The 121,896-nt window shown below is 45.1% G+C and overlaps 1 protein-coding gene across 1 annotated transcript; it reads left to right on the forward strand.

Annotated features, from left to right (window-relative positions):
- The first annotated feature begins 44,769 nt into the window (after positions 1-44,769).
- musk (muscle, skeletal, receptor tyrosine kinase) lies at positions 44,770-120,871 on the forward strand. The gene is made up of 18 exons (XM_064943627.1): positions 44,770-45,430; positions 62,819-62,945; positions 63,650-63,801; positions 67,269-67,396; positions 67,666-67,807; positions 68,770-68,894; positions 72,617-72,776; positions 73,631-73,637; positions 75,092-75,355; positions 75,790-75,971; positions 77,396-77,419; positions 79,144-79,232; positions 85,103-85,262; positions 91,787-91,964; positions 105,566-105,760; positions 115,265-115,413; positions 116,808-117,004; positions 119,381-120,871. The coding sequence occupies exons 1-18, from the start codon at positions 45,352-45,354 to the stop codon at positions 119,963-119,965; spliced, it is 2,943 nt and encodes a 980-aa protein (XP_064799699.1). The 5' UTR covers positions 44,770-45,351; the 3' UTR covers positions 119,966-120,871.
- Positions 120,872-121,896: the final 1,025 nt, after the last annotated feature.

Genomic DNA, 121,896 nt, shown 5'->3' on the forward strand with positions numbered 1-121,896 from the left:
GTTGATTTCAGAATGTCGCTTTTGGTGATGGTACCTCACCGCTTAAACATATTGCTAATGGACAAGAGTCACCTGCAAGTCACCGTCCATCAGTCAATTTGATATCATTCAAAGCTAACTATTGGAGGCACTGTCTGTCTCTACGCACCCCAATGATACGTCCCTCCATCCATGTTGTGTATCTGTGTGATTTAGTTTTCCTTTGAATTTTTATGGGAAAAAATGACTGATTTACAGTTCATGGGGGTTGCCTAATCATATATATGAAGTTTTGGAAAGATCTGAATTTTTTAACCCCTCCAAACAGCCCATGAGACACCAATTATGGCACTTCCGGTTGGCACAGGAAGCTGTAACTCAACATACATCCTCATTGGGGTATTCCATTAGAGAATCCTGAGTTTTAAGTCTTTACCATGAAAACTGACTGATTTACACAGGGTTCAATGCACTATGTCCATCAAATTGCAGGCAGTGTATGGGTATACACTTTTAGGGCGATTTGAACCACTTCCGGTTGGTCCAGGAAGCTTAGAATCGACACAGGTAGACCTTATAGTGGCCTGATGGACTGGTACCAAAGACAGGTTCATACAGCATTCATAACCCATATAGACTCCAGGTTGTATTTAGTGGAGCAGCCAATGTATTCCTATGGGGAGAGAAGTCAATGAACACAGTTTTTATGTAAACACCTTCTTTTGACTGTGAAGGGTTAATGTCACACGGTCAAGGATAGGCTTGGACAGATCAGGAGGACATTAGGAACAGTCCTGTGTTTGAATTGTCCTTCTAAACCTAACGGTTTCGCCGCTGTCACCCAAAATCAAATGACGTACTGGTGCAGGCTTCATATTGGGCCTATTTTTCTCATGGTCGCTGCGCTCAGACCGAGCGAGCTACGGTCAAGCGGGGCGCCTCGTTGGACTCGGCACAGTCTGGACTCTATGGTGATGCCATTGTTTGTGTTGATTTCAGAATGTCCATTTGGTCATGTTTTCTCACTTTTGCAAAGTCACTGTGCATTTGCCATATGGTTAACTGGGCAGTCACCATCACCAATTTGTCATGCCATAAAAATCATGCAGGAATGCCAAATTGACTGGCCCGATGACCTCGGGATGTCTGGGCAGTGATTCTGGTACCTCTCCATCGCTCGTTTGGGTTGATTTCAGAATGTCACTTTTGGTGATGGTACCTCACTGTTAAAACATATTGCAAATGTTCCTTACTTTTGCAAAGTCACTGAAAATTTGTGCAGGAATGCCAAATTGACTGGCCCGATGAACTCGGGATGGCTTGGCAGTATTCTGGTACCTCTCCATAGCTCGTTTGGGTTGATTTCAGAATGTCGCTTTTGGTGATGGTACCTCACTGTTAAAACATATTGCAAATGTTCCTTACTTTTGCAAAGTCACTGAAAATTCATGCAGGAATGCCAAATTGACTGGCCCGATGAAGTCGGGATGGCTTGGCAGTGATTCTGGTACCTCTCCATCGCTCGTTAGGGTTGATTCCAGAATGTCCATTTGGTGATTTTTCTCACTTTTTCAAAGTCACTGTGCATTTGCCATATGGTTAACTGGGCAGTCACCATTACCAATTTGTCATGCTATAAAAATCATGCAGGAATGCCAAATTGACTGGCCCGATGACCTCGGGATGGCTGGGCAGTGATACTGGTACCTCTCCATCGTTCGTTAGGGTTGATTTCAGAATGTCGCTTTTGGTGATGGTACCTCACCGCTTAAACATATTGCTAATGGACAAGAGTCACCTGCAAGTCACCGTCCATCAGTCAATTTGATATCATTCTGACACCAAACTGATACAAACTGACACCAAACCCACTTTTCCCAACTCGTTTAGGAGCCAAGTATAACATACTTCAGAGCTGGCCCAAAATTCACAACGCCTTCGGTACAAAACATAAAAAACATAAAACACATAGTTACTTTCTAGCTGCGGGGCCAGTTCGGACATTATGTGTAGTCCTATGTGAGGCGACCCCGAATCCCGAGTTTCGGCTCGATAGGTCATTTGGTGTCCGAGTAAAAGCCTAATTGGTGCTGAAAATCCACTTTTTTCAATGCCTTGCTACGGGGTCCTTGAATGAGCTATCGGACCGAGATGTTGGGTTCTGTCTCTATGGGCCGAGACGGTCACAATGCACCTAGTCTTGTGTCTCTGGGACATTTCTAAATGTCGCCATTTTCGTAATGGTCAAAATGAATTGAAGTCATTGCAAATGTTCAACGCTGTTTCTCGGTCCGAGAACATTCTAGAGCGCCGTAACTCATCACGCACTATCTACCTGAGGTCTAGAACAGGATTCTAAAGTTTCGGAACTCTAGGTCTGACGGTTCTTTTTTAGCTCAAACAAAGCTAACTATTGGAGGCACTGTCAGTCTCCACACACCCCAATACTTCCCTCCATCCAAGTTGTGAATCAGAGTGATTTAGTTTTCCTTTGAATTTTTATGGGAAAAATGACTGATTTACAGTTCATGGGGGTTGCCTAATCATATATATGAAGTTTTGGAAAGATCTGAATTTTTTAACCCCTCCAAACAGCCCATGAGACACCAATTATGGCACTTCCGGTTGGCACAGGAAGCTATAACTCAACACACATCCTCATTGGGGTATTCTATTACAGAATCCTGAGTTTTAAGTCTTTACGTTAAGAATTGACTGATTTACACAGGGTTCAATGCACTATGTCCATCAAATTGCAGGCAGTGTATGGATATACACTTTTAGGGTGATTTTAAGCACTTCCGGTTGGCCCAGGAAGCCTAGAATCGACACAGGTAGACCTTATAGTGGTCTGATGGACTGGTACCGAAGACAGGTTCATACAACATTCATAACCCATATAGACTCCAGGTTGTATTTAGTGGAGCAGCCAATGTATTCCTATGGGGAGAGAAGTCAATGAACACTGTTTTTATGTAAACACCTTCTTTTAACCTTGAAGGGTTAATGTCACACGGTCAAGGATAGGCTTGGACAGATCAGGAGGACCTTAGGAACATTCCTGTGGTTGAATTGTCTTTCTAAACCTAACGGTTCCGCCGCTGTCACTCAAAATCAAATGACGTACTGGTGCAGGCTTCATATTGGGCCTATTTTTCTCATGGTCGCTGCGCTCAGACCGAGCGAGCTACGGTCAGCGGGGCACCTCGTTGGACTCGGCACAGTCTGGACACTATGGTCATGCCATTGTTTGTGTTGATTTCAGAATGTCCATTTGGTCATGTTTTCTCACTTTTGCAAAGTCACTGTGCATTTGCCATATGGTTAACTGGGCAGTCACCATCACCAATTTGTCATGCCATAAAAATCATGCAGGAATGCCAAATTGACTGGCCCGATGACATAGGGATGGCTGGGCAGTGATTTTGGTACCTCTCCACGCTCGTTTGGGTTGATTTCAGAATGTCGCTTTTGGTGATGGTACCTCACTGTTAAAACATATTGCAAATGTTTCTCACTTTTGCAAAGTCACTGAAAATTTGTGCAGGAATGCCAAATTGACTGGCCCGATGAACTCGGGATGGCTTGGCAGTGATTCTGGTACCTTCCATCACTCGTTAGGGTTGATTCCAGAATGTCCATTTGGTGATTTTTCTCACTCTTTCAAAGTCACTGTGCATTTGCCATATGGTTAACTGGGCAGTCACCATTACCAATTTGTCATGCTATAAAAATCATGCAGGAATGCCAAATTGACTGGCCCGATGACATAGGGATGGCTGGGCAGTGATACTGGTACCTCTCCACGCTCGTTTGGGTTGATTTCAGAATGTCGCTTTTGGTGATGGTACCTCACCGCTTAAACATATTGCTAATGGACAAGAGTCACCTGCAAGTCACGTCGTCCATCAGTCAATTTGATATCATTCTGACACCAAACTGATACAAACTGACACCAAACCCACTTTTCCCAACTCGTTTAGGAGCCAAGTATCACATACTTCAAAGCTGGCCCAAAATTCACAACGCCTTTTTGAAACCTTCCAAAAAAACATAAAACACATAGTTACTTTCTAGCTGGCGGGGCCAGTTCGAACATTATGTGTAGTCCTATGTGACATAGACACCCGAATCCCGAGTTAAGTCTCGGCTCGATAGGTCATTTGGTGTCACAAACCTGTCATGAATGCAGAGTTTTCTTAAATGACGATAGATAAATGGCTGATTTTTTTTTTATTGACACCGGAATTTCCTTGACTTTGACGTGAAGTGAAAAAATCATTTCTCTATTTTCATTTTGGACCTTTAATCCCAGAAATATGGCCATAACTCAAAAACCATTGAGGCCTAGACGCCATCTTGTTCGGGGCCATCTTCCCATAATGCCAAACCTACGCTCACCAAGTTTCGGCTTCAAATATTTTCAGTTTTCGAGATATGGCCTTTTCGTGATTCGGGATGTTTTGTCCAATTACAATATGATTGCTTATGCCCTCTTGTGGGATCTTAGGGCATAGCGGAAAAATGGACCAAAATTTGATCATTTTATAAAACGAAAACCGGATGTCCGACAAAGTTCATTTGATGACTTCCCGGTAGGTCTGGCCCTGCCGTCGGCCCGACGCTCATCGTCCCCGAATTTTAAAAATGTTTTCGGACTCCTAGTGGACCATCTATCTACATTTCCAATATGGACTTTCTCACTAACCATACGGTGATTGTCAAAAAGTTCCCTTAAGGTATGTAATTACCTTCTCTAACAGTAGAGGGCAGTGCAGGGTGTAGTTACCTTCTATAACACTAGAGGGCAGTGCAGGGTGTAGTTACGTTCTATAACACTAGAGGGCAGTGCAGTTTGTAGGTACCTTCTATAACACTAGAGGGCAGTGCAGGGTGTAGTTACCTTCTATAACACTGGAGGGCAGTGAATGTGTAGTTACCTACTATTACACTAGAGGGCAGTGCAGTTTATAGTTACCTTCTCTAACACTAGAGGGCAGTGCATGGTGTAGTTACCTTCTATAACACTAGAGGGCAGTGCAGGGTGTAGTTACCTTCCTTAACACGAGAGGGTCGTGCAGGGTGTAGTTACCTTCTATAACACAGGAGGGCAGTGCAGGGTGTAGTTACCTTCTATAACACTGGAGGGCAGTGCATGGTGTAGTTACCTTCTATAACACTAGAGGACAGTGCATTTGTAGTTACCTTCTCTAACACTAGAGGGCAGTACAGGGTTTAGGTACCTTCTATAACACTACAGGGCAGTGCAGGGTGTAGTTACCTTCTATAACACTAGAGGGCAGTGCAGGGTGTAGTTACCTTCTCTAACACTAGAGGGCAGTGCATGGTGTAGTTACCTTCTATAACACTAGAGGGTAGTGCAGGGTGTAGTTACCCTCTCTAACACTAGAGGGCAGCGCATGGTGTAGTTACCTTCTATAACACTAGAGGGTAGTGCATGGTGTAGGTACCTTCTATAACACTACAGGGCAGTGCAGGGTGAGTTACCTTCTATAACACTAGTGGGCAGTGCAGTTTGTAGGTACCTTCTCTAACACTAGAGGGCAGTGCAGGGCGTAGTTACCTTCTATAACACTAGAGTACAGTGCAGGTGTAGTTACCTTTCTAACACTAGAGGGCAGTGCAAGGTGTAGGTACCTTCTATAACACTAGAGAGCAGTGCAGGGTGTAGTTACCTTCTGTAACACTTGAGGTCAGTGCAGGGTGTAGTTACCTTCTCTAACACTAGAGGGCAGTGCATGGTGTAGTTACCTTCTATTACACTAGATGGCAGTGCAGGGTGTAGTTACCTTCCTTAACACGAGAGGGTTGCGCAGGGTGTAGTTACCTTCTATAACACAGGAGGGCAGTGCAGGGTGTAGTTACCTTCTATAACACTGGAGGGCAGTGCATGGTGTAGTTACCTTCTATAACACTAGAGGGCAGAGCAGGGTTTAGGTACCTTCTATAACACTAGAGGGCAGTGCATTGTGTAGTTACCTTCTATAACACTAGAGGGTAGTGCAGGGTCTAGTTACCTTCCTTAACACGAGAGGGTCGTGCAGGGTGTAGTTACCTTCTATAACACAGGAGGGCAGTGCAGGGTGTAGTTACCTTCTATAACACTAGAGGACAGTGCATTTGTAGTTACCTTCTCTAACACTAGAGGGCAGTGCAGGGTGTAGGTACCTTCTATAACACTAGAGGGCAGTGCAGGGTGTAGTTACCTTCCTTAACACTAGAGGACAGTGCATTTGTAGTTACCTTCTCTAACACTAGAGGGCAGTGCAGGGTGTAGTTACCTTCTCTAACAATAGAGGGTAGTGCAGGGGTGTAGTTACCTTCTCTAACACTAGAGGGCAGTGCAGGGTGTAGTTACCTTCCTAAACACGAGAGGGCAGTGCAGGGTGTAGTTACCTTCTATAACACTGGATGGCAGTGCATGGTGTAGTTACCTTCTCTAACACTAGAGGGCAGTGCATGGTGTAGGTACCTTCTATAACACTACAGGGCAGTGCAGGGTGTAGTTACCTTCTATAACACCGGAGGACAGTGCAGGTGTAGTTACCTTCTCTAACACTAGAGGGCAGTGCAGGGTGTAGTTACCTTCTATAACACTAGAGTACAGTGCAGTTGTAGTTACCTTCTATAACACTAGAGTACATGGCTACAACTTGCAGACCTGTTTTCGAGTTGCTGTGCTGTGCGTTTTGTTGCCAACCTATTTTGCTACCTGACAATTTTACGGTTTTTACTTTTTAATTACTGTTGTTATACACACACACACATATATATATATATTTTTTTTTTCCACCCACAACTTTTTCACTCCGGACGCTTTATCTGGACACGATTCGTCAGGACCTCCAACACCCGAAGCTAAGTAGTAACATTAACATGATGCCTTCTAATTGCAGTCGCTGTACTCGCCTTACGGCGAGGATAGCTGTGCTACAAGCCCGGCTTCAGACGCAATCGTTAGGCAAGGGTAATTTCAGTGTAGGAAAGGATGAAACAGCGTCTGTGCCACCAGCAAGTACAGATAGTAGTATAAATCCCCTGGCACAGTCCCCGCAGCCGGACAACTTTCTCACGGTTTCTGGAAGGAAATGCTGTAGGAACGCTCAACCGGTGTCGCTCATTCAGCCGACAGAAACTTTCAACCGGTTTTCCCCATTAAGTAGCGAGTCGGAGTCAGAGGCCGAGCCTTCTCTGGTCTATACTCCTCCCGTTACGGGGTCTGAGACGCCGAAGCTTCCCACCATTAGCTCTGACAAATTGAAAACTCTAGTCATTGGCGACTCCATTACCCGCAGTATTAGACTTAAAACGAATCATCCAGCGATCATACATTGTTTACCGGGGCAGGGCTACCGACGTTAAGGCTAATCTGAAGATGGTGCTGGCTAAAGCTAAAACTGGCGAGTGTAGAGAGTATAGAGATATTGTTATCCACGTCGGCACCAACGATGTTAGGATGAAACAGTCAGAGATCACCAAGCGCAACATAGCTTCTGCGTGTAAATCAGCTAGAAAGATGTGTCGGCATCGAGTAATTGTCTCTGGCCCCCTCCCAGTTAGGGGGAGTGATGAGCTCTACAGCAGAGTCTCACAACTCAATCGCTGGTTGAAAACTGTTTTCTGCCCCTCCGAAAAGTTAGAATTTGTAGATAATTGGCCCTCTTTTGGGACTCACCCACAAACAGGACCAAGCCTGACCTGCTGAGGAGTGACGGACTCCATCCTAGCTGGAGGGGTGCTCTCATCTTATCTACCAACATAGACAGGGCTCTAACTCCTCTAGCTCCACAATGAAATAGGGTGCAGGCCAGGCAGCAGGCTGTTAGCCAGCCTGCCAGCATAGTGGAGTCTGCCACTAGCATAGTCAGTGTAGTCAGCTCAGCTATCACCATTGAGACCGTGTCTGTGCCTCGACCTAGGTTGCGCAAAACTAAACATGGCGGTGTTCGCCTTAGCAATCTCACTAGGATAAAGACCACCTCCATTCCTGTCATTATTGAAAGAGATCATGATACCTCACATCTCAAAATAGGGCTACTTAATGTTAGATCCCTTACTTCAAAGGCAATTATAGTCAATGAACTAATCACTGATCATAATCTTGATGTGATTGGCCTGACTGAAACATGGCTTAAGCCTGATGAATTTACTGTGTTAAATGAGGCCTCACCTCCTGGCTACACTAGTGACCATATCCCCGTGCATCCCGCAAAGGCGGAGGTGTTGCTAACATTTACGATAGCAAATTTCAATTTACAAAAAAAAAAAATGACGTTTTCGTCTTTTGAGCTTCTAGTCATGAAATCTATGCAGCCTACTCAATCACTTTTTATAGCTACTGTTTACAGGCCTCCTGGGTCATATACAGCGTTCCTCACTGAGTTCCCTGAATTCCTATCGGACCTTGTAGTCATAGCAGATAATATTCTAATCTTTGGTGACTTTAATATTCACATGGAAAAGTCCACAGACCCACTCCAAAAGGCTTTCGGAGCCATCATCGACTCAGTGGGTTTTGTCCAACATGTCTCTGGACCCACTCACTGTCACAGTCATACGCTGGACCTAGTTTTGTCCCATGGAATAAATGTTGTGGATCTTAATGTTTTTCCTCATAATCCAGGACTATCGGACCACCATTTTATTACGTTTGCAATTGCAACAAATAATCTGCTCAGACCCCAACCAAGGAACATCAAAAGTCGTGCTATAAATTCACAGACAACACAAAGATTCCTTGATGTCCTTCCAGATTCCCTCTGTCTACCCAATGACACCAGAGGACAAAAATCAGTTAACCACCTAACTGAGGAACTCAATTTAACCTTGCGCAATACCCTAGATGCAGTTGCACCCCTAAAAACTAAAAACATTTCTCATAAGAAACTAGCTCCCTGGTACACAGAAAATACCCGAGCTCTGAAGCAAGCTTCCAGAAAATTGGAACGGAAATGGCGCCACACCAAACTGGAAGTCTTCCGTCTAGCTTGGAAAGACAGTACCGTGCAGTACCGAAGAGCCCTTACTGCTGCTCGATCATCCTATTTTTCTAACTTAATTGAGGACAATAAGAACAATCCAAAATTCCTTTTTGATACGGTCGCAAAGCTAACTAAAAAGCAGCATTCCCCAAGAGAGGATGACTTTCACTTTAGCAGTGATAAATTCATGAACTTCTTTGAGGAAAAATTATGATTATTAGAAAGCAAATTACAGACTCCTCCTTAAATCTGCGTATTCCTTCAAAGCTCAGTTGTCCTGAGTCTGCACAACTCTGCGTGGACCTAGGATCAAGAGAGACGCTCAAGTGTTTTAGTACTATATCTCTTGACACAATGATGAAAATAATCATGGCCTCTAAACCTTCAAGCTGCTTACTGGACCCTATTCCAACTAAACTACTGAAAGAGCTGCTTCCTGTGCTTGGCCCTCCTATGTTGAACATAATAAACGGCTCTCTATCCACCGGATGTGTACCAAACTCACTAAAAGTGGCAGTAATAAAGCCTCTCTTGAAAAAGCCAAACCTTGACCCAGAAAATATAAAAAACTATCGGCCTATATCGAATCTTCCATTCCTCTCAAAAATCTTAGAAAAGGCTGTTGCTCAGCAACTCACTGCCTTCCTGAAGACAAACAATGTATATGAAATGCTTCAGTCTGGTTTTAGACCCCATCATAGCACTGAGACGGCACTTGTGAAGGTGGTAAATGACATTTTAATGGCATCGGACCGAGGCTCTGCATCTGTCCTCGTGCTCCTAGACCTTAGTGCTGCTTTTGATACCATCGATCACCACATTCTTTTGGAGAGATTGGAAACCCAAATTGGTCTACACGGTCAAGTTCTGGCCTGGTTTAGATCTTATCTGTCGGAAAGATATCAGTTTGTCTCTGTGGATGGTTTGTCCTCTGACAAATCAACTGTAAATTTCGGTGTTCCTCAAGGTTCCGTTTTAGGACCGCTGTTGTTTTCACTATATATTTTACCTCTTGGGGATGTTATTCGAAAACATAATGTTAACTTTCACTGCTATGCGGATGATACACAGCTGTACATTTCAATGAAACATGGTGAAGCCCCAAAATTGCCCTCGCTAGAAGCATGTGTTTCAGACATAAGGAAGTGGATGGCAGCAAACTTTCTACTTTTAAACTCGGATAAAACAGAGATGCTTGTTCTAGGTCCCAAGAAACAAAGAGATCTTCTGTTGAATCTGACAATTAATCTTAATGGTTGTACAGTCATCTCAAATAAAACTGTGAAGGACCTCGGCGTTACTCTGACCCTGATCTCTCTTTTGAAGAACATATCAAGACCATTTCAAGGACAGCTTTTTTCCATCTACGTAACATTGCAAAAATCAGAAACTTTCTGTCCAAAAATGATGCAGAAAAATTAATCCATGCTTTTGTCACTTCTAGGTTAGACTACTGCAATGCTCTACTTTCCGGCTACCCGGATAAAGCACTAAATAAACTTCAGTTAGTGCTAAATACGGCTGCTAGAATCCTGACTAGAACCAAAAAATTTGATCATATTACTCCAGTGCTAGCCTCCCTACACTGGCTTCCTGTCAAAGCAAGGGCTGATTTCAAGGTTTTACTGCTAACCTACAAAGCATTGCATGGGCTTGCTCCTACCTATCTCTCTGATTTGGTCCTGCCGTACATACCTACACGTACGCTACGGTCACAAGACGCAGGCCTCCTAATTGTCCCTAGAATTTCTAAGCAAACAGCTGGAGGCAGGGCTTTCTCCTATAGAGCTCCATTTTTATGGAACGGTCTGCCTACCCATGTCAGAGACGCAAACTCGGTCTCAACCTTTAAGTCTTTACTGAAGACTCATCTCTTCAGTGGGTCATATGATTGAGTGTAGTCTGGCCCAGGAGTGGGAAGGTGAACGGAAAGGCTCTGGAGCAACGAACCACCCTTGCTGTCTCTGCCTGGCCGGTTCCCCTCTTTCCACTGGGATTCTCTGCCTCTAACCCTATTACAGGGGCTGAGTCACTGGCTTGCTGGGGCTCTCTCATGCCGTCCCTGAGGGGGTGCGTCACCTGAGTGGGTTGATTCACTGATGTGGTCATCCTGTCTGGGTTGGCGCCCCCCCCCTTGGGTTGTGCCGTGGCGGAGATCTTTGCGGGCTATACTCAGCTTTGTCTCAGGATGGTAAGTTGGTGGTTGAAGATATCCCTCCAGTGGTGTGGGGGCTGTGCTTTGGCATAGTGGGTGGGGTTATATCCTTCCTGTTTGGCCCTGTCCGGGGTGTCCTCGGGTGGGGCCACAGTGTCTCCTGACCCCTCCTGTCTCAGCCTTCAGTATTTATGCTGCAGTAGTTTATGTGTCGGGGGCTGGGGTCAGTTTGTTATATCTGGAGTACTTCTCCTGTCCAATTCGGTGTCCTGTGTGAATCTAAGTGTGCGTTCTCTAATTCTCTCCTTCTCTCTCTCGGAGGACCTGAGCCCTAGGACCATGCCCCAGGACTACCTGACATGATGACTCCTTGCTGTCCCCAGTCCACCTGGCCGTGCTGCTGCTCCAGTTTCAACTGAACCGCGGCCCTAGGACCATGCCCCAGGACTACTTGACATGATGACTCCTTGCTGTCCCCAGTCCACCTGGCCGTGCTGCTGCTCCAGTTTCAACTGTTCTGCCTTATTATTATTCGACCATGCTGGTCATTTATGAACATTTGAACATCTTGGCCATGTTCTGTTATAATCTCTACCCGGCACAGCCAGAAGAGGACTGGCCACCCCACATAGCCTGGTTCCTCTCTAGGTTTCTTCCTAGGTTTTGGCTTTTCTAGGGAGTTTTTCCTAGCCACCGTGCTTCTACACCTGCATTGCTTGCTGTTTGGGGTTTTAGGCTGGGTTTCTGTACAGCACTTTGAGATATCAGCTGATGTACGAAGGGCTATATAAATAAATTTGATTTGATTTTGATTTGAGTACAGTGCAGGTGTAGTTACCTTCTATAACACTAGAGGGCAGTAAAGGGTGTAGTTACCTTCTCTAACACTAGAGGGCAGTAAAGGGTGTAGTTACCTTCCTTAACACTAGAGGACAGTGCATTTGTAGTTACCTTCTCTAACACTAGAGGGCAGTGCAGGGTATAGTTACCTTCTCTAACAATAGAGGGTAGTGCAGGGTGTAGTTACCTTCTCTAACACTAGAGGGCAGTGCAGGGTGTAGTTACCTTCCTAAACACGAGAGGGCAGTGCAGGGTGTAGTTACCTTCTATAACACTGGATGGCAGTGCATGGTGTAGTTACCTTCTCTAACACTAGAGGGCAGTGCATGGTGTAGGTACCTTCTATAACACTACAGGGCAGTGCAGGGTGTAGTTACCTTCTATAACACCGGAGGACAGTGCAGGTGTAGTTACCTTCTCTAACACTAGAGGGCAGTGCAGGGTGTAGTTACCTTCTATAACACTAGAGTACAGTGCAGTTGTAGTTACCTTCTATAACACTAGAGTACAGTGCAGGTGTAGTTACCTTCTATAACACTAGAGGGCAGTAAAGGGTGTAGTTACCTTCTCTAACACTAGAGGGCAGTAAAGGGTGTAGTTACCTTCTCTAACACTAGGGGGCAGTGCAGGGTGTAGTTACCTTCTCTAACACTAGAGGGAAGTGCAGGGTGTAGTTACCTTCCTTAACACGAGAGGGTCGTGCAGGGAGTAGTTACCTTCTATAACACTAGAGGGCAGTGCAGGGTATAGTTACCTTCTATAACACTGGAGGGCAGTGCATGGTGTAGTTACCTTCTATAACACTAGAGGACAGTGCATTTGTAGTTACCTTCTCTAACACTAGAGGGCAGTGCATGGTTTAGGTACCTTCAATAACACTAGAGGGCAGTGCAGGGTGTAGTTACCTTCTATAACGCTAGAGTACAGTGCAGGTGTAGTTACCTTCTCTAACACTAGAGGGCAGTGCAGGGTGCAGGTACCTTCTTTAACACTAGAGAGCAGTGCAGGGTGTAGTTACCTTCTCTAACACTAGAGGGCAGTGCAGGGTGTAGTTACCTTCCTTAACACGAGAGGGTCGTGCAGGGTGTAGTTACCTTCTATAACACTAGAGGGCAGTGCAGGGTATAGTTACCATCTATAACACAGGAGGGCAGTGCATGGTGTAGTTACCTTCTATAACACTAGAGGGAAGTGCAGGGTGTAGTTACCTTCCTTAACACGAGAGGGTCGTGCAGGGTGTAGTTACCTTCTATAACACTAGAGGGCAGTGCAGGGTATAGTTACCTTCTATAACACTGGAGGGCAGTGCATGTTGTAGTTACCTTCTATAACACTAGAGGAGAGTGCATTTGTAGTTACCTTCTCTAACACTAGAGGGCAGTGCAGGGTGTAGTTACCTTCTCTAACAGTAGAGGGCAGTGCAGGGTGTAGTTACCTTCTATAACACTAGAGGGCAGTGCAGGGTGTAGTTACCTTCTCAAACACTAGAGGGCAGTGCAGGGTGTAGTTACTTTCTGTAACACTAGAGGGCAGTGCATGGTGTAGTTACCTTCTATAACACTAGAGGGCAGTGCAGGGTGTAGTTACCTTATATAACACTGGAGGGCAGTGCATGGTGTAGTTACCTTCTATAACACTAGAGGGCAGTGCTGGTGTAGTTACCTTCTATAACACTGGAGGACAGTGCATTTGTAGTTACCTTCTCTAACACTAGAGGGCAGTGCAGGGTTTAGGTACCTTCTATAACACTAGAGGGCAGTGCAGTTTGTAGGTAACATCTATAACACTCGAGGGCAGTGCAGGGTGTAGTTACCTTCTATAACACTGGAGGGCTGTGCAGGGTATAGTTACCTTCCTTAACACTAGAGTCGTGCAGGGTGTAGTTACCTTATATAACACTAGATGACAATGCAGGGCGTAGTTACCGTCTATAACACTAGAGGGTCGTGCAGGGTGTAGTTACCTTATATAACACTAGAGGTTAGTGCAGGGTATAGTTACCTTCCTTAACACTGGAGAGCAGTGCAGGGTGTAGTTACCTTCTATAACACTAGAGGGCAGTGCAGTTTGTAGGTACATTCTATAACACTAGAGGGCAGTGCAGGGTGTAGTTACCTTCTATAACACTAGAGGTTAGTGCAGGGTATAGTTACCTTCCTTAACACTGGAGAGCAGTGCAGGGTGTAGTTACCTTCCTTAACAATGGAGGGCAGTGCAGGGTGTAGGTTCCTTCTATAACACTGGAGGGCAGTGCAGGGTATGGTTACCTTCCTTAACACTAGAGGGCAGTGCAGGGTGTAGTTACCTTCTATAACACTAGAGGGCAGTGCTGGTGTAGTTACCTTCTATAACACCGGAGGGCAGTGCAGGGTGTAGATACCTTCTATAACACAGGAGAGCAGTGCATTTGTAGTTACCTTCTCTAACACTAGAGGGCAGTGCAGGGTTTGGGTACCTTGTATAACATTAGAGGGCAGTGCTGGGTGTATTTGCCTTCTCTAACACTCGAGGGCAGTGCAGGGTGTAGTTACCTTCTATAACACTAGAGGGCAGTAGCAGGGTGTATAGTACTGGGCTGTAGCAGGGCGTATAGTGCTGGGCTGTAGCAGGGCGTATAGTGCTGGGCTGTAGCAGGGTGTATAGTGCTGGGCTGTAGCAGGGTGTATAGTGCTGGGCTGTAGCAGGGTGTATAGTGCTGGGCTGTAGCAGGGTGTATAGTGCTGGGCTGTATCAGGGTGTATAGTGCTGGGCTGTATCAGGGTGTATAGTGCTGGGCTGTAGCAGGGCGTATAGTGCTGGGCTGTAGCAGGGCGTATAGTGCTGGGCTGTAGCAGGGCGTATAGTGCTGGGCTGTAGCAGGGTGTATAGTGCTGGGCTGTATCAGGGTGTATAGTGCTGGGCTGTAGCAGGGTGTGTAGTGCTGGGCTGTATCATGGCGTATAGTGCTGGGCTGTAGCAGGGCGTATAGTGCTGGGCTGTAGCAGTGCGTATAGTGCTGGGCTGTAGCAGGGTATATAGTGCTGGGCTGTAGCAGGGTGTATAGTGCTGGGCTGTATCAGGGTGTATAGTGCTGGGCTGTATCATGGCGTATAGTGCTGGGCTGTAGCAGGGTGTATAGTGATGGGCTTTATCAGGGTGTATAGTGCTGGGCTGTATCATGGCGTATAGTGCTGGGCTGTAGCAGGGCGTATAGTGCTGGGCTGTAGCAGGGCGTATAGTGCTGGGCTGTAGCAGGGCGTATAGTACTGGGCTGTAGCAGGGCGTATATTGCTGGGCTGTAGCAGGGCGTATAGTGCTGGGCTGTAGCAGGGCGTGTAGTGCTGGGCTGTAGCAGGGCGTATAGTGCTGGGCTGTAGCAGGGGCGTATAGTGCTGGGCTGTAGCAGGGCGTATAGTGCTGGGCTGTAGCAGGGCGTATAGTGCTGGTCTGTATCAGGGTGTATAGTGCTGGGCTGTAGCAGGGTGTATAGTGCTGGGCTGTATCAGGGCGTATAGTACTGGGCTGTAGCAGGGCGTATAGTGCTGGGCTGTAGCAGGGCGTATTGTGCTGGGCTGTAGCAGGGTGTATAGTGCTGGGCTGTAGCAGGGCGTATAGTGCTGGTCTGTATCAGGGTGTATAGTGCTGGGCTGTAGCAGGGCTGGGTTGTAGCAGGGTGTATAGTGCTGGTCTGTAGCAGGGTGTATAGTGCTGGGCTGTATCAGGGCGTATAGTGCTGGGCTGTAGCAGGGTGTATAGTGCTGGGCTGTATCAGGGCGTATAGTGCTGGGCTGTAGCAGGGCGTATAGTGCTGGGCTGTAGCAGGGTGTATAGTGCTGGGCTGTAGCAGGGCGTATAGTGCTGGGCTGTAGCAGGGCGTATAGTGCTGGGCTGTATCAGGGCGTATAGTGCTGGGCTGTAGCAGGGCGTATAGTGCTGGGCTGCATCAGGTTGTATAGTGCTGGGCTGTAGCAGGGTGTATAGTGCTGGGCTGTAGCAGGGCGTGTAGTGCTGGGCTGTAGCAGGCGTATAGTGCTGGGCTGTAGCAGGGCGTATAGTGCTGGGCTGTAGCAGGGCGTATAGTGCTGGGCTGTAGCAGGGGCGTATAGTGCTGGTCTGTATCATGGCGTATAGTGCTGGGCTGTAGCAGGGCGTATAGTGCTGGGCTGTATCAGGGCGTATAGTGCTGGGCTGTAGCAGGGTGTATAGTGCTGGGCTGTATCAGGGCGTATAGTACTGGGCTGTAGCAGGGCGTATAGTGCTGGGCTGTAGCAGGGTGTATAGTGCTGGGCTGTAGCAGGGTGTATTGTGCTGGGCTGTAGCAGGGTGTATAGTACTGGGCTGTATCAGGGTGTATTGTGCTGGGCTGTAGCAGGGCGTATAGTACTGGGCTGTAGCAGGGTGTATAGTGCTGGGCTGTATCAGGACGTATAGTGCTGGGCTGTAGCAGGGCGTATAGTGCTGGTCTGTATCAGGGTGTATAGTGCTGGGCTGTAGCAGGGCTGGGTTGTAGCAGGGTGTATAGTGCTGGGCTGTAGCAGTGTGTATAGTGCTGGGCTGTATCAGGGTGTATAGTGCTGGGCTGTAGCAGGGCGTATAGTGCTGGGCTGTAGCAGGGCGTATAGTGCTGGGCTGTAGCAGGGTGTATATTGCTGGGCTGTATCAGGCGTGTAATGCTGGCTGTATCAGGGCGTGTAATGCTGGGCTGTATCAGGTCGTATAGTGCTGGTCTGTAGCAGGGTGTATAGTGCTGGGCTGTAGCAGGGTGTAAAGTGCTGGGCTGTAGCAGGGTGTATAGTGCTGAGCTGTAGCAGGCGTATAGTGCTGGGCTGTAGCAGGGTGTATAGTGCTGGGCTGTATCAGGGCGTATAGTGCTGGGCTGTAGCAGGGTGTATAGTGCTGAGCTGTAGCAGGGCGTATAGTGCTGGGCTGTATCAGGGCGTATAGTACTGGGCTGTAGCAGGGTGTATAGTGCTGGGCTGTATCAGGGCGTATAGGGCTGGGCTGTAGCAGGGTGTATAGTGCTGAGCTGTAGCAGGGCGTATAGTGCTAGGCTGTAGCAGGGTGTATAGTGCTGGGCTGTATCAGGGCGTATAGTGCTGGGCTGTAGCAGGGTGTATAGTGCTGGGCTGTATCAGGGCGTATAGTGCTGGGCTGTAGCAGGGTGTATAGTGCTGGGCTGTATCAGCGCGTATAGTGCTGGGCTGTAGCAGGGCGTATAGTACTGGGCTGTAGCAGGGCGTATAGTGCTGGGCTGTAGCAGGGTGTATAGTGCTAGGCTGTAGCAGGGCGTATAGTGCTGGGCTGTGTCAGAGCGCATAGTGCTGGGCTGTATCAGGGCGTATAGTGCTGGGCTGTAGCAGGGCGTATAGTGCAGGGCTGTAGCAGGGTGTATAGTGCTGGGCTGTAGCAGGGTGTATAGTGCTGGGCTGTAGCAGGGTGTATAGTGCTGGGCTGTAGCAGGGCGTATAGTGCTGGGCTGTAGCAGGGTGTATTGTGCTGGGCTGTAGCAGGGTGTATTGTGCTGGGCTGTAGCAGGGTGTATAGTACTGGGCTGTAGCAGGGCTTATAGTGCTGGGCTATACCAGGGTGTATAGTACTGGGCTGTAGCAGGGCGTATAGTGCTGGGCTGTAGCAGGGCGTATAGTGCTGGGCTGTAGCAGGGTGTATAGTGCTGGGCTGTAGCAGGGTGTATAGCACATATGTCAGAGTCAAGGCCCGCGGGCCACATCCGGCCCGCGAGAAGGTTTTTTACGGCCCCTGGGATGATCTTGATTTATTATTAGAACCGGCCCGCAGACCGCAGCAAGCCGGCAGCCCGCAGATCTTTTACACGCACCAATACTACATTTCCCACAATGCAACGGTGACGCACCGAGCAGTAGGCTGCTTCATTTCAATATTTATTGGCACAGCAGTCGTCAGCATCACAGTAAAATTAACTTTCAGATACCCATCAAAAATGGCAAAACGGAAGGTGGACACTGAGAACCGGGGTTTCAAACACGGTGGGAGTCGGAGTATATGTTCACGGAGGTAGCTGGAAAACCTGTGTGTCTTCTGTGTGGAGAAAGTGTGGCGGTACTGAAAGAGTATAATCTGAGACGACATTATGAAACGAAACACGCGGACAAAAACAAGAATATGGACATGGAACAAAGGCTACAAAAGGCAGAGGAATTAAAACGAGGCCTCAAATCTCGACAGGCTCTGTTCAAAAAAGCCAAATCACGACATTATGAAACGAAACACGCGGACAAAAACAAGAATATGGACATGGAACAAAGGCTACAAAAGGCAGAGGAATTAAAACGAGGCCTCAAATCTCGACAGGCTCTGTTCAAAAAAGCCAAATCACAAGGCCAGGCTGCTGTCAAGGCCAGTTTTATTTTGGCAGAAGAGATCGCTAAATCAGCCCGGCCATTTACGGAGGGGGATTTCATCAAAAACTGCATGATTAAAGTTTGTGACGAAGTTTGCCCAGAAAAAGGCAACTCTTTTTAAATGTGAGTCTGAGCAGAAACACCATTGCCGAGAGAGTAGACCAGTTGTCCATCAATCTAAAAGAGCAGCTTGTGAAAAAGGGAAAAGATTTCATTGCATATTCCTTGGCTGTGGATGAGAGCACCGACATTTCTGACATTGCCCAGTTGTCAATTTTCATCCGCGGAGTGGACTCCAGCCTAAGCGTGACAGAGGAGTTTTTGGCTTTACGTCCTATGCATGGCACAACTACGGGGCATGATTTGTATGAAGAGGTGTCAAGATGTGTAAATGAGATGGAGCTGCCTTGGGAAAAACTCGTGGGTTTGACAACCGACGGAGCACCTGCGATGTGTGGACACAGGAGCGGACTGGTGGCGAAGATACGGGAAAAGATGCAAGAGGAAAACGCGACAGGTGAGCTGACAGCTTATCATTGTATCATACACCAGGAAGCGTTGTGCGGTAAAGCCTTGAAAATGGAGCATGTAATGAGCATCATCACGCGCACAGTTAACTTTATCAGAGCCAAAGGTTTGAATCACCGCCAGTTCAAGGCATTTCTGACGGAGTTAGAAACGGAGCATGGTGATTTGCCTTATCACACAGAGGTGCGATGGCTAAGCCAGGAAAGGTGCTTCAAAGATGTTTCGAGCTTCGTGAGGAGATTTGTCTGTTCTTGGACAGCAAAGGGAAAGACACAACACAACTCCGAGACGAAATGTTTCTGTGTGAAATGGCTTTTCTGTGTGACATTACGAGTCATCTGAATGCAATGAACTTGCAGCTGCAGGGTCGGGATCATGTCATCTCTGATATGTACAGTACAGTGAAGGCATTTAAAACCAAACTGACTCTGTGGGAGACGCAGATGCGGAAAGAAAATTTGAGCCACTTTCCCAGCTGCCAGACCATGAAAGAGAAGCTCTCTACCAGTGCGTTCCGAGCGCACAGTTGGCTGATAAAATAGGTATGCTTGCCGCTGACTTTCGACGCCGATTTGCTGACTTTGAAGCACAAAAAAGCAGGTTGGAACTGCTCGGTAACCCATTTGCTGTTGACGTGGAAAGCTCACCACCAAACCTCCAAATGGAGTTGATTGACCTCCAATGCAATGATGCACTGAGGGCAAAATATGCGGCAGTGGGTGCTGCGGAGTTCGCCCGTTTCCTCCCCGACACAATGCCCCAGCTGCGCATCCAGGCTGCTCAAACGTTGTCTATGTTTGGCAGCACATACCTGTGTGAACAACTTTTTTCTTTGATGAACCTGAACAAAACATCACACAGAAGTCGACTTACTGCTGAACACCTCCACTCAATTCTGAGGATTTCCTCAGCTCAGAGCCTTACTCCCGAACATTGATGAACTTGTGGAAAAGATGGGACACCACCAAGTATCACCCTCAACCTCAAACAAGTGAACATTACTGTGCAATCACATATTTAGAGTTTTTACTCAGTTCAAGTTTAAAAGTTAAAGTTTAATATTTGTTTTCACTGCATGTTACTTCTCCTTAAACAAAGTGTTGTTTTTGATTAATAGATTTTTGCACTTTATTTTATTGTATTTCAATCCAATTATATTTTAAAAATATTTCAGTTGAGTGGATGATAGAAAATTGCTATTATTGTTTTTTTCTTTGAAGTAAATTTAGCCCACTTTTGCTAAAATAGAAAATATAGGCTACTGATGGTGCCTTGAATACCGGTTTCTTTCATTTAATGTTCATGTTATGGGGATTTTTATATAAAGGAAATTTGTCTTTTGTGTCTGTTGAAAATTAAAGATTACTGACAGAGCCATAAGAAAATATTGCTTTATTTATCTGATCATATTGGAATATATTTGTTAGGTTTTCAGTAGGTTCAATTAGGTTCACTAGACTATATGCGTCATTTAAAAAATTTTCAATGAACATTCGAACAGTCCGGCCTCGGCTTGTAGCTAAATTTTTTATTTGGCCCTCCGTCCATTTGACTTTGACACCCCTGGTGTATAGTAAGGAATTCACCCCGTAGTGGACAAAAAATGAATGGCAAATTATTGGCATAGGACAAACCATGTACACATTGGCCAATACCACCCAAAGCGGCGTTGATTCATGCAAAGTTTACTTCAAATGCCATATGGCTATTGCCAGTTGTAACACTTCAAAAAATCCAACAGGTGGCGTGTGCGCTCCACCATGATTTTTCATATTGATATTGGACTCCAAGTCAACATCCAAAAGCCAAATTTTGAAAAAATGGATTTTTTGTCAAAAACTTATCACCCCTTAAAAAAGTGCTTTCTGGACCGTTTTTCGAAATTCTTTCGCTTTTTTGTCAATTACACATGTGTAACAACTGTATGAATATACTTTTGTCCAATTTTATTATCATTATTTTTTTATTTTTTTACTTGCGCATTATTGCATATGTTTTGTCCATCTGCAATATGATTTCATAGGAAGTCAGAAGTCAAAAGTCAATAATTGCAAAATTTCATGAAAAACTTCACACACCCCTAAAAAGTGCTTTCTGGACCGTTTTTCGAATTTTTTTCGAATTTTGTGTCAGTTACACACGTATAAGAACTGTATCAACATACTTTAGTCATATTTTATTATCATAATGTTTTTTGTTTTTTTTATTTGCATTATTGCATGTGTTTTTGTTATGAACTTGAGTGAAGACCCAAAAGCGGTTTTAACAGAAAACAGAGTTCTTTAATGAAAATACAGGAATGGCATAAATCCTCTTCCAACGTTGTCAGCGGAACAAAAGAACGTTAGTATAGTGCAGGATTCTCCTGCCAGGCAGACTCCGACAGGACAGGACAAGGTGGAAGCAAACGAGACGACAGCTTGCTTCTGGCATCAAAAAACACAAATAAGAATCAGACACTGAAAGTAGCAGGAACAGAGAAAGAAATAGAGACCTAATCAGAGGGGGAAGAGAGAACAGGTGGGGAAAGAGAGAATGAGCTAGTTAGGGGAAATGTAGAACAGCTGAGGAATGAGAGACAGAGAAGGTAACCTAAAAAGACCAGCAGAGAGAGAGAATGAAGAGAAAGGACAGGAACAGACATAACAAGACATGACAGTACCCCCCACTCACCGAGCGCTCCTGGCGCACTCGAGGAGGAAACCTGGCGGCAACGGAGGAAATCATCGATCAGCGAACGGTCCAGCACGTCCCGAGAGGGAACCCAACTCCTCTCCTCAGGACCGTACCCCTCCCAATCCACTAGGTACTGATGACCACGGCCCCGAGGGCGCATGTCCAAAATCTTACGAACCCTGTAGATGGGTGCGCCCTCGACAAGGATGGGGGGGAGGGACGAGCGGGGGCGCGAAGAACGGGCTTAACACAGGAGACATGGAAGACCGGGTGAACGCGACGAAGATAGCGCGGGAGAAGAAGTCGCACTGCGACAGGATTAATGACCTGGGAAATACGGAACGGACCAATGAACCGCGGGGCCAACTTGCGAGAAGCTGTCTTAAGGGGAAGGTTCTGAGTGGAGAGCCATACTCTCTGACCGCAACAATATCTAGGACTCTTGGTCCTACGCTTATTAGCGGCCCTCACAGTCTGCGCCCTATTACGGCAAAGTGCCGACCTGACCCCCTTCCAGGTGCGCTCGCAACGCTGGACAAAAGCCTGAGCGGAGGGACGCAGGACTCGGCGAGCTGAGATGAGAACAGCGGAGGCTGGTACCCGAGGCTACACTGAAAAGGGGATAGACCGGTAGCAGACGAGGGAAGCGAGTTGTGGGCGTACTCTGCCCAGGGAGCTGTTCTGACCAAGACGCAGGGTTACGAAAGAAAGACTGCGTAAAATGCGACCAACAGTCTGATTGGCCCGTTCGGACGGCCGTTAGACTGGGGATGAAAGCCGGACGAGAGACTGACGGAAGCCCCAATCAAACGGCAAAACTCCTCCAAAATTGAGACGTGAACTGCGGGCCTCTGTCGGAAACGACGTCAGACGGAAGGCCATGAATTCGGAAAACATTCTCGATAATGATCTGAGCCGTCTCCTTAGCAGAAGGGAGCTTATCGAGAGGAATGAAATGAGCCGCCTTAGAGAATCTATCGACAACCGTAAGAATAACTGTCTTCCCCGCTGATGAAGGCAGTCCGGTGATAAAATCTAAAGCGATGTGAGACCACGGTCGAGAGGGAATGGGAAGCGGTCTGAGACGGCCGGCAGGAGGAGAGTTCCCAGATTTAGTCTGCGCGCAGACCGAACAAGCGCGCGACAAATCGACGCGCGTCACGTTCCCGAGTGGGCCACCAGAAACGCTGGCGAATGGAAGTGAGCGTACCCCGAATGCCGGGGTGGCCGGCTAACTTGGCAGAGTGGGCCCACTGAAGAACGGCCGGACGAGTAGGAACGGGAACGAACAGAAGGTTCCTAGGGCAAGCTCGCGGCGACGGAGTGTGAGCGAGTGCTTGCTTTACCTGCCTCTCAATTCCCCAGACAGTCAACCCGACAACACGCCCCTCAGGGAGAATCCCATCGGGGTCGGTGGAGACCTCAGAAGAACTGAAGAGACGAGATAAAGCATCAGGTTTGGTGTTTTTGAGCCCGGACGATAAGAAATAACAAACTCGAAACGAGCGAAAACAGAGCCCAACGAGCCTGGACGCGCATTAAGTCGTTTGGCTGAACGGATGTACTCAAGGTTCCTATGGTCAGTCCAAACGACAAAAGGAACGGTCGCCCCCTCCAACCACTGTCGCCATTCGCCTAGGGCTAAGCGGATGGCGAGCAGTTCAGCGATTACCAACATCATAGTTACGTTCTGACGGCGATAAGCGATGAGAGAAAACGCGCAAGGATGGACCTTGCCGTCAGAGAGAGAGCGCTGAGAAAGAATGGCTCCCACGCCCACCTCTGACGCGTCAACCTCAACAACAAACTGTCTAGAGATGTCAGGTGTAACAAGAATAGGTGCGGATGTAAAACGATTCTTAAGAAGATCAAAAGCTCCTGGGCGGAAACGGACCACTTAAAGCACGTCTTAACAGAAGTAAGGGCTGTGAGAGGAGCTGCCACCTGACCGAAATTACGGATGAAACGACGGTAGAAATTAGCGAAGCCCAGAAAGCGCTGCAGCTCGACGCGTGACTTAGGAACGGGCCAATCAATGACAGCCTGGACCTTAGCGGGATCCATCTTAATGCCCTCAGCGGAAATAACGGAACCGAGAAAAGGGACAGAGGCGGCATGAAAAGTGCACTTCTCAGCCTTCACATAAAGACAGTTCTCCAAAAGGCGCTGGAGGACGCGTCGCACGTGCTGAACATGAATCGAGAGAGACGGTGAAAAAATCAGGATATCATCCATGTAAACGAAAACAAAAATGTTCAGCATGTCTCTCAGGACGTCGTTAACTAGTGCCTGAAAGACAGCTGGAGCGTTAACGAGGCCGAAAGGAAGAACCCGGTATTCAAAGTGCCCTAACGGAGTGTTAAACGCCGTCTTCCACTCGTCCCCCTCCCTGATGCGCACGGAGATGGTAGGCGTTACGAAGGTCCAATTTGGTGAAAAACCTGGCTCCCTGCAGGATCTCGAAGGCTGAAGACATAAGAGGAAGCGGATAACGATTCTTAACTGTTATGTCATTCAGCCCTCGATAATCCACGCATGGGCGCAGGGACCCGTCCTTCTTCTGAACAAAAAAGAACCCCGCGCCGGCGGGGGAGGAGGAGGAGACTATGGTACCGGCGTCGAGCGAAACCGACAAATAATCCTCGAGAGCCTTACGTTCGGGAGCCGACAGAGAGTATAATCTACCCCCGGGGAGTAGTTCCCGGAAGGAGATCAATACTACAGTCATATCGACCGGTGTGGAGGGAGAGAAGTGGCCTTGGCGACTGAACACCGTGCGCAGATCGTGATACTCCTCCGGCACCCCTGTCAAATGCCAGGCTCCTCCTGTGAAGAAGAGACAGAGGAAACAGGAGGGATAGCAGACATTAAACAGGTTACATGACAAGAAACATTCCAGGATAGGATAGTATTACTAGACCAATTAATAGAAGGGTTATGGCGCACTAGCCAGGGATGACCCAAAAAACAGGTGTAAAAGGTGAACGAAAAATTAAAAAAGAAATGGTTTCGCTATGATTACCAGAGACAGTGAGGGTTAAAGGCAGCGTCTCACGCTGAATCTTGGGAGAGAACTACCATCTAAAGCGAACAAGGCCCTGGGCTCCCTAACTGTCTGAGAGGAATGTCATGTTCCCGAGCCCAGGTCTCGTCCATAAAACAGCCCTCCGCCCCCAGAGTCTATCAAGGCACTGCAGGAAGCAGATGAACCGGGCCAGCGGAGATGGACCGGAAAGGTAGTGCGTGATCCAGAAGGAGAGGCCTGAGTGGTTGCGCTCACCAGTAGCCCTCCTCTTACTGATGAGCTCTGGCCTTTTACTGGACATGAGGTGACAAAATGACCAGCGGAGCCGCAGTAGAGACAGAGGCGGTGGTGATTCTCCGTTCCTCTCCTTGGCCGAGATGCGAATACCCCCAGCTGCATAGGCTCAGCATCCGAGCCGGCGGAGGAGGTGGCAGTGATCGGCAGGTGGCAGTGATGTGGAGAGGGAGCAACGGAGAACGTGAGCTCCTTTCCACGAGCTCGGCGACGAAGATCAAACCGTCGCTCTATGCGAATGCGAGAGCTGTTAGGAGTCAGACTGGAAGGAACCTCCCGGGAGAGGATCTCATCCTTAACCTCGACGTGGAGACCCTCAGAAAACGGCGAGCAAAGCCGGCTCGTTCCAGTCACTAGAGGCAGCGAGAGTGCGAAACTCAATAGAATAATCCGTTATGGATCTATTCCCCTGACATAGGGAAGACAGGGCCGGAAGCCTCCTCGCCAAAAACAGAACGGTCAAAAGCCCGTATCATCTCCTCCTTAAAGTCCTGATACTGGTTAATACACTCAGCCCTCGCCTCCCAGACTGCAGTGCCCCACTCACGCGCCCGTCCGGTAAGGAGAGAAATGACGTAGGCGTGCGGGCTGCGCTCCTGGAGTAAGTGTTGGGCTGGAGAGAGAACACCACATCACACTGAGTGAGGAATGAGCGGCACTCAGTGGGCTCCCCAGAGTAACCACAGCCAGGTTGTTGATCCTGGGCTCCGCGTGGCTCGGAAACCCTGGAAGTGGGCGGTGGATCGAGGTGGAGTGGTGAACCCGTCTTGTGAGGTCGGAGACTTGGACGGCCAGGGTCTCAACGGCATGTTGAGCAGCAGACAATTCCTCCTCGTGTCTGCCTAGCATCGCTCCCTGGATCTCGACGGCGGAGTGAAAAGGGTCCGGAGCCGCTGGGTCCATTCTTGGTCTGATTCTTCTGTTATGAACTTGAGTGAAGACCCAAAAGCGGTTTTAACAGAAAACAGAGTTCTTTAATGAAAATACAGGAATGGCATAAATCCTCTTCCAACGTTGTCAGCGGAACAAAGAACGTTAGTATAGTGCAGGATTCTCCTGCCAGGCAGACTCCGACAGGACAGGACAAGGTGGAAGCAAACGAGACGACAGCTTGCTTCTGGCATCAAAAAACACAAATAAGAATCAGACACTGAAAGTAGCAGGAACAGAGAAAGAAATAGAGACCTAATCAGAGGGAAAGAGAACAGGTGGGGAAAGAGAGAATGAGCTAGTTAGGAAATGTAGAACAGCTGAGGAATGAGAGACAGAGAAGGTAACCTAAAAAGACCAGCAGAGAGAGAATGAAGAGAAAGGACAGGAACAGACATAACAAGACATGACAGTTTTGTCCATCTGCAATATGATTTCATAGGAAGTCAGAAGTCAAAAGTCAAAAATTATTAAATTTCATAAAAAACTTCACACACCCCTAAAAAAGTGCTTTCTGGACCGTTTTTCGAAAAAATTTCGAATTTTGTGTCAGTTACACACGTATAAGAATCAACATACTTTAGTCATATTTTATTATCATAATGTTTTTTTTTTGCTTGTGCATAAGGCATATGTTTTGTGGGGGCCAAATGTCATAAGAAATTTGACATGCTCAAAAATCCTTCAGAAATGCAAAATTGACTGGCCTGATGAACTCGGGATGGCCGGGCAGTGATTGTTGTTCCTTTCAATCACTCGTGGTGTTGATTTCATCATGTCCATTTGTTTATGTTTTCTCACTTTTGCAAAGTCACTGTGCATTTGCCATATGGTTAACTGGGCATTCACCATCACCAATTTGTCATGCTATAAAATCATGCAGGAATGCCAAATTGACTGGCCCGATGAACTCGGGATGGCTTGGCAGTGATTCTGGTACCTCTCCATCGCTCGTTAGGGTTGATTCCAGAATGTCCATTGGGTGATGTTTCTCACTCTTTCAAAGTCACTGTGCATTTGCCATATGGTTAACTGGGCATTCACCATCACCAATTTGTCATGCTATAAAAATCATGCAGGAATGCCAAATTGACTGGCCCGATGAACTCGGGATGGCTGGGCAGTGATCACCATCAATTTGGTACTTCTCCATCGCTGGGCAGTGATTCGTTTGGGTTGATTTCAGAATGTCACTTTTGGTGATGGTACCTCACTGTTAAAACATATTGCAAATGTTGTCTCACTTTTGCAAAGTCACTGTGCATTTGCCATATGGTTAACTGGGCAGTCACCATTACCAATTTGTCATGCTATAAAAATCATGCAGGAATGCCAAATTGACTGGCCCGATGAAGTCGGGATGGCTTGGCAGTGATTCTGGTACCTCTCCATCGCTTGTTTGGGTTGATTTCAGAATGTCGCTTTTGGTGATGGTACCTCACTGTTAAAACATATTGCAAATGTTGTCTCACTTTTGCAAAGTCACTGTGCATTTGCCATATGGTTAACTGGGCAGTCACCATTACCAATTTGTCATGCTATAAAAATCATACAGGAATGCCAAATTGACTGGCCCGATGAACTCAGGATGGCTGGGCAGTGATACTGGTACCTCTCCATTGCTCGTTAGGGTTGATTTCAGAATGTCGCTTTTGGTGATGGTACCTCACCGCTTAAACATATTGCTAATGGACAAGAGTCACCTGCAAGTCACCGTCCATCAGTCAATTTGATATCATTCAAAGCTAACTATTGGAGGCACTGTCAGTTTCTACGCACCTTATAGTGGCATGATGGACTGGTACCGAAGACAGGTTCATACAGCATTCATAACCCATATAGACTCCAGGTTGTATTTAGGGGAGCAGGCAAAGTATTCCTATGGGGAGAGAAGTCAATGCACACTGTTTTTTTGTAAACACCTTCTTTTAACTGTGAAAGGTTAATGCCACACAGTCAAGGTTAGGCTTGCACAGATCGGGGGAGGACCTTAGGAACAGTCCTGTGTTTGAATTGTCCTTCTAAACCTAACGGTTCCACGCTGTCACCCAAAATCAAATGACATTGTGGTGCAGGCATCATTGTGGGCCTATTTTTCTCATGGTCGTTGCGCTCAGACCGAGCGAGCTACGGTCAGCGGGGCACTCGTTGGACTCGGCACGGCCTTGGGATTATGTTTATGCCATTGCCTGCTCTCTGTGTCTTTAAACACCACGCTTTGTCACTCCATCCTTGCTGTGTGTGTGTGTGAGAGCTTTTCTTTGACATCTGTTGGGAAAAATTACTGATTTACAGTTCATGGGGGTTGTCTAATCACACATATGAAGTTTTATATATCCCATTTAGCAGACGCTTTTGTCCAAAGCGACTTACAAGTCGGCTGGGGCCACTACTTTTACATATGGGTGGCCCTAGCGGGAATCGAACCCACGACGCTTGGCGTTGCAAGCGCCATGCTCTACCGACTGAGCCACAGTTTTGGACAGATCTGATTTTTTTAACCCTTCCAAACAGCCCCTGAGACACCAATTATGGCACTTCCGGTTGGCACAGGAAGCTATAAATACACACATGTCTTGACTGACATAGAAACCTACGGAATCCTGAGTTTTAAGTCTTTAAGTTGAGAATTGACTGATCTACACAGGGTTGAATAATGCAGAGTCATTTCCACCTTTCGAGGTGATGTACATCCAAATACCTTTTTGGTCAATTTAACCACTTCCGGTTGCTCCAGGAAGCTTAGAATCGACACAGGTAGACCTCATAGTGGTCTGATGGAATGTCATAGAAGACAGGTTCATACAGCATTCATAACCCATAAAGACCCCAGGTTGTATTTAGGGGAGCAGGCAATGTATTCCTATGGGGAGAGAAGTCAATGCACACTGTTTTTATGTAAACACCTTATTTTAACTGTGAAAGGTTAATGCCACACAGTCAAGGTTAGGCTTGCACAGATCGGGAGGACCTTAGGAACAGTCCTGTGTTTGAATTGTCCTTCTAAACCTAACGGTTCCGCCGCTGTCACCCAAAATCAAATGACATTGTGGTGCAGGCTTCATTGTGGGCCTATTTTTCTCATGGTCGCTGCGCTCAGACCGAGCGAGCTACGGTCAAGGGGCGCCTCGTTGGACTCGGCACGGCCTTGGGATTATGTTTATGCCATTGCCTGCTCTCTGTGTCTTTAAACACAGCGCTTTGTCACTCCATCCTTGCTGTGTGTGTGTGTGAGAGCTTTTCTTTGACATCTGTTGGGAGAAATGAGTGATTTTACAGTTCAGGAGGGTTGCCTAATCACATATGAAGTTTTGAAAAGATCTGACCTTTTTAACCCTTGGATACAGCCACTATGACACCATTTAAGGCACTTCCTGTTGGCACAGGAAGCTATAAATAAACTCATATCCTCATTGGGGTATGCCTTTACAGAATCCTGAGTTTTAAGTCTTTACGTTAAGAACTGAGTTATTTACGGAGTGTTTAGTGAGTGTGTGTTATTTCAGAAAATCATAGAAAATCACAGAAATGTCGCAGAGCTCCGCAGCACACTTTAAATATATTCGTATGAACACCCTGCAACTGGATCTGTAACCGTTGAAAAAAAAAACACCTATATCTGAACATCACAATCTGGTCATCGTACGATTTCTCTTAAATGACGATAGATAAATGGCTTATTTTTTTATTGACACCGGAGGCTCCTTGACTTTGACGTGAAGTGAAAAAATAATTTCTCTATTTTCATTTTGGACCTTTAATCCCAGAAATATGGCCATAACTCAAAAACCGTTGAGGCCTAGACGCCATCTTGTTCGGGGCCATCTTCCCATTATGCCAAACCTACGCTCACCAAGTTTCGGTCACCAAGTTTTCGAGATATGGCACGTCGTGATTCGGGATGTTTTGTCCAATAGCAATATGATTGCTTATGCCCTCTTGTGGGATCTTCCGGCATAGCGGAAAAAGGGCAAAAATTTGATTATTTTATAAAACGAAAACCGAATGTCCGACAAAGTTCATTTGATGACTTCCCGGTAGGTCTGGCCCTGCCGCTCGGCCCGACGCCGTCCCCGAATTTTAAAAATGTTTTCGGACGTCTAGTAAGGGACCGTACAGTTCCAATAGGGACTTTCTCACTAACCATACGGTGATTGTCAAAAAGTTCCCTTAAGGTATGTAATGGGCTGTATCAGGGTGTATAGTGCTGGGCTGTATCAGGGCGTATAGTGCTGGGCTGTAGCAGGGTGTATAGTGCTGGGCTGTAGCAGTGCGTATAGTGCTGGGCTGTAGCAGGGCGTATAGTGCTGGGCTGTATCAGGGTGTATAGTGCTAGCAGGGTGGGGCTGTAGCAGGGTGTATAAAGGTTTGTATCAGTTGTAGCAGGGTGTATAGTGCTGGGCTGTATCAGGGTGTATAGTGCTGGGCTGTAGCAGGGTGTATAGTGCTGGGCTGTAGCAGGGCGTATAGTGCTGGGCTGTATCAGGGTGTATAGTGCTGGGCTGTATCAGGGCGTATAGTGCTGGGCTGTATCAGGGTGTATAGTGCTGGGCTGTATCAGGGTGTATAGTGCTGGGCTGTAGCAGGGCGTATAGTGCTGGGCTGTATCAGGGCGTATAGTGCTGGGCTGTAGCAGGGTGTATAGTGCTGGGCTGTAGCAGGGCGTATAGTGCTGGGCTGTAGCAGGGTGTATAGTGCTGGGCTGTAGCAGGGCGTATAGTGCTGGGCTGTAGCAGGGTGTATAGTGCTGGGCTGTAGCAGGGTGTATAGTGCTGGGCTGTAGCAGGGCGTATAGGGCTGGGCTGTAGCAGGGTGTATAGTGCTGGGCTGTAGCAGGGTGTATAGTGCTGGGCTGTAGCAGGGTGTATAGTGCTGGGCTGTAGCAGGGTTTATAGTGCTGGGCTGTAGCAGGGTGTATAGTGCTGGGCTGTAGCAGGGCGTATAGTGCTGGGCTGTAGCAGGGTGTATAGTGCTGGGCTGTAGGGTGTAGGGTATCGTATAGTGCTGGGCTGTAGCAGGCGTATAGTGCTGGGCTGTAGCAGGGTGTATAGTGCTGGGCTGTAGCAGGGTGTATAGTGCTGGGCTGTAGCAGGGTGTATAGTGCTGGGCTGTAGCAGGGCGTATAGTGCTGGGCTGTATCAGGGTGTATAGTGCTGGGCTGTAGCAGGGTGTATAGTGCTGGGCTGTATCAGGGCGTATAGTGCTGGGCTGTAGCAGGGTGTATAGTGCTGGGCTGTAGCAGGGTGTATAGTGCTGGGCTGTAGCAGGGTGTATAGTGCTGGGCTGTAGCAGGGTGTATAGTGCTGGGCTGTAGCAGGGTTTATAGTGCTGGGCTGTAGCAGGGTGTATAGTGCTGGGCTCTAGCAGGGTGTATAGTGCTGGGCTGTAGCAGGGCGTATAGTGCTGGGCTGTATCAGGGCTGGGCTGTAGCAGGGTGTATAGTGCTGGGCTAGCAGGGTAGCAGGGTGTATAGTGCTGGGCTGTAGCAGGGTGTATAGTGCTGGGCTGTAGCAGGGTGTATAGTGCTGGGCTGTAGCAGGGTGTATAGTGCTGGGCTGTAGCAGGGTATGTATAGTGCTGGGCTGTAGCAGGGTGTATAGTGCTGGGCTGTAGCAGGGTGTATAGTGCTGGGCTGTAGCAGGGCTGTATAGTGCTGGGCTGTAGCAGGGTGTATAGTGCTGGGCTGTAGCAGGGTGTATAGTGCTGGGCTGTAGCAGGGTGTATAGTGCTGGGCTGTAGCAGGGTGTATAGTGCTGGGCTGTAGCAGGGTGTATAGTGCTGGGCTGTAGCAGGGTGTATAGTGCTGGGCTGTAGCAGGGTGTATAGTGCTGGGCTGTAGCAGGGTGTATAGTGCTGGGCTGTAGCAGGGTGTATAGTGCTGGGCTGTAGCAGGGTGTATAGTGCTGGGCTGTAGCAGGGTATGTATAGTGCTGGGCTGTAGCAGGGTGTATAGTGCTGGGCTGTAGCAGGGTGTATAGTGCTGGGCTGTAGCAGGGTGTATAGTGCTGGGCTGTAGCAGGGTGTATAGTGCTGGGCTGTAGCAGGGTGTATAGTGCTGGGCTGTAGCAGGGTGTATAGTGCTGGGCTGTAGCAGGGTGTATAGTGCTGGGTGTATAGTGCTGGGCTGTAGCAGTATAGTGCTGGGCTGTAGCAGGGTGTATAGTGCTGGGCTGTAGCAGGGTGTATAGTGCTGGGCTGTAGCAGGCTGGGCTGTAGCAGTGCTGGGCTGTAGCAGGGGTGTATAGTGCTGGGCTGTAGCAGGGTGTATAGTGCTGGGCTGTAGCAGGGTGTATAGTGCTGGGCTGTAGCAGGGTGTATAGTGCTGGGCTGTAGCAGGGTGTATAGTGCTGGGCTGTAGCAGGGTGTATAGTGCTGGGCTGTAGCAGGGTGTATAGTGCTGGGCTGTAGCAGGGTGTATAGTGCTGGGCTGTAGCAGGGCGTATAGTGCTGGGCTGTAGCAGGGCGTATAGTGCTGGGCTGTAGCAGGGTGTATAGTGCTGGGCTGTAGCAGGGCGTATAGTGCTGGGCTGTAGCAGGGCGTATAGTGCTGGGCTGTAGCAGGGTGTATAGTGCTGGGCTGTAGCAGGGCGTATAGTGCTGGGCTGTAGCAGGGTGTATAGTGCTGGGCTGTAGCAGGGCGTATAGTGCTGGGCTGTAGCAGGGCGTATAGTGCTGGGCTGTAGCAGGGTGTATAGTGCTGGGCTGTAGCAGGGTGTATAGTGCTGGGCTGTAGCAGGTGCTGGGCTGTAGCAGGGTGTATAGTGCTGGGCTGTAGCAGGGTGTATAGTGCTGGGCTGTAGCAGGGTGTATAGTGCTGGGCTCTAGCAGGGTGTATAGTGCTGGGCTGTAGCAGGGCGTATAGTGCTGGGCTGTAGCAGGGTGTATAGTGCTGGGCTGTAGCAGGGTGTATAGTGCTGGGCTGTAGCAGGGCGTATAGTGCTGGGCTGTATCAGGGCGTATAGTGCTGGGCTGTAGCAGGGTGTATAGTGCTGGGCAGGGCGTATAGTGCTGGGCTGTAGCAGGGCGTATAGTGCTGGGCTGTAGCAGGGTGTATAGTGCTGGGCTGTAGCAGGGTGTATAGTGCTGGGCTGTAGCAGGGCGTATAGTGCTGGGCTGTAGCAGGGTGTATAGTGCTGGGCTGTAGCAGGGTGTATAGTGCTGGGCTGTAGCAGGGCGTATAGTGCTGGGCTGTAGCAGGGTGTATAGTGCTGGGCTGTAGCAGGGTGTATAGTGCTGGGCTGTAGCAGGGCGTATAGTGCTGGGCTGTAGCAGGCGTATAGTGCTGGGCTGTAGCAGGGTGTATAGTGCTGGGCTGTAGCAGGGTGTATAGTGCTGGGCTGTATCAGGGCGTATAGTGCTGGGCTGTAGCAGGGTGTATAGTGCTGGGCTGTAGCAGGGTGTATAGTGCTGGGCTGTAGCAGGGTGTATAGTGCTGGGCTGTAGCAGGGTGTATAGTGCTGGGCTGTAGCAGGGTGTATAGTGCTGGGCTGTATCAGGGCGTATAGTGCTGGGCTGTAGCAGGGTGTATAGTGCTGGGCTGTAGCAGGGTGTATAGTGCTGGGCTGTAGCAGGGTGTATAGTGCTGGGCTGTATCAGGGTGTATCAGTGCTGGGCTGTAGCAGGGTGTATAGTGCTGGGCTGTAGCAGGGTGTATAGTGCTGGGCTGTAGCAGGGTGTATAGTGTATGTAGCAGGGTGTATAGTGCTGGGCTGTAGCAGGGCTGGGCTGTAGCAGGGTGTATAGTGCTGGGCTGTAGCAGGGCGTATAGTGCTGGGCTGTAGCAGGGTGTATAGTGCTGGGATAGCAGGGTGTATAGTGCTGGGCTGTAGGGCAGTGCTGGGCTGTAGCAGGGTGTATAGTGCTGGGCTGTAGCAGTATGTATAGTGCTGGGCTGTAGCAGGGTGTATAGTGCTGGGCTGTAGCAGGGTGTATAGTGCTGGGCTGTAGCAGTAGTGCTGGGTTGTAGCAGGGTGTATAGTGCTGGGCTGTAGCAGGGTGTATAGTGCTGGGCTGTAGCAGGGTGTATAGTGCTGGGCTGTAGCAGGGTGTATAGTGCTGGGCTGTAGCAGGGCGTATAGTGCTGGGCTGTAGCAGGGTGTATAGTGCTGGGCTGTAGCAGGGTGTATAGTGCTGGGCTGTAGCAGGGTGTATAGTGCTGGGCTGTAGCAGGGTGTATAGTGCTGGGCTGTAGCAGGGCGTATAGTGCTGGGCTGTAGCAGGGTGTATAGTATTGGGCTGTAGCAGGGTGTATAGTGCTGGGCTGTAGCATGGTGTATAGTGCTGGGCTGTAGCAGGGTGTATAGTGCTGGGCTGTATCAGGGCTGGGCTGTAGCAGGGTGTATAGTGCTGGGCTCTAGCAGGGTGTATAGTGCTGGGCTGTAGCAGGGCTGGGTTGTAGCAGGGTGTATAGTGCTGGGCTGTAGCAGGGCTGGGCTGTAGCAGGGTGTATAGTGCTGGGCTGTAGCAGTATGTATAGTGCTGGGCTGTAGCAGGGTGTATAGTGCCGGGCTGTAGCAGGGTGTATAGTGCTGGGCTGTAGCAGTGCTGGGTTGTAGCAGGGTGTATAGTGCTGGGCTGTAGCAGGGTGTATAGTGCTGGGCTGTAGCAGGGTGTATAGTGCTGGGCTGTAGCAGGGTGTATAGTGCTGGGCTGTAGCAGGGTGTATAGTGCTGGGCTGTAGCAGGGTGTATAGTGCTGGGCTGTAGCAGGGTGTATAGTGCTGGGCTGTAGCAGGGCGTATAGTGCTGGGCTGTAGCAGGGCGTATAGTGCTGGGCTGTAGCAGGGTGTATAGTGCTGGGCTGTAGCAGGGTGTATAGTGCTGGGCTGTAGCAGGGTGTATTGTGGGTGTGTATAGTGCTGGGCTGTAGCAGGGTGTATAGTGCTGGGCTGTAGCAGGGTGTATAGTGCTGGGCTGTAGCAGGGTGTATAGTGCTGGGCTGTAGCAGGGTGTATAGTGCTGGGTTGTAGCAGGGCGTATAGTGCTGGGCTGTAGCAGGGTGTATAGTGCTGGGCTGTAGCAGGGTGTATAGTGCTGGGCTGTAGCAGGGTGTATAGTGCTGGGCTGTAGCAGGGCGTATAGTGCTGGGCTGTAGCAGGGTGTATAGTGCTGGGCTGTAGCAGGGTGTATAGTGCTGGGCTGTAGCAGGGTGTATAGTGCTGGGCTGTAGCAGGGTGTATAGTGCTGGGCTGTAGCAGGGTGTATAGTGCTGGGCTGTAGCAGGGTGTATAGTGCTGGGCTGTAGCAGGGTGTATAGTGCTGGGCTGTAGCAGGGTGTATAGTGCTGGGCTGTAGCAGGGCGTATAGTGCTGGGCTGTAGCAGGGCGTATAGTGCTGGGCTGTAGCAGGGTGTATAGTGCTGGGCTGTAGCAGGGCGTATAGTGCTGGGCTGTAGCAGGGCGTATAGTGCTGGGCTGTAGCAGGGCGTATAGTGCTGGGCTGTAGCAGGGCGTATAGTGCTGGGCTGTAGCAGGGCGTATAGTGCTGGGCTGTAGCAGGGCGTATAGTGCTGGGCTGTAGCAGTGCTGGGCTGTAGCAGGGTGTATAGTGCTGGGCTGTAGCAGGGCGTATAGTGCTGGGCTGTAGCAGGGCGTATAGTGCTGGGCTGTAGCAGGGCGTATAGTGCTGGGCTGTAGCAGGGCGTATAGTGCTGGGCTGTAGCAGGGCGTATAGTGCTGGGCTGTAGCAGGGTGTATAGTGCTGGGCTGTAGCAGGGCGTATAGTGCTGGGCTGTAGCAGGGCGTATAGTGCTGGGCTGTAGCAGGGTGTATAGTGCTGGGCTGTAGCAGGGTGTATAGTGCTGGGCTGTAGCAGGGCGTATAGTGCTGGGCTGTAGCAGGGTGTATAGTGCTGGGCTGTAGCAGGGCGTATAGTGCTGGGCTGTAGCAGGGTGTATAGTGCTGGGCTGTAGCAGGGTGTATAGTGCTGGGCTGTATCAGGGTGTATAGTGCTGGGCTGTAGCAGGGTGTATAGTGCTGGGCTGTATCAGGGTGTATAGTGCTGGGCTGTAGCAGGGTGTATAGTGCTGGGCTGTAGCAGGGTGTATAGTGCTGGGCTGTAGCAGGGTGTATAGTGCTGGGCTGTAGCAGGGTGTATAGTGCTGGGTAGCAGGGCGTATAGTGCTGGGCTGTAGCAGGGCGTATAGTGCTGGGCTGTAGCAGGGCGTATAGTGCTGGGCTGTAGCAGGGTGTATAGTGCTGGGCTGTAGCAGGGCGTATAGTGCTGGGCTGTAGCAGGGTGTATAGTGCTGGGCTGTAGCAGGGTGTATAGTGCTGGGCTGTAGCAGGGTGTATAGTGCTGGGCTGTAGCAGGGTGTATAGTGCTGGGCTGTAGCAGGGTGTATAGTGCTGGGCTGTAGCAGGGTGTATAGTGCTGGGCTGTAGCAGGGCGTATAGTGCTGGGCTGTATCAGGGTGTATAGTGCTGGGCTGTAGCAGGGCGTATAGTGTGGGCTGTGGTGCTGGGCTGTAGCAGGGTGTATAGTGCTGGGCTGTAGCAGGGGGTATAGTGCTGGGCTGTAGCAGGGCGTATAGTGCTGGGCTGTATCAGGGTGTATAGTGCTGGGCTGTATCAGGGGGTATAGTGCTGGGCTGTATCAGGGGGTATAGTGCTGGGCTGTATCAGGGTGTATAGTGCTGGGTTGTAGCAGGGTGTATAGTGCTGGGCTGTAGCAGGGTGTATAGTGCCGGGCTGTAGCAGGGTGTATAGTGCTGGGCTGTAGCAGGGTGTATAGTGCTGGGCTGTAGCAGGGTGTATAGTGCTGGGCTGTAGCAGGGCGTATTGTGCTGGGCTGTAGCAGGGCGTATAGTGCTGGGCTGTAGCAGGGTGTATAGTGCTGGGCTGTAGCAGGGTGTATAGTACTGGGCTGTAGCAGGGTGTATAGTGCTGGGCTGTAGCAGGGTGTATATTGCTGGGCTGTAGCAGGGTGTATAGTGCTGGGCTGTAGCAGGGCGTATAGTGCTGGGCTGTAGCAGGGTGTATAGTGCTGGGCTGTAGCAGGGCGTATAGTGCTGGGCTGTAGCAGGGCGTATAGTGCTGGGCTGTAGCAGGGTGTATAGTGCTGGGCTGTAGCAGGGTGTATAGTGCTGGGCTGTAGCAGGGCGTATAGTGCTGGGCTGTAGCAGGGCGTATAGTGCTGGGCTGTAGCAGGGCGTATAGTGCTGGGCTGTAGCAGGGCTTATAGTGTGCTGGGCTGTAGCAGGGTGTATAGTGCTGGGCTGTAGCAGGGTGTATAGTGCTGGGCTGTAGCAGTGCTGGGCGTATAGTGCTGGGCTGTAGCAGGGCGTATAGTGCTGGGCTGTAGCAGGGCGTATAGTGCTGGGCTGTAGCAGGGCGTATAGTGCTGGGCTGTAGCAGGGTGTATAGTGCTGGGCTGTAGCAGGGTGTATAGTGCTGGGCTGTAGCAGGGCTGTATAGTGCTGGGCTGTAGCAGGGTGTATAGTGCTGGGCTGTAGCAGGGTGTATAGTGCTGGGCTGTAGCAGGGTGTATAGTGCTGGGCTGTAGCAGGGTGTATAGTGCTGGGCTGTAGCAGGGTGTATAGTGCTTGGCTGTAGCAGGGTGTATAGTGCTGGACTGTAGCAGGGTGTATAGTGCTGGGTTGTAGCAGGGTGTATAGTGCTGGGCTGTACCAGGGCGTATAGTGCTGGGCTGTATCAGGGTGTATAGTGCTGGGCTGTAGCAGGGTGTATAGTGCTGGGCTGTATCAGGGCTGGGCTGTAGCAGGGTGTATAGTGCTGGGCTGTAGCAGGGTGTATAGTGCTGGGCTGTCAGGGCAGGGCTGTAGCAGGGTTTATAGTGCTGGGCTGTAGCAGGGTGTATAGTGCTGGGCTGTAGCAGGGTGTATAGTGCTGGGCTGTAGCAGGGCGTATAGTGCTGGGCTGTAGCAGGGTGTATAGTGCTGGGCTGTATCAGGGCGTATAGTGCTGGGCTGTAGCAGGGCGTATAGTGCTGGGCTGTATCAGGGTGTATAGTGCTGGGCTGTAGCAGGGTGTATAGTGCTGGGCTGTATCAGGGCGTATAGTGCTGGGCTGTAGCAGGGTGTATAGTGCTGGGCTGTAGCAGGGTGTATAGTGCTGGGCTGTAGCAGGGCGTATAGTGCTGGGCTGTAGCAGGGCGTATAGTGCTGGGCTGTAGCAGGGCGTATAGTGCTGGGCTGTAGCAGGGCGTATAGTGCTGGGCTGTAGCAGGGTGTATAGTGCTGGGCTGTATCAGGGCGTATAGTGCTGGGCTGTAGCAGGGTGTATAGTGCCTGGGCTGTAGCAGGGTGTATAGTGCTGGGCTGTAGCAGGGCGTATAGTGTTGGGCTGTATCAGGGCGTATAGTGCTGGGCTGTAGCAGGGCGTATAGTGCTGGGCTGTAGCAGGGCGTATAGTGCTGGGCTGTAGCAGGGCGTATAGTGCTGGGCTGTATCAGGGTGTATAGTGCTGGGCTGTAGCAGGGCGTATAGTGCTGGGCTGTATCAGGGTGTATAGTGCTGGGCTGTATCAGGGTGTATAGTGCTGGGCTAGCAGGGCGTATAGGCTGGGTGTATCAGTGCTGGGCTGTATCAGGGTGTATAGTGCTGGGCTGTAGCAGGGTGTATAGTGCTGGGCTGTATCAGGGCGTATAGTGCTGGGCTGTAGCAGGGCGTATAGTGCTGGGCTGTATCAGGGGGCTGTAGCAGGTGTGTATAGTGCTGGGCTGTATCAGGGTGTATAGTACTGGGCTGTAGCAGGGCGTATAGTGCTGGGCTGTAGCAGGGTGTATAGTACTGGGCTGTATCAGGGCGTATAGTGCTGGGCTGTAGCAGGGTGTATAGTGCTGGGCTGTAGCAGGGTGTATAGTGCTGGGCTGTAGCAGGGTGTATGGTGCTGGGCTGTAGCAGGGTGTATAGTGCTGGGCTGTAGCAGGGCGTATAGTGCTGGGCTGTATCAGGGCGTATAGTGCTGGGCTGTAGCAGGGTGTATAGTGCTGGGCTGTAGCAGTGTGTATAGTGCTGGGCTGTAGCAGGGTGTATAGTGCTGGGCTGTAGCAGGGTGTATAGTGCTGGGCTGTAGCAGGGTGTATAGTGCTGAGCTGTAGCAGGGTGTACATTGCTGGGCTGTGTGGATGAGAATCTTTCTGAAATGTAATTTCCTCCCATCTTAAAATAAATCAGAGCCTTGCCAGAAGGCAACAGGTGGACAGACACACAAAGGCTGGACAGGTGTGTGCCTCAGTCACATTATTTGTGTGTGTGTGTGTGTGTGTGTGTGTGTGTGTGTGTGTGTGTGTGTGTGTGTGTGTGTGTGTGTGTGTGTGTGTGTGTGTGACTGTGGGTTTGTGTGTGTGTGTGTGTGTGTGGGTTTGTGTGACTGTGTGTGGGTGTGTGTGTGACTGTGTGACTGTGTGTGGGTTTGTGTGCTTGCTTGTTTTTATTTGGGGTCTGTACTTTGATGACATTCTCAGGTGACTGCTCAGTATTGCTTTAACCTCCCACTTTGGGCTGTATGCGTCAATGTGTTGTTCAAACATGCAGAATCTATGAGAATAATGTATGTTTTACCACAATTAGCCCTAAAATCCCTAGTTTGAAATCACCTGTTTTTCTGGAAGCTATGCCTTTTCCTTCCACATGAGCCAGCCCTCTTGCAGTTCGAGTTCCAACCAATGAGCTTCAACCCCTCGCCATTTGAGTGACAGCTAGCAAGATGCGCACACACAGCGAGCGCAGTGACATAGTACGCAATCTTCAGGGACCCCTTTTGGCTCGTGAGCTCTACTTTCAAAAATACTGGCTGAAAAGTATACAAAAGTACTGGAGAATCTCTTTAACTTCTAGCGTCGAGCAATCCCGTATCCGGGAGCGTAATCATAGCCTCAAGCTCACTCGCATAACGCTACGTTAACTATTCATGAAAATCACAAATGAAATGAAATAAATATATTGGCTCACAAGCTTAGCCTTTTGTTAACAACACTGTCATCTCGAAGAAGTTGAAGACAACACTACATAGACCATCAAAAGTACTGGAGAGTCTCTTTAAAAACAACACTACATAGACCATCAAAGTACTGGAGAATCACTTTTAAAAACAACACTACATAGACCATCAAAAGTACTGGAGTCTCTTTAAAAACAACACTACATAGACCATCAAAGTACTGGAGAATCTCTTTAAAAACAGCACTACATAGACCATCAAAAGTACTGGAGAATCTCTTTAAAAACAACACTACATAGACCATCAAAAGTACTGGAGAATCTCTTTAAAAACAACACTACATAGACCATCAAAAGTACTGGAGAATCTCTTTAAAAACATTTTTTTAATGTTACCTTTATTTAACCAGGCAAGTCAGTTAAGAACAAATTCTTATTTTCAATGACAGCCTGGGTGGGTTAACAGGCATTGGGTTAACTGCCTGTTCAGGGGCAGAACGACAGATTTGTACCTTGTCAGCTTGGGGGTTTGAACTCGCAACCTTCCGGTTACTAGGCCAACGCTCTAACCACTAGGCTACCCTGCCGCCACTTACATAGACCATCAAAAGTACCGGAGAATCTCAACACTACATAGACCAACTACATAGACCACCCTACATAGACCACCTACATAGGCCACCTACATAGACCACCTTTGCAGACAATCTTCATAGACCACCTACATAGACCACCTACATAGACGACCCTACGTAGACCACCTACGTAAACCACCTACATAGACAACCCTATGTAGACCACCTACATTGACCACCTATGTCGACTACCTACATAGATCACCCTACATAGACCAACCTAAATGGACCACCTACATAGACCATCCTACGTAGACCACCTACATAGACCAACTCTGCCATGTTACAACACTAGACATCAGTATCAGTCATAATGACTTGGATTGCTAGAAACTAATGGAGCTGAATGTCTGAATGAGAGAGCACAGTGATGACACACCAATGGGTGGTTATACAGCAGTGATATACCAATGGGTGGTTATACAGCAGTGATGTACCAATGGGTGGTTGTACAGCAGTGATATACCAATGGGTGGTTATACAGCAGTGATGTACCAATGGGTGGTTATACAGCAGTGATATACCAATGGGTGGTGTGTTTATAAGCAGTGATATACCAATGGGTGGTTATACAGCAGTGATATACTAAATGATATACCAATGGGTGGTTATGGTGATATACCAATGGGTGGTTATACTGCAGTGATATACCAATGGGTGGTTATACAGCAGTGATATACCATTGGGTGGCTAAACAGCAGTGATATACCAATGGGTGGTTAAACAGCAGTGATATACCAATGGGTGGGTATACAGCAGTGATATACCAATGGGCCACTAACTGCAGTGATATACCAATGGGTGGTTATACTGCAGTGATATACCAATGGGTGGTTGTATAGCAGTGATATACCAATGGGTTGTTATACAGCAGTGATATACCAATGGGCCAGCCCTCTAACTGCAGTGATATACCAATGGGTGGTTATACAGCAGTTATATACCAATGGGTGGTTATACCGCAGTGATATACCAATGGGTGGTTAAACAGCAGTTATATACCAATGGGTGGGTATACAGCAGTGATATACCACTGGGCCAGCCCTCTAACTGCAATCATATACCAATGGGTGGTTAAACAGCAGTGATATACCAATGGATGGTTATACAGCAGTGATATACCAATGGGTGGTTATACAGCAGTAATATACCAATGGGTGGTTATACTGCAGTGATATACCAATGGGTGGTTGTACAGCAGTGATATACCAATGGGTGGTTATACAGCAGTTATATACCAATGGGTGGTTATACAGCAGTTATATACCAATGGGTGGTTATACAGCAGTGATATACCAATGGATGGTTAAACAGCAGTGATATACGAATGGGTGGTTATACAGCAGTAATATACCAATGGGTGGTTATACAGCAGTAATATACCAATGGGTTGTTATACAGCAGTGATATACCAATGGGTTGTTATACAGCAGTGATATACCAATGGGCCAGCCCTCTAACTGCAGTGGTACACCAATGGGTGGTTAAACAGCAGTGATATACCAATGGGTGGTTATACTGCAGTGATATACCAATGGGTGGTTATACAGCAGTGATATACGAATGGGTGGTTATACAGCAGTAATATACCAATGGGTGGTTATACTGCAGTGATATACCAATGGGTGGTTGTACAGCAGTGATATACCAATGGGTTGTTATACAGCAGTGATATACCAATGGGCCAGCCCTCTAACTGCAGTGATATACCAATGGGTGGTTATACAGCAGTTATATACCAATGGGTGGTTATACAGCAGTGATATACCAATGGGTGGTTAAACAGCAGTGATATACCAATGGGTGGGTATACAGCAGTGATATACCAATGGGCCAGCCCTCTGACTGCAGTGATATACCAATGGGTGGTTAAACAGCAGTGATATACCAATGGATGGTTATACAGCAGTGATATACCAATGGGTGGTTATACAGCAGTAATATACCAATGGGTGGTTATACTGCAGTGATATACCAATGGGTGGTTGTACAGCAGTGATATACCAATGGGTGGTTATACAGCAGTGATATACCAATGGATGGTTATACAGCAGTGATATACCAATGTGCCAGCCCTCTAACTGCAGTGATATACTAATGGGTGGTTATACAGCAGTGATATACCAATGGGTGGTTGTACAGCAGTGATATACCAATGGGTGGTTATACAGCAGTGATATACCAATGGATGGTTATACAGCAGTGATATACGAATGGGTGGTTATACAGCAGTAATATACCAATGGGTGGTTAAACAGCAGTGATATACCAATGGGTGGTTATACAGCAGTGATATACCAATGGGTGGTTATACAGCAGTGATGTACCAATGGGTGGTTGTACAGCAGTGATATACCAATGGGTGGTTATACAGCAGTGATATACCAATGGGTGGTTATACTGCAGTGATATACCAATGGGTGGTTAATGGGTGGTTGTACAGCAGTGATATACCAATGGGTTGTTAATACCAGTAATGGGTGGTCTAACTGCATGATATACCAATGGGTGGTTATACAGCAGTAATATACCAATGGGTGGTTATACAGCAGTAATATACCAATGGGTGGTTATACAGCAGTGATATACCAATGGGCCAGCCCAATGGGTGGTTATCTAACTGCAGGGATATACCAATGGGTGGTTATACAGCAGTGATATACCAATGGGTTGTTAAATAGCAGTGATATACCAATGGGTGGTTATACTGCAGTGATATACCAATGGGTGGTTGTACAGCAGTGATATACCAATGGGTTGTTAAACAGCAGTGATATACCAATGGGTGGTTAAACAGCAGTGATATACCAATGGGTGGTTATACAGCAGTAATATACCAATGGGTGGTTATACAGCAGTAATATACCAATGGATGGTTATACAGCAGTGATATACCAATGGGTGGTTATACAGCAGTGATATACCAATGGGTGGTTATACAGTGATATACCAATGGTTGGTTATACTGCAGTAATATACCAATGGGTGGTTATACAGCAGTGATATACCAATGGGTGGTTAAACAGCAGTGATATACCAATGGGTGGTTATACAGCAGTAATATACCAATGGGTGGTTATACAGCAGTAATATACCAATGGGTGGTTATACTGCAGTGATATACCAATGGGTGGTTGTACAGCAGTGATATACCAATGGGTGGTTATACAGCAGTGATATACCAATGGGCCAGCCCTCTAACTGCAGTGATATACTAATGGGTGGTTATACAGCAGTGATATACCAATGGGTTGTTAAACAGCAGTGATATACCAATGGTTGGTTATACTGCAGTGATATACCAATGGGTGGTTGTACAGCAGTGATATACCAATGGGTGGTTATACAGCAGTGATATACCAATGGATGGTTATACAGCAGTGATATACCAATGGGCCAGCCCTCTAACTGCAGTGATATACAAATGGGTGGTTATACAGCAGTGATATACCAATGGTTGGTTATACTGCAGTGATATACCAATGGGTGGTTATACAGCAGTGATATACCAATGGTTGGTTATACTGCAGTGATATACCAATGGGTGGTTGTACAGCAGTGATATACCAATGGGTTGTTAAACAGCAGTGATATACCAATGGTTGGTTATACTGCAGTGATATACCAATGGGTGGTTGTACAGCAGTGATATACCAATGGTTGGTGCAGTGATATACCAAAACAGCAGTGATATACCAATGGTTTGTTAAACTGCAGTGATATACCAATGGGTGGTTGTACAGCAGTGATATACCAATGGGTTGTTAAACAGCAGTGATATACCAATGGTTGGTTATACTGCAGTGATATACTAATGGGTGGTTATACAGCAGTGATTTAAAAATCAAATCAAATCAAATTTTATTTGTCACATACACATGGTTAGCAGATGTTAATGCGAGTGTAGCGAAATGCTTGTGGGGTACTAATGTAAGAAATAACACGTAAAAAAAAAAAAACTGTATAGTTTCCTAGGAACGCGAAGCGAGGCGGCCATCTCTGTCGGCGCCGGATATAACTGATGGGTGGTTAAACTGCAGTGATATACCAATGGGCCAGCCCTCTAACTGCAGTGATATACCAATGGGTGATTAAACAGCAGTGATATACCAATGGGTGACTCTCTTTCCAGTGATGTTCCACAGTGGCTGACTACATCACAAATCCTAGATGCCATTGCCTGCCGTTGTGTCCTTGAGCAAGGCTCTTAACCCCCACAACAACAGCTCTCCAGGCGCCCAGCCCGCAGCACCTCTCCCAAATCTCTGTGTGTGTCTTTCAGCGGGGTTGGTTAAAAGCAAAATCCACATTTCGGTTGGACCTTGTGTCTGACCAATAAAGTGATCTTCATGTCTTAATCTTAACTATGTCTGAAATGGCACCCTATTCCCTTCAAAGTGCACTTATTCTGACCATATTGGGAATAGGGTGCCATTTGAGACTACAGAGTAGGAGTGTAATACCCAGCAGCTGCTGCTGTCCATCTCGTCACAGAGTAAATAACAGACCCATCTAACTAACGCAGCGCAGCGCTGTCAGCTAGCAGGCAGACACTGAACAACAGACCAGACCTATCTAACTCATGCAGCGTAGTCAGCTAGCAGACAGACACTGAACAACAGACCAGACCTATCTAACTCATGCAGCGTAGTCAGCTAGCAGACAGACACTGAACAACAGACCAGAACTATCGAACTCACGCAGCGTAGTCAGCTAGCAGACAGACACTGAACAACAGACCAGAACTATCGAACTCACGCAGCGTAGTCAGCTAGCAGACAGACACTGAACAACAGACCAGACCTATCTAACCAATGCCGCGCAGTGCTGTCAGCTAGCATGGCAGGGACAGAGACTCAGCCTGATAATACCAGACAGTCAGGGGATACTACGGCCTGAACAACAGACACACTTCTTATCAGGAGGAACTACAGCCTGAACAACAGACAAGCACATTAGGACTTCTTCTAAACCACACATGGGACTGTAAATACTCGATCCGGTCCAGACGAAACAGAACTGAATCAGAATGAAGCTCATCAAGCACATTCCACTGCTACAGATCCTGTTCCTTTCACAGATTGTGGCGAGTGTCGGACTGCAGAGAGGTTTGTACCTATAAACTGGCCTGCAATGCCATGTAACGCTGTAATGAGGTATGCCTCAGTATCTGAAACTAATCAGCACTGTCTGGTTGTTGTCAGGGATATTTCAAGAAAGAAAGAAAGAAAGAAAGAAAGAAAGAAAGAAAGAAAGAAAGAAAGAAAGAAAGAAAGAAAGAAAGAAAGAAAGAAAGAAAGAAAGAAAGAAAGAAAGAAAGAAAGAAAGAAAGAAAGAAAGAAAGAAAGAAAGAAAGAAAGAAAGAAAGAAAGAAAGAAAGAAAGAAAGACAGACAGACAGACAGACAGACAGACAGACAGACAGACAGACAGACAGACAGACAGACAGACAGACAGACAGACAGACAGACAGACAGACAGACAGACAGACAGACAGACAGACAGACAGACAGACAGACAGACAGACAGACAGACAGACAGACAGACAGACAGACAGACAGACAGACAGACAGACAGACAGACAGACAGACAGACAGACAGACAGACAGACAGACAGACAGACAGACAGACAGACAGACAGACAGACAGACAGACAGACAGACAGACAGACAGACAGACAGACAGACAGACAGACAGACAGACAGACAGACAGACAGACAGACAGACAGACAGACAGACAGACAGACAGACAGACAGACAGACAGACAGACAGACAGACAGACAGACAGACAGACAGACAGACAGACAGACAGACAGACAGACAGACAGACAGACAGACAGACAGACAGACAGACAGACAGACAGACAGACAGACAGACAGACAGACAGACAGACAGACAGACAGACAGACAGACAGACAGACAGACAGACAGACAGACAGACAGACAGACAGACAGACAGACAGACAGACAGACAGACAGACAGACAGACAGACAGACAGACAGACAGACAGACAGACAGACAGACAGACAGACAGACAGACAGACAGACAGACAGACAGACAGACAGACAGACAGACAGACAGACAGACAGACAGACAGACAGACAGACAGACAGACAGACAGACAGACAGACAGACAGACAGACAGACAGACAGACAGACAGACAGACAGACAGACAGACAGACAGACAGACAGACAGACAGACAGACAGACAGACAGACAGACAGACAGACAGACAGACAACTGTGAATAGTGGAGGACTCAGTTAATTGGGGAATGGACTTGTGGATTAAGTTATAACCTCTGTCAGATGTTGAGTCTGTCAGACATATAGTAAATCAATAATAGTACAGATAGACATTGGCAGAAGAACTGTGTGACTAATATTTTGGAGATTAACATTTACTCATATAGCACATTGACAAACATATTTTGTATCTTAATTCAGTGCTTTTACTTGACACATTTTCTCAGTCCTTTTGTTACTGTGCTTCAAAGTAACCCCGAGTCCCCTTCCTCTGAACATTTGATATATATCATAGCTACCTTATCATAGCTACCTCATCATAGCTACATTATCATAGCTACATTATCATAGCTACCTTATCATAGCTACCTCATCATAGCTACCTTACCATAGCTACCTCATCATAGCTACCTTATCATAGCTACCTCATCATAGCTACCTTATCATAGCTACACTATCATAGCTACATTATCATAGCTACCTCATCATAGCTACCTCATCATAGCTACCTTATCATAGCTACCTCATCATAGCTACCTTACCATAGCTACCTCATCATAGCTACCTCATCATAGTTACCTTACCATAGCTACCTCATCATAGCTACCTTACCATAGCTACCTCATCATAGCTACCTTATCATAGCTACACTATCATAGCTACATTATCATAGCTACATTATCATAGCTACCTCATCATAGCTACCTCATCATAGCTACCTCATCATAGCTACCTTATCATAGCTACCTCATCATAGCTATCTTACCATAGCTACCTCATCATAGTTACCTTACCATAGCTACCTCATCATAGCTACCTTATCATAGCTACACTATCATAGCTACATTATCATAGCTACCTTACCATAGCTACCTTACCATAGCTACCTCATCATAGCTACCTCATCATAGTTACCTCATCATAGCTACCTCATCATAGCTACCTCATCATGGTTACCTTACCATAGCTACCTCATCATAGCTACCTCATCATAGCTACCTTGTATTTATGGTAACAGTATTCTATGAATATCTGAGCGAAGTTGATAAACGGTTCACCTAATACGGATGAAAATACCCTCAAATTAACGCTGATAGGCCTCCCGAGTGGCGTAGTGGTCCAAGGCACTGCATTGCAGTGCTAGCTGTGCCACTAGAGATTCTGGGTTCGAGTCCAGACTCTCTCGCAGCCGGCCTCGACCGTGAGACCCATGGGGTGGCGCACAATTGGCCCAGCATCGGGAAGGGTTTGGCCGGCAGGGATGTCCTAGTCCCATCACGAACTAGCGACTCCTGTGGCGGGCCGGGAGCAATGCACGCTAACGCTGTCGCCAGGTGTAAGGTGTGGGGCTTCCAGGTTAAGCGGGCACTGTGTCAAGAAGCAGTGCGACTGGGCTGGGTCATGTTTCAGAGGACGCACGGCTCTCGAGCTTCGCCTCTCCCAAGTCCATACGGGAGTTGCAGCGAAGGGACAAGACTGTAACTACCAATTGGCTCCCACGAAATGATCTTTGCCAAAATCCTGAAGCATCCCTTTAACCTTACATTTATATTGATATTTAATCATTTAGCACACGCTCTTATTCAGAGCCACTTCCAGTTAGTGCATTAATCTTAAACAGCTAGGTGCGACAATTATATATCACATTCGTAGTAAATACACTTTTCCTCAATAAAGTAGCTTTCAACAAGGTTAGAGCTAATGTGTGGGGAGATGTTATGCGATAGGATAGTCTAGTTTGTTCTCCCGCCAATAGAACGGAGGGTAGATATGGTTTATTAACTCGCTCGTTGGCCTCTCCTGCGCCGTCTCTTCCTCTTTCTACCCCCGGGGATTAGGGACTGTTCCGGAATGAGCAGTACATCCACAGATGCTGACTCGTTGGAATAGAAATCTTCATCCAAATAGAGGTTAGTGATCACTGTTCTGATATCCAGAAACTATTTTCGGTCATAGGAAATGATGGTGGAAATGTAACGTACAAAAAAGTTCTGAGAAATATTAAGAATATATATAATTGGGTCAGGAACCCATAAAATGGTAGCCAACCATCTCTGCAGTGTCATCTACTGTACGTATAGTGGCTGGTCACTAAGATAAGATAGTGTAGAGGCTGTAGTCACTGTAGTAGCTGGTCACTAAGATAGTGTAGAGGCTGTAGTCACTGTGGTAGCTGGTCACTAAGGTAAGATATTGTAGAGGCTGTAGTCACTGTAGTAGCTGGTGTCTAGGAGTTGAGAGAGCTGAGAGAATCTTGGCATCTGCAGGAACAGGTGACATATCCGCTGAAACACCCAGCGGAAGCTGCCTGGTTGGGTTTCACAGTCAGAGGGCCACTACACAGTAACCACTGACGCCAGCACAGGCACACACACGCATGCAAGCACACACACACCGGCCAATGTGCTTGAATGCCAACTCAATGTACATACAGCCAGGGTATCCGTTCTGTGTTCCCTGGAGACTCATTGTACATACAGCCAGGCTATCAGATCTGTGTTCCCTGGAGACTCATTGTACATACAGCCAGGCTATCCGTTCTGTGTTCCCTGGAGACTCATGGTACATTTACATTTACATTTAAGTCATTTAGCAGACGCTCTTATCCAGAGCGACTTACAAATTGGTGAATTCACCTTCTGACATCCAGTGGAACAGCCACTTTACAATAGTGCATCTAAATCATTTAAGGGGGGGGGTGAGAAGGATTACTTTATCCTATCCTAGGTATTCCTTGAAGAGGTGGGGTTTCAGGTGTCTCCGGAAGGTGGTGATTGACTCCGCTGTCCTGGCGTCGTGAGGGAGTTTGTTCCACCATTGGGGGGCCAGAGCAGCGAACAGTTTTGACTGGGCTGAGCGGGAACTGTACTTCCTCAGTGGTAGGGAGGCGAGCAGGCCAGAGGTGGATGAACGCAGTGCCCTTGTTTGGGTAGATACAGCCAGGCTATGCGTTCTTTGTTCCCTGGAGACTCATGGTACATACAGACAGGTTATCAGATCTGTGTTCCCTGGAGATTTATGGTACATACAGCCAGGCTACCGTACTGATGTAGAGCTAGATGTAGCAGTATGTAGCATGTTGTACAGTACTGATGTAGAGCTCATGTAGCTGTAGCAGTATGTAGCATGTCGTACAGTGCTGATGTAGAGCTGATGTAGTTGTAGCATGTTGTACAGTACTGATGTAGAGCTGATGTAGCTCTAGCATGTTGTATAGTACTGATGTAGAGCTGATGTAGCAGTATGTAGCATGTTGTACAGTGCTGATGTAGAGCTGATGTAGAGCTGATGTAGCAGTATGTAGCATGTTGTACAGTACTGATGTAGCTGTAGCAGTATGTAGCATGATGTACAGTACTGATGTAGCTGTAGCAGTATGTAGCATGTTGTACAGTACTGATGTAGCAGTATGTAGCATGTTGTACAGTGCTGATGTTGAGCTGATGTAGCAGTATGTAGCATGTTGTACAGTACTGATGTAGCTGTAGCAGTATGTAGCATGTTGTACAGTACTGATGTAGCTGTAGCAATATGTAGCATGTTGTACAGTGCTGATGTTGAGCTGATGTAGCAGTGTGTAGCATGTTGTACAGTACTGATGTAGAGCTGATGTAGCAATAGGTAGCATGTTGTACAGTACTGATGTAGAGCTGATGTAGCTGTAGCAGTATGTAGCATGTTGTACAGTACTGATGTAGAGCTGATGTAGTTGTAGCATGTTGTACAGTACTGATGTAGAGCTGATGTAGCTGTAGCAGTATGTAGCATGTTGTACAGTACTAATGTAGAGCTGATGTAGTTGTAGCATGTTGTACAGTACTGATGTAGAGCTGATGTAGCTGTAGCATGTTGTACAGTACTGATGTAGAGTTGATGTAGCTGTAGCAGTATGTAGCATGTTGTACAGTACTAATATAGAGCTGATGTAGTTGTAGCATGTTGTACAGTACTGATGTCAAATCAAATCAAATTTTATTTGTCACATACACATGGTTAGCAGATGTTAATGCGAGTGTAGCGAAATGCTTGTGCTTCCAGTTCCGACAATGCAGTAATAACCAACAAGTAATCTAACTAACAATTCCAAAACTAATATCTTATACACAGTGTAAGGGGATAAAGAATATGTACATAAAGATATGAATGGGTGATGGTGCAGAGCAGCATAGGCAAGATACAGTAGATGACATCGAGTACAGTATATACATATGAGATGAGTATGTAAACAAAGTGGCATAGTTAAAGTGGCTAGTGATACATGTATTACATAAGGATGCAGTAGATGATAGAGTACAGTATATACGTATACATATGAGATGAATAATGTAGGGTATGTAAACATTATATTAGATAGCATTGTTTAAAGTGGCTAGTGATATATTTTACATCCTTTCCCATCAATTCCCATTATTGAAGTGGCTGGAGTTGAGTCAGTGTGTTGGCAGCAGCCACTCAATGTTAGTGGTTGCTGTTTAACAGTCTGATGGCCTTGAGATAGAAGCTGTTTTTCAGTCTCTCGGTCCCAGCTTTGATGCACCTGTACTGACCTCGCCTTCTGGATGATAGCGGGGTAAACAGGCAGTGGCTCGGGTGGGTGTTGTCCTTGATGATCTTTATGGCCTTCCTGTAACATCGGGGGGTGTAGGTGTCCTGGGGGGCAGGTAGTTTGCCCCCGGTGATACGTTGTGCAGACCTCACTACCCCCTGGAGAGCCTTACGGTTGTGGGCGGAGCAGTTGCCGTACCAGGCGGTGATACAGCCCGCCAGGATGCTCTCGATTGTGCATCTGTAGAAGTTTGTGAGTGTTTTTGGTGACAAGCCGAATTTCTTCAGCCTCCTGCGGTTGAAGAGGCGCTGCTGCGCCTTCTTCACGATGCTGTCTGTGTGAGTGGACCAATTTAGTTTGTCTGTGATGTGTATGCCGAGGAACTTAAAACTTACTACCCTCTCCACTACTGATCCTTCGATGTGGATAGGGGGGTGTTCCCTCTGCTGTTTCCTGAAGTCCACAATCATCTCCTTAGTTTTGTTGACGTTGAGTGTGAGGTTATTGTCCTGACACCACACTCCGAGGGCCCTCACCTCCTCCCTGTAGGCCGTCTCGTCGTTGTTGGTAATCAAGCCTACCACTGTTGTGTCGTCCGCAAACTTGATGATTGAGTTGGAGGCGTGCGTTGCCGCGCAGTCGTGGGTGAACAGGGAGTACAGGAGAGGGCTCAGAACGCACCCATGTGGGGCCCCAGTGTTGAGGATCAGCGGGGTGGAGATGTTGTTGCCTACCCTCACCACCCGGGGGCGGCCCGTCAGAATGCCAGTACCCAGTTGCACAGGGCGGGGTCGAGACCCAGGGTCTCGAGCTTGATGACGAGCTTGGAGGGTACTATGGTGTTGAATGCCGAGCTGTAGTCGATGAACAGCATTCTCACATAGGTATTCCTCTTGTCCAGATGGGTTAGGGCAGTGTGCAGTGTGGTTGAGATTGCGTCGTCTGTGGACCTATTTGGGCGGTAAGCAAATTGGAGTGGGTCTAGGGTGTCAGGTAGGGTGGAGGTGATATGGTCCTTGACTAGTCTCTCAAAGCACTTCATGATGACGGAAGTGCGTGCTACGGGGTGGTAGTCGTTTAGCTCAGTTACCTTAGCTTTCTTGGGAACAGAAACAATGGTGGCCCTCTTGAAGCATGTGGGAACAGCAGACTGGTATAGGGATTGATTGAATATGTCCGTAAACACACCAGCCAGCTGGTCTGCGCATGCTCTGAGGGCGCGGCTGGGGATGCCGTCTGGGCCTGCAGTCTTACGAGGGTTAACACGTTTAAATGTTTTACTCACCTCGGCTGCAGTGAAGGAGAGACCGCATGTTTCCGTTGCAGGCCTTGTCAGTGGCACTGTATTGTCCTCAAAGTGGGCAAAAAAGTTATTTAGTCTGCCTGGGAGCAAGACATCCTGGTCCGTGACTGAGCTGGATTTCATCTTGTAGTCCGTGATTGACTGTAGACCCTGCCACATACCTCTTGTGTCTGAGCCGTTGAATTGAGATTCTACTTTGTCTCTATACTGACGCTTATCTTGTTTGATAGCCTTACGGAGGGAATAGCTGCACTGTTTGTATTTGAGATGTAGAGCTGATGTAGCTGTAGCATGTTGTACAGTACTGATGTAGAGCTGATGTAGCTGTAGCATGTTGTACAGTACTGATGTAGAGCTGATGTAGCACAGTACTGATGTAGAGCTGATGTAGCTGTAGCATGTTGTACAGTACTGATGTAGAGCTGATGTAGCTGTATGTTGTACAGTACTGATGTAGAGCTGATGTAGCTGTAGCATGTTGTACAGTACTGATGTAGAGCTGATATGTAGAATGTTGTACAGTACTGATGTAGAGCTGATGTAGCTGTAGCATGTTGTACAGTACTGATGTAGAGCTGATGTAGCACAGTACTGATGTAGAGCTGATGTAGCTGTAGCAGTATGTAGCATATCGAACAGTACTGATGTAGAGCTGATGTAGCTGTAGCATGTTGTACAGTACTGATGTAGAGCTGATGTAGTTGTAGCATGTTGTACAGTACTGATGTAGAGCTGATGTAGCTGTAGCATGTTGTACAGTACTGATGTAGAGCTGATGTAGCACAGTACTGATGTAGAGCTGATGTAGCTGTAGCAGTATGTAGCATATCGAACAGTACTGATGTAGAGCTGATGTAGCTGTAGCATGTTGTACAGTACTGATGTAGAGCTGATGTAGTTGTAGCATGTTGTACAGTACTGATGTAGAGCTGATGTAGCTGTAGCATGTTGTATAGTACTGATTAGAGCTGATGTAGCACAGTACTTACTTGTTAATGGTTCTGGCTTACTTGTAAGCGCCGGATGATGTCAAGCCATAGCTCTCTGATTCATAGCAGCTGGTGGGACCTTTGTTCGGGCTCTGTTGGCAGTCACATTGTTCCATTGGGTCATGCTCTCTGGCACTGAGACTATCAGATAGTCACATTTCTCTCTCTCTCTCTCACTCTCTGGGCTCTTCAGCACGTTATGTTGCAATTTCATCATGTAAAAACTAGTGTCATTTTCCAGCCCTGACGCCAGGTTTGGCAACGTATCTGTCTTAACATCAGCTCCCTTGTGCTGAGGTGGGAGGGGGGGCAATATTTGAGGTGTGTCTTTAAAAACAAGTGCAAAAGTGTCCATTTCATGCAGAGATAACGGGGAGTATCAATCACATTGTATTGTTTAGCAGATGTTAATGCGTGTGTAACGAAATGCTTGTGCTTCTCGTCACATGTTTAGCAGATGTTAATGGTCACATGTTTAGCAGATGTTAATGGTCACATGTTTAGCAGATGTTAATGGTCACATGGTTAGCAGATGTTAATGGTCACATGGTTAGCAGATGTTAATGGTCACATGGTTAGCAGATGTTAATGCGAGCGTAACGAAATGCTTGTGCTCCTAGTTCCGACCGTGCAGTAATATCTAACAAGTAATCTAACAATTTCACAGCAACTACCTTGTACACACAAGTGTAAAGGAATGAATAAGAATATGTACATATAAATATATGGATGAGCGATGGCCGAACAGCATAGGCAAGATGCAGTAGATGGTACAGAGTGCAATATATAAAAAGCCTCAATTTCAGTCCTTCACAGCGTAGTGTGTTACCAATTGTCTTCTTGGTGACTATGGTCCCAGCTGCCTTGAGATCATTGACAAGAACCTCCCGTGTAGTTCTGGGCTGATTCCTCATTGTTCTCATGATCATTGCAACTCCACGAGGTGAGATCTTGCATGGAGCCCCAGGCCGAGGGAGATTGACAGTTCTTTTGTGTTTCTTCCATTTGCGAATAATCGCACCAACTGTTGTCACCTTCTCACCAAGCTGCTTGGCGATGGTCTTGTAGCCCAATCCAGCCGTGTGTAGGTCTACACTCTTGTCCCTGACATCCTTGGAGACCTCTTTGGTCTTGGCCATGGTGGAGAGTTTGGAATCTGATTGATTGATTGCTTCTGTGGACAGGTGTCTTTTATACAGGTAACAAGCTGAGATTAGGAGCACTACCTTTAAGAGTGTGCTCCTAATCTCAGCTCGTTACCTGTATAGAAGACACCTGGGAGCCAGAAATCTTTCTGATTGAGAGGGGGTCAAATACTTATTTCCCTCATTAAAATGCAAATAAATGTATAACATTTTTCACATGCGTTGTTCTGGATTTTTGTTGTTGTTATTCTGTCTCTCACTGTTCAAATAAACCATTAAATTTATAGTCTGACCATTTCTTTGTCAGTGGGCAAACGTACAAAATCAGCAGTGGATCAAATACTTTTTTCCCTCAAAATGAGATGAGTAATGTAGGGTATGTAAACATGATATAAAGTGGCATTGTTTAAGTGACTAGTGATACATTTATTACATCCAAATGTTAATTAAAAAAGTGGCCAGTGATTTGAGTCAGTATGCTGGCAGCAGCCTCTCCATGTTAGTGGTGGCTGTTTAACAGTCTGATGGCCTTGAGATAGAAGCTGTTTTTCGTTCCCAGCTTTGATGCACCTCTACCGACCTCACCTTCTGGATGATAGCGGGGTGAACAGGCAGTGGCTCGGGTGGTTGTTGTCCTTGATGATCTTTTTGGCCTTCCTGTGACATCGGGTGGTGTAGGTGTCCTGGAGGGCAGGTAGTTTGCCCCCGGTGATGCGTTGTGCAGACCTCACTGCCCTCTGGAGAGCCTTATGGTTGTGGGCGGAGCAGTTGCCATACCAGGCGGTGATACAGCCAGACAGGATGCTCTCGATTGTGCATCTGTAAAAGTTTGTGAGTGTTTATGGTGACAAGCCGAATGTCAGCCTCCTGAGGTCGTATAGATGCTGTTGCGCCTTCTTCACCACGCTGTCTGTGTGGGTGGACCATTTCAGTTTGTCCGTGATGCGTACGCCGAGGAACTTAAAACTTACTACCCTCTCCACTACTGTCCCGTCGATGTGGATAGGGGGGTGCTCCCTCTTTTGTTTCCTGAAGTCCACGATCAGCTCCTTTGTTTTGTTGACGTTGAGTGTGAGGTTATTTTCCTGACACCACACTCTGAGGGCCTTCACCTCCTCCCTGTAGGCCATCTTGTGGTGTCGTCTGCAAACTTGATGATTGAGTTGGAGGCGTGCATGGCCACGCAGTCATGGGTGAACAGGGAATGCAGGAGAGGGCTGAGATCACACCCTTGTGGGGCTCCAGTGGTGAGGATCAGCGGAGTGGAGATGTTGTATCCTACCCTCACCACCTGGGGGCGGCCCGTCAGCAAGTCCAGGACCCTGTTGCACAGGGCGGGGTCGAAACCCAGGGTCTTGAGCTTGGAGGGTACTGTGATGTTAAATGCTGAGCTGTAAATGATGAACAGCATTCTGACATAGGTATTCCTCTTGTCCAGATGGGTTACGGCAGGGTGCAGTGTGGTTGCGATTGTGTCGTCAGTGGACCTAATGGGGGCGTAAGCAAATTGGAGTGGGTCTAGGGTGTCAGGTAGGGTGGAGGTGATATGATGTTAATAAACTTGCTCACCGAATCATCGTATACATCAACGTTATAGTCCGATGTTATCCGGAACATTTCCCAGTCCACGTGATCGAAGCAATCTTGAAGTGTGGAATCAGATTGGTCAGACCAGTGTTGGGCAGACCTGAGCATGGGCATTTTGTTTTAGTTTCTGTCTATAGGCTGGGAGCAACAAAATGGAGTCGTGGTCAGATTTGCCGAAAGGGAGGGCATTGTATGCGTCGCAGATATTAGAGTAGCAGAGAGTGTTGCCAGCCCGGGTCGCACATTCGATATGCTGATTCAAATTAAGGGAGCCTTGTTTTCAGATTAGCCTTGTTAAAATCCCCAGCTACAATAAATGCAGCCTCAGGTTATGTGGTTTCCAGTTTACATAGAGTCCAATGAAGTTCTTTCAGGGCCGTTGGGGTGTCTGCTTGGGGGGGGGGGGTTATACATGACTGTGATTTATAATCGAAGAGAATTCTCTTGGTAGATAATGCGGTCGGCATTTGATCGTAAGGAATTCTAGGTCAGGGGAACAAGAGGACTCGAGTTCCTGTATATTGTAATGATCAAACCACGACTCGTTAATCATAAGGCATACACCTATGCCCTTCTTCTTACCAGAGAGATGTTTGTTTCTGTTGGCGCGATGCGTGAAGAAACCGGGTGGCCGTACCTACTCTGATAACGTATCCCGAGTGAGCCATGTTTCCGTGAAACAAAGAATGTTACAATCTTTGATGTCTCTCTGGAAGGTGACCCTTGATCAAATTTCATCCACCTTGTTGTCGTGAGACTGGACATTGGCGAGTAGTATACTCGGACGCGGTGGGCGGTGTGCCCGTCTACGGAGCCTGACCAGAAGACCACTCCGTCTGCCCCTTCTGCAGCGCCATTGTTTTGGGTCGTCTACTGGGATCCGATCCATTGTCCTGGGTGGTGGTCCAAACAGAGGATCCGCTTCGGGAAAGTCATATTCCTGGTCATAATGTTGGGAAGTTGCTCTTATATCCAATAGTTCCCCCCGGCTGTATGTAATAAGACTTCAGATCTCCTGGGGTAACAGTGGAAGAAATAATACGTGAAAAAAACGAAATACTGCACAGTTTCCTGAGAACGCGAAGCGAGGCGTCCATCTCTGTCTGCGCCAAACAAGAGGTCTTAGCGATAACGCATTTGATAATGGCATGGATTGTGAGAGTGGAAGCACACCCTATCCACCTATGACCACAGTGCCCAATGAAGAGAGATGTGCCTTTTGTGTTGGTGAATTTCATATTCAGAAACCTAAAAAACTATTGGTTTTCCCCCCATTTCATTTAATTTGATTAAAAACCCAGCATAGCCTCCCCTCCCTTAATCAAGGCTGGTTCAGCAGAACCACATAGGTGGATCTTTTATCCATGAGCCAACTTGCTGTTGAATAAAGGGCTTTTAAATGGTCTACTGAGAGTGAGTTGAAATATTTTGGAGATTTTTGCCTAATGCTTTTTCATAATTCACAAATCTGCATACCTAAATTCAATTGTTCAAGTAGGCTACCCATCCCCATTTTCATTTAGCACCACTTGTCCGATTACAAAACTATTCAGTCCTTCCTATAATGCTATACCAACGGCAGATGTAGAGAATCTGCCTCAATCATGGGAAATTATACAATTGACAGGAGTCTAGTATTTTGTATAGACGTGCGAATGTTATGCGTAAAGACATTTCGTCCTATGTGTGCGCACAGTGCCATGGAATGAGAGAAGCCATTAGTGATATCATGCTTCTGACCCCGCATGTATTTAGAAATATTGTTGTTGTTTTTATTTCACATCAAGTCCACCATAGGCTTCCCTTACCCAGGCTACTAAGGCTGGATCCCCATAGGCTTCCCTTACCCAGGCTACTAAGGCTGGATCCCCATAGGCTTCCCTTACCCAGGCTACTAAGGCTGGATCCCCATAAGGCTGGACACCCATAGGCTTCCCTTACCCAGGCTACTAAGGCTGGATCCCCATAGGCTTCCCTTAACCAGGCTACTAAGGCTGGATCCCCATAGGCTTCCCTTACCCAGGCTACTAAGGCTGGATACCCATAGGATTCCCTTACCCAGGCTACTAAGGCTGGATCCCCATAGGCTTCCCTTACCCAGGCTACTAAGGCTGGATCCCCATAGGCTTCCCTTAACCAGGCTACTAAGGCTGGATCCCCATAGGCTTCCCTTACCCAGGCTACTAAGGCTGGATCCCCATAGGCTACCCTTACCCAGGCTACTAAGGCTGGATACCCATAGGCTACCCTTACCCTAGGCTACAGAGCTTGGATCACCATTTGCTACCAAGGCTGGATCAACATAGGCTTTACCCTAGGCTACTAAGGCTGGATCAACAGCAATGCGTCCTGTCTTTTTTATCATGTCTTTGCAAAGCAGCCTAATCCATAGAAAAGTGATTAAATGGTCTATTCATCAGAGTACCTTTAAATTAAGATATCCTGCACATCCTAAAACATACACAAATATGCCTACCTGCACAATACATTTAGTTTGTTCAAGTATACATCCCCATCCTGCAATCCAGTTACCAAAGAAAGACACTTCCTCCAAAGGTATTTAAATGATTCAGTCTAATAATGCAGCACCAATGGTAGGTCTAGGCTATATTTAGCTTATTGCGGACCGTCTGTTTTGGCCAAATGTGAACCGTCTGTGTTGGCCATATGTGAACCATCTGTGTTGGCCAAATGTGAACCATCTGTGTTGGCCAAATGTGAACCATCTGTGTTGGCCAAATGTGAACCATCTGTGTTGGCCAAATGTGAACCATCTGTGTTGGCCATATGTGAACCATCTGTGTTGGCCAAATGTGAACCATCTGTGTTGGCCAAATGGGAACCGTCTGTGTTGGCCATATGTGAACCATCTGTGTTGGCCAAATGTGAACCGTCTGTGTTGGCCAAATGGGAACTGTCTGTGTTGGCCATATGTGAACCATCTGTGTTGGCCAAATGTGAACCATCTGTGTTGGCCAAATGTGAACCATCTGTGTTGGCCAAATGTGAACCGTCTGTGTTGGCCAAATGGGAACCGTCTGTGTTGGCCATATGTGAACCATCTGTGTTGGCCAAATGTGAACCATCTGTGTTGGCCAAATGGGAACTGTCTGTGTTGGCCAAATGTGAACCATCTGTGTTGGCCAAATGTGAACCATCTGTGTTGGCCAAATGTGAACCATCTGTGTTGGCCAAATGTGAACCATCTGTGTTGGAACCATCAAATGTGAACCATCTGTGTTGGCCAAATGTGAACCATCTGTGTTGGCCAAATGTGAACCATCTGTGTTGGCCAAATGTGAACCATCTGTGTTGGCCAAATGTGAACTGTCTGTGTTGGCCAAATGTGAACTGTCTGTGTTGGCCAAATGTGAACCGTCTGTGTTGGCCAAATGTGAACCATCTGTGTTCTGTGTTGGCCAAATGTGAACTGTCTGTGTTGGCCAAATGTGGAACTGTCTGTGTTGGCCAAATGTGAACCGTCTGTGTTGGCCATATGTGAACCATCTGTGTTGGCCAAATGTGAACCATCTGTGTTGGCCAAATGGGATCCGTCTGTGTTGGCCAAATGTGAACCGTCTGTGTTGGCCAAATGTGAACCATCTGTGTTGGCCAAATGTGAACTGTCTGTGTTGGCCAAATGTGAACCATCTGTGTTGGCCAAATGTGAACCATCTGTGTTGGCCAAATGTGAACCGTCTGTGTTGGCCAAATGTGAACTGTCTGTGTTGGCCATATGTGAACTGTCTGTGTTGGCCAAATGTGAACTGTCTGTGTTGGCCAAATGGGAACTGTCTGTGTTGGCCAAATGTGAACCATCTGTGTTGGCCAAATGTGATCCATCTGTGTTGGCCAAATGTGAACTGTCTGTGTTGGCCAAATGTGAACCGTCTGTGTTGGCCAAATGTGAACCGTCTGTGTTGGCCAAATGTGAACTGTCTGTGTTGGCCAAATGGGAACTGTCTGTGTTGGCCAAATGGGAACTGTCTGTGTTGGCCAAATGTGAACTGTCTGTGTTGGCCAAATGGGAACCGTCTGTGTTGGCCAAATGGGAATGCGTCAATGTAAGGGTAACCGGTGTGAAATGACAAGCTGGTTAGCAGCGTGAGCAAGTAACATTTCAATCCGTGACGTCACTCGCTCTGATACTTTAAAGTAGGTGTGTCCCTTTCTCTGCCGCAGCTGTTGTGGAGCGAAAGGTAACAATGTTTTGTGGGTGACTGTTGTCGATGTGTTCAGAGGGTCCCTGGATCGAACCAAGGTTGAGGCAAGGAGAGGGACAGAAGCAACACTGTTACAAATGTTTGGGAAATATTTGGTTTGAACATCCAGCTGTGACTGTGGCTGTGTGGCATCATTGTACAGAGGAGATACACTGCATTCGGAAAGTATTCAGACTACTTGACATTTTACACATTTTGATGGTTACAGCCTTATTCTAATATTGATGAAATCATTTTCCCTTCTCAATCTACACACAACATCCCATAATGACGTCACAACACCCCATAATGACATCACAACACCCCATAATGACATCACAACACCCCATAATGACATCACAACACCCCATAATGACATCACAACACCCCATAATGACATCACAACACCCCATAATGACATCACAACACCCCATAATGACAAAGGTAAAACGTTTTTATATGTTTTTGCTAATATATTAAAAATGGAAAATGAAAAATTACATTTAAATAAGTGTTTACTCAGTAGTTTGTTGAAGCACCTTTAGCAGCGATTACAGCCTCAAGTCTTCTTGGGTATAACGCTACAAGCTTGGCACACCTGTATTTGATGAGTTTCTCCCATTCTTCTATGCAGAACCTCTCAAGCTCTGTCAGATTGGATGGGGAGTGTTGCTGCACAGCTATGTTCAGGTCTCTCCAGAGATGTTTGATCGGGATCAAGTCTGGGCTCTTGCTGGGCCATTCAGAGACTTGTCCCGAAGCTCCTCCTTAGTTGTCTTGGCTTTGTACTTAGGTTCTTTGTCCTGTTGGAAGGTGAACCTTCGCCCCCAGTCTGCGGTCTTGAGCGCTCTGGAGCAGGTTTTCATCAAGGATCTTGCTTTGCTTCGTTCATCTTTCCTCGATCCTGATTAGTCGCCCAGTCCCTGCCTCTGAAAAACATCACCACAGCATGATGCTACCACCATGCTTCACCATGGGGATGGTGCAAAGTTTCCTCCAGACATGACGCTTGGCATTCAGGCCAACAAGTTCAATATTTGTTTCATCAGACCAGAGGTCCTTGTTTCTCATACATAGGGCGAGAGTCTTTAGGTGCCTTTTTAATAAATAGGCAATAGAGGCGATATAATTACAATTTATCATTAACACTGGAGTGATGATGTGCAGATAATGTGCAAGTAGAGATACTGGGGTGCAAAAGAGCAAGAGGATAAATAAAAAAATATGGGGATGATGTAGTTGTGTGTGCTATTTACAGATGGGCTGTGTACAGGTACAGTGATCGGTAAGCTGCTCTGATAGCTCATGCTTATTTAGAAAGGCAAATATAAGTGTCAAAATTCAGTGATTTTTGCAATTCGTTCCAGTCATTGGCAGCAGATATCTGGAAGGAAAGGCGGCCAAAGGAGGTGTTGGCTTTGGGGATGAACAGTGAAGTATACCTGCTGGAGCGCATGCTACGGGTGGGTGCTGGTATGGTGACCAGTGAGCTGAGATAAGGCGGGGCTTTACCTAGCAAAGACTTGACCTGGAGCCAATGGGTTTGGCGACGAATATGTAGTGAGGGCCAGCCAACGAGAGCATACAGGTCGCAGTGGTGGGTAGTGTATGGGGCTTTGGTGACAAAACGGATGGCATTGTGATAGACTACATCCAGTTTGCTGAGTAGAGTGTTGGAGGCTATTTTGAAAATTACATTGCTAAGTCAAGGATCGGTAGGATAGTCAGTTTTACGAGGGTATGTTTGGCAGCATGAGTGAAGGATGCTTTGTTTACAAATAGGAAGCCGATTCTAGATTTAATTTTGGATTGGAGATGCTTAATGTGAATCTGGAAGGTGAGTTTACAGTCTAAGGTACGGTGGGATTCGAAATGGTCGGTGATCTGTTTGTTGGCTTTCGAAGATTTTAGAAAGGCAGGGTAGGATAGATATACAGTAGGTCTGTAACAGTTTGGGTCTAGAGTGTCTCCCCCTTTGGAGAGGGGGGTGACTGCAGCAGCTTTCAAATCATTGGGGATCTCAGACTATATGAAAGAGAGGTTGAACAGGCTAGTAATAGAGTAATAGGGGTTGCAACAATTTCGGCGGATAATTTTAGAAAGTGAGGGTCCAGATTGTCAATCCCAGCTGAGTTGTACGGATCCAGATTTTGCAGCTCTTTCGGAACATCAGCGGTTTAGATTTGGATGAAGCAGAAAGGGGGGGGGGGCAAGTTGCTGCAGGGGGTGCAGAGCTGTTGTTTGGATAGCCACGTGGAAAGTATGGCCATACAGAGGGTACAGAGGAGATGGTGGAGAGAGTAGGGTACAGAGGAGATATCTAGCTGCCATCATTGCAGTCATTGTAGGCTCTTCTGCCCAAGACTTCTAAACAGTAGAAGTGATATACAAATGAAATGGAATTGAACCACCCTGCAGGAGACAGAGTAATGTCATGTCATGTAATGTCACCTTATGTCATGTGGTCCGTCCCCAGCTCCTCGCATCACAACCCTGCTGGAGACCTTGGACATCCTGTTGGATCACAACGCCACGTTCATCTGTGAAGTTGACTCCCGACCATCAGCGGATGTCACGTGGACACGGAACAACCACCCAATCCCGTGAGAGCATTTAACAAAATTGGAAACATTAGACAACCTTGTCTGGTACATTTGAGTAATTTAAACAGACTTTAAATTGTATGATCGGTCATTACAGAGGCTTTTGGTGAGTTTCAGGAAGTTTAATTCATTCAGGTCACAGCTTTATGTGTCTGTTTTATCCAAATACTATGACTATGATTAATGTATATTATTTCCCTAATGCTCTCCAGATACTATGATTCTGTTTCCTGTTTCATCCAGATACTAAGATTCTGTATCCTGTTTCATCCAGATACTATGATTCTGTATCCTGTTTAATCCAGATACTATGATTCTGTTTCCTGTTTCATCCAGATACTATGATTCTGTATCCTGTTTCATCCAGATACTATGATTCTGTTTCCTGTTTCATCCAGATACTAAGATTATGTTTCCTGTTTCATCCAGATAATATGATTCTGTTTCCTGTTTCATCCAGATACTATGATTCTGTTTCCTGTTTCATCCAGATACTAAGATTATGTTTCCTGTTTCATCCAGATAATATGATTCTGTTTCCTGTTTCATCCAGATACTATGATTCTGTTTCCTTTCTTCCAGATACTAAGATTATGTTTCCTGTTTCATCCAGATACTATGATTCTGTTTCCTTTCTTCCAGATACTATGATTCTGTTTCCTGTTTCATTCAGATACTATGATTCTATTTCCTGTTTCATTCAGATACTATGACTCCCGCTACACGATCAGGGAGAATGGCCAGATGCTATTGATCCCCAACGTCAAAGAGTCGGATAACGGGGAGTACTGCTGTGTTGCTAACAACGGCATTGGAGAGCCGGCCAAGAGCTGCGGAGCCCTGCAGCTTAAAATGAGTATGGGATAGGGGAAAGGGGGATACCTAGTCAGTTGTGCAGGGAAAGGGGGATATCTAATCAGTTGTAAAGGGAAAGGGGGATATCTAGTCAGTTGTGCAGGGAAAGGGGGATATCTAATCAGTTGTAAAGGGAAAGGGGGATACCTAGTCAGTTGTGCAGGGAAAGGGGGATATCTAGTCAGTTGTAAAGGGAAAGGGGATATCTAGTCAGTTGGAAAGGGGGATATCTAATCAGTTGTAAAGGGAAAGGGGGATATCTAGTCAGTTGTAAAGGGAAAGGGGGATATCTAATCAGTTGTAAAGGGAAAGGGGGATATCTAATCAGTTGTAAAGGGAAAGGGGGATATCTAGTCAGTTGTAAAGGGAAAGTCAGTTGTAAAGGGAAAGGGGGATATCTAATCAGTTGTAAAGGGAAAGGGGGATATCTAGTCAGTTGGAAAGGGAAAGGGGATATCTAGTCAGTTGTAAAGGGAAAGGGGGATATCTAGTCAGTTGTAAAGGGAAAGGGGGATATCTAGTCAGTTGTAAAGGGAAAGGGGATATCTAGTCAGTTGGAAAGGGGGATATCTAGTCAGTTGTAAAGGGAAAGGGGGATATCTAGTCAGTTGTAAAGGGAAAGGGGGCTATCCAGTCAATTGGAAAGGGAAAGGGGGATATCTAGTCAGTTGTAAAGGGGGATACCTAGTCAGTTGTAAAGGGAGGGGATATCTAGTCAGTTGTAAAGGGAAAGGGGGATATCTAGTCAGTTGTAAAGGGAAAGGGGATATCTAGTCAGTTGTAAAGGGAAAGGGGGATATCTAGTCAGTTGTAAAGGGAAGGGGATACCTAGTCAGTTGTAAAGGGAAAGGGGGATATCTAGTCAGTTGTAAAGGGAAAGGGGGATATCTAGTCAGTTGTAAAGGGAAAGGGGGATATCTAGTCAGTTGTAAAGGGGGATATCTAGTCAGTTGGAAAGGGAAAGGGGGATATCTAGTCAGTTGGAAAGGGGGATATCTAGTCAGTTGGAAAGTGAAAGGAGGATATCTAGTCAGTTGTAAAGGGAAAGGGGGATATCTAGTCAATTGTAAAGGGAAAGGGGGATATCTAGTCAGTTGTAAAGGGAAGGGGATACCTAGTCAGTTGTAAAGGGAAAGGGGGATATCTAATCAGTTGTAAAGGGAAGGGGATATCTAATCAGTTGTAAAGGGAAGGGGATATCTAGTCAGTTGTAAAGGGAAGGGGATACCTAGTCAGTTGTAAAGGGAAAGGGGGATATCTAGTCAGTTGTAAAGGGAAAGGGGGATACCTAGTCAGTTGTAAAGGGGGATATCTAGTCAGTTGTAAAGGGTGATATCTAGTCAGTTGGAAAGGGGGATATCTAGTCAGTTGTGTACTAGTCAGTTGTAAAGGGAAAGGGGGATATCTATCCAGTTGTAAAGGGGGATATCTAGTCAGTTGTAAAGGGAAAGGAGGACACCTTGTCAGTTGTACAAGGAAAATGGGATATCTAGTCAGTTGGAAAGGGGGATATCTAGTCAGTTGAAAAGGGAAAGAGGGATACCTAGTCAGTTTGAAAGGGGGATATCTAGTCAGTTGTAAAGGGAAAGGGGATATCTAGTCAGTTGTAAAAGGGAAAGGGGATATCTAGTCAGTTGTAAAGGGGGATATCTAGTCAGTTGTAAAGGGAAAGGGGGATATCTAGTCAGTTGTAAAGGGAAAGGGGGATATCTAGTCAGTTGTAAAGGGAAAGGGGGATATCTAGTCAGTTGTAAAGGGGGATATCTAGTCAGTTGTAAAGGGAAAGGGGATATCTAGTCAGTTGTAAAGGGAAAGGGGGATATCTAGTCAGTTGGAAAGGGGGATACCTAGTCAGTTGTAAAGGGAAAGGGGGATATCTAGTCAGTTGTAAAGGGAAAGGGGGATATCTAGTCAGTTGTAAAGGGAAAGGGGGATATCTAGTCAGTTGTAAAGGGAAGGGGATACCTAGTCAGTTGTAAAGGGAAAGGGGGATATCTAGTCAGTTGTAAAGGGAAAGGGGGATATCTAGTCAGTTGTAAAGGGAAAGGGGGATATCTAGTCAGTTGTAAAGGGAAGGGGATATCTAGTCAGTTGTAAAGGGAAAGGGGGATATCTAGTCAGTTGTAAAGGGAAAGGGGGATATCTAGTCAGTTGTAAAGGGAAAGGGGGATATCTAATCAGTTGTAAAGGGAAAGGGGGATATCTAATCAGTTGTAAAGGGAAAGGGGGATATCTAGTCAGTTGTAAAGGGAAAGGGGGATATCTAGTCAGTTGGAAAGGGGGATATCTAGTCAGTTGTAAAGGGAAAGGGGGATATCTATCCAGTTGGAAAGGGGGATATCTAGTCAGTTGTAAAGGGAAAGGAGGACACCTTGTCAGTTGTACAAGGAAAATGGGATATCTAGTCAGTTGGAAAGGGGGATATCTAGTCAGTTGAAAAGGGAAAGAGGGATACCTAGTCAGTTTGAAAGGGGGATATCTAGTCAGTTGTAAAGGGAAAGGGGGATATCTTGTCAGTTGTACAACTGAAGGCATTCAACTGAAATGTGTCTTCAGCATTTAACCCAACCCCTCTAAATCAGAGAGGTATGTGGGGTTATACCCCGTGTTCTAAGGGATCCGTACCGTGTTCAGGGCTGTGCCCCCATTGGCACTCTATTGCCTGAAATGTACACTATGTTTTACCAGGGCACATAGGGTCAAAAGTAGTACTCTGGTTAATACCTGACCCCTTGTAGTTGATGTTTGTGCCTCTGTGGAAATCTAATGAGCTTTTATCAAAAATTCCCCATGAGAATCCATCTAAATTAGAGATATGTTTTTTTGAATGGGCTGCGTCTCAATCCACCAGATCTTCCAATGGCGACCTTCCTCATCTGTGATGGAAGGTGTCAGAGCTGGAGCGGTGTCAGACCATGAGACATCCCAAACAATCGTTCTTCTCACGAAACGTCTGTAGCGTCCGAATGGTTTGGCCTACAAAACTAATGTGACCAGTGTATGGAAAGATGAGACTCTCATGTATACACGTTTGAAGGTACCCGGTACCACTTCTAAAACATGGAAGAACTTTAGTGCCCACATGTTTCTTCTTAGACTCTTAAAAGTAGTCCTCTAAATAGGGAATAGGGTGTCATTTGAAACTCAACTGTTTCTTTGTTCCATACAGTGTTCTAGAAGAGATTATTCTAGATGTCTCAGAACAGCCTGTACAGGATCTCTGAAGTCTAAACCAGGGAGTCTCAGATACTGTATGTCAACTGTTCACTTTGGTAGGCGAGAATCTTATTGTCCTTTGTCAATCACACTGGTGTGAACTCTACATAGTGTCAAGCTTGCTGATTTTACACCAGTGAACTAATGATGCCTTCAATGCTTCAGATTGTTCTCATTCAGACAGTATTAGGGAGAAGGATAGTCTGCAATGATACCACATTAATTTAATCAGCAACTATGTTCTACTTCCAGAGCCTCAGATAAAAAGACACCCCACCAACATGACGCTACTGATTGAGTCCAAGGCCGTGTTGCCCTGTGTGACGCTAGGAAACCCCAAACCAGACATCTCCTGGATCAAAGATGATGCTCTTATGACGGTACCTCTTATTTTCAATCAGCACTGACAGTTTGTTGTGAGGACGGTATACTATATGAGCACACTACTCAAACATCGACTGTAGAATACTCTGCAGGAATTTCACATATTGACAATTGTGACAGACCACTAGGAGGTTCTAGACTACGTCACCCATTGAATTGATACAGGAATCAAGTGGTCCACACAAGCAGAAGCCATCAACTGAATAAAGATAATAGCATTATTCTTAGACACTCAACTCACTTTCAGAATCAATACTCCCAACAGGTGAGTGATCGGATCACGATTCTGGATTATGGCACTCTGAAGATCCATAACATCAAGAAGGAAGACGCGGGGCAGTACCGCTGTGTGGCCAAGAACAGCTTCGGGATCGCCTTCTCCAAACCAGTCACCATAGAAGTACAGGGTAAGTCCTATAGCCTTCTCCAAACCAGTCACTATAGAGGTACAGGGTAAGTCCTAGAGCCTTCTCCAAACCAGTCACCATAGAGGTACAGGGTAAGTCCTAGAGCCTTCTCCAAACCAGTCACTATAGAGGTACAGGGTAAGTCATAGAGCCTTCTCCAAACCAGTCACCATAGAGGTACAGGGTAAGTCCTAGAGCCTTCTCCAAACCAGTCACTATAGAGGTACAGGGTAAGTCCTAGAGCCTTCTCCAAACCAGTCACCATAGAGGTACAGGGTAAGTCCTAGAGCCTTCTCCAAACCAGTCACCATAGAGGTACAGGGTAAGTCCTAGAGCCTTCTCCAAACCAGTCACCATAGAGGTACAGGGTAAGTCCTAGAGCCTTCTCCAAACCAGTCACTATAGAGGTACAGGGTAAGTCCTAGAGCCTTCTCCAAACCAGTCACCATAGAGGTACAGGGTAAGTCCTAGAGCCTTCTCCAAACCAGTCACCATAGAGGTACAGGGTAAGTCCTAGAGCCTTCTCCAAACCAGTCACTATAGAGGTACAGGGTAAGTCCTAGAGCCTTCTCCAAACCAGGCACCATAGAGGTACAGGGTAAGTCCTAGAGCCTTCTCCAAACCAGTCACCATAGAGGTACAGGGTAAGTTCTAGAGCCTTCTCCAAACTAGTCACCACAGAAGTACAGGGTATGTCCTAGAGCCTTCTCCAAACCAGTCACCATAGAAGTACAGGGTAAGTCTTAGAGCCTTCTCCAAACCAGTCACCATAGAGGTACAGGGTAAGTCCTAGAGCCTTCTCCAAACCAGTCACTATAGAAGTACAGGGTAAGTCATAGCAAGGCTGGTGGACCCACAACAGAGGACTCTGAAATACTAAATAGCAGGCTAATGTTAAAGCAGGTTAATTCAACATATAACTCATGATGTTTCTAACTGTTATGTTTTGATGTTTCCTCCAGCCCCAGCCCGGATCCTCAGGGTCCCTAAGGATAAGAGAGTGACCTTCGGTAGCGAGGTCTCTCTGGAGTGTAACGCCACTGGAAACCCTATCCCCGCCATCACATGGTTGGAGAACGGGAATACCGTGAGTACTTCTCTCCGTGGTTGGAGAACGGGAATACCATGATTACTGCTCTCTAATGTTGGAGAACGGGAATAGCGTGATTACTGCTCTCCAGACACACTGCTCTTTCCACTTCTCATATGCTTCCTCTTCTTCCTCTTCCCAGTGTGTTGTGGATACATAAAAGCATAGGGTTTTGGGGGATATGAGCAGGCATAGCCTCAGCCAGCCCAAAGTCTAAGAGATCTGGCTTGTGTTCCTAAAGCGTCTCAGAGAAAGAGTGCTGATCTAGGATCAGGTCCCTCCTGTCCATTTTTAGGATCTAAAGGAAAAACTTATCCTAGATCAGCATTCCTACTCTGAGACGCTTTAGGAATACGGGCCCAGATCTGATCAGGCACAGCCTTGGCCACCTCAAAGCTGGGGTACTCGGTAGAGTTCATTGTAAATGTCAAACAGCACATTACTCCCATAAATGATCAGTCCTCTCTGTTACTCCAAAGCATTGTTCATTTTAAAGTGTTCTCTTTGACATCATAAAGGCCCCGTCCACACCAAGGGATACTGCGGGATTTTGGCAATGAGGTCCTTTATCTACGTCCCCAGAGTCAGATTAACTTGTGCATACCAATTTTATGTGTCTTTGGAGCACCGGAGATACTGTCTGTTTGTCAGATCCCCAGTCAGCATTAAAGTATTGACAGAACAATGTTAATTGGGAATGATAAGAGCAATGGCTAGGTCTTTGGCTTGGTCTTTGGCTTGGTCTTTGGCTACGTCTTTGGCTAGGTCTTTGGCTTGGTCTTTGGCTAGGTCTTTGGCTAGGTCTTTGGCTTGGTCTTTTGCTAGGGCTTTGGCTTGGTCTTTTGCTAGGGCTTTGGCTTGGTCTTTGGCTTGATCTTTGGCTAGGTCTTTGGCTAGGTCTTTGGCTTGGTCTTTTGCTAGGCTTTTGGCTAGGTCTTTGGCTAAGTCTTTGGCTAGGTCTTTGGCTTGGTTTTTGGCTAGGTCCTTGGCTAGGTCTTTGGCTAAGTCTTTGGCTAGGTCTTTGGCTAGGTCCTTGGCTAGGTCTTTGGCTTGGTCTTTGGCTACTTCTTTGGCTAGGTCTTTGGCTAGGTCTTTGGCTAGGTCTTTGGCTTGGTCTTTGGCTTGGTCTTTGGCTTGGTCTTTGGCTAGGGCTTTGGCTTGGTCTTTGGCTTGGTCTTTGGCTAGGTCTTTGGCTAGGTCCTTGGCTAGGTCTTTGGCTAAGTCTTTGGCTAGGTATTTGGCTAGGTCCTTGGCTAGGTCCTTGTTTAGGTCTTTGGCTAAGTCTTTGGCTAGGTCCTTGGCTAGGTCTTTGGCTAAGTCTTTGGCTAGGTCTTTGGCTAGGTCCTTGGCTAGGTCCTTGGCTAGGTCTTTGGCTAGGTCTTTGACTAGGTCTTTGGCTCAGTCTGGAAAGTATTTAGTTAGAGTGATGTATCTGTAAATGACTCTAGGAGGACATGGTGTAGTGATTTCGATGACTCTGTGGGACACCAGGCTTTTTTGGCTGCTATAAACAGTCTTTAATTTCCTGTAGCCAGATGAACCTCGAGGTCTAAAAGCAGCTGTGTGAAGCGTCAAATATAGACATTTGAACTCAGCACTTTAACTGATTGATATCACAGAGAGTTTTTTTTATCCAAACCGTAGAAAGCAGAAACATTGTTTTATCCATACCATAGGAAGCAGAAACATTGTTTTATCCATACAATAGGAAGCAGAAACATTGTTTTATCCATACAATATGAAGCAGAAACATTGTTTTATCCATACCCATATGAAGCAGAAACATTGTTTTATCCATACAATATGAAGCAGAAACATTGTTTTATCCATACCATAGGAAGCAGAAACATTGTTTTATCCATACAATATGAAGCAGAAACATTGTTTTATCCATACAATAGGAAGCAGAAACATTGTTTTATCCATACAATATGAAGCAGAAACATTGTTTTATCCATACAATAGGAAGCAGAAACATTGTTTTATCCATACAATATGAAGCAGAAACATTGTTTTATCCATACAATAGGAAGCAGAAACATTGTTTTATCCATACAATATGAAGCAGAAACATTGTTTTATCTATACCATATGAAGCAGAAACATTGTTTTATCCATACCCATATGAAGCAGAAACATTGTTTTATCCATACAATAGGAAGCAGAAACATTGTTTTATCCATACAATAGGAAGCAGAAACATTGTTTTATCCATACCATAGAAACATCACACACACACTCACACAACACAGGAGGTTTGTGGCACCTTGTTCACTTACTACTTCTCAAATAGAATTCCATTCTCAGGCTGAATATTTTCTCTGTATACATCTTTGATGTCGCTCTTGCTGCTGGTGAGTCTCTGATCCACCTCTACGCAGACGACACCATTCTGTATACTTCGTGCCCTTCTTTGGACACTGTAAACAAACCTCCAAACGAGCTTCAATGCCATACAACACTCCTTCTGTGGCCTCCAACTGCTTTTATCGGCTATTAAAACTAAATCCATGCTCTTCAATTGATTGCTGTACGTACCCGCCCGCCCGACTAGCATCACTACTCTGGACGGTTCTGACTTAGAATATCTACAAATACCTAGGTGTCTGGTTAGACTGCAAACTCTCCTTCCAGACTCACATTAAGCATCTCCAATCCAAAATTAAATCTAGAATTGGCTTCCTATTTCGCAACAAAGCATCCGTCACTCATGCTGCCGAACATACTCTCGTAAAACTGACTATCCAACCGATCCTTGACTTCGGCGATGTCATCTATAAAATAGCCTCCAACACTCTACTCTGCAAATCGGATGTAGTCTATCACAGTGCCATCCGTTTTGTCATCAATTCCCCATATACTACCCACCACTGCGACCTGTATGCTCTCGTTGGCTTGCCCTCGCTTCATACTCGCTGCCAAACCCACTGGCTCAAGGTCATCTATAAGACTTTGCCAGGTAAAGCCCCAACTTGTCTCAGCTCACTGGTCACCACAGCAACACCCACCCGTAGCACGCGCTCCAGCAGGTATATTTCACTGGTCACCCCCAAAGCCAACACCTCTTTGGTCGTCTTTTCTTCCAGTTCTCAGCTACCAATGACTGGAACAAATTGCAAAAATCACTGAAGCTGAATATCTCCCTCACTAACTTTAAGCACCAGCTGTCAGAGCAGCTTACCGATCATTGCACCTGTACACAGCCCATCCAACTCCCTCATCCCCATATTGTTATTTATGTTTTGTCCTTCTGCACCCCAGTATCTCTACTTGCACATCATCATCTGCACATCTATCACTCCAGTGTTAATGCTAAATTGTAATTATTTCGCCTCTGTGGCCTATTTATTGCCTTACCTCCCTAATCTTACTACATTTGCACACACTGTAAATATACTTTTTCTACTGTATTATTGACTGTATGTTAGTTTATTCCAACTCTGTTGTTTGTGTCGCACTGCTTTGCTGTATCTTGGCCAGGTCGCAATTGCAAATGAGAACTTGTTCTCAACTGTCCGACCTGGTTAAATAAAGGTGAAATAAAATAATAAAATAAAAAATAATATAGGGGAGGACAGGCTCATGGGAATAGGTGGGAATGTATCAGCAGTGTGTGTGTATCAGCTGCCTCCACTGATACACACACACACACACACACACACACACACACACACACACACACTCCTCTAAAGTGTATCTATCTTGTGTTATTCCATTAGGTTCCGGGTGGCTCTGTGGAGGAGACGTTAGCAGGAGAGGTGATTCTGTCTGTGCTACACATCACGGTGACTAAACCTGCTCGCTACACATGTCTAGCCTCCAACAGACACAGCGCTGGGGCCAAGTCCGCCAAATCTTCAGTCGGAGTCACTGTCCAAGGTAGGCCCTCATCACATCCCTTTAATGTCACCCTATTGCCTGTCAGCCTCTCTATCTACTACTTTAGACCAGAGTGCTAAGGGGTAGCATTAGCAACAGCACATATCTACCTACCCTGTGTTTTAGAACAATGTGCTGTTTACCCAGTGTGTTGAATTGAACTCTGCTGTTTTGCTAGCTGCTCTCAGTGTGTGTGTGTGTGTGTGTGTGTGTGTTGTGTGTGTGTGTGTGTGTGTGTGTGTGTGTGTGTGTGTGTGTGTGTGTGTGTGTGTGTGTGTGTGTGTGTGTGGTCTCTCTGAGTATATTCAGCTGTGTCTCCTAGTCAGCTCAGGGTTTTTCTCCTCTCTCACTCCCCATTGTATCACTGTTTAACCTCATAGACCCCAAACCGAACTCTAACCTCAATCAGCAACTTACAGGCTTGTAATAGACCAGACAATGTTACCAAGCCATAGAAAACCCAGTTTAATCTGAAGAAAAGTTGCAGAAAATGCATTTTTTTAATTTGAAATAAAATACTTTGTTATGGCTCTTCAGACTAGACCCTCAGGCCCTCTGCATGGGGTCAACAATGTGAGGCTGTAACCACACACACACCTGGCAATGGGTTGCCCATCCCCTTTTCACACCCACACACACACACACACACACACACACACACACACACACACACACACACGACTCCCTGGTCTCCTCACTGCTAAGATCTGGCCACAACAGCAGCATGTTCTCCCTGTTCAGTAAAAAACAATGGGTAGCTGTCTCCTCTCCTTACAGATCAATAACCTGTGTTTATCTGATTCTCCTGGCTCCTGCTCTGCTGCTGGTCAACGGATCCTGTCCCTTCCCTGTAGAGTGGAGGTAAGACTGGCCTCTCCTATAGGGTGTTTGTTGTGTAAATACAGGTTGTATAGGATACATGTTGTATAGGATACATGTTGTATAGGGTGCAGGTTGTATAGGATACATGTTGTATAGGATACAATACAGGTTGTATAGGATACATGTTGTATAGGATACAATACAGGTTGTATAGATACAGGTTGTATAGGATACAATACCGGTTGTCGGTTGTATAGGATACAGGTTGTATAGGATACAGGTTGTATAGGGTACAGGTTGTATAGGGTACAGGTTGTACAGGTTGTATAGGATACAATACCGGTTGTCGGTTGTATAGGATACAGGTTGTATAGGATACAGGTTGTATAGGGTACAGGTTGTATAGGATACAGGTTGTATAGGATACAGGTTGTATAGGGTACAGGTTGTATAGGATACAGGTTGTATAGGATACAATACAGGTTGTATAGGGTACAATACAGGTTGTATAGGATACAATACAGGTTGTATGGGGTACCGGTTGTATAGGATACAGGTTGTATAGGATACAATACAGGTTGTATAGGATACAGGTTGTATAGGATACAATACAGGTTGTATAGGATACAGGTTGTATAGGATACAATACAGGTTGTATAGGGTACCGGTTGTATAGGGTACAGGTTGTATAGGATACAGGTTGTATAGGATACAATACAGGTTGTATAGGGTACAGGTTGTATAGGATACAATACAGGTTGTATAGGGTACAGGTTGTATAGGATACAATACAGGTTGTATAGGGTACAGGTTGTATAGGATACAGGTTGTATAGGATACAATACAGGTTGTATAGGATACAGGTTGTATAGGGTACAGGTTGTATAGGGTACCGGTTGTATAGGGTACCGGTTGTATAGGATACAGGTTGTATAGGATACCGGTTGTATAGGGTACCGGTTGTATAGGGTACCGGTTGTATATGGTACAGGTTGTATAGGTATAGGATACAATACAGGTTGTATAGTTGTATAGGGTACAGGTTGTATAGGGTACAGGTTGTATGGGGTACCGGGTTGTATAGGATACAGGGTTGTATAGGGTACAGGTTGTATAGGGTACCGGTTGTATAGGGTACCGGTTGTATAGGGTACCGGTTGTATATGGTACAGGTTGTATAGGGTACAGGTTGTATAGGGTACCGGTTGTAAAGAGTACCGGTTGTATAGGATACAGTTTGTATATGGTGTTCGTTGTACTGATACAAATATTTTTTATAATACTCATTTCAAATACTATTTTCAAAAACCTGGTTTAAATGCATGACTCTATTTGAGTGATTGAATTTTAGGATTTCAAATATTTAACCACTCTTTTGAAATGAATAATATCAAAACAATTAGTAACAAATGTCTTTGTTGAAATACCATAAATAGTATTTGAACCCTGGTCTGATGTGATACAGTTTATAATATGTTGTCTCTTTGTTCCAGGCTGTATAAAGGCAGTGGGGGTTATTGTGGTGCGTACCGTGGTAATGTGTGTCGGGACATGTTAAGGAGCGATGCCCTGGTCTTCTTTAACTCCTCCCTCAACGACCCCGAGGACACACAGGAGTTCATGGTTCAGAGCGCCTGGGCTGATCTCGACAGACTGGGCATGCTCTGTAGCCCTGCCGCCCACTCCCTGCTCTGTCATCTCTCCTTCCAGGACTGCATCCCTTCTGGCCTGGGACCTGTTCCTAAACCAATCTGCAGGTAATCCTTCTGGCCTGGGACCTGTTCCTAAACCAATCTGCAGGGAACCCTACAGGAAGTGTACACAAATGTGTGTCATAGACAGCATGCTCATTCAATAACATTGCAGTTGAAATGCATCCCAATGTAACTGCTTCATGATCTAGGAAAGTCATCCTTGTGTATAGCACATAGCCCACATTCTGCACACAGATGGCTGTCGGCTTTGGGATCTATAACATGTTGTCACGGTTGGATACAGTGTGTTGTCTTCCAATGTTTGCTTACAGTGAATATTGGATGACGTTTCTCTAGCACGGTAAGGTAAAGAAATGGTACAGTCCAGGGCCTACGTAAAACACACATATGTGTTTTGGGTTTGGGATCTTCTGGCCACAGCCAACAATGACAGCATCAACAGTATTGGTTGCTGTTTCTCTACTGTGTTACTCCAGGGAGCACTGTCTGGCAGTGAAGGAGCTCTACTGTCGTAAGCAGTGGCCAGTGATGGTAGGGAACTCCCATAAAGGCCAGCACTCCTCTGGCTCCTCCGGCCTCTCTATCCCAATGCCTGACTGTATGGCTCTGCCCTCACAACACACAACACCAGGAGCCTGCACACCCATCCCCTTTGTCGGTAAGATATACTGAAACATGTTGTGTCCCAAATGGAACCCTAATCCATTTAGTGCAATACTTTATCCAGAGCCCTATGGGCCTAACCTAAGCCCTAACTTACTGTACCGTCCGTCACTCTAACTTACTGTACCGTAGCCCCAACTTACTGTACCGTAGCCCCAACTTACTGTACCGTCGCCCTAACTTACAGTACCTCTAACCTTAGCCCTAACTTACTGTACCGTGGCTCTAACTTACTGTACCGTAGCCCCAACTTACTGTACCGTCGCCCCAACTTACTGTACCGTAGCCCTAACTTACTGTACCTCTAACCTTAGCCCTAACTTACTGTACTGTAGCCCTAACTTACTGTACCTTAGCCCTAACTTACTGTACTGTAGCCCTAACTTACTGTAACGTAGCCCTAACTTACTGCACCTCTAACCTTAGCCCTACCTTACTGTACCTGTAGCCCTAACTTACTGTACTGTAGCCCTAACTTACTGTACCGTAGCCCTAACTTACTGTACTGTAGCCCTAACTTACTGTAACGTAGCCCTAACTTACTGCACCTCTAACCTTAGCCCTAACTTACTGTACCTTAGCCCTAACTTACTGTACTGTAGCCCTAACTTACTGTAACGTAGCCCTAACTTACTGCACCTCTAACCTAAGCCCTAACTTACTGTACCTTAGCCAAAACTTACTGTACCGTAGCCCCAACTTACTGTACCGTAGCCCTAACTTACAGTACCTCTAACCGTAGCCCAAACTTACTGTACCTCTAACCTTAGCCCTAACTTACTGTACCGTAGCCCCAACTTACTGTACCTTAGCCCTAACTTACTGTACCGTAGCCCTAACTTACTGTACCTCTAACCTTAGCCCTAACTTACTGTACCGTAGCCCCAACTTACTCTACTGTAGCCCTAACTTACAGTACCTCTAACCGTAGCCCTAAATTACAGTACCTCTAACCATAGCCCTAACTTACTGTACCACTAACCTTAGCCCTAACTTACTGTACCTTAGCCCTAACTTACTGTACTTCTAACCTTAGCACTGACTTACTGTACCTCTAACCTTAGCCCTAACTTACTGTACCTTAGCTCTAACTTACTGTCCCTCTAACCTTAGCCCTAACTTACTGTACCTCTAACTTACTGTACCTCTAACCTTAGCTCTAACTTACTGTACCGAAGCCCTAACTTACTGTACCTTAGCCCTAACTTACTGTACCGTAGCCCTAACTTACTGTACCATAGCCCTAACTTACTGTACCGTAGCCCTAACCTTAGCTCTGTCCCCAGCTTCCTAATACGAATATACTCTCTAATACTAATCTACTCTCTAATACTAGCATTTTCTCTAATACTTTTCTATACTCTAATACTAATCTATACTCTAATATTCATGATTTTTCTCAAACACTCTGTCTTTTAGATATAAAGAAAGATCAAGTCACAAGTAAGTTTAGTTTCATGTCTTTTATCTGAGTTCTAAGAATTATACTTTGTAAATAGAATACAGTGGGGCAAAAAAGTATTTAGTCAGCCAATTGTGCAAGTTCTCCTACTTAAAAAGATGAGGAGAGGCCTATAATTTCCATAATAGGTACACTTCAACTATGACAGACAAAATGAGAAAAAAATCCAGAAAATCACATTGTAGGATTTTTAATGAATTTATTTGCAAATTACGGTGGAAAATAAGTATTTGGTCAATAACAAAAGTTTATCTCAATACTTTGTTATATACCCTTTGTTGGCAATGACATAGATCAAACGTTTTCTGTAAGTCTTCACAAGGTTTTCACACACTGTTGCTGGTATTTTGGCCCATTCCTCCATGCAGATCTCCTCTAGAGCAGTGATGTTTTGGGGCTCAAAGATTTTCTATGGGGTTGAGATCTGGAGACTGGCTAGGCCACTCCAGGACCTTGAAATGCTTCTTACGAAGCCACTCCTTCGTTACCCGAGTGGTGTGTTTGGGATCATTGTCATGCTGAAAGACCCAGCCACGTTTCATCTTCAATGCCCTTGCTGATGGAAGGAGGTTTTCACTCAAAATCTCACAATACATGGCCCCATTCATTCTTTCCTTTACACGGATCAGTCGTCCTGGTCCCTTTGCAGAAAAACAGCCCCAAAGCATGATGTTTCCACCCCCATGCTTCACAGTAGGTATGGTGTTCTTTGGATGTAACTCAGCATTCTTTGTCCTCCAAACACGACGAGTTGAGTTTTTACCTAAAAGTTATATTTTGGTTTCATCTGACCATATGCCATTCTCCCACTCTTCTTCTGGATCATCCAAATGCTCTCTAGCAAACTTCAGACGGGCCTGGACATGTACTGGCTTAAGCAGGGGGACATGTCTGGCACTGCATGATTTGAGTTCCTGGCGGCGTAGTGTGTTACTGATGGTAGGCTTTGTTACTTTGGTCCCAGCTCTCTGCAGGTCATTCACCAGGTCCCCCCTTGTAGTTCTGGGATTTTTGCTCACCGTTCTTGTGATCATTTTGACCCCACGGGTGAGATCTTGCGTGGAGTCCCAGATCGAGGGAGATTATCAGTGGTCTTGTATGTCTTCCATTTCCTAATAATTGCTCCCACCGTTGATTTCTTCAAACCAAGCTGCTTACCTATTGCAGATTCAGTCTTCCCAGCCTGGTGCAGGTCTACAATTTTGTTTCTGGTGTCCTTTGACAGCTCTTTGGTCTTGGCCATAGTGGAGTTTGGAGTGTGACTGTTTGAGGTTGTGGACAGGTGTCTTTTATACTGATAACAAGTTCAAACAGGTGCCATTAATACAGGTAACGAGTGGAGGACAGAGGAGCCTCTTAAAAAAGAAGTTACAGGTCTGTGAGAGCCAGAAATCTTGCTTGTTTGTAGGTGACCAAATACTTATTTTCCACCATAATTTGCAAATAAATTCATTAAAAATCCTACAACGTGATTTTCTGGATTTTTTTCTCTCATTTTGTCTGTCATAGTTGAAGTGTACCTATGATGAAAATTATAGGCCTCTCTCATCTTTTCAAGTGGGAGAACTTGCACAATTGGTGGCTGACTAAATACTTTTTTGCCCCACTGTATGTAAAAAAAAGTGTTAATGTATTTTTTTTCAAAAGTTATATACAATACTACATTTCCTACTTGCAGTCTGATAATGATGATTTGTCTGAACAGCAACGTGTTACAATGACAAAGGAAGGTTCTACCAAGGACCAGTCAACATCACCGGCTCTGGTATCCCCTGTCAGAAGTGGAGCCAACAGGTAAATCACTTTAATGGTTAATAAATTAAATACAAATTCTTAGGGATAGCCCCCCTTTTTTAAATTTTCAGATAAAATGACACCCAAATCTAACTGCCTATCGCCCAGGCCCTGAAGCAAGGATATGCATATTCATGGTACCATTTGAAAAGAAACACGTTGAAGTTTGTGGAAATGTGAATTGAATGTAAGAGGATATAACACAATAGTTCTGGTAGAAGAAAATACAAAGTAAAAAACAAAAGTAATTTTTTTCTACCACTATTTTTGAAATGCAACAGAATGGTCCGTGTTCTAGCCATCACTCTGGTTGTAATTCCGATGGTGTCCACAAGATGGCAGCAATGCATGTGCAAAGTTTCAGATGGATAACTTGAAGTATGAGCGAACATACATTTAGTGTGAAGTCACCCAGGCACATTTGGGCAAATCATTTGCATTCATGTTAAATTTTTCTGCAAGATTATCGCCAAATCTGTATACTTGGACTTTGATTTAGCTTTCCCGGTATTAGTAGCCATTTTATAAGTTCAACATTTGCAAAACAACCAGTTTTTATAACTTCATAACTCTGAATATTCTCATAATTTTTGTCCAAAAGGAAAAGGCATGCTGTCGCACAAGGTTAGCAGCTACAGTACCGGATACTCCCGTAAAGCTCATTGGCTATCTAGCTAGATTTGTTTGACCCCAATTGGTGCTTATTTGACAAAGATACAGTCGATCAAATGAAGACCGGCTGCGTCATCAGCGTGCCATGAAGGCGTCGCTCTCTGATCAAATTTGGTGTCCTATAGGATATACTCCCCCTCCCCCTAATGATATAGGGAAGTCTGGTTACGTTCTAGGATCTCTGAGGAATACATACGGACGTCATTTGACCGGTTGAAACAAAGTTTAGGGTTAGAGTTTCACAGATTCCTTTCTTTGCAAATTCAACGAGTGATGATACATTCTGAAATCTTGCTCTGATGTAAGTACACATTTCACCTTCAGAGGTGAATTTATCAATATGAATTATCGCAGTGAAAAAAAAGTGTTTTGATGCTCTCCTTAAACAATAGCATGGCATTTTTTCACAGTATTAGCTACTGTAAATTGGACAGTGCAGTTAAATTAACAAGAATTTAAGCTTTCAGTCGATATAAGACACTTATATGTACCGACATTTGTTGTTTCTCTAAAATCTGCAATCGTGATACAAGGAGCTGCATGATTTACAACTGTCCCGTTGACGGGACACCTGTCCCTAAGTGTCCCGAGTTAACTGGTTGCCCTTTTCTTGTGGCAACGGGTCACAAATCTTGCTGCTGTGATGGCACACTGTGGTATTTCACCCAATATATATGGGAGTTTATTGAAATTCAGGTTGTTTTCAATTTTTTATGGGTCTGTATAATCTGAGGGAAATATTTGATTCTAATATGCTCATACATTTGGCAGGAGGTTAGGAAATTCAGCTCAGTTTGAAGATACATTTGTGGGCATTGTGTCTACTCTCGAGAGCCAGGTTGGCCTACTTGCGGCCTTTCTCAATAGCAAGGCTATGCTCACTGAATCTGTACATAGTCAAAGCTGTCCTTACGTTTGGGCCAGTCACAGTGTACTCTCTGTTTAGGGCAAAATAGCATTCTAGTTTGCTCAGTTTTTGCGTTAATTCTTTCCAATGTGTCAAATAATTATCTTTTTGTTTTCTCATGATTTGGTTGGGTCTAATTTTCTTGATGTCCTTGGGATCTGTGGGGCCTGTTTGTGTTTGTGAACAGAGCCTCAGGAACAGCTTGCTTAGGGGACTCTTCTCTCGGTTAATCTCTCTGTAGCTGATGGCTTTGTTATGGAAGGTTTGGAATCGATTCCTTTTAGGTCGTTTTAGAATTGAATGGCTCTTTTCTGGATTTTGATCATTAGCGGGTATATTAGCCAAATCCTGCTTTGCATGCATTATATTATTTAACCTTTATTTTTCTAGGCAAGTCATTTAACCTCTAGTAACACCCCATCCCGTGAACGGGACCGTTGTCATCATCTGACACTAATTAGCATAACGCAACGGACATAAATATCCCTAGAAAATATTCCTATTCATGAAAATCACAAATTAAATATATTGAGACACAGCTTAGCCTTTTGTTAATCACCCTGTCATCTCAGATTTTCAAAATATGCTTTACAGCCAAAGCTAGACAAGCATTTGTGTAAGTTTATCGATAGCCTAGCATAGCATTTTGTCCAGCTAGTTGCAGGTAACTTGGTCACGGAAATCAGAAAAGCAATCAACTTAAATCGTTTACCTTTGATGAGCTTCGGATGTTTTCACTCACGAGACTCCCAGTTAGATAGCAAATGTTCCTTTTTTCAAAAAATATTATTTTTGTAGGCGAAATAGCTCCTGTTTGTTCTTCACCTTTGGCTGAGAAATCGCCCGGAAATTGCAGTCAAGAAAACGGAGAAAAATATTTAAATTTAGCTCCATAATATCGACAGAAACATGGCAAACGTTGTTTATAATCAATTCTCAAGGTGTTTTTCAAATATCTATTCGATAATATATCCATCGGGACAATTCATTTTTCAGTAGGACCGATTGGAGTAATGGCTACCTCTGTATTTTACGTGAGAATCTCTCTGGCAGCATCAGGTGATCACTTGCGCAATGTAGCTGCTTACGGGTATTCTTCAATATAAATGCGTAAAACTACGTCACAATGCTGTAGACACCTTCGGGAATACGGAGAAAGAGTAATCTGGTTGATAGCACATTCACTGCTCAATAGGGACTCATTGGAACGCAGCGCTTACAAAAACATGAGTCACCTCCGGATTGGATTTTTCTCAGGCTGTCGCCTGCAACATCAGTTCTGTTATACTCACAGACGATATTTCTACAGTTTTGGAAACTTTAGAGTGTTTTCTACCATCTTGTCCTGACAAAATATCCCGTTTGCTACGGGAATGTTTTTTTTCTCCAAAAATGAATATACTGCCCCCTAGTCACAACATTAAAAACAAACTCTTATTCACAATGACGGTCTTATATATATATTCTTTAATCCCAGTCCCCGTCCCCGCAGGAGGCCTTGTTCCTTTTGGTAGACCGCCATTGTGAATAAGTTTGTTTATAAATGACTTGCCTAGATATATATAAGACAAAACACACATGACGACAAGAAAGACAACACTACATAAAAAGAGACCTCGGACAAAAACATAGCATGGCAGCAACACATGACAACACAACATGGTAGCAGCACAACATGGCAGCAGCACAACATGGCAGCAGCACAACATGGCAGCAGCACAACATGGTAGCAGCACAAAACATAGTACAAACATTATTGGGCACAGACAACAGCACAAAGGGCAAGAAGGTAGAGACAATAAAGCAGCCACAACTGCCAGGAAGATGATTGAGCGGACCCCAGACCTCACAACCATAAAAGGGCAATGGGTTCAATAACTGTTTCAAGTATTTTTAAGATCCTGATTGGTATGTAAAATTTTGCTTTTGATTGCATAGAAGACGCTTCTTGCCTTGACTCTCAGATCGTTCACAGCCTTATGGAAATTACCTGTGGCGCTGATGTTTAGGCCGAGGTCTATATAGTTTGTGTGCTCTAGGGCAACGGTGTCTAGATGGAATTTGTATTTGTGGTCCTGGCAACTGTACTTTTTTGGAACACCATTATTTTGGTCTTACTGAGATTTACTGTCAGGGCCCAGGTCAGCAGAATCTGTGCAGAAGATCTGTCCATTTGGAAGACCCATTTGCGATCAAGCTTTAACTTCCTGACTGATGTCTTGAGATGTTGCTCCAAAATATCCACATAATTTTCCTCCTCATGATGCCATCTATTTTGTGAAGTGCACCAGTCCCTTCTGCAGCAAAGCACCCCCACAACATGATGCTGCCACCCCCGTGCTTCACAGTTGAGATGGGGTTCTTCGGCTTGCAAGCGTCCCCCTTTTTCCTCCAAACATAGCGATGTGCATATGTGTGACTTTCATGTTGATGCCCTCTTTGCGGGAGTGGGCGGCATGGGGTGGGCAGGAGTGGCATAGCTGATCTGAGGGGGCCTAAATGGGGTGTGGGCAGAGTTGTCTTGGGGGGGTATTGATTGGGTTGGGGTGTGGATGTGGCTGTGGTCTGGATGTAGGTCCTCTCGTCGTGGGTCCTCTATGTGTAGGTCCGGGGAGTCTGGGTGGGTGTCTGTGGCTCCCTTTTGGGTACGGGCGAAGGTGGGCACTGCTGCTTTGTATAGGTGGATCTGGTGGTAAAGGCTGTTCAAGTCCCAGGGTGGAGCGGTGGGCCAGGTAGACATTTTGTTTTGAGTCACGGGAAATACTTGCATTTAACTTATCATTCAGTCCTTATAAATTTAAATACACTGCTCAAAAAAATAAAGGGAACACTAAAATAACACATCCTAGATCCGAATGAATGAAATATTCTTATTAAATACTTTTTTCTTTACCTAGTTGAATGTGCTGACAACAAAATCACACAAAAATTATCAATGGAAATCAAATTTATCAACCCATGGAGGTCTGGATTTGGAGTCACACTCAAAATTAAAGTGGAAAACCACACTACAGGCTGATCCAACTTTGATGTAATGTCCTTAAAACAAGTCTTGCATTAGGAGGGACCCAGGGCCAACCGCACCAGCATATGGTCTCACAAGGGTTCTGAGGATCTCATCTCGGTACCTAATGGCAGTCAGGCTACCTCTGGCGAGCACATGGAGGGCTGTGCGGCCCCCCTAAGAAATGCCACCCCACACCGTTCTCCACGGCGTCTCCAGACTCTGTCACGTCTGTCACGTGCTCAGTGTGAACCTGCTTTCATCTGTGAAGAGCACAGGGCGCCAGTGGTGGATTTGCCAATCTTGGTGTTCCCTGGGAAATGCCAAACGTCCTGCACGGTGTTGGGCTGTAAGCACAACCCCCACCTTTGGACTTCGGGCCCTCATACCACCCTCATGGAGTCTGACCATTTGAGCAGACACATGCACATTTGAGGCCTGCTGGAGGTCATTTTGCAGGGCTCTGGAAGTGCTCCTCCTGCTCCTCCTTGCACAAAGGCGGAGGTAGCGGTCCTGCTGCTGGGTTGTTGCCCTCCTACGGCCTCCTCCACATCTCCTGATGTACTGGCCTGTCTCCTGTTAGCGCCTCCATGCTCTGGACACTACGCTGACAGACACAGCAAACCTTCTTGCCACAGCTCACATTGATGTGCCATCCTGGATGAGCTACACTACCTGAGCCACTGTGTGGGTTGTAGACTCCGTCTCATGCTACCACTAGAGTGAAAGCACCGCCAGCATTCAAAATTGACCAAAACATCAGCCAGGAAGCATAGGAACTGAGAAGTGGTCTGTGGTTACCACCTGCAGAACCACTCCTTTATTGGGGGTGTCTTGCTAATTGCCTATAATTTCCACCTGTTGTCTATTCCATTTGCACAACAGCATATGAAATTTATTGTCTATCAGTGTTGCTTCCTAAGTGGCCAGTTTGATTTCACAGAAGTGTGATTGACTTGGAGTTACATTGTGTTGTTTAAGTGTTCCCTTAATTTTTTTGAGCAGTGTATATCATTGTAATATTTTTTTTTTCTTGGCTTTAAAAGCAGCTTCAGACTAAACATGACTCACTCAGTTCCAGATTGGATGGTGTTTTCAGGTTTCTGTTGTTTGTTTGCCAGAGCATTTGCTGTATATCTTGGACATAATAAACTTTGGTAGTAGGAATCCTTCCTGGTGATTTTGTCCAAAATCAGGTTGTAGGTTGAGAGTTTTGATTTGGCGTGAAGGTTATGTTGAAAAATGCAAGAGATCATGTCTCTCTCTCTCTGTCTCTCGCTGTCTCAGGGTCCCCACCTGCACCGTCTCAGTGTGGATGTATTATCAGAGCTGAGGAACGCACAGAGCTCGTGTCGGAACCCCGGAGGAGAAAATGAGAAGCCCTGGTGTTATACAACCAACCCCAACATCCGCTGGGAATACTGCAACATTCCCAAATGTGGAGAAGGTACATCCTTTGAAAACAAAGGTGCTATCTAGACCCTCAAAGGGTTCTTCGGTTGTCCCCATAGGAGAACCCTTGGAAGAACCCTTTTGGTTCCAGGTAGAACCCTATTGGGTTCCATGCCGGTTCTACATGGAACCCAAAATAGTTATACCTGGAACCAAAAATGGTTCTCCTATGGGGACAGCTGAAGAACAATTTTTGGGACCATTTTTTCTAAGAGTGTAGGGATACTGCAGCGTTCCCAAATATGACTACCAAAAGACTTGGAGACCTGATCAGGAAGAATATGGGCCCTACCTACAGTGCATGGCTAGGGCCAAGGTGGTTTTCCTGTTCAGGTCTTGAGAAAAAGGGCACTTATTGAGCTACTAATTGAGGTAAGATCCATCTTGTGATGACAGCCTTGACTCTCTGTCCCCCCAGGGGTAGTGAAGACTGTTGACTCTCTGTCCCCCCAGTGGTAGTGATGACTGTTGACTCTCTGTCCCCCCAGTGGTAGTGAAGACTGTTGACTCTCTGTCCCCCCAGTGGTAGTGAAGACTGTTGACTCTCTGTCCCCCCAGTGGTAGTGAAGACTGTTGACTCTCTGTCCCCCCAGTGGTAGTGAAGACTGTTGACTCTCTGTCCCCCCAGTGGTAGTGAAGACTGTTGACTCTCTGTCCCCCAGTGGTAGTGAAGACTGTTGACTCTCTGTCCCCCCAGTGGTAGTGAAGACTGTTGACTCTCTGTCCCTTCAATACTAGTGAAGACTGTTGACTCTCTGTCCCCCCAGTGGTAGTGATGACTCTCTGACTCTCTGTACCCCCTAGTGAAGACTGTTGACTCTCTGTGACTTTCTGTAGTGGTAGTGAAGACTGTTGACTACAGTGGTATGAAGACTGTTGACTCTCCCCTCAATACTAGTGAAGACTGTTGACTCTCTGTCCCCTCAATACTAATGAAGACTGTTGACTCTTTGTCCCCCCAGTGGTAGTGAAGACTGTTGACTCTCTGTCCCCTCAATACTAATGAAGACTGTTGACTCTCTGTCCCCTCAATACTAATGAAGACTGTTGACTCTTTGTCCCCCAGTGGTAGTGAAGACTGTTGACTCTCTGTCCCCTCAATACAGTGGTAGTGAAGACTGTTGACTCTCTGTCCCCTCAATACTAGTGAAGACTGTTGACTCTTTGTCCCCCCAGTGGTAGTGAAGACTGTTGACCCTCTGTCCCCTCAATACTAATGAAGACTGTTGACTCTCTGTCCCCTCAATACTAGTGAAGACTGTTGACTACTGAAGACTTGTAGTGAAGACTGTTGACTCTCTGTCCCCTCAATACTAATGAAGACTGTTGACTCTCTGTCAGTGGTAGTGAAGACTGTTGACTCTCTGTCCCCTCAATACTAATGAAGACTGTTGACTCAGTGGTAGTCTGTCCCCTCAATACTAATGAAGACTGTTGACTCTTTGTCCCCCAGTCAATACTAGTGAAGACTGTTGACTCTCTGTCCCCTCAATACTAATGAAGACTGTTGACTCTTTGTCCCCTGAAGACAATACTAATCTGTCCCCTCAATACTAATGAAGACTGTTGACTCTTTGTCCCCCCAGTGACTCTCTGTCCCCTCAATACTAGTGAAGACTGTTGACTCTCTGTCCCCTCAATACTAGTGAAGACTGTTGACTCTCTGTCCCCTCTAATGAAGACTGTTGACTTTGTCCCCCAATGAAGACTGTTGACTCTCTGTCCCCTCAATACTAATGAAGACTGTTGACTGAAGACTGACTCTCTGTGAAGACTGTTGACTCTTTGTCCCCCAGTGGTAGTGAAGACTGTTGACTCTCTGTCCCCTCAATACTAATGAAGACTGTTGACAGTGGTAGTGAAGACTGTTGACTCTCTGTCCCCTCTGTCAATACTAATGAAGACTGACTCTTGACTAATGAAGACTGTTGACTGTCCCCTCAATACTAATGAAGACTGTTGACTCTCTGTCCCCAATACAATACTACTAGTGAAGACTGTTGACTCTCTGTCCCCTCAATACTAGTGAAGACTGTTGACTCTCTGTCCCCTCAATACTAGTGAAGACTGTTGACTCTCTGTCCCCCCAGTGACTGTTGACTCTCTGTAGTGAAGACTGTTGACTCTCTCTGTCTGTCCCCCAATACTAGTGACTGTTGAGACTGACTCTCTGTCCCCCCAGTGGTAGTGAAGACTGTTGACTCTCTGTCCCCTCAATACTAATGAAGACTGTTGACTCTCTGTCCCCTCAATACTAGTGAAGACTGTTGACTCTCTGTCCCCTCAATACTAGTGGTAGTGAAGACTGTTGACTCTCTGTCCCCTCAATACTAATGAAGACTGTTGACTCTTTGTCCCCCAGTGGTAGTGAAGACTGTTGACTCTCTGTCCCCTCAATACTAATGAAGACTGTTGACTCTCTGACTAATGAAGACTGTTTCTTTGTCCCCCAGTGGTAGTGAAGACTGTTGACTCTCTGTCCCCTCAATACTAATGAAGACTGTTGACTCTCTGTCCCCTCAATACTAATGAAGACTGTTGACTCTTTGTCCCCTCAATACTAGTGAAGACTGTTGACTCTCTGTCCCCTCAATACTAATGAAGACTGTCCCCTCAATACTAATGAAGACTGACTCTTTGTCCCCTCAATACTAATGAAGACTGTTGACTCTTTGTCCCCCAGTGGTAGTGAAGACTGTTGACTCTCTGTCCCCTCAATACAACTGTTGACTCTCTACTAATGAAGACTGTTGACTCTTTGTCCCCCAGTGGTAGTGAAGACTGTTGACTCTCTGTCCCCTCAATACTAGTGAAGACTGTTGACTTTGTAATGGTAGTGAAGACTGTTGACCCTCTGTCCCCTCAATACTAATGAAGACTGTTGACTCTCTGTCCCCTCAATACTAGTGAAGACTGTTGACTGTCTGTCCCCTCAATACTAGTGAAGACTGTTGACTCTCTGTCCCCTCAATACTAATGAAGACTGTTGACTCCCAATACTAATGAAGACTGTTGACTCTCTGTACCCTCAGTGACTCTCTGTAGTGAAGACTGTTGACTCTCTGTCCCCTCAATACTATACTAAGTGAGAGACTCTCTGTCCCCTCAATACTAGTGAAGTCTGTTGACTCTCTGTACCCTCAATACTAGTGACTGAAGACTGTTGTCTTTGTCCCCCCAGTGGTAGTGAAGACTGTTGACTCTCTGTCCCCTCAATACTAATGCTGTTGACTCTTTGTCCCCTCAATACTAATGAAGACTGTTGACTCTCTGTCCCCTCAATACTAATGAAGACTGTTGACTCTCTGTCCCCTCAATACTAATGAAGACTGTTGACTCTTTGTCCCCCTCAAGACTGTCCCCTCAATACTAATGAAGACTGTTGACTCTTTGTCCCCTCAATACTAATGAAGACTGTTGACTCTCTGTTGTACTAATGAAGACTGTTGACTCCCCCAGTGGTAGTGAAGACTGTTGACTCTCTGTCCCCCAATACTAGTGAAGACTGTTGACTCTTTGTCCCCCCAGTGGTAGTGAAGACTGTTGACCCTCTGTCCCCTCAATACTAATGAAGACTGTTGACTGTCCCCTCAATACTAGTGAAGACTGTTGACTGTCTGTCCCCTCAATACTAGTGAGACTGTTGACTCTCTGTCCCCTCAATACTAATGAAGACTGTTGACTCTCTGTCCCCCAATACTAATGAAGACTGTTGACTCTCTGTACCCTCAATACTAGTGAAGACTGTTGACTCTCTGTCCCCTCAATACTAATGAAGACTGTTGACTCTCTGTCCCCAATACTAGTGAAGACTGTTGACTCTCTGTCCCCTCAATACTAGTGAAGACTGTGACTCTCTGTCCCCTCAATACTAATGAACTCTTTGTCCCCCAGTGGTAGTGAAGACTGTTGACTCTCTGTCCCCTCAATACTAGTGAAGACTGTTGACAGTGGTAGTGAAGACTGTTGACCCTCTGTCCCCTCAATACTAATGAAGACGGTTGACTCTCTGTCCCCTCAATACTAGTGAAGACTGTTGACTCTCTGTCCCCTCAATACTAGTGAAGACTGTTGACTCTCTGTCCCCTCAATACTATTGAAATACTACTGTTGATGAAGACTGTTGACTCTCTGTCCCCCAGTGGTAGTGAAGACTGTTGACTCTCTGTCCCAGTGGTAGTGAAGATGACTCTCTGTCCCCCCTAGTGAAGACTGTTGACTCTAGTCTGTCTGTCCCCCCTGACGCTCTGTCCCCTCAATACTAGTGAAGACTGTTGACTCTCTGTACCCTCAATACTAGTGAAGACTGTTGACTCTCTGTCCCCTCAATACTAATGAAGACTGTTGACTCTTTGTCCCCCCAGTGGTAGTGAAGACTGTTGACTCTCTGTCCCCTCAATACTAATGAAGACTGTTGACTCTTTGTCCCCCCAGTGGTAGTGAAGACTGTTGACTCTCTGTCCCCTCAATACTAATGAAGACTGTTGACTCTCTGTCCCCTCAATACTAATGAAGACTGTTGACTCTTTGTCCCCCCAGTGGTAGTGAAGACTGTTGACTCTCTGTCCCCTCAATACTAATGAAGACTGTTGACTCTCTGTCCCCTCAATACTAATGAAGACTGTTGACTCTTTGTCCCCTCAATACTAATGAAGACTGTTGACTCTTTGTCCCCCCCAGTGGTAGTGAAGACTGTTGACTCTCTGTCCCCTCAATACTAATGAAGACTGTTGACTCTCTGTCCCCTCAATACTAATGAAGACTGTTGACTCTTTGTCCCCCCAGTGGTAGTGAAGACTGTTGACTCTCTGTCCCCTCAATACTAGTGAAGACTGTTGACTCTTTGTCCCCCCAGTGGTAGTGAAGACTGTTGACCCTCTGTCCCCTCAATACTAATGAAGACTGTTGACTCTCTGTCCCCTCAATACTAGTGAAGACTGTTGACTGTCTGTCCCCTCAATACTAGTGAAGACTGTTGACTCTCTGTCCCCTCAATACTAATGAAGACTGTTGACTCTCTGTCCCCTCAATACTAATGAAGACTGTTGACTCTCTGTACCCTCAATACTAGTGAAGACTGTTGACTCTCTGTCCCCTCAATACTAATGAAGACTGTTGACTCTCTGTCCCCTCAATACTAGTGAAGACTGTTGACTCTCTGTCCCCTCAATACTAGTGAAGACTGTTGACTCTCTGTCCCCTCAATACTAATGAAGACTGTTGACTCTCTGTCCCCTCAATACTAGTGAAGTCTGTTGACTCTCTGTACCCTCAATACTAGTGAAGACTGTTGACTCTCTGTCCCCTCAATACTAATGAAGACTGTTGACTCTTTGTCCCCCCAGTGGTAGTGAAGACTGTTGACTCTCTGTCCCCTCAATACTAATGAAGACTGTTGGCTCTTTGTCCCCCCAGTGGTAGTGAAGACTGTTGACTCTCTGTCCCCTCAATACTAATGAAGACTGTTGACTCTCTGTCCCCTCAATACTAATGAAGACTGTTGACTCTTTGTCCCCCCAGTGGTAGTGAAGACTGTTGTGTCCCCTCAATACTAATGAAGACTGTTGACTCTCTGTCCCCTCAATACTAATGAAGACTGTTGACTCTTTGTCCCCTCAATACTAATGAAGACTGTTGACTCTTTGTCCCCCCAGTGGTAGTGAAGACTGTTGACTCTCTGTCCCCTCAATACTAATGAAGACTGTTGACTCTTTGTCCCCCCAGTGGTAGTGAAGACTGTTGACTCTCTGTCCCCTCAATACTAGTGAAGACTGTTGACTCTTTGTCCCCCCAGTCGTAGTGAAGACTGTTGACCCTCTGTCCCCTCAATACTAATGAAGACGGTTGACTCTCTGTCCCCTCAATACTAGTGAAGACTGTTGACTCTCTGTCCCCTCAATACTAGTGAAGACTGTTGACTCTCTGTCCCCTCAATACTATTGAAGACTGTTGACTCTCTGTCCCCTCAATACTAATGAAGACTGTTGACTCTCTGTCCCCTCAATACTAATGAAGACTGTTGACTCTTTGTCCCCTCAATACTAATGAAGACTGTTGACTCTTTGTCCCCTCAATACTAATGAAGACTGTTGACTCTTTGTCCCCCCAGTGGTAGTGAAGACTGTTGACTCTCTGTCCCTTCAATACTAGTGAAGACTGTTGACTTTCTGTCCCCCCAGTGGTAGTGAAGACTGTTGACGCTCTGTCCCCTCAATACTAGTGAAGACTGTTGACTCTCTGTACCCTCAATACTAGTGAAGACTGTTGACTCTCTGTCCCCTCAATACTAGTGAAGACTGTTGACTCTCTGTCCCCTCAATACAGTTGACTCTCTGTCCCCTCAATACTAATGAAGACTGTTGACTCTTTGTCCCCTCAATACTAATGAAGACTGTTGACTCTTTGTCCCCTCATTACTAATGAAGACTGTTGACTCTTTGTCCCCCCAGTGGTAGTGAAGACTGTTGACTCTCTGTCCCCTCAATACTAATGAAGACTGTTGACTCTTTGTCCCCCCAGTGGTAGTGAAGACGGAGTCATCGTTCCCTCGCCAGAATCCTCCCCTCCTCCCTCCCTCCGTCTCTCCGGCCTACTCTATGATCATCATCATCTGTCTACTAGCAGCCTTCGCAGCCATAGCATTCCTCATCATCATCATGTGCAAGAGGAGGAGGAAGACATGGAAGAACCACAAGACGTACGCTGGGTTATGTCAGCCAATATAGCAGAAGACATTCTGCAGACATTTCTTCAACAGTTAGTAATACACTTAGTAACACAGTAACACGCTTAGTAACACGCTTAGTAACACAGTTAGTAATACGCTTTAGTAACACTTAGTAACACAGTTAGTAACACACGCTTAGTAACACGCTTAGTAACACGCTTAGTAACACGCTTAGTAACACAGTTAGTAATACGCTTAGTAACACACTTAGTAACACGCTTAGTAACACAGTTAGTAATACGCTTAGTAACACAGTTAGTAACACGCTTAGTAACACAGTTAGTAATACGCTTAGTAACACGCTTAGTAACACAGTTAGTAATACGCTTAGTAACACGCTTAGTAACACGCTTAGTAACACAGTTAGTAATACGCTAAGTAACACGCTTAGTAACACAGTTAGTAACACAGTTAGTAATACACTTACTAACACAGTTAGTAACACGCTTAGTAACACACTTAGTAACACGCTTAGTAACACACTTAGTAACACGCTAAGTAACACAGTTAGTAATACACTTAGTAACACAGTTAGTAACACGCTTAGAAACACACTTAGTAACACGCTAAGTAACACAGTTAGTAATACACTTAGTAACACAGTTAGTAACACAGTTAGTAATACACTTAGTAAGACGCTTAGTAATACGCTTAGTAACGCGCTTAGTAATACAGTTAGTAACATGGCTAGTAACAGTTAGTAACACGGCTAGTAACACGCTTAGTAACATGGTTAGTAACCCGTTTAGAAATACAGTTAGCAACATGTTTAGTAACGTGGTTAGTTACATAGTTAGTAACGTGGTTAGTTACATAGTTAGTAACGTGGTTAGTTACATAGTTAGTAACGTGCTTAGTTACATAGTTAGTAACGTGTTTAGTTATATAGTTAGTAATGTGGTTAGTAACCCGTTTAGAAATACAGTTAGCAACATGTTTAGTAACGTGGTTAGTTACATAGTTAGTAACGTGGTTAGTTACATAGTTAGTAACATGGATAGTTATATAGTTAGTAACATGGCTAGTTATATAGTTAGTAACGTGGTTAGTTATGTGGTTAGTTACATAATTAATAACATGGTTAGTTATATAGTTAGTAACATGTTTAGTTATATAGTTAGTAACGTGGTTAGTTATGTGGTTAGTTATATAGTTAGTAACATGGTTAGTTATATAGTTAGTAACGTGGTTAGTTATATAGTTGGTAACGTGGTTAGTTATATAGTTAGTAACATGGCTAGTTATATAGTTAGTAACGTGGTTAGTTATATAGTTAGTAACATGGTTAGTTATATAGTTAGTAACGTGGTTAGTTATATAGTTAGTAACGTGGTTAGTTATATAGTTAGTAACATGGCTTGTTATATAGTTAGTAACGTGGTTAGTTATGTGGTTAGTTATATAGTTAGTAACATGGTTAGTTGTATAGTTAGTAACATGGTTAGTTATATAGTTAGTAACGTGGTTAGTTATATAGTTAGTAACGTGGTTAGTTATATAGTTAGTAACGTGGTTAGTTACATAGTTAATAACGTGGTTAGTGGTATAGTTAGTAACGTGGTTAGTTGTATAGTTAGTAACGTGGTTAGTTGTATAGTTAGTAACGTGGTTAGTTGTATAGTTAGTAACGTGGTTAGTTATATAGTTAGTAACGTGGTTAGTTATATTGTTAGTAACGTGGTTAGTTATATAGTTAGTAACATGGTTAGTTATATAGTTAGTAACGTGGTTAGTTATATAGTTAGTAACGTGGTTAGTTATATAGTTAGTAACGTGGTTAGTTGTATAGTTAGTAACGTGGTTAGTTATGTAGTTAGTAACGTGGTTAGTTACATAGTTAGTAACGTGGTTAGTTACATAGTTAGTAACGTGGTTAGTTACATAGTTAGTAACGTGCTTAGTTACATAGTTAGTAACGTGTTTAGTTATATAGTTAGTAATGTGGTTAGTAACCCGTTTAGAAATACAGTTAGCAACATGTTTAGTAACGTGGTTAGTTACATAGTTAGTAACGTGGTTAGTTACATAGTTAGTAACATGGATAGTTATATAGTTAGTAACATGGCTAGTTATATAGTTAGTAACGTGGTTAGTTATGTGGTTAGTTACATAATTAATAACATGGTTAGTTATATAGTTAGTAACATGTTTAGTTATATAGTTAGTAACGTGGTTAGTTATGTGGTTAGTTATATAGTTAGTAACATGGTTAGTTATATAGTTAGTAACGTGGTTAGTTATGTAGTTAGTAACGTGGTTAGTTACATAGTTAGTAACGTGGTTAGTTACATAGTTAGTAACGTGGTTAGTTACATAGTTAGTAACGTGCTTAGTTACATAGTTAGTAACGTGTTTAGTTATATAGTTAGTAATGTGGTTAGTAACCCGTTTAGAAATACAGTTAGCAACATGTTTAGTAACGTGGTTAGTTACATAGTTAGTAACGTGGTTAGTTACATAGTTAGTAACATGGATAGTTATATAGTTAGTAACATGGCTAGTTATATAGTTAGTAACGTGGTTAGTTATGTGGTTAGTTACATAATTAATAACATGGTTAGTTATATAGTTAGTAACATGTTTAGTTATATAGTTAGTAACGTGGTTAGTTATGTGGTTAGTTATATAGTTAGTAACATGGTTAGTTATATAGTTAGTAACGTGGTTAGTTATGTAGTTAGTAACGTGGTTAGTTACATAGTTAGTAACGTGGTTAGTTACATAGTTAGTAACGTGGTTAGTTACATAGTTAGTAACGTGCTTAGTTACATAGTTAGTAACGTGTTTAGTTATATAGTTAGTAATGTGGTTAGTAACCCGTTTAGAAATACAGTTAGCAACATGTTTAGTAACGTGGTTAGTTACATAGTTAGTAACGTGGTTAGTTACATAGTTAGTAACATGGATAGTTATATAGTTAGTAACATGGCTAGTTATATAGTTAGTAACGTGGTTAGTTATGTGGTTAGTTACATAATTAATAACATGGTTAGTTATATAGTTAGTAACATGTTTAGTTATATAGTTAGTAACGTGGTTAGTTATGTGGTTAGTTATATAGTTAGTAACATGGTTAGTTATATAGTTAGTAACGTGGTTAGTTATATAGTTGGTAACGTGGTTAGTTATATAGTTAGTAACATGGCTAGTTATATAGTTAGTAACGTGGTTAGTTATATAGTTAGTAACATGGTTAGTTATATAGTTAGTAACGTGGTTAGTTATATAGTTAGTAACGTGGTTAGTTATATAGTTAGTAACATGGCTTGTTATATAGTTAGTAACGTGGTTAGTTATGTGGTTAGTTATATAGTTAGTAACATGGTTAGTTGTATAGTTAGTAACATGGTTAGTTATATAGTTAGTAACGTGGTTAGTTATATAGTTAGTAACGTGGTTAGTTATATAGTTAGTAACGTGGTTAGTTACATAGTTAATAACGTGGTTAGTGGTATAGTTAGTAACGTGGTTAGTTGTATAGTTAGTAACGTGGTTAGTTGTATAGTTAGTAACGTGGTTAGTTGTATAGTTAGTAACGTGGTTAGTTATATAGTTAGTTAGTAACGTGGTTAGTTATATTGTTAGTAACGTGGTTAGTTATATAGTTAGTAACATGGTTAGTTATATAGTTAGTAACGTGGTTAGTTATATAGTTAGTAACGTGGTTAGTTATATAGTTAGTAACGTGGTTAGTTGTATAGTTAGTAACGTGGTTAGTTATGTAGTTAGTAACGTGGTTAGTTACATAGTTAGTAACGTGGTTAGTTACATAGTTAGTAACGTGGTTAGTTACATAGTTAGTAACGTGCTTAGTTACATAGTTAGTAACGTGTTTAGTTATATAGTTAGTAATGTGGTTAGTAACCCGTTTAGAAATACAGTTAGCAACATGTTTAGTAACGTGGTTAGTTACATAGTTAGTAACGTGGTTAGTTACATAGTTAGTAACATGGATAGTTATATAGTTAGTAACATGGCTAGTTATATAGTTAGTAACGTGGTTAGTTATGTGGTTAGTTACATAATTAATAACATGGTTAGTTATATAGTTAGTAACATGTTTAGTTATATAGTTAGTAACGTGGTTAGTTATGTGGTTAGTTATATAGTTAGTAACATGGTTAGTTATATAGTTAGTAACGTGGTTAGTTATGTAGTTAGTAACGTGGTTAGTTACATAGTTAGTAACGTGGTTAGTTACATAGTTAGTAACGTGGTTAGTTACATAGTTAGTAACGTGTTTAGTTACATAGTTAGTAACGTGTTTAGTTATATAGTTAGTAATGTGGTTAGTAACCCGTTTAGAAATACAGTTAGCAACATGTTTAGTAACGTGGTTAGTTACATAGTTAGTAACGTGGTTAGTTACATAGTTAGTAACATGGATAGTTATATAGTTAGTAACATGGCTAGTTATATAGTTAGTAACGTGGTTAGTTATGTGGTTAGTTACATAATTAATAACATGGTTAGTTATATAGTTAGTAACATGTTTAGTTATATAGTTAGTAACGTGGTTAGTTATGTGGTTAGTTATATAGTTAGTAACATGGTTAGTTATATAGTTAGTAACGTGGTTAGTTATATAGTTGGTAACGTGGTTAGTTATATAGTTAGTAACATGGCTAGTTATATAGTTAGTAACGTGGTTAGTTATATAGTTAGTAACATGGTTAGTTATATAGTTAGTAACGTGGTTAGTTATATAGTTAGTAACGTGGTTAGTTATATAGTTAGTAACATGGCTTGTTATATAGTTAGTAACGTGGTTAGTTATGTGGTTAGTTATATAGTTAGTAACATGGTTAGTTGTATAGTTAGTAACATGGTTAGTTATATAGTTAGTAACGTGGTTAGTTATATAGTTAGTAACGTGGTTAGTTATATAGTTAGTAACGTGGTTAGTTACATAGTTAATAACGTGGTTAGTGGTATAGTTAGTAACGTGGTTAGTTGTATAGTTAGTAACGTGGTTAGTTGTATAGTTAGTAACGTGGTTAGTTGTATAGTTAGTAACGTGGTTAGTTATATAGTTAGTAACGTGGTTAGTTATATTGTTAGTAACGTGGTTAGTTATATAGTTAGTAACATGGTTAGTTATATAGTTAGTAACGTGGTTAGTTATATAGTTAGTAACGTGGTTAGTTATATAGTTTAACGTGGTTAGTTGTATAGTTAGTAGCGTGGTTAGTTATGTAGTTAGTAACGTGGTTAGTTATATAGTTAGTAGCGTGGTTAGTTATGTGGTTAGTTATATAGTTAGTAACGTGGTTAGTTATATAGTTAGTAACGTGGTTAGTTATATAGTTAGAAACGTGGTTAGTTATATAGTTAGTAACATGGCTTTTTATATAGTTAGTAACGTGGTTAGTTATGTGGTTAGTTATATAGTTAGTAACATGGTTAGTTGTATAGTTAGTAACATGGTTAGTTATATAGTTAGTAACGTGGTTAGTTATATTGTTAGTAACGTGGTTAGTTATATAGTTAGTAACATGGTTAGTTATATAGTTAGTAACGTGGTTAGTTATATAGTTAGTAACGTGGTTAGTTATATAGTTAGTAACGTGGTTAGTTGTATAGTTAGTAACGTGGTTAGTTATGTAGTTAGTAACATGGTTAGTTACATAGTTAGTAACGTGGTTAGTTACATAGTTAGTAACGTGGTTAGTTACATAGTTAGTAACGTGCTTAGTTACATAGTTAGTAACGTGTTTAGTTATATAGTTAGTAATGTGGTTAGTAACCCGTTTAGAAATACAGTTAGCAACATGTTTAGTAACGTGGTTAGTTACATAGTTAGTAACGTGGTTAGTTACATAGTTAGTAACATGGATAGTTATATAGTTAGTAACATGGTTAGTTATATAGTTAGTAACGTGGTTAGTTATGTGGTTAGTTACATAATTAATAACATGGTTAGTTATATAGTTAGTAACATGTTTAGTTATATAGTTAGTAACGTGGTTAGTTATGTGGTTAGTTATATAGTTAGTAACATGGTTAGTTATATAGTTAGTAACGTGGTTAGTTATGTAGTTAGTAACGTGGTTAGTTACATAGTTAGTAACGTGGTTAGTTACATAGTTAGTAACGTGGTTAGTTACATAGTTAGTAACGTGCTTAGTTACATAGTTAGTAACGTGTTTAGTTATATAGTTAGTAATGTGGTTAGTAACCCGTTTAGAAATACAGTTAGCAACATGTTTAGTAACGTGGTTAGTTACATAGTTAGTAACGTGGTTAGTTACATAGTTAGTAACATGGATAGTTATATAGTTAGTAACATGGCTAGTTATATAGTTAGTAACGTGGTTAGTTATGTGGTTAGTTACATAATTAATAACATGGTTAGTTATATAGTTAGTAACATGTTTAGTTATATAGTTAGTAAGTGGTTAGTTATGTGGTTAGTTATATAGTTAGTAACATGGTTAGTTATATAGTTAGTAACGTGGTTAGTTATATAGTTGGTAACGTGGTTAGTTATATAGTTAGTAACATGGCTAGTTATATAGTTAGTAACGTGGTTAGTTATATAGTTAGTAACATGGTTAGTTATATAGTTAGTAACGTGGTTAGTTATATAGTTAGTAACGTGGTTAGTTATATAGTTAGTAACATGGCTTGTTATATAGTTAGTAACGTGGTTAGTTATGTGGTTAGTTATATAGTTAGTAACATGGTTAGTTGTATAGTTAGTAACATGGTTAGTTATATAGTTAGTAACGTGGTTAGTTATATAGTTAGTAACGTGGTTAGTTATATAGTTAGTAACGTGGTTAGTTACATAGTTAATAACGTGGTTAGTGGTATAGTTAGTGATGGTTAGTTGTATAGTTAGTAACGTGGTTAGTTGTATAGTTAGTAACGTGGTTAGTTATATAGTTAGTAACGTGGTTAGTTATATTGTTAGTAACGTGGTTAGTTATATAGTTAGTAACATGGTTAGTTATATAGTTAGTAACGTGGTTAGTTATATAGTTAGTAACGTGGTTAGTTATATAGTTAGTAACGTGGTTAGTTGTATAGTTAGTAACGTGGTTAGTTATGTAGTTAGTAACGTGGTTAGTTATATAGTTAGTAACGTGGTTAGTTATGTGGTTAGTTATATAGTTAGTAACGTGGTTAGTTATATAGTTAGTAACGTGGTTAGTTATATAGTTAGAAACGTGGTTAGTTATATAGTTAGTAACATGGCTTTTTATATAGTTAGTAACGTGGTTAGTTATGTGGTTAGTTATATAGTTAGTAACATGGTTAGTTGTATAGTTAGTAACATGGTTAGTTATATAGTTAGTAACGTGGTTAGTTATATAGTTAGTAACGTGGTTAGTTATATAGTTAGTAACATCGTTAGTTATATAGTTAGTAACGTGGTTAGTTATATAGTTAGTAACGTGGTTAGTTATATAGTTAGTAACGTGGTTAGTTATATAGTTAGTAACGTGGTTAGTTATATAGTTAGTAACGTGGTTAGTTATATAGTTAGTAACGTGGTTAGTTATATAGTTAGTAACGTGGTTAGTTATATAGTTAGTAACGTGGTTAGTTATATAGTTAGTAATGTGGTTAGTTATATAGTTAGTAACGTGGTTAGTTATATAGTTAGTAATGTGGTTAGTTATGTAGTTAGTAACGTGGTTAGTTATATAGTTAGTAACGTGGTTAGTTATATAGTTAGTAACGTGGTTAGTTATATAGTTAGTAACGTGGTTAGTTATATAGTTAGTAACGTGGTTAGTTATGTAGTTAGTAACATCGTTAGTTATGTAGTTAGTAACGTGGTTAGTTATATAGTTAGTAACGTGGTTAGTTATATAGTTAGTAACGTGGTTAGTTATATAGTTAGTAACGTGGTTAGTTATATAGTTAGTAACGTGGTTAGTTATATAGTTAGTAACGTGGTTAGTTATATAGTTAGTAACGTGGTTAGTTATATAGTTAGTAACGTGGTTAGTTATCTAGTTAGTAACGTGGTTAGTTATACAGTGCCTTTAGAAAGTCTTCATTCCCCTTGACTTATTCCACATTTTGTTGTTACAGCCCGAATTCTGACTTCATTTCATTGATTACATTGATTTATTTTCTCACCCATCTGCACAAAATACCTCATAAGGACAAAGTGAAAACATGTTTTTGGACATTTTTTTAATTTATTGAAAATGAAAGACTGAAAAAGTATTTCCATAAGTATTCACACCCCTGAGTCAATACTTTGTAGAAGCACCTTTGGCATTGATTACAACTTTGAGTCCTTCTGGGTAAGTCTCTAAGAGTTTTCCACACCTGGATTGCGCAACATTTGGCCATTATTCTTTAAAAAAATATTCAAATCTCTGTCAAATTGGTTGTTGATCATTACTAGACAACCATTTTCAAGTCTTGCCATATATTTTCAAGTAGATTTAAGTCAGGAACATTCACTGTCTTCTTGGCAAGCAACTCCACTGTTGATGTGGCGATGTGTTTTAGGTTATTATCCTGCTGAAAGGTGAACTCATCTACCAGTGTCTGGTGGAAAGCAGACTGAACCAGGTTTGCCTCTGGGATTTTGCCTGTGCTTAGCTCCATTCTGTTTCTTTTTTATCCTAAAAAACGTCCAGATTACAATAATACCCATAACATGATGCAGCCACCACCATGCTTGAAGATAATCAGTAATGTATTGAATTGGATTTGCCCCAAACAAAAGCGAATTGCTTTGCAACATTTTTTGCAGTATTGCCTTATTGCAAACAGGATGCATGTTTTGGAATATTTGTATTCTGCACAGGCTTCCTTCTTTTCACTCTGTCAGTACAGTGGAGTAACTACAATGTTGTTGATCCATTTTCATTTTTCTATCAAAGCTACTAAACTTCTGAAGTCACTATTGGCTTTCTGGTGAAATTCCTAAGCGGTTTCCTTCCTCTCCGTGACGGACTATCTTTGTAGTGACTGGGTGTAATGATTCACCATCCGAAGTGTAATTAATATATTCACCATGCTCAAAGGGATATTCAATGTCTACGTTTGTATTTTTTACCCATCTCCCAATATGTTCCCTTCTTTGGCATTGGAAAACCTCCCAGGTCTTTGTGGTTTGATCTGTGTTTGAAATTCACATCCAGGACAACAACAACCACAGCAGACATCCAGGACAATAACTATCACAAAGACAACCAGGACAATAACAACCACAGCAGACATCCAGGACAATAACTAACACAAAGACAACCAGGACAATAACTAACACAAAGACAACCAGGACAATAACTATCACAAAGACAACCAGGACAATAACTATCACAAAGACAACCAGGACAATAACTATCACAAAGACAACCAGGACAATAACTATCACAAAGACAACCAGGACAATAACTATCACAAAGACAACCAGGACAATAACTATCACAAAGACAACCAGGACAATAACTATCACAAAGACAATAAACCAAAGACAACAACAACAATCAAACCAGACATCCAGGACAACTGTATACGTTTGAGTGCATTTGTGGCAGTATATAAATGTGTGTATGTATGTGTGTGTGTCTGTGTGTGTGCACATGTGTGCGTTTGAATGCGAGTGTGTGTATATGCATGCAAGCACCTGCACGGCATCAACCTCAGACATTTACATTACATTTAAGTCATTTAGCAGACGCTCTTATCCAGAGCGACTTACAAATTGGTGAATTCACCTTCTGACATCCAGTGGAACAGCCACTTTACAATAGTGCATCTAAATCATTTAAGGGGGGGGGGTGAGAAGGATTACTTTATCCTGTCCTAGGTATTCCTTGAAGAGGTGGGGTTTCAGGTGTCTCCAGAAGGTGGTGATTGACTCCGCTGTCCTGGCGTCGTGAGGGAGTTTGTTCCACCATTGGGGGGCCAGAGCAGCGAACAGTTTTGACTGGGCTGAGCGGGAACTGTACTTCCTCAGTGGTAGGGAGGCGAGCAGGCCAGAGGTGGATGAACGCAGTGCCCTTGTTTGGGTGTAAGGCCTGATCAGAGCCTGGAGGTACTGCGGTGCCGTTCCCCTCACAGCTCCGTAGGCAAGCACCATGGTCTTGTAGCGGATGCGAGCTTCAACTGGAAGCCAGTGGAGAGAGCGGAGGAGCGGGGTGACGTGAGAGAACTTGGGAAGGTTGAACACCAGACGGGCTGCGGCGTTCTGGATGAGTTGTAGGGGTTTAATGGCACAGGCAGGGAGCCCAGCCAACAGCGAGTTGCAGTAATCCAGACGGGAGATGACAAGTGCCTGGATTAGGACCTGCGCCGCTTCCTGTGTGAGGCAGGGTCGTACTCTGCGGATGTTGTAGAGCATGAACCTACAGGAACGGGCCACCGCCTTGGATGTTACAGCGTTGATGTTACAGCGTTGACCCTCAGCATTATTCAAGCATACTTTTGTTTTGTTTATTTTTATTTATTATATGACTTGTTAAGCACATTTTTACTTCTGAACTTAATTAGACTTGCCGTAACAACGGGGTTGAATACTTATTCAAGGCATTTCGGCTTATATGTTTTGATTAATTTGTAAACATTTCTATAAACATAATTCCACTTTGATTGTGTGTAGGCAGGTGTCCAAAAATTACTCAGAGAAAGATATTTAGTTTAATAAATGATAAAATAAAGAAATTCTAAAAGACAGGGGACAAAATGATTAGCACTACGGTTTCCAATCCTCCAGAACCCTCCCCAAGCTAACAATTGGCTCATTCATCCCCATATCTCTCCCCTGTAACTATTCTCCAGGTCATTGCTGTCAATGAGAATGTGTTCTCAGTCAACTTACCTGGTAAAATAAGGGTTCAATCAAATCAATAAACATTTTAAAAAAGTTAGTGCATTCATCTTCAGATAGCTAGGTGTAACAACCACACATTGCAGGCATAGTTAGTACATTTTCCCTCAATAACATAGCTGTCAGTAGAGTCCAAGCTAGAAAGGGGGGAGTTGAGGTGAGGAGGAGGATTATTTAATATACTGTATGAAGAGGTACAGTTTCAGATGTTTATGGAAGACGGGCAGGGGGCAGGGACTCTGCTGTCCTAGTTTCAGGGGGCAGGGACTCTGCTGTCCTAGCTTCAGGGGGCAGGGACTCTGCTGTCCTAGCTTCAGGGGGCAGGGACTCTGCTGTCCTAGGTTCAGGGGGCAGGGACTCTGCTGTCCTAGCTTCAGGGGGCAGGGACTCTGCTGTCCTAGCTTCAGGGGCAGGGACTCTGCTGTCCTAGCTTCAGGGGGCAGGGACTCTGCTGTCCGAGGTTCAGGGGGCAGGGACTCTGCTGTCCTAGCTTCAGGGGGCAGGGACTCTGCTGTCCTAGCTTCAGGGGGCAGGGACACTCTGTCCTAGGTTCAGGGGGCAGGGACTCTGCTGTCCTAGCTTCAGGGGGCAGGGACTCTGCTGTCCGAGGTTCAGGGGGCAGGGAATCTGCTGTCCTAGCTTCAGGGGGCAGGGACTCTGCTGTCCTAGGTTCAGAGGACAGGGACTCTGCTGTCCTAGGTTCAGGGGCAGGGACTCTGCTGTCCTAGCTTCAGGGGGCAGGGACTCTGCTGTCCTAGCTTCAGGGGGCAGGGACTCTGCTGTCCTAGCTTCAGGGGGCAGGGACTCTGCTGTCCTAGCTTCAGGGGGCAGGGACTCTGCTGTCCTAGCTTCAGGGGGCAGGGACTCTGCTGTCCTAGTTTCAGGGGGCAGGGACTCTGCTGTCCTAGCTTCAGGGGGCAGGGACTCTGCTGTCCTAGGTTCAGGGGACAGGGACTCCGCTGTCCTAGGTTCAGGGGCAGGGACTCTGCTGTCCTAGGTTCAGGGGCAGGGACTCTGCTGTCCTAGCTTCAGGGAGCAGGGACTCTGCTGTCCTAGCTTCAGGGGGCAGGGACTCTGCTGTGCTAGCTTCAGGGGGCAGGGACTCTGCTGTCCTAGCTTCAGGGGGCAGGGACTCTGCTGTCCTAGGTTCAGGGGACAGGGACTCTGCTGTCCTAGGTTCAGGGGACAGGGACTCTGCTGTCCTAGGTTCAGGGGCAGGGACTCTGCTGTCCTAGCTTCAGGGAGCAGGGACTCTGCTGTCCTAGCTTCAGGGGGCAGGGACTCTGCTGTCCTAGCTTCAGGTGGCAGGGACTCTGCTAGCTTCAGGGGGCAGGGACTCTGCTGTCCTAGCTTCAGGGGGCAGGGACTCTGCTGTCCTAGCTTCAGGGGGCAGGGACTCTGGGAGGTTCAGGGGGCAGGGACTCTGCTGTCCTAGCTTCAGGGGGCAGGGACTCTGCTGTCCTAGGTTCAGGGGGCAGGGACTCTGCTGTCCTAGCTTCAGGGGGCAGGGACTCTGCTGTCCAGGGTTCAGGGAGCTGTTCTTCAGGGGGCAGGGACTCTGCTGTCCTAGCTTCAGGGGGCAGGGACTCTGCTGTCCTAGCTTCAGGGGCAGGGACTCTGCTGTCCTAGCTTCAGGGGGCAGGGACTCTGCTGTCCTAGCTTCAGGGGGCAGGGACTCTGCTGTCCTAGCTTCAGGGGGCAGGGACTCTGCTGTCCGTGGTTCAGGGGGCAGGGACTCTGCTGTCCGAGGTTCAGGGGGCAGGGACTCTGCTGTCCGAGGTTCAGGGGGCAGGGACTCTGCTGTCCGAGGTTCAGGGGGCAGGGACTCTGCTGTCCGAGGTTCAGGGGGCAGGGACTCTGCTGTCCTAGCTTCAGGGGGCAGGGACTCTGCTGTCCTAGGTTCAGGGGGCAGGGACTCTGATGTCCTAGCTTCAGGGAGCAGGGAATCTGCTGTCCTAGCTTCAGGGGGCAGGGAATCTGCTGTCCTAGCTTCAGGGGGCAGGGACTCTGCTGTCCGAGGTTCAGGGGGCAGGGACTCTGCTGTCCGAGGTTCAGGGGGCAGGGACTCTGCTGTCCGAGCATAAGGGGGCTTTTTCTAAAATGTTTTATGAGATTAGAGAACACATTGGGAGGGGTCTTAGACCATTCCTCCCTACAGAATCTGATTAGAGAACACAGTGTGAGGGGTCTAGGACCATTGCTCCATACAGAATCCACTTGCTGCCAAGTTTCAGTCTCCTGGCAGAGGCAACCAGGTTTTTGGGCTAAAATGTCCTGGTGCTTAGTAAATTTGCCATCTTAGTCTCTGGACCCCATTGAAAACATGTGGTTTGAATTGAAGAGGGCAGTCCACAAGAGCAGGAGAGGGTGTATTGAAAACAGGGGTAACAATAATTTTGACCTCCCATCTTTTTTAGATTTTATTTTATTACTTGATAAACAAAATCATAATTTCCCCATGTTTTGAGCATGCAATATCACTCAGTATTTTGTATGTTTAATTTAGACAGCCCCCCCCATCTTTATCAAGGGTGCCAGTAATTCTGGAACTGACTGTATATGGTGTTGTCAAACATAGGAGACCATTGGTCAGAGTTGACACTGTGTGCATCCCAAACGGTACCCTGTTCCCTATATGGTGCATTATTGTTGACCAGAGCCCTGTGGGTATCCCTGTGGGTAGCCCTGGTCTAAATTATTGCACTATAAAGAGAATAAAGTGTCATTTGGGAAGCAGTCACTATAATATCTCTCTCTCCATCTCTCTCAGAGCCATGGAGACCCCCACCCTGACTGCCTTACCCTCTGAGAGTCTGCTGCTGGATCGCCTCCACCCCAACCCCATGTACCAGCGCCTGCCCCTACTGCTTAACTCCAAGCTGCTGGCTCTAGAGTATCCCAGGAACAACATTGAGTATGTCAGGGACATCGGAGAGGGGGCCTTCGGACGGGTCTTCCAGGCCAGGTGAGACTCTCATTAGATTATATTCTATTACATGTACCAAGCAATTTTCTGACTCTCTGTTGACTCCCAGTTAACTCTGTTGACGACCTCAAATCAAATTGGTCACATGTTTAGCAGATGTTATTGAGGGTGTAGCGAAATGCTTGTGTTTCTAGCTCCATCAGTGCAGAAATATCTAACAATTCACAACAATACACACAATACACAAACTTAAAAGAATGGAATTAAATAATATATAAATATTTGGAGGAGAAATGTTGGAGTGGCATTGACTAAAATACAGTAGAATAGAATACAGTAGAATAGAATACAGTATGTACACAGATGAGTAAGGCAGTATGTAAACATTATTAAAGTGACTACTGTTCCATTATTCAATTGGCCAGGGATTCTATGTACATAGGGCAGCAGCCTCTAAAGAATAGGGCTGCGTAACTGGGTGGAAGCCAGCTAGTGGTGGCTGTTTAACAGTCTGATGGCCTTGAGATAGAAGCTGTTTTTCAGTCTCTCGGTCCCAGCTTTGATGCACCTGTACTGACCTCGCCTTCTGGATGATAGCGGGGTGAACAGGGCAGTGTCTCGGGTGGTTGGTGTCCTTGATCTTTTTGGTCTTCCTGTGACTTTGGGGGCTGTAGGTGTCCTGGAGGGCAGGAAGTTTGCCCCAAGTGATGTGTTGGTCAGACCGCACCACCCTCAGGAGAGCCCTGCGGTTGCGGGCGGTGCAGTTGCCGTACCAGGCAGTGATACAGCCCGAGAGGATGCTCTCAATTGTGCATCTGTAAACGTTTGTGAGGGTTTTAGGTGCCAAGCTGTTCTGCCTTCTTTACCACACTGTCTGTGTGGGTGGATCATTTAAGATCGTCGGTGATGTACGCCGAAGAGCTTGGAGCTTTTCACCTGCTCCATTGCGGTCGATGTGGATAGGGGCATGCTCCCTCTGCTGTTTCCTGAAGTCCATGATCAGCCCTCACCTCCTTCCTGTAGGTTGTTCCGTCATTGTTGATAATCAGGCCTATTACTGTTGTTACTTCTGCAAACTTGATGTTTGAGTTTGAGGCGTGCATGGCCACGCAGTCATGGGTGAACAGGGAGTACAGGAGGGGGCTGAACCCACATCCTTGTAGGGCCCTGTGTTGAGGATCAGCGAAGTGGTTTCCTACCATCAACACCTGGAGGCGGCCCATCAAGAAGTCCTGTTGCACAGGATGGGGTTCAGACCCAGGGCCCTGAGTTTAATGATGAGCTATATTCAATGAACAGCATTCTTATATCGGTATTCCTCTTTTCCAGATGGGATAGGGCAGTGTGCAGTGCATTGTCTGTGGATCTATTGGGGCGGTAAGCAAATTTAAGTGGGTCTAGGGTGTTTGGTAAGGTAGAGGTGATAAAATCCTTATGTAGTCTCTCAAAACACTGTATGATGACAGAAGTGAGTGCTACTGGGGCGATTTATTTATTTAGTTCAGTTATATTTGCTTTCTCGGGTACAAAACAATGGTGGACATCTTGAAGTAAGTGGGGACAGCAGACTGGGATAGGGAGAGATTTAATATGTCTGTAAACACTCCAGCCAGCTGGTCTGCGCATGCTGTGAGGACGTGGCTAGGGATGCCATCTGGGCCGGCAGCCTTGCGAGGGTTAACATGCTTAAAATGTCTTACGTCGGCCACGGAGAAGGAGTACAGTCCTTGGTAGCGGGCTACGTCTGTGGCACTCCTCAAAGCAGGCGAAGAAGATGTTTAGCTTGTCCGGAAGTAAGACCTCGGTGTCTGCGATGTGTCTGGTTTTGTCTGTAGACCCTGCCACAAACGTCTCGTGTCTGAGCCGTTCAAATGCGACTCCACTTGTCTCTATACTGACGTTTTGCCTGTGTGATTGCCTTACGGAGGGAATAACTACACTGTTTTGTATTCTGCCATATTCTCAGTCACCTTTCCATGGTTAAATGTGGTGGTTCGCGCTTTCATTTATTCCACAAATAAATCTTGGTATGACCATCTTAAAACAATTCCATATGTTATCTTACTAGAACCTCTTTACCCCGGTGTAGACAGGACTTAGACTCAAGTTAAGTTATTAAAACATTCAGTGAAAGTGTAGTAGCAGGAAAAAAACATCAAACTTAACAACAATTTCCATTCTCAGAGCGTTACTAAAGCCTCCAGGAAAACACTCAGGAACCAGAGTAAAATGTCCCTGCAACCTAAAAATACGTTCACTTCCATTATCTGAAAAAACGTTCAGTTTTACCAGTAACGAAATGTATGGCTTTATTCCCAGAACCAATGGAAAACCCAAAACTTTAGTTCCGAAAACATTCCAGGGAACCAAATGTGCTAGCTGGGTAGATTACATTACATGTACCAAGATCCTCCAACAACACCTAGATCTAAAGGCTAAACAAGAACCATGGTTTCTCCCAGGTTGTTCTATCATGAGTCTGCATTGTTACGTTTATACAGGTTGTTATATCATGAGTCTGCATTGTTACGTTTATACAGGTTGTTATATCATGAGTCTGCATTGTTACGTTTCTACAGGTTGTTATATCATGAGTCTGCGTTGTTACGTTTATACAGGTTGTTATATCATGAGTCTGCGTTGTTACGTTTCTACAGGTTGTTATATCATGAGTCTGCATTGTTACGTTTCTACAGGTTGTTATATCATGAGTCTGCATTGTTACGTTTATACAGGTTGTTATATCATGAGTCTGCATTGTTACGTTTCTACAGGTTGTTATATCATGAGTCTGCGTTGTTACGTTTATACAGGTTGTTATGTCATGAGTCTGCATTGTTACTTTTCTACAGGTTGTTATATCAGAGTCTAGTTCACCAACTACTTCTCAGATAAAGTTCAGTGTGTCAAATCGGAGGGCCTGTTTTCCGGACCTCTGGCAGTCTCTATGGGGGTGCCACAGGGTTCAATTCTCGGGACGACTCTTTTCTCTGTATATATCAACGATGACGCTCTTGCTGCTGGTGATTTCTTGATCCACCTCTACGCAGACGACACCATTCTGTATACCTCTGGCCCTTCTTTGGACACTGTGTTAACAAACCTTCGAATGAGCTTCGATGCCATACAACACTCCTTCCGTGGCCTCCAATTGCTCTGAAATGCTAGTAAAACTAAATGCATGCTTTTCAACCAATCGCTACGCACACCCGCCCGCCCAACTAGCATCTTTACTTTGGACGGTTCTGACTTAGAATATGTGGACAACTACAAATACCTAGGTGTCTGGCTAGACTGTAAACTCTCCTTCCAGACTCATATTAAACATCTTCAATCCAAAATTAAATCTAGGATTGGCTTCCTATTTCGCAACAGAGCCACCTTCACTCACGCTGCCAAACATACCCACGTAAACTTACTATCCTACTGATCCTTGACTTTGGCGATGTCATTTACAAAATAGCCATATTAAACACTCTACTCAGCAAATTGGATGCAGTTTATCACAGTGCCATCCATTTTGTCAACAATGCCCCATATACCACCCACCACTACAACCTGTATGCTCTCATCAGCTGGCCCTCGCTACATATTTGTCGCCAAACCCACTAGCTCCATCTAAAAGTCTTTGGTAGGTAAAGCTCCGCCTTATCTCAGCTCATTGGTCACCATAACAACACTCACCCATAGCACGCGCTCCAGCAGGCATATCTCACACTTGTCATCCCCAAAGCCAACACCTCATTTGGCTTCCTTTCCTTCCAGTTCTCTGCTGCCATTGACTGGAATGAATTGTAAAAATCGCTTAAGTTGGAGACTTATATCTCCCTCAATAACTTTAAGCATCAGCTATCTGAGCATCTTACCGATCGCTGCAGCTGTACACAGCCCATCTGTAAATAACCCATCCCACTACCTCATCCCCATATTGTTTTTATTTACTTTGCTGCTCTTTTGCTCACCAGTATCTCTACTTGCACATCATCATCTGCACATCGATCCCTCCAGTGTTTATGCTAAATTGTAATTACTTCACTACTATGGCCTATTTATTGCCTTACCTCCTTACTCCATTTGCACACACTGTATACAGATTTTTTCTATTGTGGTATTGACTGTACATTTGTTTATTCCATGTGTCTCACTGCATTGCTCTATCTTGGCAAGGTCGCATTTGTAAATGAGAACTTGTTCTCAACTGGCCTACCTGGTTAAATAAAGGTGAAATACCTTGTTGACAGTGTTGCTAAGACGTTAGAAACTAGGGCCTGTAGGACCTGCCTTGTTGACAGCGTTGTTAAGAAGGTAGAAACTAGGGCCTGTAGGACGTGCCTTGTTGACAGTGCTGTTAAGAATGTAGAAACTAGAGCCTGCAGGACCTGCCTTGTTGATAGTGTTGTTAAGAAGGTAGAAACTAGGGCCTGTAGGACCTGCCTTGTTGACAGTTTTGTTAAGAAGGTAGAAACTAGGGCCTGTAGGACCTGCCTTGTTGACAGTGCTGTTAAGAATGTAGAAACTAGAGCCTGCAGGACCTGCCTTGTTGACAGTTTTGTTAAGAAGGTAGAAACTAGGGCCTGTAGGACCTGCCTTGTTGACAGTTTTGTTAAGAAGGTAGAAACTAGGGCCTGTAGGACCTGCCTTGTTGACAGTTTTGTTAAGAAGGTAGAAACTAGGGCCTGTAGGACCTGCCTTGTTGACAGTGCTGTTAAGAATGTAGAAACTAGAGCCTGTAGGACGTGCCTTGTTGACAGTTTTGTTAAGAAGGTAGAAACTAGGGCCTGTAGGACCTGCCTTGTTGACAGTTTTGTTAAGAAGGTAGAAACTAGGGCCTGTAGGACCTGCCTTGTTGACAGTTTTGTTAAGAAGGTAGAAACTAGGGCCTGTAGGACCTGCCTTGTTGACAGTGCTGTTAAGAAGGTAAAAACTAGGGCCTGTAGGAGGTGGAGCAGTGCCTTATGGACATAGTTCTCCCCATCTGCTGTTGTATCAACATGTTTTCACCATGACAGATTACAATGCAGGGTAACTCTGGTTTCAGGGTTTAAAGGTATGTTTCAATAACACTTTTAACAACACTTCTTTAGTTTGGTTTAACTATTTCAAACCCCAAGCTGAGATTGGACACAGGGAAATGAATTTGTTTTGGCATTAATCATGCAAACACATTTTGTTATTGTGGCAAAGCATCAGTAAGATTCAAACCAGTTTGTAGAACCCTTTCCTTTCCACAGAGGGTTCTACATGGAACCCAAATGGTTCTACATGGAACCAAAAAGGGTTCTCCAATGAGGACAACTGAAGAACCATTTTGGAACCCTTTTTTCTAAGAGTGTTCTTGAGAGGTTCTAGATCAGTAGAATGTGTTCTTTAGAGGTTCCAGAGCACCTTTAGCTGTGAGGATTTACAGTCTTAGAACAAATGGTTCCAATAGGGTTCTTTGACTGTCCCCATAAAATAACCGTTTTTGGTTCCAGATAGAATACCTATTTTGAGATCCATGGAGAACCCTCTGTGGAAAGGGTTCTACATGGAACCCAAAATTGTTATACATGGAACCAAAAAGTTTTTTTTCAAAGGGTTCTCCTACGGGGACAGCAGAATAACCCCTTTTGGTTCTAGATAGCTCCATGTTATCCCAAGAGGGTAGCTACTTATCTCAGGTAATCCCCTGGGCAGCATAAAGCATTCCTCCTGTACATGGAGACTCCTGGGAACAACAGCTAGCCAACAACTAGCATAGTGTAGCGTGGGACAGAATTATAAATACATATATAAACCCCCTCACACCCTCATGATGACACCTCCTTCCAAAACCACTTTACAATCCCCCCCCTCTTCTCTCCTCTCCCCTCCTAACCCAGCCCAAAATAGAGCAGACTGGGACTGGATATCAGCTGCATCAGATCATGGGTCTGATGTGACGCTTCCCTCCCTTTAGCCTCCTCAGTGGGTCAGCAGAGACTGTCAGCAGAGACTGTCAGCAGAGATAGACTGGTAAAGCAGATATTCATAACCCCTTCAAAAAGATCATGTGTCCCAAATGACAACCCATTTCTATAGGACACTACTTTTGACCAGAGCCCTATGGGTGCCATTTGGGATACAGACAGAGAGAGCTCTGTTGACTGTATCCAAGAACACTCAGGAGACAACAGAGGAAGGGGTGCTGAAATGAAATGGCACAAAGACTAAATATGGCCTAGCTGATTTCTTTGGTCCCTGAATGGCTGCCATTACAGGTCAACTGGACACATGCACACATACTATAAAGTCATTCCCATAATGGATCCATCATGGCCGGCTGATTCATCTGACTCCCATGTTAAACCATGCTACTGGATCTCAGGTCAGCACCCCAGACCCCCAGAGGATCCATCATGGCCGGCTGATTCATCTGACTCCCATGTTAAACCATGCTACTGGATCCCAGGTCAGCACCCCAGACCCCCAGAGGATCCATCATGGCAACCTGGATCCACAGTTAAACGGATTGATGATAGGTCAGCACCTGGGTGGTTCAGTATGCCAGACCCCCAGAGCATCATGAGTCCTTCACCGCAGTGATGGATTAGGTTCAAATCAAATCAAATTTTATTTGTCACATACACATGATTAGCAGATGTTAATGCGAGTGTAGCGAAATGCTTGTGCTTCTAGTTCCGACAATGCAGTAATAACCAACAAGTAATCTAACTAACAATTCCAAAACTACTGTCTTATACACATAAGTGTAAGGGGATAAAGAATATGTATGTAAAGATATATGAATGAGTGATGGTACAGAGCAGCATAGGCAAGATACAGTAGATGGTATCGAGTACAGTATATACATATGAGATGAGTATGTAAACAGAGTGGCATAGTTAAAGTGGCTAGTGATACATGTATTACATAAAGATGCGGTAGATGATAGAGTACAGTATATACGTATCCATATGAGATGAATAATGTAGGGTATGTAAACATTATATAAGGTAGCATTGTTTAAAGTGGCTAGTGATATATTTTACATCATTTCCCATCAATTCCCATTATTAAAGTGGCTGGAGTTGAGTCAGTGTGTTGGCAGCAGCCACTCAATGATAGTGGTGGCTGTTTAACAGTCTGATGGCCTTGAGATAGAAGCTGTTTTTCAGTCTCTCGGTCCCAGCTTTGATGCACCTGTACTGACCTCGCCTTCTGGATGATAGCGGGGTGAATTGGCAGTGGCTCGGGTGGTTGTTGTCCTTGATGATCTTTAAGGCCTTCCTGTAACATCGGGTGGTGTAGGTGTCCTGGAGGGCAGGTAGTTTGCCCCCGGTGATGCGTTGTGCAGACCTCACTAGCCTCTGGAGAGCCTTACGGTTGTGGGCGGAGCAGTTGCCGTACCAGGCGGTGATACAGCCCGCCAGGATGCTCTCGATTGTGCATCTGTAGAAGTTTGTGAATGCTTTTGGTGACAAGCCGAATTTCTTCAGCCTCCTGAGGTTGAAGAGGCGCTGCTGCGCCTTCTTCACGATGCTGTCTGTTTGGGTGGACCAATTCAGATTGTCTGTGATGTGTATGCCGAGGAACTTAAATCTTACTAGACTCTCCACTACTGTTCCATCGATGTGGATAGGGGGGTGTTCCCTCTGCTGTTTCCTGAAGTCCACAATCATCTCCTTAGTTTTGTTGACGTTGAGTGTGAGGTTATTTTCCTGACACCACACTCCGAGGGCCCTCACCTCCTCCCTGTAGTCCGTCTCGTCGTTGTTGGTAATCAAGCCTACCACTGTTGTGTCGTCCGCAAACTTGATGATTGAGTTGGAGGCGTGTGTGGCCACGCAGTCGTGGGAGAACAGGGAGTACAGGAGAGGGCTCAGAACGCACCCTTGTATGGCCCCAGTGTTGAGGATCAGCGGGGTGGAGATGTTGTTGCCTACCCTCACCACCTGGGAGGCGGCCCGTCAGGAAGTCCAGTACCCAGTTGCACAGGGCGGGGTCGAGACCCAGGGTCTTGAGCTTGATGACGAGCTTGGAGGGTACTATGGTGTTAAATGCCGAGCTGTAGTCGATGAACAGCATTCTCACATAGGTATTCCTCTTGTCCAGAGTTAGGGCAGTGTGCAGTGTGGTTGAGATTGCATCGTCTGTGGACCTATTTGGGCGGTAAGCAAATTGGAGTGGGTCTACGGTGTCAGGTAGGGTGGAGGTGATATGGTCCTTGACTAGTCTCTCAAACCACTTCATGATGACGGAAATGAGTGCTCCGGGGCGGTAGTCGTTTATCTCAGTTACATTAGCTTTCTTGGGAACAGGAACAACGGTGGCCCTCTTGAAGCATGTGGGATAGCAGACTGGGATAGGGATTGATTGAATATGTCCGTAAACAAACCAGCCAGCTGGTCTGCGCATGCTCTGAGGGCGCGGCTGGGGATGCCGTCTGGGCCTGCAGCCTTTCGAGGGTTAACACGTTTTAATGTTTTACTCACCTCGGCTGCAGTGAAGGAGAGTCCGCATGTTTTCGTTGCAGGCCGTGTCAGTGGCACTGTATTGTACTCAAAGCGGGCAAAAAAGTTATTTAGTCTGCCTGGGAGCAAGACATCCTGGTCCGTGACGGGGCTTGTTTTCTTTTTGTAATCCGTGATTGACTGTAGACCCTGCCACATTCCTCTTGTGTCTGAGCCGTTGAATTGAGATTCTACTTTGTCTCTATACTGAAGCTTAGCTTGTTTGATTGCCTTGCGGAGGGAATAGCTGCACTGTTTGTATTCGGTCATGTTTCCGGTCACCTTGCCCTGATTAAAAGCAGTGGTTCGCGCTTTCAGTTTCACGCGAATGCTGCCATCAATCCACGGTTTCTGGTTTGGGAATTTTTTAATCGTTGCTATGGGAACGACATCTTCAATGTTACGTTAGCCATAAGGCATACGCCCCCGCCCCTCTTCTTACCAGAAAGATACCACAAAGAAAGTTACAGTCTCTGATGTCTCTCTGGAATGCTACCCTTGCTCGGATTTCATCAACCTTGTTGTCAAGAGACTGGACATTGCCGAGAAGTATACTTAGGAGTGGAGCACGATGTGCCCGTCTCCGGAGTCTGACCAGAATACCGCCTCGTTTCCCTCTTTTACGAAGTTGTTTTTTTGGGTCACCGGCTGGGATCCATTCCGTTGTCCTGGGTGAAAGGCAGAACACAGGATCCGCTTCGCGAAAGTCATATTCTTGGTCGTACTGATGGTGAGTTGACGCTGCTCTTATATTCAGTAGTTCTTCTCAACTGTATGTAATGAAACCTAAGATGACCTGGGGTACTAATGTAAGAAATAACACGTACAAAAACAAAAAACTGCATAGTTTCCTAGGAACGCGAAGCGAGGCGGCCATCTCTGTCGGCGCTGGAAGTACTCTATTCAGTAGTCCACCACATAGCAGTGATGTATTAGGTTCAGGAGTCCTACACCACATAGCAGTGATGGATCAGGTTCAGGAGTCCTACACCACATAGCAGTGATGGATCAGGTTCAGGGTCTATATGAGGTGATTACTTTGTATATCTGTTATTATTGTGTTGTTCTTCAGAGCCCCAGGTCTCCAGCCCATTAAGCCCTTCACCATGGTAGCAGTGAAGATGCTGAAGGAAGAAGCATCTGCTGACATGCAGAACGACTTTCAGAGAGAAGCTGCTCTCATGGCTGAGTTTGACCACCCCAACATCGTCAGGCTGCTAGGTGAGTTAGTTTGACCACCCCAACATCGTCAGGCTGCTAGGTGAGTTAGTTTGACCACCCCAACATCATCAGGCTGCTAGGTGAGTTAGTTTGACCACCCCAACATCATCAGGCTGCTAGGTGAGTTAGTTTGACCACCCCAACATCGCCAGGCTGCTAGGTGAGTTAGTTAGTTTGACCACCCCAACATCGTCAGGCTGCTAGGTAAGTTAGTTTGACCACCCCAACATGGTCAGGATACTAGGTGAGTTAGTTAGTTTGACCATCCCAACATAGTCAGGATACTAGGTGAGTTAGTTAGTTTGACCACCCCAACATGGTCAGGGTACTAGGTGAGTTAGTTTGATCACTCTAACATGGTCAGGATGCTAGGTGAGTTAGTTAGTTTGACCATCCCAACATAGTCAGGATACTAGGTGAGTTAGTTAGTTTGACCATCCCAACATAGTCAGGATACTAGGTGAGTTAGTTTGATCACATCTAACATGGTCAGTTTGATGGATACTAGGTGAGTTAGAGACCACCCCAACATTAGTTGAGTTTGACCATCCCAACATAGTCAGGATACTAGGTGAGTTAGTTAGTTTGACCATCCCAACATAGTCAGGATACTAGGTGAGTTAGTTAGTTTGACCACCCCAACATAGTCAGGATACTAGGTGAGTTAGTTAGTTTGACCACCCCAACATAGTCAGGCTACTAGGTGAGTTAGTTAGTTTGATCACACCAACATTGTCAGGATACTAGGTGAGTTAGTTAGTTTGACCACCCCAACATGGTCTGGATACTAGGTGAGTTAGTTAGTTTGACCACCCCAACATGGTCAGGATACTAGGTGAGTTAGTTAGTTTGACCACCCCAACATGGTCAGGGTACTAGGTGAGTTAGTTTGACCACCCCAACATGGTCAGGGTACTAGGTGAGTTAGTTAGTTTGACCACCCCAACATAGTCAGTCTACTAGGTGAGTTAGTTTGACCATCCCCAACATGGTCAGGGTACTAGGTGAGTTAGTTTGACCATCCCAACATGGTCAGGATACTAGGTGTGTTAGTTAGTTTGACCACCCCAACATGGTCAGGATACTAGGTGAGTTAGTTTAACCACCCCAACATGGTCAGGATACTAGGTGAGTTAGTTTAACCACCCCTACATGGTCAGGATACTAGGTGAGTTAGGTTGGTGGGGGTGACCCTTTGTATGATAGGGGCAAGTCATACATGTCATCCCGGTCCCCAGAAACCAGTGTCACCAGAAGAATTCCATAGTTTTAATGACACTGTAGTTATTCTGGTAACACACTATGTTTACATCAGAAAGGACAGAGGTTACAAAGTATTTGGTGTATGCTATGAGGCAACACTAGCATATGTGTGTTCGTGTCCTCTCCTCCAGGTGTGTGTGCGGTGGGGAAGCCCATGTGTCTGATGTTTGAGTACATGTCTTACGGAGACCTGAACGAGTACCTGCGTCGCCGTAGTCCCACCCAGCAACACAGCCTGAGCCAGGCCAGCCTATCAGGACGCAGCTTCTCCTCTGAACTGGAGTTGGGGCCACTGTGCTGCGAAGAACAGCTGTTCATATCCAAGCAGGTGCAACAAAACGTTAATACACACACCGTACCCGTCAAAAGTTTGGACACACCTACTCATTCAAGGGTTTTTCACTATTTTTACAATTTTCTACATTTAATAGTGAAGACATCACAACTATGAAATAACATATGAAATCATGTAGTAACCCAAAAAGTTTTAAACAAATCAAAATATATTTTTGATTTTAGATTCTAAGTAGCCATCCTTTGCCTTGATGACAGCTTTGCAAACTCTTGGCATTCTCTCAACCAGCTTAACCTGGAATGCTATTCCAACAGTCTTGAAGGAGTTCCCACATATGCTGAGCACTTGTTGGCTGCTTTTACTTCACTCTGCAGTTTAACTCATCCTAAACCAGCTCAATTGTTTTGAGGTCTGGTGATTGTGGAGGCCAGGTCATCTGATGGTTAAGTCTGCCTTGAATTCTAAATAAATCACTGACAGTGTCACTAGCAAAGCGCCATCACACCTCCTCCTCCACGCTTCATGGTTGGATCCACACATGCTGAGATCATCTGTTCACCTACTCTGCGTCTCACAAAGACACGGCGGTTGGAACCAAAAATCCAAATTTGGACTCATCAGACCAAAGGATAGGTTTCCACCAGTCTAATGTCCATTGCTTGTGTTTCTTGGCCCAAGCAAGTCTCTTCTTCTTATTTGTGTCCTTTAGTAGTGGTTTCTTTGCAGCAATTCAACCATGAAGTCCTGATTCACACAGTCTCTTCTGAACAGTGATGTTGAGATGTGTCTGTTAATTGAACTTGAATTTGGGCTGCAAGCTGAGGTGTAGTTAACTCTAATGAACTTATCCTCTGCAGCAGAGGTAACTCTGGGTCTTCCTTTCCTGTGGTGGTTCTCGTGAGAGCCAGGTAACTCTAATGAACTTATCCTCTGCAGCAGAGGTAACTCTGGGTCTTCCTTTCCTGTGGTGGTCCTCATGACAGCCAGGTAACTCTAATGAACTTATCCTCTGCAGCAGAGGTAACTCTGGGTCTTCCTTTCCTGTGGTGGTTCTCATGAGAGCCAGGTAACTCTAATGAACTTATCCTCTACAGCAGAGGTAACTCTGGGTCTTCCTTTCCTGTGGTGGTTCTCATGAGAGCCAGGTAACTCTAATGAACTTATCCTCTGCAGCAGAGGTAACTCTGGGTCTTCCTTTCCTGTGGCGGTCCTCATGAGAGCCAGTTAACTCTAATGAACTGATCCTCTGCAGCAGAGGTAACTCTGGGTCTTCCTTTCCTGTGACGGTCCTCATGACTGCCAGGTAACTCTAATGAACTTACCCTCTGTAGCAGAGGTAACTCTGGGTCTTCCTTTCCTGTGGCGGTCCTCATGAGAGCCAGTTAACTCTAATGAACTGATCCTCTGCAGCAGAGGTAACTCTGGGTCTTCCTTTCCTGTGATGGTCCTCATGACTGCCAGGTAACTCTAATGAACTTACCCTCTGTAGCAGAGGTAACTCTGGGTCTTCCTTTCCTGTGGCGGTCCTCATGGGAGCCAGGTAGAACCAGGCGCATGATGGTTTTTGCGACTGCACTTGAAGAAACTTCATGTGATAATGATGGATTGTCGTTTCTCTTTGCTTATTTGAGCAGTTCTTGCCATAATATGGACTTGGTCTTTTACCAAATTGGGCTGTCTTCTATATACCACCTCTACTTTGTCACAACACACCTGATTGGCTCACACACATTAAGAAGGAAAGATATTCCACAAATGATTTTTAACAAGGCACACCTGTTAATTGAAATGCATTCCAGGTGACTACCTCATGAAGTTGGTTGAGAGAATGCCAAGAGTTTGCAAAGCTGTCATCAAGGCAAAGGGTGGCTACTTTGAAGAATCTCAAATATAAAATATGTTTTGATTTGTTAATCACTTTTTCGGTTACCACGTGTTATTTCATAGTGCTGATGTCTTCACTGTTATTCTACAATGTAGAAAAGAGTAAAAATAGAAAAATAAAAGAAAAACCCTTGAATGAGTAGGTGTGTCCAAACATTTGACTGGTACTGAAATGATTACATGTTTTCTTTAATTCAACATTACAATACAGACAGTAGAAATGTTAATATTGTTATCATTTCCCATAGAAAACATGACACACTTAGCTGCCATGCTAACAGAGAGTATTAGGCTAATTGTAGGGAACTGTTAGCATTTAAAAACTTGTGAAACTTAGCTGCGATGCTTATACTAGATTACCAACAAAAACAGTTATTACTAAAACAGGAAACTTTTAGGATTTCCCATATGGAAACAAGAGACATCAAGCCATCAAGCCAACACTAGCTGAGCATGAACAGTTGTATATTTTCATGACGGCTAATGCTACCAAGCTAACTCTTGGTTTCCCATTCTCTTCGCCAGGTTGCGGCGGGCATGGCATACCTATCGGAACGGAAGTTCGTCCACCGCGACCTGGCCACCCGGAACTGCCTCGTAGGAGAGGAGATGGTGGTTAAGATCGCCGACTTCGGTTTATCCAGAAACATCTACTCTGCTGACTACTACAAGGCCAATGAGAATGATGCTATCCCCATCCGCTGGATGCCCCCGGAGTCCATCTTCTACAACCGTTACACCACGGAGTCGGATGTGTGGGCCTACGGGGTCCTTCTCTGGGAGATCTTCTCCCACGGCATGCAGCCGTACTACGGCATGGCCCATGAAGAGGTCATCTACTACGTTAGAGACGGCCACATCTTGGCCTGCCCTGAGAACTGTCCTGTAGAACTGTTCAATCTGATGACACTGTGTTGGAGCGGACACCCCACAGACAGACCCAGCTTCAGTAGTATCCATCGTATCCTGGAACGGATTCACGAGCAGACGCTGAGACCGGCCATGCCGACGCCAGAGTTAAGGCCCACTCTATCCACCCTGCCAACCTTGCCTGCCTTGCCTAACCTATCTCCCTTTTCCCCCCACCCTGCCCTGTGCCCGGGGCCGTAGCCAATTGATTGATACGGCAAGCTGCCAGGCATTTACTCAAATGTAGAGTCATTAGTGATTTTAATAGATCCTGTCCCTCCCCAGAGCTAATATCTCTGGATCCTGTCTCATCTCAGACTCAAATAATGTTGGTCAGGATAGGAGGCATCATTGTTCATATCCACTGATTCATGGTGAAGAAGACCAGCGATAGTAGAAATGAATGTTGTTGGTCAGGACAGGGGCAGTAGACCGATGAAATGACATGAACTAAGTATAGTGCCAAGACAACTGGATATTTAGGAGAGGCTGATATCGGAGAGGAAGTCGTGATTACGAGCTGATAATCCTCTACTGCTTTCCCTCAACCTGACATCTGCTTCACTGGTTCACTTCTGTTTCAAACTGATTCACTGCTTCAAACGGGTTCTCTTCTGTTCCAAACTAATTCACTGCTTCACCTCTCCCATGCCTGGAAACAATATTTTAGAAACAATAACCTGATAAAGTCCAAGAGACAGAGCTTCAGATGAACAGAGACCGTGTTATTAATCCACATGGAACAAGAGACAGAGCTGCAGCTGAACAGAGACCGTGTTATTAATCCACATGGAACAAGAGACAGAGCTTCAGATGAACAGAGACCGTGTTATTAATCCACATGGAACAAGAGACAGAGCTTCAGATGAACAGAGACCGTGTTATTAATCCACATGGAACAAGAGAGAGCTTCAGATGAGTCAGTCAGTACTTACAATTCAGTACTTAACTAGTACAGTCAATTCATTCAGTACTTCACTAGGACAGTCAATTCATTCAGTACTTCACTAGTACAGTCAATTCATTCAGTACTTAACTAGTACAGTCAATTCATTCAGTACTTCACTAGTACAGTCAATTCATTCAGTACTTCACTAGGACAGTCAATTCATTAGGACAGTCAATTCATTCAGTACTTCACTAGGACAGTCAATTCATTCAGTACTTCACTAGGACAGTCAATTCATTCAGTACTTCACTAGTACAGTCAATTCATTCAGTACTTCACTAGTACAGTCAATTCATTCAGTACTTAACTAGTACAGTCAATTCATTCAGTACTTCACTAGTACAGTCAATTCATTCAGTACTTCACTAGGACAGTCAATTCATTCAGTACTTAACTAGTACAGTCAATTCATTCAGTACTTCACTAGGACAGTCAATTCATACAGTACTTCACTAGGACAGTCAATTCATTCAGTACGTCACTAGTACATCATTTAAACATACTGACAATATGCCATCAAATAGTCACAGCATATTCCAGCAGCGACATTTATATATATTTACTGTAGGTTTAGCTTATTTTTAGACAAATTGCTATTCCACTTTTGGGCATTCTCATTATGTTGTACTATTGGTCCTTTTTTAATCATGTATTCTTTATCGACACATTTAGAATGATTCTTATAGCACAGCTTTCTGTGTTGACTGGGTCGTGGTCATTCTAGGTTAACAACGGTCAGTTTGAAATGCATTGCAACAAATGTCTTCTAATAAGATGTTTGAATTCTAATGTGAATTTCTGGAGATTTGTTGGGTGTTGTGTTGGTTGTGGTGTTGAGTTGGATATTGGTTTGTGAAGAGTGTCAATTATTATTTTAAGTTAAATTAAACGTGTGTGATCATCAGCACAACATTGATTTATATGATCAATTAACTAAAATGTTTTAAACCCCTTGTGACCTTTTTAATATGTGTGGTTCGATACCGATTGTTTCAATAGAACCGTTTTTGCTCATCTCACATAAACAATGATCCGTAAGCCCATGTAGTGTAGACACATCAACCCTTTACTAGCAGTATAAAGAACCCTTATTTCTGAGACTATGTCCCAAATGGCATGTTATTCCCTACGTAGTGCACTGGATAGGGAATGTGGTATAATTTGATTCCCTACATAGTGCACT

This window comes from Oncorhynchus masou, chromosome 28, assembly GCF_036934945.1.
Source record: "Oncorhynchus masou masou isolate Uvic2021 chromosome 28, UVic_Omas_1.1, whole genome shotgun sequence".
Taxonomy (NCBI): domain Eukaryota; kingdom Metazoa; phylum Chordata; class Actinopteri; order Salmoniformes; family Salmonidae; genus Oncorhynchus; species Oncorhynchus masou.

What these genes read in the sequence shown, in the direction of transcription:
- musk (XM_064943627.1), top strand. Translation starts at nt 45,352, where the DNA reads ATGAAGCTCATCAAGCACATTCCACTGCTACAGATCCTGTTCCTTTCA. An exon ending in AGTCACCATAGAAGTACAGG is followed by an intron (nt 67,808 to 68,769) that starts GTAAGTCCTATA and finishes TGTTTCCTCCAG; the next exon opens with CCCCAGCCCGGATCCTCAGG. An exon ending in GGTTGGAGAACGGGAATACC is followed by an intron (nt 68,895 to 72,616) that starts GTGAGTACTTCT and finishes TTATTCCATTAG; the next exon opens with GTTCCGGGTGGCTCTGTGGA.